The sequence below is a fragment of the Mucor mucedo genome (assembly GCF_025094135.1).
Source record: "Mucor mucedo strain NRRL 3635 chromosome Unknown EV154scaffold_4, whole genome shotgun sequence".
Classification (NCBI taxonomy): Eukaryota; Fungi; Mucoromycota; class Mucoromycetes; order Mucorales; family Mucoraceae; genus Mucor; species Mucor mucedo.
The window spans coordinates 440,901-570,195 of record NW_026252288.1 but is presented as its reverse complement, the minus strand read 5'-3'; the positions used below and the strand labels follow the sequence as shown (position 1 = coordinate 570,195).

The window sequence follows — 129,295 nt, the reverse complement described above, 5'->3', positions numbered from 1 at the left end:
TTCGGGCTCCTTGTCCATCATTTCACTCTGTCTTTGCTGTATTTAATTACTGACTCTATACATGGAAAAAGAATCTTGGACTCATTCCTTCTCAAGAGTCGGGACACTAGACTAGAGCGACTCACCTAGTTAGTCTTTTACACTACATTACTACCTTTTTCTTGTGCATTACCTTGTAAAGAGCTGTGACTCTTGTTCTTGATACGCAAGGGGAAAAAAAGAACCCAGTCTTTTGTAACTGCTATTCTATTGTGTCACCATTATAATCAATCAAACAATGCAACTTTAAAAAAGGTAAAAGAAAGTAATTCACTTTAATCCGCAACAATTTTTTTTATTTTAGTATAATTATAAAGCTTTCTTTGGTTTAAAATCAACACACTTCAAATCACTAGTACGCTCAATCATATCTGGATGTAACTTCATAGATCGTAATTGAATAGTAAGGGGTCTGTCTTTCTGAATGAATGTTATTATATCCGCGAATTCAGCCTGAATTAATACCCGCATGCTGTCTGTTGTACATAACGCCGCGATGGCCAACGCACCATGTTCGAAGTAACGCAACAGAATATTAAATCTATTGCCTACAGTTTTTATTAATGCAATCTTGTGCGTTGTATAGTTGCATTCTATTGTTTGAATAAATACTTTTTTTTTAAAAAAAAAGAAATATTTACCCTTTAATAGATCTACAAATTTGTCGTGGAAGCCAGGGTATTCTTTCTTCAGTTTTTCGCCGAAGCAATAGAAATGGTAGCATCCAGCGTATTGGATTGTTGTTCCCCAATTTCCGAGGGTAATGTTGTTGTCATAATAATCCCTAACGGCACTAGCAAATACCTCAAGTTCAGATTGCTTTGTTTTGTCCGTTAACTGTGGAGCCACAGGAATTACTATCTGCATCAACATATTCTCAGTGGCCATCAACTGTATGTTGTTTTTAACCAACTGCAAATCCGGGAGGGCATTCTTTCCTTTCTTTACAACTGGAGCTTTTTTGGCCTTAAGAGCATCATTTACTTGACGCGCTCCAGAATCATTGTTATCATTCGTTCTGTCGTCGGAACAGCCAGCCTCATCATCAATATAGGGGTTCTTGCTGTATTATTTTTGGTTTTTAGCAGAACCACTGGCACTGGTCTCTTCCACTACCACTCTTTTCTTTGGCGTGGCCATCGGTCTTCCTTCAACCGGTAATACCGCAGATTGACCTGATTAAGTACATGTTAAGGCACATGTTAAGGTGCATGTTAAGGTACATGTATAAATATATTTTTTTTAAAAGAATAAAAAAAACTAACCTTGGATATGTAAAGTAATGTTAAATTTTTCCAAACAATACATAATCATTGTTGGATGATCGTTTGGATCTACAGAATAAAGTAAGCTATATGTTATGTTTATGAACCCTTGTGTCATGTACTTACAATTCTTTTTAATTACGTAGTAAATAATGTGGCTTTTAATTTGGTTTGGCGCATATATCCCTGAGGCCATTACATAAAAACACATATTACCTATAGCGTCTATTTAAAGGGGGAAGATAAAAGTCTTGTTACTTCAGGCTAGAAATAGATAAGAAAAAAAGGGGGCGTGGGATACTGATCTTAATCAGTTTTTGAAAATAATAAAAATAAAACCTCAACCTGCTTTTTAAAAATACACTTAATTTAATGACTTTTATCTTATGGGCTATAAAAGCACACAACTAGTACAATTAAATAAATAAAAAAGTGGAAGGGTAACAGTTTTTATTATTTTCTTATGAGTATGTCGATGATGCGCTGTATAATGCCTTACCTGTAATCCTCTTTTTTTTCTTTATCACGCTACAAGAAGCAACCATTGAGTTTATTTTTGAGGGCTACTGAAATAAGAGTATGCGAGTAGTATTGGCGTGATAAAGAGTATTTCTTTAAATAAAATAGAGTTTAGTTAAGAAGGTCTTTATAATTGCGAGTTGAGTGAGCACCACAGCTAGTTTAAACAGAAGCTGAACTGTTAGAAAAGAAATGGATTTAAGTATAGCTTATATGCTTATAAATAAAAGATACAATGATAAAATGTAATAAACGGATCAATCAGAATGATAATAGAGCTGAATAATATATAAAACTAATAAGTCAAAGTGTTGAAATATGAGTAAAACAATAGATGAGGATTTTTATTTAGGAGAGGTCTTATGGATGCCTATTTATAAAGATGGTCGTATAATCCAGTCACTGAAATTAAAGAAATTGAGAAAATTTATAGAAGAGATTGAGGTAATTGCGCCTACTAAGAGGTCACAGATCTGAGGATAAGAAAAAGATGAAAAGAAGTAGTTTTGGCAGGTGCAAACCCGAAAAGGTGTATTGCACTTTAGTAGGTGTTTAAAAAGAAAAAAAGATTGGAAATGCGCTCGATTTGTCGCATAACACTACCATAAATAAAAAACCAATCCCCCTCCTCCTTATGCTTGGGGAATTGCTTATAAATATTAAATACAGAATAATGATATTTTATAAAGACATGCCAACTGACACTCATTAAAAATAGAACGTCTCCATGTACCCTCTTATTTCACGCACACTATAATCTATAAGAGACTCTACATAATACGGCTATATTTTATTCTTTATTTTTTTTTATAGGCAGCAGAAATCTATGTGCACTCAATAGGTGTTACCTGTAATACTAATAGGGACACAAACAGGTCGCTTGCATGTATTTTTCAAGTACGCCATCATGTCTGAACATAACTACCACAGTGTACAACACTACTTTGTTTTTTAAAAATGCTTTTCTGGTTCCGCTATTGTATTCCTTTGCTTAAAAAAAGTATAATTTATACCATCATACGATGGATAATATTTTATAAGTATCAGCATACCCTTGTTCATAACTGACTATTTTAACGGTTAATTATAACAATAAAATATACATGTATGCAATTTATACGTGTAGGCTACATCTTTTAAATATACAGGTACTAAAGGATACAGACTATGCATTAAAAACACAGCCAGATTATCCTTCGTATGTTGAATTAACTGGTATAAAAAAGAGCCTTCCCTCTTGAATGTAAAGTTAATATACGTTTTTCAATAGACTCCTACTCCTTTTGTTGGGTTTCGTTGCTACGCTGCCCATCACAATGAAAGCCTTGTCTTTAAAATTCAATTTTGCGCTGGCAATTTAATTGCTATATTATTCTTTTTTTTTTTATAATACCTTCCTTAATCAGTGTTAATCCTCGCTAGCCCTTACTAACTGGTAGAATAAAAGTCTTATCTACGAGGAACCTATCTGGAATTGAAGAGAGGATTGTGTACCCAAATGGGAGAATGAAAATAATAACAATTCATAGACCAAGATTGAACTTTCTTTTAAATCAAAATGACATACTCTGATTTAATAAAAAATAAATGAACAGTCGTAAAATAATTAAACGCGTATCTATAAAATGAAGACCAAATACAACATGGTGAAGGAAAGATGGCTCAAAATAGTATCCTTTATAAACGCCCTTCACTTAAAAAGATGACAGAAATTAACATAAAAAAAGGCAAAGGCAAGATTAAATCAAACAGCACATGTAAAAGAAGGAAAACAAGAACAGTAAGATACAAAATCAACTGATACAAGGTAAAGATTCAAACATATAAATACACACTCTAACTGTCGTATTTGGGTACGATTCACTTAGGAATAATTAAGCAAATCGTTTAAATAAATAAACTATGAAATTAAAACAACCTTTTATGTTGCATATGAGCATACGCTTGTATACTGCTATACAACTTCTCCTACTTCGAGTACATACTTCTATATAAAAGATTGCATGATTGGCCTAAATACGATATACGAATGACAGTTGGATACAGAAAGCTATACCGCTGAGTTACGATATCACCGATCGAGAAGAGAATCTTCTCAGATCAAATCAAGAATTATAAGAAACAGAAGCTTAATATTAATGGTTCTCTCAATGGATTAGCTACCCAGAGAGAGAATAGAACAGCTATTAATATAAATGGTTCATTACTTATATATTGATATAGTTATACTGCTGATAAAGAGTATAAAGAAATAGTGTATGAATTAATGGATACCTAGCTTCTACAACCAAATATAAAAATATCGATAAGAAATTTTATATTTGGGATCGTATTTTATTCATTACAAAGATAATGAATAAATGATCAACCATTATGTTCTATTGCCAATTACACTTGACAAACAAGTATGCATCTTTTACAGTAACCGTTGCATGATCTGATAAATAAGTGTCTCGTAATACTAAAAATTTATTAGAATACTCATGCTCCCAATCCACTAATATGGGACAACGTTAACTGGAAACAATTCTAGCGAGCAGTATCCATTTAGCCCAAGGCGGCAAACAAAGTATAGATCTATTCCAAAACCAGAAAGGTTAACTCATCATTAAAACTCAGGAGAGTTGTGCAATATAAAAAGGATCATTCATAGCAGCAGAGTTCTTTTAGTCTATTTTTACCTCTAATAAAAATATACTTTTATCTCATTACTTTTCTATGTAGTATTTTGTCAAATACCACACTAACATATTTTTAAAAAAGTACTAAAACGGTAAGTTTTGTAAATCAAAAGAGAACAGCTTTTTATAAAAGAGGGTAAAAATCAATGCTTGTATTTCTCTATCAAACACATTCATGTTTATTTATACAAGAACAAGCAAAGGATACACTCGGGTGTGGCAATAAACATCTATAAGAAGTACAAAAGTAAAAAGAAAATGACTTTCAAAGGAATGCGTAAAGTTTAAATCCTGTGTTCCATTAAATAAACGCGTGCAGTAAAGCATAGTGAGTACACTTGTCAGAATGTTATGAGTAAATAAAAAATTAATAGGAAGAATACAAGCACAACTTCATCAATTACAAAAACTCAGGTATAAGCTTAACCTTCCTGCACTGGTAAATTTCAAAATAATGAAGAAAAGCGAATGTTCTTGTCAAAGAAAAGGCTACTTGTTAAAAAAGAATTAAATAAAGTGTATGAAGAACAAGATTGGACATCAAACAATGCTGCCCTTTCGTGTGTTATTTAAATGATTGTGTAGCTGTTAAATAACAAAATAGATTCTTGTAGTAAAATAAACATAATAATAGAAACAAACTAGACATAATGTTACAATGCGGATTTTCAATATGTAATAATTGACTTCAACACTAAAAACTTTACTCAAACAATTTATAATTTTCATGCTAACTTTTAGCATTGTACTTCTCTAACTTGAATCTTTACCTTTCAATATTTAAAACCTTTTGACAAATTTATTATTATTATCATTTATCCGAAATCAAGGGTATCGTTACCGATCCTTTGATTTCTCGAAAACTATATAAACCTTAAAACAAAACATATTTCAATAAACATTCAGATTTTACTATATACTTTCTATCATGACTTCCCTAACAAATATTATATCTTCTATATATAATTGGCCTATTATCTCACTGTCTCCCTAGAAAAACCGAAGCCTTAGTCTCTTTTTCTCTAAATCTGTCTATCAAGACCTTTTATTTTATTTTACTTAACTGGATCGTTACCATATATATTTATTATATATTTATATAAAATAACGTGGTGCTCACTTAGAACTGAATAATTGACTACAAACGTGTATTATTCTCCTTCTACCTTACTGTCAAAACTAAATCTAAACCAATCACCACTCACATTGTATCAATGTTAAAAAGAATTAAAAAAAAATGCCTAGCAGCCAAAGGCCCTAAGGACACCCTTTTCACTTCAGAAAAAAATAAAAAGCACTAGCAAGGAATTGAACCTACGTCCCTAAACCAGCAATTAATTAAGTGACAGTGATTAACCAACTAATCCTCCTTTATACTATTAATCTGTTATTTTTGTGTTTTAATTATGTCGCGGGTAACACTACATCTTTTAGTCACGTGATATCCACGTGCAGGTTATCGTATTGGCTGGAGTTTCTAAGGTGTTCTGAATTCGAACCCTGGTGGGGATTGTTTCTGAGGGTAAATATTTTATTCTTACATTCTTGTGTTATGATTACTTTGGTAAATACCGCTATTACCGTTCGAGTACCCTGTTTGCTGTATGTTAAGTCTATTTTTGGTCTACCTGGGAACGCGTATGATTTATCCGTCAAAATTATATCTCAGGATGATATCCGGATAATTGATTCTGTAAATAGTTATGGTTTAATTTTCTTGGGTGATTTTGGGTTAAATTTGACAGCTATAAAAATAGCATTAAAATTGTAAATCAATCAAAAATAATCTTATTCTTAGTCTTATTTTTGGAAGTTCTTCATATTTCCTCGAGATAACTACTTTGGCAGATTTCCTTAGCTTACTAGTGCAAATCTCTCCTACAACTGTCTGTGTATTTAAATCTTTAAGTCTTTACAGTCTCCTTTTCTTATTCATCTACACATTTTTTTACTCCCTCGTAATATATTTTTACAAAGATAAGGCGAAAGTTCACCAGCTGTCTAACATTGCCGTAAGTTGCCGTGAAGAAGGGAGAGGAAAATGATTTAGTTATAACGTAGAGAAATCGTTATATGAAATATAATAAAATTGGCTAAAATCACAGGCAGCAATTTATTGCACTTTTTTAATCGGTATAAATAATCATTAAAAAGGCTGTCAAAATAATGCAATTTAAAGTGTCTTAGGTTATTGCTCTTGAGTGTGTATTGAGGCTTAAGATCATCTTAAGTGTATTTGCAGTTTAGTATGTTTTATAGCTATGGTAAATTTCAACTTGTATTTATGGACGTTTAAGCGTTTAATTACTAATTGAATGGCTTAAATATATATTGACTTTTATTTGTATTGCACTGCTTATGTTCACACAGCTTTTTTGATTGCCCATTGTAACATCCACAAACATCATCACCCTCTAGCCCTGGTAGAATCCCTCTATATAAAGTATAATCATTAAATTTTGTCACTCAAAGCATCACTATATAAACGTTACTATGAGTAGGCATATCATTAATATAGTTGCAATAGAGAATATTTTACTTCGTTTGTGATTTATATTGATGCCGGTACGAAAATTGAAAACGTTTGGAAATTGTGAACGTATACAGTTGATTTATAAGCTGATTGCGAGTAATTTGTACATGAAGTAAATGAAAGTTCTGTTCAGAACACAAACTTTTCTATTCGACATTTCACAAAGTTGACATCCCTAATTAAACCAACATAGTTTTCAAGATGTAAAATCCTTTTTAATATTGTTGCCCCTAATTTACGATTATCAAAGTTATTGGAAATATTCATATTATAACATGGCTTTGAATTGCATACGACATTACGAATCTTCAATACTGTTATTTTGAAATGTATTCCCGTTAGGCAAAGACGAAAAAACCAGTAATTTGGGAAGTCGCTTTGCATATTGTTAGAAAAATAATGAGAGGTTTTACAACATATCTGTCATAATTTTATAAATAGACTTTGTTACGAACGTCATTATCTATCTAATATACTTGTTCCTTGTTAAGTTGGTGCATACAATTCAGATTTGTCACGTTTGTTGTATGAGATTTACTCGCTCCCAGATTCAACTTTCATAAGCATGCACATACAGGTAACACGATAATTGAGGGCATTATCAGAATAAAAGATTATTTCAATACCACCCACTGCAGCGGCATTTTAGGCTGCTATAACCAAAGATTTATTGTCACTTGTCGACAGTGAATTACTGATTCTATAAACCCCATAGACTAACGGTCTAAAGTAATCATAAAGCAAAACGATTTTATGACTTCAACAATTCTGGGTTTCGTTAGCGAGCTTCCCTTTCTAATAGTTTGATGAATAATAAAATCGAAAGAATAAAATTTGTCACAAAAGCATCAGTTTCTTCATTTTAATTTTATGGCAATCTGGTTCTCCCCAAAAATTATTAGTTATGCTGTTCGATAATGACAACCATTACGAGCTATTGGCGCTTTAATTTTAATGATTATCCTACTATGCTTCAATTTTAAATAGTTGATTGCATTCGATTCGAATTAGGTGCTGTACTTGCTCAAGTTTAGGTGTGTTTTTCACATTAAGGCTTGAGTGTTTTGTCGTCATGAGTTTTTTGCGAATTTTGGATTAAGAGCTGAGTTGCCTGTTATCCGTGGCGTACCAGTTAGCTTATTTAGACATATTATTTTATTCTTTTGAAAGGAACTTTATCATATTTGCCTCTAGGCCGCTACTTTTGTTTCCAGTAATGCACTTAACTTCTCTAAGTTTTTGTATTAGTTTGTTTCCCTTATGTATGTAATGTTATCCTGATAACAGTGCCAAAGAGACGTTAATTCGAATTCTTCTACACATTAACAGGCACTTTAATAAGTTACTATGTAAACATAAGCCATATCAACAGTGACTGTCTGTAGAATAAATTGTTAACTTTTTGCTTCGTGTCATTGGATGTTCTAATTAACTATCTCACGTTAGTTTTCACCCGATAAGCAAAAACAACATTTTTACACGCAGTAGCTGTTATAAAAGCCGTACGTAATACTGTTATTTCCTGTATGTAAAACATTGCAACGTGTATACAGTTAGTATTGTAGAATCCGTTCTATGTGCTGGTTTATCTGGCAGAGATATTATTTTGAAATGCTAAAACTCAGTCTGACTATTATTGCTTCTATCTTGATGTATCAATTTAGTATGTTGGTTTATATAACTTTATATGTTAGAAACCAAACTGAAACAAGAATATGCGTTTATAAAAATTCAAAAGCTCAATTAAATAGAAGATATTTACTTACCAAATTTTGCTATAACTAGAGCTTTGTAGTTGGCAATTTCTGTTATTTGTTCCTCGTGGACAGGGTAGAAATGATTTAACTCGCTGAAAACGTGTTTAAGTTTGTACAAAATTTTTTTATTACAAAACTTGAGTCCACTGTAAAAGCATCAATGGTATCAAAGAAAGCCAGGCATGGACCAGGTTAAAGATTAACATAATAAAATAATACTGTATTTAATCCTCATTGTTGCAAGACGTGTATAATAAATTGTCTTCCTTTTTTATTTCTGATTTTCTGAATTTCATAATGCAGAACATTTTTTTTTGTTGCATTACGATTGAAGATATTAACTTTCCAGAAATGTTGAAAACATTTCCTATATTTGTTCTTCTTTGCTGTGTGATATAAATGGGTACACAAAACATTTCCATATATGTCGAGTTAACGAACTCATTTTTGATCTTTGTATTGAGCTGAAACTTTGCCTATGTCTTTAAAAAAGCATCAATAAGACCTGGTGAAAATTCCAAAGTATGTAAGTCAAAACCTGTTGATATATACCAAAACATTGAAATTTGATCGCCGTATATAGAAGGTATACAGATGACCATATACGGCGAGTAAATTTCGACGCCCTGGGATTAGGATAATATTAAGTGTCATTGCGTATCATGTTCTGAACAGGCCGTAGTTTTAGTTAGTATTTTACGTGAAAGCAATATTTTGCAGTGTATGACAACTGATCAAGACCTTATATGCTGCGCTATAAGAAATTTACAAACAACGCTTATACGGAAGGTGCTACAACTTAGTCGCAAAAGCTAAGAACTTTAAAAGAAAGATCCAATCGTAGAACTTATTGTGAAAGAAATGACTGAAAACAACAAAACAATTAACTAAGATCAAACGACCAAAGATGTAATAATCAAGTTTAAAACAACAACCAATTATATAACAACAAATGATATAACAACAACTTCAAAACAAAAACCAATATTGAAAAGATGGAAATCTTCAAAATACCCATCCATGTTTGCTAAACTACAAATTTTTAATATGGCCCAAGTCTGAGCGATACAACTTTACGCAAACACAGCTGAAATTGGGAGATTTAACAAAATTACGGGCCAATGGATATTAGCGGTGCAACAGCAAGTAATAATATCAAGCATGTAAAAATATACTGTCAACATACGCAACGACTCAATAGACTTGCATGTTATTCACGGCTGCTTGCTACAAACACCCACCTAGCAAACATGGTATAATCCAAATCAAGGTATCTCAATGGACACTTGAAATCTCGTTGAAGTTGAAGCAAAAAAGATCAACGATGAAGAGACACGCTTCAGTTTATACTGAAACAAATGTAAGTATAATTATGGCATCTTTATAAAACGTTTGAAAGTTAAAATTTTTGTAATTTAGACATTTGAGCACTACATATTGAAAACTGTAGGAAATCAAACTAATGGGATTTCAAAACAGTCATCGTACAATATTAAACAAGTATGATGCCGTTTATCAAGCGCATGTCTTTTGCTTCTACTAGCTTCTACTAGCTTCTCCTAGCGGAAATTTATAAGCCTACACTGTGCGAATTTTACAAGTACATTTTGGTTTGGTAAAAGCGTCAAAATTAGCTTTTACTAGGGATCGTCAAGAAATTAACGAAGTGTATGCAGACCAGACGAGAAAGTAGCCTTATTAATTACAAGGTACGTATCAATGTAATTCAGGGATCATTCTTATGCTGACTAATTCTATAGGCCATCTTTAATTTGTCAGCCGATGTCTAAAAAATAACTGATGGGTTGAGGATGTTCTTGTTATATTTAAAAACATCGAACTCAATTGTAGCGAGGATCTCAGTAAAAGTGTCCAATGAGTCTTGCACTAATAACACCAACGAAGAAGAATTATCTGTAGCTATTAACAGACTTGAACTGGATCAAGCAGTATTAGTTCTAGAGAAATATAAAAACAATCTCTACTTTATTAAAGACAGTGCAAATATAAGCTACAAATGAAGGGTAAAGCGAAGCATAATGTCTTGTAACATTTTTATACTTATCTTCTTAAACCTCTTTAGCTCTATCGTTGATCCGGAGACAAAACACGTTTAAAAAAAATTCCTTACTTTTTGTTAGCGGCCAATATTATGGACGAAAGCAGTTTTGACATGCTGCATAATTCCAATCATGATACGCTTTCATGCAATACATTCTGTACACCACCCAGGTGTAAAGTAAAGGTAAAATAAGTAAAAACAAATACATAATTGTGGTTAACAACTTTTACAGTTTAAATAGAAACTGGGTTCTTTATTTGACCCATGTACAAACATGGTCCAAAAATAGCAAAAAAACTTAATTTGCAGCGGCGATATTGAAGATGACGAATATAATTTATCATCCAGTTTGAATCATGGTCTGTTTTCATATCTGCATTTTGATGGCACAAGTTACAAACCAAAGATAAACTATCAATTAAATACAAAAACGGCAAGATTTACTCAATTGAGCAGTAACTGACAATCCCGCTAAACCAAACATCCAATACCGTTCAACAAAATTTGTTAGCAGTGTTACGGAAAAAAGCAAATTCGTCAAGCCTCTAATTATCATGAGGAGACTGTGATAGTTGAGGATAGAGTTTAAATAGAGAAAAACAATAAAATACTTTGAGGTTGCTTATAAGTTTTGTTAAGAGTAAAAAGTAGATTGAAAGATTGAGAGGGTTCTATTCTAACTATCAGTTTGCATATTTATATATGCTTAGAGAAATCGGATTATGAATTTAGTTTGATGGATAAGTTACACAGCACTAAAATAGTGCTTGTAGTTGGATATGATTTAATGCATAAGAAATTAGTTCGTGTTGTGATGTAGTAATGTGTGGTATGATGAAATGAGATTTAATTTAGTATTGTTTTATGGTGTGATTAGTAACAACAGTAGGTGGATCACCACAGATATGTTTTCCAGTAACGGTGTTTTCATACAATTAGCTACCAACCACAAATGAAAAATAACCTGTGTGATTTGAAACTGATTTTTTTTTTTAAAAAAACAGGCGAAGCTTGGAAATATGGTCCTAATTCACATTGTCATGTAGACTCAGGAATTAGAAAAAAAAAGGTTGAGGCATCTTTTCCTAATTCCTAAGCAAGGTATATTCTTGTAAATAGGAGTAGTCTTACTATAAATAAAAGTTTACTCACCTTAAATTGTACATGAAGGACCCTTTTTAATAGCATATGGTTGATTTTCAACCACTGCCACTTTCAAGGGTAAATGTCATCAATGGAATTTTATAGCTGCCATTGTTTCAGGCAAAAAAAAAAAAAAAAGAAGAAGGCTTGAGCACTTCGGATGCATTAGACTGTCAAGCTGACTACTTTTTTGACATAGTGTATTATGAAAAAAATCAACTAACCAATGATTACGATTAGTAATTGCTGAAATGTTAAGAAGTTGACTTTAGTACGAGAAACGATATTAAGTAAAGTTATTTTTCAAAGGATATAGGATAGAGCCAATGGGAAGCAAAAACAGAACGAAAGAAAACACCCTATTTGAATGAAAATCTTTTTTTTTTCTGTAATCTCCAAAGAATATAGTCAAAATAAACGACTAGACATCTATAAGCAGACAGTCACTCTTTTGAATTAGAACCAATGGGTAAGTGGGTTATCATTTAGTGTTATCAGAATTATTCGCTCAAACTGATAGGATCAAGCTTTCACAGACGACCATTTACTCAGACATCAACGTATAGGTATTTATAGTGTTCGGAATGAAGATCGAAACTCTCGAGCGAGCTTCGATCGTGTTTCAGTCGAAGCTCGCACGAATGCGTTTTTTTGCAGCTCGAGCTCGCTTGAAGTTTCTTAAGCTCGGCTCTGTTGCAAATACGATAGCTCGAACTCGCTCGCACTTTTTATTACACAAAGTGCACGTCAAAGTGATGTTAATTACAGAAAGTTATGATAATAAAATTGTTATTTATTGAAATAGGAGTTGGAAAAAGATAACAAAAACTTTTTTTTCACCAGCCTTAACACCAAATTCGGATACTTAAATTAAACTATTACTGCATCTATAAATATAATACAGTTGGATTTGTGAACATGAAAGTTTAAATTAATTCTGCTACGTCATGTTACTATGGTTGCTGTAAAAATTTGGCTTAGTTGGGCTAAGTGTGCAACACTGTATCATTTTCCATGCTAAATGTGTTTGTTGGTTGCAAGCGACAAGTTAAAAGCGACAAGTTAAAAGCGACAACCCTGTCACTTGAAAAAAGCGACAAGTTAAAAGCGACAAGTCTAAAGCATTTTAGTTGGAATTATGAGAGCATAAATAAATAAATAAAAAAATGGTAAAGGGAAGAAAAGATTAAAACCAAGGTGAAATGCCATCACTAGTCTTTCAAGGAACTTAACTTTAAAGTGACTACTATCGACATTTTAGCCGAGTGAGCTCGCTCAAACCCAAAAAAAGTGACGCAAGCTCGAGTACAAAAACTCGGTTCGAGCTTCGTTCGAACTGGCACAAGATCGGTGCAAGCTCGAAAAGTTCGAAGACTATTCCAAACAGTCAAAATTTGCTCATTAACATGTACACTGCTTGTGACCTTGCGCGAGTCTACTAAATTGACATAACGAATACCAGTAGTTTTGTTGGAATATATAATTTGGAATATAGTCAATATTTTAAAGACAGTAGTGATTGTTAAAAATCATAGCTCTAATCACGATCTGTTTTATGTATCTTAATGTGGCTATGACTTTGCTTCTTAAGGTAAATTCATACGTATCACTAATGATTGTATTATAAGAAATTTTGCGATTATAGGCTTGATAGCTGGCACCTGAAATATCTTGAAATACCTCCTTTTTAGAAGGATTGTAATTGGGGCAATCTCTGGACCTTTGTTTATGGTTTGTTTGCAACTTCCACATACTTCGACTGTCGGGCCAGAGTCAATCTTTCTTCTCTTCGCCTGGATTTTTTCAGATTTAACAGTAAAACTTTGCTTCCTTTTTTTTTTTTTTTTTTTTTTTTTTTTTGGTAGAGGAGGGGCCCACTTTAATCATGTTAAAATATAGCACTATAAACAGTGAATTTTATCACAAAATTACCATCATTTGCAAAAGCTTCTCTGTAAAACAAGCAGTTAAAAAGTTTTTGATCCCATGCCCTTCTTCATGGCAATGTATACAGATCATTTTTGTAAAATATATACGTTGAGTATATGGTAGTCGTTTACTTGTAAAACTCTGACTTTGAAACGATGGACATCTTACCTTGTATTTATTTTTGATAGAACTTCTCTTTTCTTCTTAATAACAACTTTTTTAATCATAGTGCAATTGAGCAAAGTAAAGTGACATTTGACCACAAGTTCGGTTTATGTCTAAAAGAAAAGAGAGGCATCCAAAATCATATTTTACGGATAAATTAAACTGTTTTTTTAGCCAATAATTTTAACTTGTTTTATCATTGCTATTTTTCTGGGGACGATTATGCTTTTTAATTAAATCGTCGCAATACGCTCATCAAATTTCGCTAGCACAAGCTTTTTATCATTTTAATGAACTATTTCTTTTTTTTACCATTTTTGAGCTCTTAACAATATTTTATTTTTACATTTTTAAAGAATTTGGAGCAGTGTTTATTTGTTTAGAACCAAGTCTTTTTTTATATAGAGAGAGAAAGACCCATCTGCACTCGTAATAAAGACAAGAAAAATAATTCATTGCGCTCTCTCTCCTTAAACGATCAACATATGCACTCATGAAATGCATTCTACATGTTACGTATGTAAATAGCTTCTTGTTGATTATATACCCTATAAAGGTTTATTTTTCATAAACGTTTTCCTTTTTCCTCTCAACATCCCCATTGGTTCCTCATTACTTTGATAGGCCATTTGCATTTTTTAAGGGGTGATCGTGCTATTTTTTTTTCTTGTTACATCACGTACAAAGACATGTAAATTGATCATATTCAATGAAATAAACATAAACATGTATCATGTGTCTTTTATTATGTCGATTCATTTTTTTAACGGAATGATAGTATTAAAAAAAAGGTCTATTTTAAGCTGCATAAAGATGGTCAAGGCTTAGTTTTTTTTTGTCTAGTTAATCCAAAAAGAAACGTTATACATGGTGCGCATACTCTGGTGTACAATGACAATAGTCATCTGATTTTCGATGGGGATAAACAGTCGGTATGGGTAAGTAAATTACTACTACTACACTCCCAACCCTTACGCACATGGAAAACCGGAATAATTGTAACGAAAAACTCGTTTACGAAAACTTGCACTGGAACCAAAACATTCTCTCTGATATCTAATGAATTAGTGTTCATCGAGACAAGTGCATTTAAATACTGGGATTGTATTGTGGAATGGATAAACTTCCTTCCTTTTTTTAAGCATACAACTGTCCATCCCATGTAAAAAGTCATTGGTCAGTACACGATCCTTTTAATACTCGCCCTTTAATGAAAAGATATGGCAGATGGATCCAATTATGTTTATTTTTAAAAATAAGACAGACATATGACTCTCACAAAAAAAAAAAAAGGAAATATCCCTACAAGACTGGTCCTGATAGAATGAAACTAAAATCACTGGTGCTCGCTTAACCAGAAGAAATTACCTAGCAACAGGCCAATGGTAGAGCTACCAGTGAAATGAACACGTTTCTTGTATGTATATTCCTCATCAGCACTTGCTGATATAATAAAAGACGTGCACAACCCTTCACTAACCTACAATTCCTCTCACTCTATCATCCCTCAAGGTATACCGGAATATCCTTTACAAACTTCCCCGCCTTTCTTTCTCAGTAAACGTAACTTGGCCGGCGCTTCAAAAAAAAGTTTAAACTTCACTCCTCATGAATCACATAATAGAAATGATTTTTCATTTTTAAACAAGATGTGGTCCCCGATTAAAATCATGCCATATACCCGTTCCTAGTGTTACAAAACTCTTTAAATAAAACAAGTCAGTTTGTAATCCACATACATGTAAAAAAAAAAAAGGTACAAACACACACACCTTTTTTTATTATTGTTGTGTTTATGATTGATTGAGTTTACTCCATTCTTCAGGCGTATATGGTTTCTACATTTTAAAAGTTGTCAATGGGACGACCCATATTCACAATTATAAAAAAAACTTACTTGAGTAAAAGCATGAACTTTACTAATTTCTTCCTTGAGTGTTTCATTCACTAACTTGTGACGGACTAAACGTCCTTTTCCTTCAAATAAAGGAGACACAATAATCACTTCAAACATTTGTCCACAGCCTGCTGATAAATCAACCACGCTCTATTTTTTTATTTATTTATTGACCTGGATTAGTTCTTGTTATTATTTATTATTCTTTCCATTTACGTACAACATGTTGTGCTTGAAGACGTTCGATAATGATTTCTTTGAGTGAATCGGCAGTAATTCCAGAATTAGCCATTTTAATGAGATGAAGGGTCAAAGAAAAGAAAAAATGAAAAAAGATGATTTCTGTTTTTGGGGGTGAGGCGAGAAGTCGTCACATCTTTTTTTTTTTTTTAAAGTACAGAGAAATAAGTAAGAGTGTATTGGATAAAGATATAAAGTAAAAAAGATTCTAAAGTGATGGTTAAAAGATATAAAGTAAAAAGATTCTAAAGTGGTGGTTGTGGGGGGTATAAAAAAAAAGGTATTCCCGTTTTAAAGGGTGTTCCATGTTAAAGACCCAAAAAGACTGACCGCTTTCTTCCCATCGGATAAACCACCAAGTTTGCCAAAAAGAGACCCAAAGTTAAGGAAAGTGCAATACCCAGTACTTGAAATACAAAACTTCCTCCACTAGAAGAATTCGATCCATCAAATAAGCTCACCGCTCCCTTTACACCAATACTTCCAGGCACCAAAATAATGGTACCACCCATCAACGGTACAAATGCCAACCTTTTCGTCACACGTGAATAGATATTGCCAAACAAACCAAGTGCAAATGCTCCAGCACTGGGGGTAATCACAGAGGAAGAGCCTGCGTATTTCGCTACAAAGAAATACACGGCATATCCAACAGCACTATCGCCTATCATGGGTAGCCACTGGTTCAGACTGGCCCCATACACCACACCAAATGCCACGGTTGCTATCGGTAACATCAGAAATGTCCACCAAGGACTGATACTCGCTTGACATGCTGTCAATACATCAATTTCTACTCCAGGATGAGCTAAGCGCCATATAGAACATCCATACCCTATTCCAAACGCTAAAAACAAGACATACATCATGGCATACACCAAATGCACGGTGCCACTAATCAAATTCTTGGCTGCTAATTCCATCACCGAACAAGTCAAAGAAAACCCAGGCAACGCAATCACAATCTATTTATTGTCTGAGTTTGTTAGTTGTGCCACTAAAAAAAAAAAAAAAAAAAAAAAAAAAAAAAAACCTAAAAATATCTTTGAAAATCACTTACAGATGCCATGGCAACGGCGGCGAAACAAACATGAGGCTGAAGTGCAAGTGTGATAATTGCTAAAGGGATCGTCACCACCATTTCAAAAATGTTTCCAAACATTGGAATTTTTTCTGAAATATACGTCAACACACCCACTAATAAATTAAGATTAAAAAAAGACACCCTAAAAAAAAAAGATGATGATGATGATTTTTTACCTGCTAGACCTAATAGAGCACTCACCCAACAATCAGTCCAAGAGCCATTATAAAAAAGAGGAGCAACGAAAGCAGAAGAAGCAACATAACCAAGAATCGTCATGAGAGGTGAGGAGGTAGGTGGTTCCATTATAATGGCTTCTAATATTTCTGTAGCTTCGTCCAAGTCATATTCTCCCTTGGCAATACCATAGGCAATCATATTGGCTCTCTCCAACTTACCAATATCCAAAGATCTCGAACAGCGAATCAAGTGTGTATCAGAGGTATGCGTTTCTACATCACCAAATGTCACAATAATCAGACCTGGTAACACTGCATAACTTCCATCAATTTCCAAACGTTTACTAACCTGGTCCATCGCCGCTTCCTATACATCTTGATGAGTTATTTTTATATGTCTTTAATGTAGGAGCTTACAATACGGTGAGAGGGCGCGCCTGTTCGGACAAGACATTTACCCATTTTGATAATCAAGTCTTGACGTTGTAAAATATCTGCAATTTCGGAAGCAATGGCTAACCTGTGTGTAGCCATATCGACATCATCATTCACGATGCCTAATTCAGCTTTATGAAGATCTTCAAAATACATGCTATTTCGAGCAGCGGTGGAAGGGGATGCATTGATGGTCTGCAAAAGAGCTCTACTGGAAGCGATGGATTTCAATGGTGGTCTTTGGGGTTTTGTGGGAGGTGTCTTTGTACCTTGAGCCCCTTTTGTTTGAGCTGTCTTTTGTCGACGTTGTTTCTCTTCAAACAAGTCTAATTTTAATAGATTGGATAAGATACCTCCTCGACTGGGTCTTCGACGTTCTCTTGTTCGAGTAACAGTGTCAACCAGATGTAGTGCTTGGTCTGTATGGCTGCTTCTTCTTAATGGTGGTGGTGTCGTACCAGATAAGGTTTTTTCTGACATTTCACTGACGGATGCTTCAGACGTGTGATGTACAAACTGTCCTAAATCAATAGCAGGCGGTGTCTCTGGGTCATGAAATTTGTTTCCTTCCATTTTTTGATTTTATTAAGGGGACTAAGTAAAAAGGGAAAAAACGTCATGAAATATTTGACAGGTTTCTTCTTTATTTTACAAAAAAAAAAAATGTTTCAGCAGCGGAGATTGCGAAGAGAAAAAAATTCTTTTTTTGGTCAAAGATCGGAACAAATCAAAAGCCAGGAAAGGAGGACAGAAAGGTTTAGACAACACAGACCCCCTTTTATGAGCGTGCGAAATAAAGTGTGTAACAACTTTTATCCTCGTGTTTTTTTTATGTGTATATACAGTATTATCACTTTAAATTCAGACAACTGCAAATTATTTTAAAAAAAAATTCAGACTAAAAAAAATTATTTTGACAAACGTTAAAAATTATTCAGACAAAGGGAAACTATTTTCAGAAATATGATAATAAAAATTCAGACAAGTAAAAGTTTAAACTAGTTTTGATTCTGTATTAAGGCATTTTTCCCAGTACGTTTCAGAGTGTCTTATCCAACCAATACAATTTTCCGTAGTGATAGTCTCACAGGCTGCCTTAATTCTTGGGGTTAAAGTGTCCAAAGTGGAAAGCGGATTTCTTTTGATGTGCTTCTTGATCTTGGTCCAGCACTCCTCAATAGGATTCAAAAATGGGGAATAGGGGGGCATAAATAAAGGTTTTAAAGACTCCACTTTCGATGGTATCAACAATATAATTGGAATGATGGATTCCGCGATCATTCATGACGATATAAAAACCATGCCTGTTGTGGCTGTATAGAATATATATGACGTTTCGAACGGAAGTTACGACGTGATGGGCAGTTGTAGGTATCTATGGATTTAGACTCTTCTTATCACCAACTTTAGCTCTTTTTTTAAAAAAAACTAGCTAGCAAAGGGAACTCTTTCTCAATTTTAGGTATATCAGCCGGTTTTAAAGGCTCACCTTCGAAAAATTAATCGTACTGAGGGTGATAGTTATACAGCTCATAATGCTGAGGTTTTCACCCTTTTGAGTTGGCACAGGAATAACTGTAGGTATTCCCTTAACTGAGTATGCTTACTTATAACTTTATGAGCATTTAGCCGGCCTCATTCATAAATACACAATTTGTTCGGAAGTCTACGCCAACTGCTTTCCAAGCGGTGATTAAGTTAAGTTGAAGATCCATTGTTTTCTTGGCATACCTTTCCATGCGAGTCTTTTAATGAGAGTCGGATTTTTGTCAACTAAATTCACGAGAAACTATGATTGTTGCGCTGTGATCTTACAGTTATTTGCTCACTTAGCCCTACAAATTTGGGGTGGGGTTACACGCGTAATAGGAACCACAGTCCCATTACTTTTATTCCATTGTTTAAGTATCTCATAAGCAGTAGAACGAGGAATAAATCATTAATTATACAAGCATTACCACTACTGGTTGGGCTTTCAGATAAAAAAAAGAATAAATGCCTTGACTTGAATTGAGAAATAAAATAAAGAAAAGTTCTTCGAAGGAAGATATTACCATCATCATTTTATAAGAAAAATAAGCAGGATATTGGAAAAGTATCCCAATGACTAACAAAAGAAAATAATCAATGTGGCTGATGTAACCTTTATATGTTTTCACATTGATGTTATTATTCAAATGTTTGTCCTTAACTTCTATGAAGAATGATATAAGATCAAGACTGTTCATAAAGTAAATGATCAGTGTTTGATATAAGAATTAATAAGAATTATATTTAGGATTATCAAATGGAATATTTAAAAAGTTTGAATAGAGTTAGATAAGTGAATAACCCCCAATTGAAGGTACAGGACATCAGCAAGAGACCCATACAAGAAAAACGGGGATGTATTTTTCCCCTCTTGAAGAAAACATGGAAGCTATTCCATTAAGATCGGTCCAAGAATACTAATCTGAGAGCAACGTAGGTATTTGTAGCAATGATGTTGTTTTTGCTACTAAACTTGTCATTATTTATGTAGCGTAACGGTCTAAAAAGACCATCACCGTTTACCTTGCTCAAGTCATTTTACGGGGCTGCTTTTATAGCATTGACGAGCTTCTTGCTGGCACACTTAGAGCTTTCGGGCCAATAAAATAATACAGCGTGGAACCCATACAAGCTTCAAAATTGGAATAAGATCAAACGTCTGCCCAACAAAATATGCTGAGTGTTATTTACTCTAGCCAGTTTTACTGTTTATTTCGTATATGTATGCTTAATATGTAGGATTGTTCCATAGATCATAATGTTTTGGAGAGGTTTAAGTAACACCCTTTTCCAGCCTTCACAGAATTGCCCTTTTTAAAAAGCGATAGTTAGCAAAAACTATTCAAATTTCAAAGCAAATGAAGTATCTTTTGTTCGTACAAATACTATTGTTCTTTGTTAACGTCAATCGGTCTAAAAAAGAAAGGCTAAAAAGCCTTTACATAATAACAGTAACTTCATGTATGTAAATAAATAAAAAGATTCAAAGTTGTTTATCAAATTACGAAGAAAGGATTTATATAGATAATATTCCTATTTGACATCTTACTTTCTTGCGCTTGGAAGCTACAGCACGAATAGGGTCGCCAGTCTTTAATATAACCCGGTGATGGCAAAAAGGTCGAGACTCTGTATTTGATCAGCCATAATACTTTTGTATATATACTTGAACAAACATTCAGCCTATATAAAGAATGATATCAGGTATCTTTGGGCCCTTTTGATTATCAAAATACTCTTTTTTACCTGGTTTCCGTAAGGCTGATCAAGGATAAAAAGTCAGCAGTCTTTGCTTTTTGAAGCTTGGCAAACTTTTTGACTATGTTCCACACTGACGGATCAAAAATTTCAAATGATGACGCATCATCATTCTAAAAATGATGTAGCCAAGAAATTTGGCGTTTTGCTATCTTTGCTTTCTTTATCACTGTACCATGAGCATTAATTATTTTTATCATACACCTGGAAGAAAATGGAATCTAATAGAAGCCATTTCCCTTTATGATTCATGCATATCTTTTGGCTCTTTTTTTGAGCTTTTATCATCATGTATAAAAAAAGATATAGTCACAGTTGGCCAAACACAAACATCAATGAAGAAGTATCAGACAGCACCTCTTAATGATATCAATGTAAATTTATTTTCGGCTTGATAAAGTTCTTCTCTGACTATAGTTTATTTTTCAATTAGAAACTCCTGAATCTAAGTTTTTATAAACATTATGGCCAACAACAGTCTGATAGTGATGCTGCGGAACAAGTCGAAAGTGAAAATCATGAAAATACCACAAAGACACATAATAATACCATAGCAAATCAAGAAGATAATGGTTCAAATGTTGTATCTGCTTCCGCGTCTACGCCTGATACGCCTGATACGCCTGATTCTGCTTAAATTCGGGCTGGTTTTAAAATGAAGGTCACAATAGTTCTTTACACGAGTTTGTGCTTCTTCTAAAGTCTCATCAATTCGGGTACTCTCTTCGTCCAAACCTTTGTTGTTGTCACGTCATTACTATCAGGGAAAAGCTCCAAATTGTCAGCAATATCATTATTTACTTCCATGGCACTTTCAGTAACGCTAGATGCTGATCCAGCACTTTTTTTGGTATAAGTGAACGTACAGCTCTTCAGTCTCGTCGTCACCTTCTACATCAAGATTAAGATCGCTCATAAAAATGACAATGGACATGGTAAAAGTTTTTGGAAAAATTAAGGCTATGTTTTTGAAAAATTAAAAGAAGCTTTTTGAAAAAGACGGTGAAAGGCTTTTTAAAAATTTACTGCCGACTTTTTGAAAATACGGTGGGAAATCCAGTAAGTAATTTAGGACGATAGTTTTTGACCGCTATTTATGATAGATTATTTATTGAAATAAATGAAACAACTAAACAGAAATGCAATGATGCGAATAAGAGTTAAAAGGGAACATGAGGGGGAAAGTCTTACCACCAAGTTGATATGAGTCAATTGAATAAAATGACAACAAAAGAAACAAAATAACACACAACTACACTTCGTAGCATACAATTAACAACCGCTTGATGTCAATGCTAATGTCAAGACTGACCAGTGTGTTTAAAATTAAAGAAAAAAGATAAAGTAAAGAAGGAAAAAAATGAAGAGGGGAGACGATAATGCTCTCGCATACAACATTTTATAGTTAAATGTGAGAGCATGGGACAAAAAAAAAAAAAAAAGGGAGTTTTAAAAAAAGGACAAAAACACTTTACTTCAAATCATAAGCTATTTCAAAACATACTACTATTTGAACCTGTATTACTCTAGAAGAACATTTGCTTCTTTGCTAATTGATTCGACAGATGACTCACTAAATTCAACGAGCCCAAGGTTTTCTTTTACTAGTTATTTTTGCACCTGTTGTGTTGTAAGAATGCCATCCTATATAAAATAGTCTGAGTAACTATAAATCTTCATATTTGCGATTGCAGTATACATACATACAAAGTTGCTAAAAGTTCAAGATACTGAACAAAACAAAGTCGATCATTCCAGTTCGTTGGTAATTTAGCAGACCTTTTTTCAATAAACTTCCAATGATTTTTGTCATACAGAGACATCTCACTCAGAGTGACCTGTGTCCTGTTTATTTGTAATATAATATGGTTATGCTATAAATGTCCTCAACAATGGCCATGCTTCGGCTTTCTTTTCCTTTATTATAATAAACAGTAAGGGGCTTTTTTTTTTTTTTTTTTTTTTTTTTTTTACTTTATATCAGCATAACTAGCAATACCATTATTTATATATACACACTATATATCCAGCCTATAATCTACTTGACATTCAATAGCAACCCAGCACTGAAACATAAACCATTAACTGATCAAAATATTTATGTCTACTTCCAATCCTCGCTCCCATCTGATCTTCCCGGATAAAAATCTATTCCAATCCTTCCTTATGAAGTTTAGATGATATGGCATGTCAATAGACGTGTAGACCATCACATGATTCTAAAAAATACGTTTGAAAAAAAAAAAAAATACGGAGTTCTAGACATTTCCGCCTTTAAACTACCAGTAATAATTTTGGATGATTATACGGACAACACCACACTTTTTTCAACCACGCCACACTTTTTTTTTTATGACACCACACTTATTTTTTTGGCAGAGTTTTCAATACTGAAGTACACCAAATATGCCACTTCGATTTTTTTATATTTAGTTTTCTTCTTGCCTGCAAAATGAATCCAAAAATCTCTCAAACCGAAATGGACGACAACGAATTACCAATCAAAGCTCTTTTATCAAAAATGAACACTGATGTAATTAACGATGGTTTTGAAGAGTCACTGGCAATTGAAGCTATCAGCAAGGAAGAAAAACAGGGATATGTAAAGGATGATGATAAAAAAAAATGCTTAATTGGGATAGCTTGAGCGATGCAGAAGAAGCTGAAATTGAAGACTGCACCGCTACTATTACTGTACCTTCTTTTGCTGAAACAGTCAGCCAAAACGAGGAATTCATCAAGTCACAGGAAGCTTTTCAAGAAGCGTTTCCAGTCGGCAAGCGTTTTGTCGACAAAGATACTGCAAAGACTAACATCCAAGAATTGAGCAGATCTAAAAACATTCCATTTGAAGCGCAAAGAAGCAGTTCTATTTATATTAAGCTTATATGTAAGCACTTTGTCTCTTATCGTTCGACTAGACAAAAAGGTATTTTTAAATGTTTTTGACATTTTCTGAAGTCTGTAATAACGTTTTCTTTAAAGATAATATGGATAAGGACGGCCAAACTGTCGAACGAGGAGATACTCTTGGCGACATTGCCGATGGAAATGAAGGTGTAGAAGGTGATTGTAATAAGCGTCCCTCGTGAAAGACCGAAAAAAAAAACGGGCTGTTCTGTGTTTGTTTACGTTAGATTGGATGCTAGGTGTGCCAAAGGGGAGTGGGTGATTCAATCTGCTTGTTTCGAGCACAACCATCCTTTAAGCCTTGACGAGTGAATGTACAGCTGTATTAGAAAGTTGAGTGTTGAAAACCAAAAGTTTGCAATTAGTGTTTTGAAGAGCGGAACTACACCAAGTGAAACTTTGAAGGTAAGTATTTCAATTTTGTCAATTTTACCACGAGCGAGTTAAGTATGATTAGCGTAGTCTTCATTTGATTATTTATAACAAATAAAATGAACATAACTACTTGACAATAAATCTTACTTTCTAATGTGAACGACTTTTGCTTTTGTATGTTGACTCTCCTATTCCCCCTTTTTTCCCTGTATGACACACTAGATACTTGAAATTAGAAGCATCAACAACGTTACTGTCACAGACTTGACAAATATACAGCAACGTTTTTGCCGCGATTTGGATGGGGTTCAATTGTGTGAATTCATTAAGGACCTTGAGCTTACTGGACATGAAGTTCGCTACAAGGTTGACGAAAAAGAAAGAGTTTGAGGAGGGTGTTTTTTATTCATGAAAATGGAAAAATGGAAAATAGAAGACGGTCTGAATGCGTCGTCATAGATGCAACGTATAAAACCAACTCACACAAAATGGTTTTGCTCAATTTTGTGATAGCAGGGACTCTACGCTCAAAAGAAAAACCAAAAAAATTGACGACTGTCTCAACTGCAGGCTGTTAGATGGATTGTGAGACATTTGAGATATATCAGTGGGGTATGGCTTCATTTCGTGATAAAGTTTGGCCAAATAACAAGCCAGTTGATGTTCATCCAAAGTACTTTGTTACCGATAATGATGAGGCCTTAATTAAAGGAATTGGAGCTACTTTTTCCGTCTAGCAAACAAATTCTGTGCTGGATTCATGTCCATAAAAGTTTTCTTCTTCGTCTGTGAAAAGGGTGATGACAAAAAAAGCGAAGCTTGATCGTAAGTAAAAGGGCGATATTAGCGTTTACTCTAAATGTCTGATAACAAATTTTTTCATTCAAAAGATGGCTTTGCTATGCAGTACGTGTGATGAAATTTTGGTCATAAAGTCGTCTGGATTATAAATGTATCCACTTATTGACGTCCTTATGCCGGTTACCTTTTTATTGGTGTAACTATCGCTTCATAGATATTTTATGATCCATTGTGGAGGATCAAAATCCAAATTAACATTCAACTTTAAAATCTTAAAGTTAAAGTTTTTTACACTCATCATATTTTTATCCCGAATAGCACTGTTAATGTAAACTGAAATCCATACGTACGTTAAACCTGGCAATATTTGCATATAGTGGTTTTCCTACTTATAGGTAAATATCGGGGTTGATTAATCTATTAAATTATATTCTCTTCGCTTAATAGTGGTTCCGTATCTTATTGAGTTAGCTAAGCCCAATAAGCTCTATCAAAAGGTGAACATAGTTTAATGTATGAATCAACTAGGTGATACGATGGATTGAGGTCATTTCTTGATCTTATTCGATCGTATCATTTAATTATACTCTTGTGTCACAAGTTCTTTATGAGTAGAGGAAGGCGCATAATTTAGATAAAAAGACTGATTTCTGCAACGATTATGAGTGATTTAATAGAGATTTTTATTATAAAAATCTTTTAATTGATGATAATATTATATTTTCTTTTGTATCCATAGTTACCCTGCAAATATAACAGTTTATACAAAAATCACTAGGTGATTTATATAACTTGACCAAAGCATTTTTTTTTAGCTACAGATTTTCCGATGCAGCAATTTGTAGCTCAAGATTCAGATGCAAGTTTATATGCACGTCTAGAGAATATGGATGCTGCGAGTATTCTAGCAATGGATTAACCCTCGTGGAGACGGTAACTATGGCTTCAGAGCTGTCAGCTTGGCTGTATAGGGTCATGAAGAAGCATGGAAAAACGTGAAACAAATGATGCTTAAAAAAAAAAAAAACTGTCCTTTAGGGTTGGAACGACTTTATTTATGTATTGTATGAATTAATGGGAATGGGTTGTACAGTAAGATATATAGAGTTTAAAAAGAAGGGTAAATAATATACAAAGAAGAAAAAAAAAAGAAATATATACAAAAGAAGCTATTGTTTGTTTGTTTTTTTTTAACAGACAATACTGGATGGAGAGATAAAAGTTGAATGGGCACAGTTGGAATCTTCATAGGTCTCTTCAAAGGCAGGGAAAGAGAAATACATGTCTTGAAATGGACTACTTTCGGATGTCGTGGTTCTTTCCAAACTAAGTTCATCTTCATCATTGGCTTGATGTTGGGAGGGCGAAACAAGTAATATCAAGTTCTTGACAAACGAAGAGAATGAATTACGGCGAGTGTTTTGAGAGTTCATCTTTTTTTAAAAATTGTTGCTTTTCCAGTTAAGATACGCTTTTTTGTGATTAATTTTTACTAGTGGTGGTGATGCTTTTTTTTTTTTTTTGATGAAAAAAATTAAAAGGGAAAAGAAATAATTTTTTTTTAATTCAAAAAAATCGACTTACTTTTATACTTTAGTGGTATGTACGCCGGCATGATTCCTTAAGGCCAAAGCGAGAAAAAAAAAAAAAAAAAAAAAAAGGTCCCGATCCACCCAAAGTAAAAGGGGGGCCTGGACTCTTCTCTTTTTTTTTTTTTCTTAAAACGTGTTACACTCCTTTTTGATTGTTACCCGTAATCTCCGCCACTGTTTCTTTTTTTTTTTTTTTTTTTTCTCTTTTGTCCCAAAACCCTTTCTTTTTTTATTATTATTTTAAAATAAGCCTGTGACCGTTTCATGACAACAACACCTGTCAAGTAAATGGGACCCACAAAAAAAAAAAAAAAAAAAAATATGGCTTAATCTAATGTTCTTTTCTAGAGTGGCGTTGAGGGTGAGACCCTTAAAAAAGAACGAATCAGACATTTTCTTGATTCGAGATGAGAACAATGTGGTTGTAGAAAACGAGACTTTTCATGTCGACCGTGTTTATCAACCTCAGTCAACACAAGAAGATATATTCAAGTTCACTTTACTTCCTCTCATGGACGCTTTTGAAAGAGGGTACTTTCCTTTTTATTTATTTTTTTGGTACCTGAACTTTTGCTAACTCCGGTGTCTTTTCTAGTGAAAATGTGACATTAATTGCATATGGGTAAAAAAATAAAGTACTGAAAGAAATAGTATCGAATCGTTTTTTTAAAATAAAAAGGTCATGTATAGACAAACAGGTTCTGGGAAAACGTACAGTCTAGGAACAGGTTTTGAGTCAAATTTGGATGGAGGTAGATACAAGAAAAACAGCTTTTTTTTTTTTTTTGTTAGTAGTACTAAAAATGCACTTAGGTTTAATTTATCGATGTGCTCATTGGTTATTTTCAAGCATGATTGAGAAAAGCAGCAAATCTTTAGGAAGGCAATCATTTGAGATTCATATTGCATTTCAAAAAGACATTCAAAATATGACGCACATAAAAGATGAACATAGAATTGATTCGGTTGGGCAACTCCAAAAGTTGGTAATTTCAAGAAAGCTAAAAGACATCATACTTACATCATATCTGTATTTTTAGTTTCTTGCAAGAAAATAGCTCTGAATCAAAATCCAGTGTATTCTCAATCACTCTTCACCAACACATATCGGATGGAGATATCATTCAATCAGTCGAAAATGATATACCGGATAAACACATTATTTCCACCCTCCAATTCATTCATCTCGCCTCTGAATTCAATGTAACCTAACATTTACTTGGTCCCATTTAAAATTATTCATTTATTTATTTATTTCTTTTCTGTTCTAGTGCCCCAATTCTCTTTCTATAGCTAAACGACGTCATGTGTCTTCCTTTTCGGTGGAAAAAAGTCACATTCTGTTACTAGCATGTGTAAGTCCTTCCATCTCGGATACCACTGAAACTCTAAAAGTACTGCACTCTATACGTTCCTTACGCAATTCGGATGACTTACAACTCCAACTCGACCATTCTCATGCTGAAATAGAAATCCTAAAACAACAATTAGCTGATGCTCGTCACTATCACGGTCCTCCCTCATCTTCCTCTTCTTCACGAAGACTCAATAACAAGAAACGACCCGTCATGCATCGCATGAAATCTTCTTCGGCTAATCTACCTAGCAAAAAGAAAAATATTGATGGTTTATTAGAGTTATTACGAAAAGAATACTTGTATACCACCGATGAAAAGGTAAAAAACAATAAAACAGTACTATATATATATATATATATATATATATATATAAAAGAGAGAGAGAGATTCTAAATTTTACTTAGCGAATATTGCATAAAAACCCTTTTTATATATTAGTCACTCGATGAATCACTAAAAGAGAACCATAATGATATACTGGATGAAAATGAATTAGAAGCCTTGGTGAGTCTTCATCTCTTTATAAATACATATATATATATAAAACTCATAAGGAATAATTCCATTTAGTCTGTACCGTCTTGGTCTGATGCTCCACCTCCTCCCAAATCAGCCACCTCCTCCAAACGAAAATCCATCTCATTGGACTCCATGTGGGACGACACCGATAGTTCCATGACAACCACCACACACAAAACAACCTCTCTCCTTGTCACTTCCTCCAAATCCAAAGACATGTCTACAAAACGTCAAAGCAAAAACATTGTCAAGATGTTACACCAAATTCAAGCAGATTTACTGGTAAAACGGGAATTAGTGGGTCAACTCGATAAAGCCCAGGCCCAATTCATTCAAATGAAGTCCAATTACGAAACTCGATTGAACGAACTAAAAGACCATCTTTTGGACATGCAAGCTCAACGCGACGCTGCACTCCGGAAATCATCTTCCTCCATTGTACCCATCGCAGGTAAAACTACCGCTGTACACCACCTGCGGGAAAACAGACAGGCCTCCGAAGTACGATCCCAATACGAAGTCAAGCTCAAATTATTAGTAGCAGAGAATTTGGAATTACGGAAAAAGCAACGTCAATCCACCACGCAGGGTCAAACATCACAGGCAAAAGCAGAGGGTATCATTGGTCGTCTGCGCGCAGATATAGAAGCCCTCAAACTCGATAAAAAACAACTCCACAGAAACCTCAAATCAGAACTCGAGAAATCTCGTGAATTACAATCCACTCAACAAAAACAAGTCCAAACTTTCAAAAGAAGAGAACTCATGGCTTCCGATGCCAAACTTAAACTGGAACAGGCTCATGAAGCTCAGTCCCAGGTGCTAAAGAAACGGACAGAAGAACTGGCTGCACTGAACCTGCAGATAAGACACCTGACAAATCTATTAAGAAGGGCTGCAAATGAAGGCACCTTCTTAAATGAACCCACTTTAGAAAAAATCTTGCATGATTCTTCTTCCGCTTCGGCTACTACTGCAAATTCTCCAAAGAACATGAAGAGGCCAACCAGTAGACTCTTTACTCCCAATGGAAACTCATCTACCACTTCAAGTCCAATAGACTAAATCACCCTATCTCACCTTACCCTTTTGTTATATCTCTCGTCAATAACCTATTTTTTTTTTTTTTTTTTACTTTACATAAAAATTCTAATTTAAACAGACATAAGCCTCTTGAAACAATCAATTCTAGTTTTTTTAGTATGCAAAAAAAACCCCGCGCCTATTGTAAACAATAAACAAAAGCCTGCTGTATTCATAAAAAAATCATTGTTGTATGGATTCTCAATAATAATAATAATAAAAAAAAAGGTTACCATGTGGATATTTTATCTGTATACTGCTTTTCAAACAGCAACATATGCACCTCCGTGAATTAAAAGGGGGTTAGGTTAGAAAGAAAGAAAAAGTTCGGATATAGAGTAAACATTATACCTAAACCCAATTTGTTATTCTTTACTCTAAGCCTGTTATCATTTACAAAGTCTAGAACAGTTTTTATTATTTTATGTTTGGCACGTCCACCACATGATATCCTTCATATATATACTCAGCTTCTCTTGTTGATAGCTCTGGCAAAGTTTTTTTTTTTTTTTTTTTTCATCACCATCTTTACACGTCTTATGAGAGCAACATGATGGTTTGCAATAAATAGATTCGTTCTATTTTTATATAAATAACAAACACCGAAAAGCTATTTATTATAATCTATGCGCAACAAATAACAGAGAATTCCTCAGCTGTGCATCATGATTGGTCTAAAAATCCATTTTTTGTCAGATCTCTCTTTATTTTTTTGACAAGCATAATTTTACTTGTCATCCGCCCTGTTCATAGCAAGTATATATGTATTTCATAAAATATGATAATTAAAAATAGATTTCTCATTGCGAACCTGTTATTCAATACAAGCAAAAAGATATATATATATTTATAAATTGCCTTGAGCCCTTCTATTTCGTTTCTCTTCTTTTTCCAAAAACAAAAAAGATCATGCGTAATAAAGAAGAGGAAGAGACTCCAATGGAAAGTATTCTCATCTTATCCCCGGAAGACGATGATTCTAGGTTAGACCCTATTGATCGAGGAGGTACAAGCTCTACTAATTACACTGTCACAGAACAAAACGTAAGACGGTCACTCCTCATCAACGACGATCATGTCAAACGAAGCCCTTCCTCCTCCTCTCGTCAACATCAAAAGAACAAACGCTCCTTTGCATATCATCGTCTTTTCCATAAGTTCAAAACATCTGTACAACAAAGAATGGCTTTCCAGCCTTCCGTACCCAACGATCCTCGCTTATTTTCTAAAAACAAGAAACGTCTGATCTTGGCTTGTTTGGCAGCTGGCTCTTCGTTGAATGGATTTTGCTCCACTGTCTACGTAAATAATAAAAAAAAAAGCTTTTGTCCCAATCTACAAATGACATCATATATTAAAATAATACAACAGTTTCCAGGTATTCCCGATATTCGTGTAGACTTGAATGCTACAGAAATAGGTATCACACTCGTATCTTCCTTGTTCATCTTATTCGGTGGTATCGGCGTAAGTGAAATCATGAAGAATATGACTTCATTTTTTTTTTTTTAACTGACAAATTCATTTATTTAACAAAGCCATTGTTTTGGGCTTCCATGTCAGATTATTATCATATTCGAAGGTACTTTTCTGGTTCCTCTCTCTCTTTTCTTTCTAAAATTCATTTTTCTATCAAAAAAAGGTTTCTTTATTTAGTGTCATTATTAATCTTTATTGGTGCATCTGTGGGCTGTGCTCTATCAAGTAGTATTTGGATGTTGGTCGTCTTTCGATGTATTCAATCCGTCGGAACATCAGGTACCAAAAAAAAAACAATGCTTTTTACCTGTCTTCTTAAACTTCTGTCTTAACCCTTTTTTTTCACCTAAAAAGTCACCATGTCGGTGGGTGCAGGTACTGTGGCGGATTGCTGGCAAATTACTGAACGTGGTTCCGCATTCAGTTTTCTTTTCGTAGGTCAATTTCTCGGTCCCTTAGTTGGTAAAAAAAAAAATCTAGCTCTTCTCAAAAACTTTTTTATATAGCACTCAGACATCATCTGTTTTTTTTTGCAGGTCCCATTGTGGGTGGAGGCGTAACAACAGCCATCGGTTGGCGTAGCGTGTTTTGGATCTGCGCAGGTTATGGTGTCCTTTTATTCTTGTTTTTATTCTTTTTCTTCCCAGAGACATATCGCTTGGATCATCAATGGGATCAAACATTTACTGAACTACAAAGTCAAACCACCTTGGTCGATCTTTCTTCCGTAGTCGTTCTTGATCAAGAAGAGCCTAAACCCTCCACTCCTCCGCCACCACCACCACCAGTGGAAAATACTACTAGGTTTAATCCCTTTAAAAGTTTCATGATGTTGAAATATGCATTCGTTTGTTGCGTTGCCATTGAAATTGGCTTTTGCTTTGGTACCATGTTTACCCTTGAAACATTAATACCTGATCTTTATTATGAACATTATGGATTTGATTCATGGCAAACAGGTAATTTTTTTTTTGTTATGGTTTCGGTCTTCTTTTAACTTGGATAAAATAGGCCTTAGCTTTATCGGTGCGGGAATTGGAAATGTGCTTGGATCTATTGTATCCGGTAGACTATCGGATTACTTGTTGATTCGTTCAAGTAATCAAAGAGGAGGTTTATCTAAAGCTGAAGATAGACTCACTTTAAACGCATGGTAAAGTTCCCTTTCTTTTATGACACTTTATCTTTCTTTTTTTCTAAAAAAAAAAAAAAAAAAAAACTGTATCTCATATGCATATGACAGGCCTGGAGGATTTATTTTAATCCCATTAGGTGTATTATTATTCGGTTGGAGTATTATGGCAGGCTTCACTGTCTGGCCCGCTATTATTGGATTTAGTATCTTATGCTTTGGCATGAGTCAAGGTAAAATAGATCCACCTATCAAAAAATTGATTTTCATCCATGATAAAACTCACAAAGAACGAAATAGTATATACAGCAGGTTCTGCCTACTTGGTAGATTCAATTCCCGGAAAAGGAGCTTCGGTCACAGCCGCTTGTAATTTCTTTCGAATGACCATGGCGGCCATCTTGAGTATGGTATCTCCCATCATGGGATCCGCGTTATCCATCGGTTACGTCTCTGTGCTTTTGGCTTCCTTAAACATTATCGGTATGGCATTATTGGTCTTGATTAAATTTAAGGGTGTTCATATGAGAAGAAAAGCTGGCTTTACTAAATATTAGTTTCTTAATAAAAATAAATGTCACCCATCACTTTTTTTTTTTTTTTTTTTTTGGTATTACTTCAAATTGAGTTTGTACCTTACACAGAAACACTAATTTAGACTTTCAACAATAAAAAAAAGAGAGAGAGAGAGAGCGTCATGATAGCTTTGTGATACATGCGCTCGGGCCCCCATTCTTTTAACTTATCAGTGCCCATGTTTTTTTTTAAAAAAAAAAAAAAATCCCCAAAACCTTAAAATGATGATGATGATTTCCCACCGGGAGTTGAATAAATTTACGATGTAATGTGTACAACGTATGATTTTATTTCGCCCTTTTCAGTTAAAAAGGGCAATTTAGCCGTATCCCAACGTACCCAATCATAACAAGAGATACAATCGTTTGATATTGATGAGGATAAAAGACTCGAATATTTTTTTTTGAAAAGCAGACCAATTTTGGTTAGTAAACTAAAAACCAATCATCAGATGATAAGCACAAGCTTCACCTTCTAGACTTCTACGACAAATGACCGCAAGCACGAATAATTAATGTAATAGACCTTTTTCATACAAACATTCTCGGATCTTGGTTGTGAAAAAAGAGCACTGTCCACAACCTTTTGAAAATTGAATGCACTCTTTCCTTCAAAAATCTGACAACTCAACCAACCGCTAAAAAAATAGTCCAAGATCGTAAGAATTGGGCTATTATGTAGAGTACAACGGATATAGACTACCTGAAAAATTGTTTAGTATTAACATGAGGTCATCTAGTGGATAGACATTGATAGGAAAGCCAGCTGTTACAGACACTCTTACCGGCAGAGCTGTTTCCCGCATTATATTACAGGTGCTAACACGACAAAGTTTGTTTTGTCCATGGAACTTTAAAATCCCCAAAAAGAATTCCTCAAAACGAATTAAAATTAACTTTAGTAACCGTAAAAGGAAATCACCTACTGAAAAGAAAAAGTCAACATCAAAAGGCACCCGCACTGGTCATTATATGAAATTTTTTAAAAAATATGAAGTTTTTTAAAAATAACCATGGACGAGTTGGATTGTTTTCCCGAGCAAAAGGCTACTATATTGTAATGAATAATGCACCCATTCATACAGCAGACCAAATTGATGAGCGGATGGTTGCAAGAGAGTACATGAGTATCTATTTTTCAAGATAAAAACTGAGCTTTAAGAAACAAGTTGGAGCTCACATATTTTATTTACTAGAAACACACAAACTTTGTTTTTTTTTAAAAAAAAAAAATAATAATCACTTCAGGTGAGCTTTTGAAATGCTCATTTGCAAAGTGTTGCCCATGAGTATTATAACAACTTGAAAATTCTTGGGCATATTATGTCTGATAAAAGAACCTCTTGACTATTGTTTTCGCTGTCATAACACCTCCGCTGGCTTTCAAAAGAGCAATAGCCTTCATTATCTCTTCGAGACAGCTCACCAAGTAATTAAATAAGACTTGCTATTATTTTTCTTCTCAATCATTTAGAATCAGGAATGTACCTTCAAGGTCAAGAAAAAATTGAACAATGAAGTGTTGTACTCTTAAATCTTTTTATAAAATCTTCTCCTACCAAGATTTTCTTTTCCCTGAACAAAGTTATATATCCCATGCTTTGTGTATTGCATGGACCGCAATCGAATATATATGTCTAGTTGTGAAAAATTAACATGATTAACACAAATAAATAAAAGGCTTTTTATAGTATTGTTTACCACTTGGCTGTACCAAATAAAGTTTGAGTTTTCTAAACTCTTCCACAAACGCATATTTATAGTGGTCAGCTACAAATCTCGACAAGACATTCTATATTTGGAATCGTATTTTATCCATTACAAAGATAATGAATAAATGACCAACTATCCTATTACGTTCCATTGATAAATCGGCATGTTTTTTTATTATCTTCTACGAGTGCCTTGGTCTCATTAATCTCTTCGAACTCATCGATATTACTCTAAGAATAATAAAAAATAACATATCAGTTGATTGAACCTGAAAATTGGATATAAAATATACTTGCTGCAGCGACTATATCACCGATATAATCCTTAGCCTCAATCGAAAAGTCACTTGGTTTCTTTAGTTGTTTCTTCAAATGACGGTATATTTCTTTGTCTGCGTTCGGGTGTGGAGACAGATTTGCACCCAAACGGGTCATACCATTCTTCTCCGGGATACAGTGTCAAGATTATTAAATAACTAATTCCTTTTTTACTCTGTCTGTATAAAATCAAAATGTCTATAAGACAGCCCGAGTTAAATGAAAGCGTATACAGTTGCTTATATGTAGGATCTCAAGTGTTCATTTGAAACCAAATAAGGTACTAACGATCTTTATAAATTGGTCTTACATCCGTGGCAACTCCCTCATTGACTGCAAGTTTATATAGGACCAAAACAGTGTTTTAAGAGGAGGGATTTTTTTATTTCCTGTTTAATGAACAAAAGTCATCATCTCCACCTATCATAAATTTACACACACGATAATCCATTTCCTTCTTAAATTGTATATGATTTATTTTGGAATAGATATTTATGTCACCCTATATGTTCCTTATGACGTCGTTTCCATCATGTGCGGGAGCAAGCCATTGTGTACAATTAGAGAGGCAAACACAAACGGTGTTAGATAATGATATTAAAATCAATTAGGTCAAAAATCTACGGGGCTTTGACTGTACTAAAACCGTAAATAAATAAAAAAGTAGTGTAGGAATTATATCATAATAACAATTAGGTAATCAGGTTAAAATTAGTTTTATTAAAAAAAAAAAAGAAGCGGGGGTCTAGCTATTCGGTCATGACACTCGACTACAGTTTCCGTATTACACTCATATACGTTTCATCAGAAATACTCCTACATGTATAAACGCAGTGTATCCAGATATAAAAAAAAATATAGACTGATACATAAAAGCGATTCGATGAATCATTTTTTTGTCATATTTAATACTTGACTAAACAATATGTACATGTATACGCTCGCTATTTACCATTTGTTAGATGATATGTATGCAATAAGGCTCAATACATTGCAGACATACATACTTTTATTACCTTCCATGACAGAATATTCATTCATGAAAATTGTCCAAACAAACTGATATGACTGTGTATCGCATGATTCTGGTTCCCAAAAGGAATAAACGCCTATAATAATCCCTATTGTCTAGAATATGTACACACACACATATATACATACAAACACTCACACACAGATATGTTTCATTTATCTAGTTGCGTCAAGTAAAACGCATACACTTGATTTCTATGTCATAAACCGTCATTTTAATTCTGTCTGTCTGTTTATAGATTTCTAATTTTATGTAAGTGAACAATTTGAAATACAATCATGAAACAAAATAGGCGTTACTACATTACACCATGTTTTTCTTAACACATTGCTCGGTAAACATAATAAATCTAGGCCCTAAACACTCACAAAAAAACATTTTTGTTTGTTTGTTTAAGCCGGCTCAATGCACGGTGATTCCTGTGTTACTGTCGCGCAAATTTACTTCACACGTAATCGATCAAGTTTTTTTCATTTTACGATCAAGGAGTGATTTTTTTTTTATCAAAAGCATCGGATAAACTACAGATGAAAAAGATGAAACCATACTTGCATAAGTTTTCCAGATTCATAGATGCATTAGCTCAAAACAAAAAAAAAAGCTTTGATTTGTACATCTTGATATGTCGGATGTGATAATTTTCTTTAAACCAACAACCTATCTCCTCCGGCTCCCCCTCGTCTGTTCCCCCCTCTCTTCTTTTTTTTTTACGACGGAAAAGTTTTCAATAGTTTTTTTTGACTCCTTACTAACAGGCATTATATGATTCTTATATATTCAATAAAGCTTAATCTTTGTAAAAATTGATCTGAAGTTACAAGGATGCTCATATTTACCATTAGCAATCACTTTTTTCTTAATATATAATCGGGTACTCTCCTGTGACACGCCCTTTTTCATCAATTACTTTCTAATGATGTCAATGTTTATAAATTTCCAACCTTTTATACATATTCCTGATTCACTTGATATTCATAAATCTATCATTTACAGTTACGATGAAAAATTGATAAATGACATATGCGTAGGTGTTCTACCAAATCAAACAACGAGAGAACAACAGGTACAGGTAGAATAAAATATCTTTACATAATTACGGAATAATAGACGGTTTTAGGTGCATCGCTTGAGAGCATGATAGAACTGTATCATTAAGAAGATCTGTAGCATTCAAAACCGTTTGCTTCAAATATCCTGCGTCTCTTCAATACTTAACATCGCAGTAATTTTTTTTTTTTTAAAAAAATCATGTCTATATGCAATTGCTTACTGTGTATCACCTCATATACTCATACGGAGACAACATACGCAGGCATAAAAAAAAAGAAGAGCTGATCGACTGGTTAAAAGTGCCCTGTCCCGAAATCCACCAACAATATCGATCATTCTGGCAAGAATAGGCCCAGAAGAACGGTGCTGTGGTACAAGAGAGATGCAAGCGGAGGCTGTCAGTGCCAAATTGGATATCATGATTATAAATGTGTCCACAGCGACAGCAGCAGCAGAAGTGTATTTATCATTTCTTCTTTTTTTTTCCAGCCTTAGTTAATTATCAATCATATAATTGCGGACAACTCTACGATGATGAGCTGTGATTGCATGATTTCCATTAAAAGTTATCACCTGCAGACACAGAAATTTTTTGAAGCGTGATAGCCGATGTCATGCTACATGTGAAAGTAAACATGTATGTTACTGAAATCGTACACCTTCAAAATCTGATAGCTTCATTAAAATCTTGTTACTTTCTCGGATATCATAAAACAAGCTCCTAACCGAAACTGAACAAATTTATCACACTCGTTTCATGCCACTTTTTTCCACAACTATTGACAGATTCCAACGCAAAGCAATTTACTCAAACTGAAGCTGCGCTAAAAGTAATGGCTATCTTGTGTCATTGCTTATTACCTCTTGTATAAATTATTCCTCATTCTAGTTTTACCACCCACAAAATGACTGCGATAGTTTTAGAAAGTCCTCATGAAGAATACGTCATTCAGTTTCATATGCATGAAATCGATACGTCACGCCTTGTTTATCAAATTCTTACGCATCCCTAAAAAATTTTAAGAACAACTCTTTCTCTTCTTGATCTGAATTTAAGTCATGTTTGAAAAGGAATTCGAAGAACCTTTGAAGTTTTCGAACTACAAAGGGCTTTTTACAGTGTGGTCCCTGCTATTTAAAAACAACGCACTTGTTGCAAAAGTTTAAAAGCGACAAGAACATATTGATTGGTTTAAGTGCGTAGTAAGTAGTGGTTTTCAAAATATTGTTTTTAATATGAAAATTAAGTCATTGGTTTCCAGATGAGTCACTCAAATCAGTACTTGTTCTGACAGCAGTACGGATTCGTATCGGAATCACTTATCCGGCGAATGTAAGTTTGATAGTGGCAGTCTTTCTATGATTTAAAATATAGAGTGAATACTTACAATATTATAGCCGATTGAGCTGCGCTTAATGCACTTTTTAAAAAAAAAGGCGCGTGCTGGAGTACAAAAAGTAGGCGCGTGCTTTTTTGAACTGGCGCAAGCTCGGGCCTAAAATCGAAGATTATAAAAATTTATTTATTGTCTTCTTTCTTCGAAGAGATATTTGGGTACAACAAAGCTTGTCCTCAGTGGTATGTCTGAATTAAAATTACGCAAAAAACAAATGTCATTTTTCGATGAAGTGATGATAAAGCAGTATTCCAACAACGCGTGCTAATTATATACTTTAGGGGGGATACAATCCCCAACTCGTTATCAGGATCCAAGGTTCAAGCAAAAATGGATCTTCGAATAACAACAACATCAGCAACAATTGACTATGCCATGACCGAATTCGCTAAAGAGTGCACGGCTAGGAAGTATTATTTGGATAAATTGAAGCTTGTTCTTCTTTCCAAATTGCATCTTAACTCTTTAGTGAAAAATTTAAAGTCCGACCCAAAATCCATCAGTATCCCACTAATTTAGATCATGGGATTCGACTGCCATGTGCTTAATCTTGTCCTGATCAAACCAAGACAATATATGGTTGTTAAGGTTGCAACTATTTCATACCCGATAACGAAAGCCCTCGTTCAAGCAGGAGGGATTGATCTTGCTTTCAAGAAGTTGAAGAGCTCTTGGGGGTGCTCGAGCCGAAAAAGGGCTATTTACAGTGTGATCTCAGCCATTTATATATCTGTTTACAGATATATAAAAGCAAGAAAAAAGGAAAAAAAAAACCTTTTAAAAAAATTTGGTTGCAATGAGTGGTAATACATAGTAGTTTGTAAAATGTTGTCAGAAATATAAAAACTGAATTTATGCTATAGGGTTGCTGTCGCTTTAATGCATGGTCCTTTAGACTACGGCAAATTTTTACAGTGTGAAAATTTGCCACCTAACATAACCACAGAATTTGGCGCACTTTCCCCAATCCGAGACAACAAGACAATTTATGTAAGGCGGGAGTTTTCCCATATCCTCGAGAAATCCGATTCAATCAAGTCAAAACTGTCTCAAATTGAAAAAATAAACTCGATTTGTAACACTCAGCGAGGCCAAAAAGAAATTGTTCGGTTCATGTAAGCGCATTCTATTACAAAGTAAAATTGGTCATTTTATTTATTGCCGTTTGTGTTTCAGCCTCAACCAACATCAAAACAAGCCCTCCCTATTTTACACCAGCAACATGCGCCAGTACTCCGAGGAAGATTTTAAGATCAAATTCTGGTCGCATATCTTCGAGGAGGTCTTTGGCTATAGCAAAATTGATCTTAAATGGTAAGTCTTCTCCAACAATTGATTAAAATTACGCGAAAAAAAAAAAAAAAAAAAAAAGACTTCATTTTTCGATGAAGTGATGATAAAGCAGTATTCCAACAACGCGTGCTAATTATATACTTTAGGGGGGACACAATCCCCCATTCATTATCAAGCTCCAAGGTCCAGGCAAAAATGGGTCTTCGCACAACCACTTCCTCGGAACCCATGGATTATACAAGGACCGGAATCTTAACGACCATATATTGCCTTGGTTTGATTAGAACAAGATGAAGTACATGGCAGTCGAATCCCATGATCTGTATTAGTGGGATACTGATGGTTTTTGGGTCGGACTTCAAATTGTTTACGAAAGAGTTAAGATGCAATTTGGACAGAAGAACAAGCTTGAATTTATCCAAATAATACTTGCTAGCCGTGCACTCTTTAGCGAATTCTACCATTTTCTACCCGGTCACCAAAGTACTCGTCAAAGCAGGTGACATTAAAAAGCTTGTCGATCTTGCCTTCAAGGAATTGAAGAGCCCTTGGAGTGCTTGGCCCGAAAAGGGCTATTTACAGTCTATTCGCAGCTATTTACGTATCTGTTGACAGATATATAAAAGCAAATCAGCTTTTTTTTTAAAAAAATGGCATGTATTGCGTATTGCTTCACCTTGTTTTGGCAATACATGTCAGAGGTTGTGACAATTCTTTACTCGGTGACAAAAGCCCTTGTCCAAGCAGGAGGAATAGAAAAGCTGGTAAATCTTCTTTTTTCTATGAAGGTAATATACGACAGATGTAATTCAGGATACCGTCAGGCTCAATTACTTGAACATTTATGTAGGAATCAATTACCAAATTAAAGGAAGATATTGAAACTGTGAACATGGAGAAGCATATCAACAAGATCGATAGCATCTTGAACGATCATGCAAACAGCAAGGATGATATATGGTGTACAAGGGTACAATGGCCGGGCAAGTCTAATTTAGATGATACTCCCAGTTGGAGTAATGACGATGAGGAAGAGCATAAGGACGAGGAGGAAGATAATAGCCCAGAATCAGTTAAAGAAACATCGTTTTAAATGATGATTTCAATCATCAAAATAAATAAATCTTAATTAATCAATCAATTATTCCATGCCGATCAAAATAATCTCTTCTTTGTATCTTCTTTTTATTCCTTTTCGCACATTTATTTTAGTGCTTTTTATTGAGGTGTAGTTCTTTATGTTTAAAAGTTTGAGCTGCTCTTTAGAAATAGATTTTTAACTTATTCTTAAAAAAAACGCATAATCGTAGCACCGCATCGTAACAATTCCATTATTTTTTAAACACGAATAAACAAATTTACTTCTTATAAATTATATGCATGCCCTTTAATACCAGAATACGTTTTACCAACCCACCAACTATATCTTATTCTAAAATCAAAAGTTGTATGTATAGCTTCTTGGACATATCCAGTTACGTTGGCTATAGTCTATTGAGTTTTGCCACACCCCACTACAACTTTGTCCTTTTATGTCCTCTCAGCACATGAGGCATGGAATTTAAAAATCAGAAATCAATTTTTGAGCAGTACGAATTTATTATACGTTTTGATATAATCGTATAAGGCTGTGAAAAATGTGACTCCACTCATCGTCCTTTTATGATATGGTTCATTAAAAAAAAGGGGGGAGGGTGGATCATTACAGAGCTAACATGTCTTATTGCAGTAGTTATATAAAATTTGTTTTTTCTGCGTCTAGATGAAAATAATTAATCATTGATATTAATGATACGTTTCTTTGCCTTGAGATTCTCAATTACGGTTTTCATCTCCAAAACCGGTTCCATAAACATGTACAGACTGTATTATGAGCAATAGCCATTGTATTATAGCTTGATGTGAAAAAAAAGCAAACTGATCAGTTGTTCGATACTTACTTCATTGACAACAACACAGGGTATACAACGGGGTCGATGTTTACCAACGTATACTGCTTAGGCTTCACCGAAACATGACGGAGTAAATAAAGATATTGTCTCGCCCTTTCAGATTCCTTACTAAAGAGCTTAGATGAAGTTTGGACTTTAATTGGGTGAATTCTTTGGTAAATATAACTAAATCGAATAGTGATTCATCATGCAATGTTATATTAAAAAAGATATTGTAGGCTTTAGTAACATGACAAAAAAAATGTTTGAACAAACAAAGAAGATTATCTTTATTTTAAAAATAGATTTGTTATGGTTGTAGAATAGAATTGAAGAACGGCTGATACACTCAAGTTTTGTGTGTATCACAATCATCATTTAGCAGTAAACAAGAGGTGAGATCAAAAATCCATTATTTGCAATCGCAAGAGGTACATTTGCAGTCATCACCGCAATCACTTTTTTAAAAAAAAAGATGATGTTGTATCAGATACAAAAGGTTCATACAATTCATTTTATATACATATATACAGCACACTTACTCGCAACGTGGTCCATCAGATTTCATTTTTGTATAAGAGTTATTTAGTAAAGTAAATAATAAGAATAAAAAAGCCAAAAAAAAACTAGCTGTTGACCTTCTTTATATAACAGTGAAAATAATTAGAGTTACATCAGATGAGAGTGTTGTATTTCATTACGATGAAGGGTTCCGACATGAAATGGATCGGGCGGGAAGGTCATAGTAGGACAATCTGGATCTGATGATTTAGAACGTAGCTTTGTAGCGTTAATCTCGCATTGATCATCTTTCTATCCGGTGGAGGTTACACTTTACCCACATATTTCTAAAGAACAGACCCCCCACTTTGTAGCGTTAATCTCTCAATGCACATCTTCTATCACAAGGTTACACTATTCCCCATCTATATATACCATTTCTAAAATAAAAACTTTTTTTTATTACACTATGTATATATTTGATATCGCGTAGACATTCTAAGAAAAAAGGTGTTCGTGTTGGCGTATGTGTTTGTGTGTGTTTGTGAATTGTGGAGTTTTATGGTAGTAATAAATTTATCGTTGGGTGTTATAAGAGACTTGGGCATTGGCACGGTTTGCTAATGCTTGTTTGTGAACCTGTTGCTTCTTTTGCAAGACAGGACTGATACCTTGAGAAACATCAAACACCTCTGCTGCAAATCTCTCTTCGAATGATTTCTCTCCGCGCTTCTTTGAGGCATCCAACATCCAAACAATAGCACGACGGCGACGTTGACGGTCTCTTAATGCTGTAGGCACATGGACAACTTTGGATCCCTTTTTGGTGGAGGATAATTTCAATAAGGGAGAGGCGCTTTCAATAGCTTCCAACAAAACGCTGTAAGGAGTGGTCTCTTCTCCGATTTTCTTTGCAAGGTGCTTCATACTGTCGGATACTAAACGTTGTGCTCTGGCTTTCTTTCCGTCTCTCATGAGTGTGTTGACTAACTGACTCACAACTTCATCGTTAGGCACAATGGGGACTTCACTGCTAGTCATGGTGGGAATAACAGGTGTAACAGGAGCAACAGGTGTAGATCCAACTGCTGTGCTCATGGGGCGAATCCAAGTAGGTGTGAAAGCGCTGAACTTGCGCATAGTAGCTCCATTTTGACGGAGTGCCTGTAAGATGGTGCTGGACATTTTTTAAAAAAAAGCTTCAAAAAATTGTAACTGGGGGTTAGTGACAGGCCGACCTGGGTGAAAAAAAAAAAAAGGCAAGAGCTCGAAAAAAAAAACACACACACACAATCCAGATTCCGACGTCATGGGTGACTGTGTTTTCCAGTTTGCTGATACCTATCTCTTCAGCCATGATTCCTGTTTAAAGCTTGACTGGTAGCCGCTAAAGGCAACGGCTTATTTCTTTTTTTTAAAAAAAGGTCATCTGGAATGGAAACATGCTTATTTTAAAACTTTTCTTAAATTTCAGCCGATGGAGCAATTGCATTATTCACATGCAGGTAGACTTGATCAGTTAGTCCTTGTAACGAAGTACAGACGTATAGCAAATACATGCCTATAACAAAACACATGGATAGGAAGAAGAAAAAAAGGACAATAGCTACACTGAATCATGTCTTTTATTGCATCACTTGCTTTTTAGGTGTAACCCCATCCGGTATTACATAATGTGCCTTAAAAAACAATCTGATAACATCAAAGGGAGGGAAAAAAAAAAAAAGGTATATTTTGTCTTTGTATGACAGGATCACATCTAATCTAATTTCTTCTTCTTTATGTTCTACCAGTTTAAAATGGATCGCTTTGTTTGTTTTTCAAAACTGTTGTCCATAGCACCACGGTAGATATCTTTGATGATTTTGCCCTTAATGACGGTTTCCTCTACAATTGGACGACAATGGCAAGTTTTGACTCTTCCGTACCAGACACCTCTTGTACCTTCGTTGGTATAACAAATAACATTGCCTGCAATTTTATGGCCTTTTTATAAAAGAAAAACAATCGGGTTTAGTGAAAAAATGTGATGGTGTGTACATGTATATCTGTTTACCTCCAATATGGCTAACCATAATTACAGCAGCTTCATGCTCGCTAATGTCCTTTTCTCGAAGCACATGATCAAACTCTTGGGCTAAAATTGGGGCAGTGACACCGCAGCGCTTGTCTCTCTTTCGATGTGAACATAAAAGCAGCAAGGTCTTGTAGGGGTTTTTGATAATATGCATTTCACCCAAACGATCATCCTTATTCATGAATTCAATATCCATGGGTTGTGTGGGTAAAGCAGTACCGATAAATAAGTCGTAAAAATCCTGTGCCTTATCAGATGTAACATTGGATACAATAATATTATCGGGAAAGATCATTACGTCACATGAATCAGGAACGGTTGAATGGATTGAAACAAGTGATGAATTCGTCATTAAATTTTTCCAAGGTTGACTTGTGCGTTGTGCGTTCGAAAGACTTTGAGCAAATGTGCCATTGTCATCTTCAATGTGCTTTGGCCAGTCGGAGCATCCTGTGGCAATAATGATGTGACGTCCGTAAGGCTTCACAGACCCCAAAATAGGGAAATCAAGCTCGATTTTGAGGTTGGAGGGGTATGCTTTATGGTCTGCACAGGGATTGGCACAACCGGTACAATCGTCCACATCTTCGTCTTCATGGTGTGGTATTTCAGCAAGTAATTCTGCAGGAGGAAGAAGGTCGGGGTTGCCAAAGCCTGCAAGAGAGCCTAAGGATTTCTTCATATAAGATACCATTTTTAAAATGTAATTGAATACAAAAAAGAAAGAAAAAAAAATTAATTGAGAAGTCTACCGCTTTTAATTACATTTGTGGAGATTAAAATAAAAAAAGTGTCACCCGAACAAGCGCGACCGTGCTTAACAATTATTACCTCATATAGTGAATTTATAAGGTCATATTTAAATCCAAAACTCTTCTCTTCTCACACACATTTTTACACGCAATTCTTATCAAGAGCTTTTCGTGCTTCTTGATCTATTATTGACTTTAACTTTTTCAGTCACATCTGTGCGGATATTTTCTCCCCTTTTCAAAAGCGGGGAGCAAAATGCCGACCCGTCCGCCGGCCGCTTCATCTCTCTCACAGATAATAAAATAAATAAATCTTAGTTGTCACTGGGAGGGAAATCATTTCTCTGATTGAAATATATTGTCAATTGTGACATGGATAGATAGTTACAGATGTAACGTCAAACATCACCAATGACAAGATTCACTTTTATAAACTGTTGGATTGTCTGTTTTATAGAGCACACACACATACACTCTCTCTCTCTCTTTCATTTCTGTAAATCGTGGGAAGAACCTTTTGGACCACAATATTATTATTCTAAGTTACCAAAAAAACAAAACAACAAATAATGGTATCACTAAAACAGGTTTATCTAAATAAAAAAAAAATTACTTGTATGGAAAATGTGTTTAAAAAGAAATAAAGCACATGTGGGGTTACATTCATGTAAAATAGGATCATTTGTGAAAAAAAAAAAAAAAAAAAAAAAAAAGACAGGATTACCAGTATATTTAAAAGAGAAACACATCATACCTGTATTTTACTCGTATGTCTCTTTATATTGATATCATTCGAGTAAAAACAATTGATTGATAAAAATCTGTACACTCCCCAATAAGTATCCGTAACACCGCACTCGCTTCAATCCGAGGCGAGGTGGTAGGCAAGAAAACCTGCATAATAGCAATTTGATTGGCTTGCAGCAGATCTACCTTACATTTACAATTTGATTGGTCATTTCCTTTTGGTGACCAAATGACCCAGCTTTTTTGACATGAAACTTTCAAGTTTGTTTTATGTCTTTCCTTTTTTTTAAAAAACAAAAAGAAACATAATGGCTAATTACAGTTCAGAATCAGAAGGCATATTTGAAGCTGACAGTGTATACCATATAAAATATAAAAAAAAGGCCACCACAGTCATATCTGACTCTTTTCTTTACCTAGTCTGAAAACTTTCATGTTGTACCTTCAACAGACGAACAAGACAGCCACGAAGAAGAGGAGATGAAGCTAGAAGGCACTGAAATAGAAGAGCAACCACCTCAACCCCCTAATCCCGTTATTGTATTTATTGGCAATGCCATCAAACTCATGCTGCTACCCTTTTGTAAAATATTTTTCGCGCCTACAGCTCAACGCACTTTTGTAAAAACTACCATCATGGCTATCACCATATCTTATATTGTAGCAACCAGTATGTTTGCCTACATTATCTTTTACAACAGATACATCCCACCTATTACACATGTACAACCTATCTGGTTCCATTATGCCGCTCCACAAGGTCCTCGAGCCACGGTCGATATTGCAGTCCGTAACTCGGTTGTAAGTGTTTTTTATATAACATCGTAAACTCAGCTGACATTTCTGCTATAAAAAAAAAGCCTTTGCGACACGAGCAAGAGTATGATGTTTCAGTCGAATTGAAAGTGCCTACCTCTGATATCAATTTTGGAATTGGTAATTTCATGATTGATGTGCAATTGCAATCCAAGAATGGCTCTACTATCCTAAGATCAAGTCGTCCTGCTATTCTACGCTATCAATCTCGATCGCAAAGAATCTTGAGAGTATTCTCAAAAGCCATTCCACTTTTGATTGGATTGTCTGAGGAGAGCCAGGTGATTCATACTAAGCTAATAGATAAGTTCACGGCAATCAAGGTATGTCATTTGTCTCTCTTTTTTTCTTTCTTTGAATAAGAGGTTCATACTGTGGTTAGAATCAACCCGTGAGTCAAGTGGAAGTCGCCATTTCAGATCCAAGAATTCAAATATACGATGCCAAGCTACTGATACTTGCCAAATTCCATGGACTTCGGTAATTTCAACACTGCATACTCATTCTCTCTCTTTTTTTTTTGTAAGGGTTTTAATCTTTTTATATGAAATAGTTATTATATGTATTTCCATCGCATCATGACTGGATTCACGTTCGTATTGATATTTTCCATCATCGAGTTTATATTTGCAGCAATAGCTTGGAAAGGTTTTGGAGAACGCTTGTGGGGTAAAATCTATCAATCATTTAAAGATCAAGCAGGTATGGATGGTGTGGTCAATCCACCTTCTGATATTGGAGATGGGCTACTTGTATCAGAAACATCAAGTGATAAATCAGATACAACCTAAATAAAAGCTATGACATAGATTCTTTTTATATATATATATATATATATAAAGGATGTGGGAGGGTGGCATATATTATATGTACACATATCATTATAACTGGACGAGACATACATATACAATTTATCAAGGCTGTTAACCAAAAGTAAATATGGTTGCTTTAAGCTTATGATCATTTAATTACAAACTGCTTGGAGGGGGGAATGTTGTTTAGTGTCTGAATTCGCCAGTGTATTCAATACCCATAGCATACTTCATGATCTCAGCCTTTTATAATTCACAAAAAGTTAAAAAAAACAACACCCTAACCATTTAAAAATGCATAAAAACAAATAGTTACCTTTAAAAACCCAACATTATCCACCGCATTTAAACCAAGCGAACGAGCCCAAGTAACAGGAGCAGCATCAGTCGAGAACAAACGATGTAATTTATCACATGAACTAATCATCATGATATTACGCACGTATCTCTCAGACGCATACTGTCTTAACAAATGAATACTTCCAATATCTTGTCCTTCCACTGTTCCTCTTTCCAAAAGTTGAGCGAGACACTCGACATCCAAAATACCTTGGTTCATACCCTGACCAGCCAAGGGATGTGTTGCATGAGCTGCATCACCCACAAGTGCCACACGATCCGCCACATAGCTCTCCGAGTTTCTCAATTTGAAGGGGAAAGAAGCTCTTGATTTTTCTTGTACTTGCACGACTTGAGGAGGAAGTGAATATTCTCGGTCTAAAATCTCCTGATCGTTTAATGATTTTTTGGCCACACTCTCTCTCCAATTGTATTCCTCAGCAATATCGCATGCAGATTTAAAACTGTTCATATCGATTTGTTTGTAAAGGTATTTGAGATCCACATGAGACATGCGGTAGGCTGCATTGACCAAATGACAGAAATCAGTAGATGAAACATTCTTTAAGGCCTTGGCTGTGCTGGGACTGGTGGACCAAACCATTGATGCATATCCTTCACTCAACTAAAAGAATATCCCATGATTAAAAAAAAAACACATATTTTCTTGCACTATACTCTAAACTTACGGGAAGCATAGCGATAGGTCCCGTGGGTAAGAATCTTTGCCATGCTGTGTTGTTAGGACGTGTAGGATCAAGCTTTAATGTGGCTACAACACCTTGAGCATCATAATCCCAACCAAGAGAATCAATCTTTGCGAAACTACGAACAGGACTATTGATACCATCTGCACCAATCTAAAACAAAAGCTTAACGAAACTATCTTTGTTTCCCATCACGTAACAAAAAAATCAAATAAACTTACCAGTAAACGAGCCTTTAATTTTCTACCATTGTCCAAGTGAACAGTAGGCCAATCATGAAGATCAAGGCCTTCCTTGGGTGGTGTATCTTCAACCTTTTTCTCAATCTCGGCCACTTTGACCTTTTGAATCAAATCGATATGAGAACCTTGAGCACGACATTCATCTAAACGTTTTAATGCGGCTGATTGAAGGTTCAAATTCTCTACCATGTATGCAATTGTATTTTCCTTGACCTTGTGTCCACTTCCATTTAAAAGTGCTGCATCCAAATGAATCTTTGCTCCTGTCACACCATCCCATACTCTCATATCGCGATATCCATTTGCTCTATCCAATGCCATATGCTTTGTAACACCAATCTCTATAAAAAGGTAAATTTTAGACATGTATATATATTTTAGTAGATGCATTAACTCTATTTACTTTCAAAGAATCCCATTGAACCAGGTGTCAAAGAAACAACACGGTTTGAATAGTTATCGGCTTGTGGTTCCCAGTTTCGGACGCCTGTTAAATCCATCGCTTCCACAAGTGCAATACGGTTGTGGCGCATGGATGGGCTAGACGCTGCATACAGATTATTTTTTGTCAGTGTGAGAGGAGGAGGGGTACGGTGTACACATATATATAGTTTTACCAAGAGAACAAGCAAGAGTGACACCTGCTACACCACCACCAATAATAACTACATCGTAAGCGTTTTCTAAATCGTTGGAGATAGAAGCTAATGTACGTCTTTGTAACGCGTGTCTATTCGAAACGAAGGGTTGGTAAAGTTTTTGGCTTTGAAGAATGCGCAACATTAGGTTAAGAAAGAAAGGGGGGGAAAACAAAACAAAAAAATAAACAAAAATTATTGTTGGAAGGGGGACTCCGCTAGCCAGCTAAAACAAAAAAAAAACTGGGTGTCAATTTCTCTCCTTTCTCTCTTTTACACTTTTTAAAACTATGAGTGATCAAGACCATGAAGAGTTTTCTTCACAAATTATACAAGAAGAACAAGACTTTTTCTTTGACGACGAATCAGTTGATCATGAAGCAGAATTCAAGTTATCCCAAGAAGGTGGTCATGCCGCAGTCGTTGTTGACACCGAACATTCCTTTCGTCATATGCTTGCAGGACCTTCTACACACAAGGTACACCAGAGCACCCGTTTAAATATATAAAACTGACACAGCTTGAAATAGGCTGGGTTAGAGAGTGTTGACAAAGAGCAAGTGAACAAGATCATTTACGAGGCTTCCAAAGTAAGACAAAAGAGGCACCTCTTTTACTTGTAACACCAATTTTTTTTATATACTGATTATGTAATATAATAGGGATCGGCCTTTTTTGAACGCGAAAAAGTTCGGGATGAAGCAATCACAAAACGCATTGATGCGATTCTTGGGAAATACGAACTCATTAAACATCAGGACCTCTCTTTTGAAACTCGCATTGTAGATAATATGATTCGGGATTTAGAAGAAAGCCGTGATCTAAGTCAATGTATCTGTCATGTAGATATGGACGCATTTTACGCCTCTGTAGAAGAATTAGCTGACCCAGAGTTAAAAAAGGTTCCTATGGCCGTAGGAAATATGACCATGTTATGTACCAGTAATTATCTGGCTCGAAAGTTTGGTGTTCGAAGCGCCATGCCTGGATTTATCGCCATGAAATTATGTCCGCAGTTAAAGTTAATACCCTTACATCCTCAAAAGTACGTCGAAGCTTCAAACAAAGTCCGTGCTGTCTTTGAGAAATATGATCCTAATTTTCTACCCATGAGCTTGGATGAGGTACTCCCCCCCCCATTAATGTTTCTATCTTTTATTCTTTTTGTTTGCTAATGCATGTAACAGGCCTATTTAAATTTGACAGAGGTATAAACTAACACAAACACATACACATACAAACACAAAGGAATTAACCGTCTTGGTGTGCAGTATCTAAAAACCACAGATATGACACCATCCCAATTGGTGGAACAAATACGGCAAGAGATTTTTGAAAGCACACAACTTACAGCAAGTGCAGGTATTGCTTGTAACCGAACTCTATCAAAAGTATGCAGCGATATCAACAAACCTAACGGGCAATACTATCTTCCTATTCAAAGCAAATCAGGCATTTTGGCTTTTGTACGCGAAATGCGAGTACGACAAATCCCAGGTGTCGGTCGAGTAACAGAGAGAGTATTGGAGTCACTTGGTGTGAATACATGTGGGGATATCTTTGCTCGTCGAGCCGTCTTGTATAAACTGTTGAGTCCCATTAGTTTTCAATTCATGCTTCGAAATTATCTAGGATTAGGATCTACCTCCTTTAGTGCTGAGGTAGAAAGAAAAAGCATGAGCGTAGAGAGGTAATTAATCATTCTACCCTCACCCCATGCATTTTTTTTTGTTTTTTTTAATAACCCCACACACACACATATAAAGGACCTTTGCAGCCATGTCCAATCCAGATGAACTATTTCAAAAATTGCACGAATTATGTCAGCATTTAGAACAAGATTTAGAAAAGAAAGGGTTGATGGGTAAGAATATCAGCATCAAGATTAAATTTGTCACGTATGAAGTAAGAATTCGTTCCAAATCACTTCCATCATCCATTTGGACGGCCAAGGATATCGAACGTATCGCAAAACCGTTACTTATCAAGGAACTTCCCATGAATATTCGTCTCATGGGGATTCGCATTTCTTCCATGAAACAACGAGGTACAGAAGATGAAAGTGTTCGCAAGGTAAGCTATTTCCCAATCTATCCCTTGTCATTTTTTTTTAACCAATAAACAAAAAAGTATTTTACAAAACTTCCGTTGCCTGAATATGATTCTACTATTGCTGTACATACACCTCCCACCAATCCTCCAGTTATTGAAGCACCTCCCATGCTTGTGTGTCCTATTTGTAACCGCCAGTTAATTCTAGATAATGCAAATTTCAACAAGCATGTGGATGAGTGTCTGAGTAAAGTTGAAGTCAAGGCTATTTTGAAGGACCAGTTGGACAATGAAAGATCAAGTATGAGTCATTCTCGTCCTACACCTAAACGAGTGAAAAGGTATTATTCCTCTTTCTTTTTGTAAAAACACAATGTAATTCTTTATCTATTTAGGTCAAATAATGGTAAATCCTTATTGGATTATTATTCCCATTCATAATATGATTCAGTACTGTACATCTCTAGCATGAATATCCAAATACATATCATATGTTAAATCATTAGTAATATACATTGTAACGGTTTAATAATAAAAATTTTCAAAAGATAAAGATCAATTTCAAGACTTAAAAAAACTATTTGAAGTAAAATATAAGAGCTTATTGTTCCATATTTTTTGTTGATGGCCTTTACTTTTAAAAATATAATTCCATTGCAAAGGACCATTAATTGTTCATTATCAATATTTAACTCTCTTGTCAAAACAAGTTCGACAAGGAGCTTTTTCAATTTTGAAAACCATCTTCCTTCATTAAACCTATCAACTACTTTTCCATATCTATTTATATGGCTGGGCTTACTCAATTGTGTACAGCCGTGTAAATATGCTTCGAGCAAATTGAGACGTAGCCGTCAGCCCCTTCTTCATGAAGCTTCAGTTGGTCGGATGTCGTGAACCGTTTGCTCAAAAAAAAAAAAAAAAAAAAAAAAAAAAAAAAGAGGACTTACTGTATGCTCAAAGGGGGAATGATAGCAAAGTTCTCTTTTCCCAGGCACTAAAGACTTTTCTACCGAAGAGTAGTCTAGCAAAAACTAATATTGCGCTTCAATGTAAGTGGGTGTTAGATAGAAAGTTTGAATGCATGCTTTAGCCCATCATTACCTTTCTGGTCACACAAGGTTGTTGTGCCACAACAAAATAGTAACACAAAACATTGTATTCTCGTAAGCCTCTTCGTATTTGTGCTTTCGTCGCTTTCAACATCGTGTTGAAGAAGAAAAAAGATGGAACAAGTCTATGACTATTCTCGACATAGATATTGTTTGGCTATAGGTAAGCGACTTATTTTTTAAAATTACGGCGTTGCTTACTTCGTATAGATTTGGGCTATGACATCATCACCTCTAGAACGATAGCCATTAAAAAATCTAAAATAAATGATGAAAGGTTAATCAACAATATACAATTTTTTTTTTATAATTACTTAACGATTCCTTTTTTTTTAAAAAATAAATAAATTAAAAAAGCTTTGAAAACGAATACCGCGCCTCAATTTTATATGACACTACCACGAGAAATATCATTGCCATAGGGTACAAGGCTGATGAAGCGAATAAGGATTCGAAAGGGCTTCAAGAAGGCGTTATTTATATACGCAACATTTTAAGCGAGCTCGCTGACATTTATTCAAAATACGAGCAACAATCTTACGATAATACCGCACTGTATGCGGCCTTTTACGAGGCGGCTATAGACCTGTTACAAAAAATACTGTATCATTATAAACAAGAATTGAATGATGTAAATATGGAATTTTGTTACTCTTTGAATCTTCCAACCAGTTGGGATTATAAAATAAGAGAAGAATTGTTCCTGCCTCTATTTGTAAAAGCTGGTCTTCTCCATGAAAATGATGGTCCGGGTAGGCTGGTGTTTTGTTCAATGTTAGAGTTATGTTTTCAGTACATGCAGATAGATACATACAATCATTCTGGTAGAAACTTAAAGTATGGTGATCAGCGCGTTATATGTACAATAGATTGTCAAGGTACATACTCCATGGATTTGAAATTGGTATCAGCTCAATATCCTGCTTTCAGATTAGCAAACAGAGAATTGGTCCCACAATTGTTGAAACAAGCTCATATTGTAGTCCCGTTTGGACTGAACGAACTACGATTGTCATTAATAGCATGTGTGGAAAAGCATTGTGATACTACGTTATCGTCAGAATCTATCGACGACATGCTTGAAAAACTCAGTCAAAAGTATATTGGATTTACGGATTTTGTAAGAGTTAATGGATAGGGAATTGGAAAAACAACTAAAAACATTTTTTTTTTTTTTTTTTGCTAGGTTACGTTACGTAGGGCTGTATTCGGACAGTCATTCCCAGACTTGAAATCTCGCCGGAAGAACAGATCAATCACTATGCGTGACATACTTGAACATTTTTCTGGTTTTGCCGAAAAAATCTTAAGAAATGAAGTAGATAAATTTCTTGTAGGCACGAGCAATATAATGCCCAAGCCATTGGGCATTTTTTACACAAGTCGAGTCCCAAACAATATTTTTGCTGTGTGGCTACTCTTTTCAGTTGATTGTTTCTCGAAAAAGTATTTCGGAGAACTAAAAGAATCTTACATATCCGCGGAACTTGGTGATGATTACCTCGGAATCCGACCCTTTGCCTATCGTGACAGAAGAATGGCAGTTATACAGCTTTTAGAAAGACGAATAGAAGAATATAACGTGCGCAGAAACCCAATTATATTACCCAACGAAGAACCCAAAAGTTGCTTAAAGCCTATTATCTTCATCAATATCGGTAAATTGACTCATTAGTAGTATCGGCTTCGTATTAACCTATCCTATTTTGAAACCAAACAGACATAACGCTTACACAAATTCAGACTGTTTTTACATACATAGATAGAGATAGACAAGTTGAACAGAAGCAAAATTTTGAATGGTAATGGTTATAGGCGGCAGAATATCTTCTATAACAAACTGAGTCTTATTTCATCGTATAATAGTAATATGCAACCATTGAATAGTTTCATCAAGCAATCGGAAATATATCAAAGGCCAGTACTACACATATCAAATAGGTAAAACTACTCAAAGAAACGCTTATGAATGTCAATTCTGATTGTGCGTTTAGACTGAAGTTAGGTTTAGAGAAGATTTTTGGTAACTATCTTCAATTGTACTCAAGTTACAAAAGAAATGCGAAAAAAAGAATACCAGTGAGCCCAGCACCCAAATTACTTGGCAGGGCTTTCCAAAAAATGCGGAAGAGGAATACTTTAAGCAGTAATGGAGGGATAAAATCAAGTAAAAATCGACTAAAGAGAATTAGAAAATTATTTGTATCCTTAGACCCAAACATATTTAAAGAGCTTATGACAAACCTTGAAATGGATGATCTTTTTGTGTCGAAGGACAAGTTGTGTGCTTCGGATAGCGAGTCATTTACTACATGCCATCCAGGATACTTGTATTTTTTTATGATCACATATCTGCATTGTCTCGACAAGCAAATAGTGGAAAAATTAGAAAGTACTATAGGATCGAATTGGAGGGCCAACAACATTTGGTATGCCGTCTCGATTGACAAAAAGCTATTGGACGCTGTATTCGGCCCAATAAAAAATTTGGAAAAATCTTTCTTTGCAAGCGGAATACTCGGGAAGGACGACGAACTTCGAAAAGCAAAATTCTGCATCCGTGGTGAAGAAGTTTTACCAGCTATCCAACACAAGTATCAACATTTGGAATTTAGGTTGAAATCATACTTTATCGTTGCACAGATATCTTCAAAGCATATTCAACTCAGTTTGCATCAAGTGGTTAAACTGGCATCAACCGGAGAAGATCCAGCGTCCATCATTATTCAGGATGAAATGATACAAATCGATGATGTATATGACACACTTTGTACGAGTATTATGAAGAGTCTACAAGTCAATTGTCAAGTTAATGACTGTACCACGCACAAGAATGGGGAAGATATACAGTATGATTTCCAGTCGTTTGAGATATATAGTAATATTTATCGAAATCTTAAACCATACGTTGTTGAACTTGTAAGCTGGTATACCTATAACTAGCGTTTCAGTGTATTAATAGCCTCTTGGTAGTTCGAAAAAAACAAATCAAATTTAGACATGGATTCCAAATTACAGCTGAATATCAACACAAAATGTGGTTGCAGTATAAGCATATCTCTTCGTGATATTATTGAAGTATGCCTTATGTCAGTGATAGAAAGTATAACAACAGATATAGTGGCTTCTTTGACCAACAAAAGACTATTCGGAAACTATGCACCTAATTATATTTTTGTCTTTGGAGATCCGTTCAATCTGGGGCAGGGTTCAAAGATTTACATCGCATACACCATGATTATGCAAAAGTCAATCGACGACGGCGTATATATTAAAGAAAAAGACACTACGATATTAGTACTAAGAGAATTAATTTTTCAATCACTGAATCCGCTTGTAACTAAAAGAAAGCCGTATATGTTTGATAGGTTTGTCACTGGAACTTTGTGCCAAGTATCAAGCGAAACATTTGGGATGGGGATAATTGCAAATTTCCCATACGAGTCAACTCCTTTCACTAGAATAAACAGTGATGATGATATCAAAAATAGCATTGCAGGAGATGGTAGTTATTTGGTATTTATTCAGAAAGGGAAACCAGTTTCAACAAAGGGGTTTATAATTCAAACCAATGAATCACAGGGTTAGTTTGTTACTATTTTTTTTTTCCTTCATTTGTACTGATGGGACCCATTTCTACTTACACACAGGTAAAAAATTCGAAATTCTTCAACTAGAAAGTTCAACCAGTACTGTTCCGGAAAAGTATGCTCTATTGCACGGCGACACTCCTGGTGTAATTAATGAAATCTATTGCGAATTTTTGTCAGATACTCTTATCAGAACATTTGTGGTAGAAAGTGAGCATATTAACAATAATTTATCTATCAAAGTATCAAGAGGATATATAAACCATATTGATGACTATATTTATAATCCTTATTACGAAACTCTAAATATCATCGAACCATTAACACTTGCTTATATTTAACATATCACTGCTTCGATAAAATGATACTATTTTTAAAGCATTGATTTATGTTACGTCACTTCATCCCTTTTTTTTTTATGTTGTTAACTCAGCTATCAACAGCTTGTGCTTCAGGACATGATTTCTATAAAGCGCAATCCTTTTTTTTTTTTTTTTTATCCCTCATTCTTTTTTTTTTTCCTTTTTTTTTTTATTTCTATCATTGTAAAGCGTTCTGTTTGGTGTTTTATACCTTTTTTTTAATCAACCAACAAGTGGTAACATTCCTCACATAAATGTTCAATTAGGTCCATACAGCGGCTCCACCCCCAAAGTTCGTTTTCCAATTTCATAAATTCGCTTTTGTCGCAGCCCAAAGTTCGCTTCTTGATTGGTCAAAGTTCGTTTTTTGTAAATCACCCAAATTCGCTTTGGTGGCACCCAAAGTTCGTTTTCACGTCAGAAGAGTTCGCTTTTAAAAATTACAGGATTATGAGATAATGTTATGAGAGATAATGTTATGAGAGATAATGTTATGAGAGATAATGTTATGAGAAAAAAAAATGTTATGAGGAAAAAAAAATGTTATGAGGAAAAAAAAATGTTATGAGAAAATGTAATGAGAAAATGTTATGAGAAAAAAAAATGTTATGAGAAAATGTTATGAGAAAAAAAAATGTTATGAGAAAATGTTATGAGAAAAAAAAATGTTATGAAAAAATGTTATGAGAAAAAAAAAATGTTATGAGGAAAAAAAAATGTTATGAGAAAATGTTATGAGAAAATGTTATGAGAAAAAAAAAATGTTATGAAAAAAAAAGTCACAACATATTATCTCATAACATTATCTCATAACATTTTTTTTTCTCATAACATTTTCTCATAACATTTTTTCTCTATGAATTTAGATGTTAATGCTTTGCGTTGCAAAGATTGCAATGTTGACTTTAAGACTCATTCAGAGTTAAACAATCATAATTACGGCACTCATGTGGATAAAACAAAAGTCTTTATTGGTAATGGTAAGAACTGGACATTTAAATAAAACATGACATTTTTTTTTAAAGAACAAATAGACACCATTATGGAAGTTAGCAAGGTTGATGGCAAATTTAATTGTCCTGAATGCTCAAGCAAGCTCAGTACTCCTACCACATTTAGCGCCCATCTTAAAAAAAAGCATAACGGCCACTGCGAAGCCATTTCAAACAAAACAAAGCGACGAAGCCTCGAAGATAATAACAACGATAATTCTACAACCATATCATTGAAACATCGAAAGTTACGAAGCCTGAATCTAAATTTAGATGAAATTGATTCAAATTCTGGTTCATCTGGTCCTTTATTTTCAACATCAGCTCGATGTGATAATGACATGGGAGTATTACTTGCGTCAAATGCCTTAGATCTTCCACAAACTGATCAAGAAAAAATAATAATGTTAAGCAAGATTGGAAATTGGAAATCAATAGCAGTATCGTTAGAAAATGGGAAAAAGTATTACATGCTCGCCTCTCCAGACCTCATTGAAGATATACTTGCAGAACAACCAACTGGTGTGTGGACATTACCAGGTCAAAATACCACAAAGCCATCAGATTTGGCTTAATCAAGCTCAAGCTTCATTCCATTATTCACTGGACAACAAATGCATTTCAAGAATAGTTTATTAAGGTCATGAAGCTACCACATTTGGTGAAGTATATTTAGTATTCATTAACAGGGTTTTTATTTCCTTGAACTGATAATATAATATTTACAACTTGTTTTTACAATTCAATTTTTGTTCGTATCAATGCAAATCAAAGATATAAGATGAAATACATTAAAGAAACAACCCAATAAAATAATAGCGGTATACCGTAGTGATGATTTCTTATATAGGGTATTATTTACGCTGAAGTGTTGTAAAATTACTGTTCACCACTGCGTTGGCATTTTTAATAGATGTAGTCATCGAATCAGCTAAAATTGTGAGTAATTGGTTCAGTTTCATATTGTTGATGACTGCAAATGATTTCTCTTGTTGATCAATAAATTCACGGATGGTATATTTTATTGCTCCATTTTTCAATTTGCTACATAGATCATTTAGAACATCTAGTTTGATTTGGGCCAATATGCCATTGTTGATAACTGAAGTGGCGATTGTTTGAAACAGTTGAGATAGCAATTGAGATTGTGAGTCTGTTTGTTGGGAAGAATCATAGTCGCATAGGGTCCAAATCGTGTAAGGTCTGTAGGAAATATCATATGCAAATGTACTGGATGAACGACATAAAGTATATGTGGATAAACAATGAAATTTTGATCTGAGTTGTCTAAGTTGATAGAAGTAATTTCCTACATCAATACTGGTTGTTGAGTCATCCTTCGCTAACACTTTTCCTAATCTTAATGATTCCATATTGAGATAAATTTTTGTATCGTGTGTTGCAGTGAAATTACTGGTGGTTGGTCCTAGTTCCACAATATTCTTTGTTATTGAGTTTTTGTCTATGCGTATACTTGAGGTCACCAACAGATTACTGACCGTTGTGCCAATTTTTAGTTTGGTTGCTCCGTCTTCGTGAGTGGTAATAATATTAATCCATCCGTAATTTGGTTGTTTTTTGGGAAAAGAGGATGTATTCATTGCAGTTCCAATTCTGCGCTCATGGTGTGCATCAACGGTCTTCGATCTTCCATATGATTCTATGCAATTCAAGAGTAATGCTGATGTCTTATTCACTAGGATTGCCCCAGCAAAAATTTGCGAGGTGACATACCTAAGCTGAGGAAAGAAAGTCCAATCCTGGTTTATTAACTCTGTAACTTCCATTGTAAGCTCCACGTATTTTTGATCAAATAAGTGGTTATAGAGTGGACTTGTATTTATAATATGATCCAGAAGGCTGTCAACGCTTGAGGATGAAGAGTTTTGTATGACTGTTGTATCGGCTGCTGGAAGGGTCCAAGAACCAGAAGGTTGATCGGTTAGCACATCACTTATGCTGTCTGACGATTTTAGAAAATGATAAGTTTTACCACTTCCACCCACTATGGATATTGGTTCCAAATTTCCAATTCTTGCCAACATTATAGAATTCTCTTTTTCACGAGTTGACCCTAAAGATGTACCAGATGCCAACAATATAGCAGTGTTTTTATCAAGAGCTTTTGGAGATCGAGATGAATCAATTTCATCTAAATTTAGATTCAGGCTTCGTAACTTTCGATGTTTCAATGATATGGTTGTAGAATTATCGTTGTTATTATCTTCGAGGCTTCGTCGCTTTGTTTTGTTTGAAATGGCTTCGCAGTGGCCGTTATGCTTTTTTTTAAGATGGGCGCTAAATGTGGTAGGAGTACTGAGCTTGCTTGAGCATTCAGGACAATTAAATTTGCCATCAACCTTGCTAACTTCCATAATGGTGTCTATTTGTTCTTTAAAAAAAAATGTCATGTTTTATTTAAATGTCCAGTTCTTACCATTACCAATAAAGACTTTTGTTTTATCCACATGAGTGCCGTAATTATGATTGTTTAACTCTGAATGAGTCTTAAAGTCAACATTGCAATCTTTGCAACGCAAAGCATTAACATCTAAATTCATAGAGAAAAAATGTTATGAGAAAATGTTATGAGAAAAAAAAATGTTATGAGATAATGTTATGAGATAATATGTTGTGACTTTTTTTTTCATAACATTTTTTTTTTCTCATAACATTTTCTCATAACATTTTCTCATAACATTTTTTTTTCCTCATAACATTTTTTTTTTCTCATAACATTTTTTCATAACATTTTTTTTTCTCATAACATTTTCTCATAACATTTTTTTTTCTCATAACATTTTCTCATAACATTTTTTTTTCTCATAACATTTTCTCATTACATTTTCTCATAACATTTTTTTTTCCTCATAACATTTTTTTTTCCTCATAACATTTTTTTTTTCTCATAACATTATCTCTCATAACATTATCTCTCATAACATTATCTCATAATCCTGTAATTTTTAAAAGCGAACTCTTCTGACGTGAAAACGAACTTTGGGTGCCACCAAAGCGAATTTGGGTGATTTACAAAAAACGAACTTTGACCAATCAAGAAGCGAACTTTGGGCTGCGACAAAAGCGAATTTATGAAATTGGAAAACGAACTTTGGGGGTGGAGCCGCTGTATAATAATTCTTTCATGTTCCTAGTTGATTCTTTAAATTTTATAAAATAAACGCTGTTTGAAAAACCCAAATAACAAGTCCTGATAAATCACCATCGTTTTACCTGCGTGACCTTCAATTTCAAAATCCCGCCGTTTTTAATTTAGAAACACTTCCTTCCACAAGACATGCCTTTTGGATTAAAAGTATCTTCCAAGAATACACTGATTTTTAGTGGTGTCACAGGCGGCTTTGCAGGTCTCGTCTACTTCAAAAATAAATAAGTCCAAGATGCCCCAACAAGACTTGCCCAACGAATTTCGTTCCTCGCTGACAGACCTTGTGGTGTCCATGCAAGTCCTTTCCTTTCCTTGAACTCTCTTCATTGTCTTACCACATAAGAAACTAAAAAATGCCTCGTAAAGTCACGGTGTATATTACTGAGCCACCTGGCGATGGACTTGAAAAGAGTCGAATTCGGTTCCGTGAATATGCCAACCCACAGACGAAACATGTATAAAAATAAACTGACACTTTTTTGCATGATGCAGGCTATTCCTGTTTCAGGTGCTGTCGATTACGATATCAAAGAAGCTAAATCACCTGGCCAAATCGAAACGTCTGTCATGGAAGAAATCGTTTAACGTCGTCGCAAAGTCACCGAAGCAGCAGCAGGCAATGCAGAATCAGCAGACCATGAATTATTAGAAAATAAGTCCAACACAAGCTTTACATCACCTGTGGATAAGAAGAAAAGCAAAGTGGTTTATAATGCTATTTTAACGGTTGGAAGAAATGCGTGTCGTGAAGTTTAGCGGATTAGCCAAGGGATGGGATACTATTCTTGCTGTGTTTGTAGAGGTGCGTCTTCTTGAAGTGTAAGTACACAGAGAAGCCAAATGATGAGACATCTGTTATTGCAGAGGAAACCTTCGAAATGTTATGAGCCACATCATTCAAGAATTTGACGATTTCTCGCTTTTGCTTGAGTTTTTACATATCTTTCATATACCCCAAATGAGCATCATTAGATGGCTCAGTACGTCTTTGATTATAAATGTATTTGGAAGCAGGAAAATACGCTGTAGATGCTGTATTGAACCAAACCGACATTTTTAAGAAAGTGATGCGGATTTATAGCATGAAGGAAAGAAAGTATTGTATTAGACATGAGGAAATAGAAATGCTAATTCAAGTAGATACAAGTATTTTTGGTAAGTTAATGTATGTGCCAATGATAATTTGCGTTAAATAAAGTGGGTAATATACATACATAAAATATGGTCTTTTTTTATTTGTTTCCATATGCTTAAAGGGGGAAGGATCGTAAAGGTCTCTTTTCCCAGGAACTAAAGGCTTTTCTACCGAAGAGTAGTCTAGCAAAAACTAATATCGCGCTTCAATGTTAGTAGGTGTTAGATAGAAAGTTTGAATGCATGCTTTAGCCCATGATTATCTTCATGGTCATACAAGGTTGTTGTGCCACAAAAAAGTTGGTCAAGTGAAACTCTTTGCTCTTTTAAGCCTCTTCGTATTTGTACTTTCGCCGATTTCAACATCTTGTTGTAAAAGAAAGATGGAAGAACTCTATGACTATTCCAAGCATAAATATTGTGTTGTTATCGGTAAGCGACTTTTTTTTTAAAAAAAATACAGCGTTGCTTACTTCGTATAGATTTGGGCTATAACTTCATCAGCTCTAGAGCGATAGCCATTCATAGACCTACAAAGAAAGATGAAAGGTTAGTAGACATCAAAACAGCAGAATTTGGACGTGCATTTTTTTGACAGAGATTCCTTTTTAAAAAAAGTTCTACACACGAATACCGCACCTCAATTTTATATGACACTACCACGAGAAATATCATTGCCAGAGGTAACAAGGCTGATGAAGCGAATGAGAATCCGGAAGGGCTTCAAGAAGGCGTTATTTATGTACGGAACACCTTAAGCGAGCTTGCTGACATTTATTTAAAATCAAAGCAACAATCCTTCGACACTACGGCACTGTACGCGCTCTTGTACGAGGAAGCTATAGACCTGTTACAAAGAATACTGGATCATTATAAACAAGAATTAAATAGTGCAAATATGGATTTTTGTTATTCTTTGAATCTTCCAACCAGTTGGGATTATAAAATAAGAGAAGGATTGTTCCTGCCTCTATTCGCAAAAGCTGGTCTTCACCACACAAATGATGGTCCGGGCAGGCTGGTGTTTTTCTCAATGTTAGAATTACACTTTTATGATATAGATATACGTAGACTATTTCGTGAGGGTGATAGCTTGAAGTATGGTGAACAGTGCGTTATTTGTACAATAGATGATCAAGGTACATACTCCGTGGATTTAAAATTGGTATCAGCTCAATACCCTGCTTTCGGATTAGCATACAGAGGATTGGTGCCACAATTGTTGAAGCAAGCTCATTTTGTAATCCCGTATGGACTAAAGGAACTACGATTGTCATTAATAGCATGTGTGGAAAAGCATTGTGATACTACGTTATCATCAGAATCTATCGACGACATGCTTGAAAAACTCAGTCGAAAGTATGACAGATTTGATATAGTAAGAGTTAATGGAAAGGAAATTGGGAAGACAATTAAAACTTTTTTTTTTTTTGCCAGATTACAATAGTTTTTGGTTTAGATGAGCAGCCATTGCCATACTTGAAATCTCGCTGGACGAATAAATCAATCACTTTAAAGGACATACTTGAACATTTTTTTGGTTCTGCCGAAAAATTCTTTAGAAATGAAGTAGATAAACTTCTTGTAGGCACGAACAATACAGTACCCAGGCACTTGGACATTTTTTACACAAGTCGAATCCTGGAAACATTTTTAGCCCTGGGGATAGTCCTTTCAATTAATTGTTTATGCAGAAAGTATTTCAGGGAACTAAAAGAGTATTACATATCCGCGGAACTCGCTGATGATATCCCCAGATTAGAACTTTTTGACTGTAATTCCCGACAATATGCAACTCAAGCGCTTTTCGATTACCGTATAAAAGACTTTAACGTGCGCAGAAACCCAATTATATTACCCAACGAAGAACCCAAAAGTTGCTTGAAACCTATTATCTTCATCAATATCGGTAAATTGACTCCTTAGTACTATCGGCTTTGTGTTGACCTAACTTATTTGGAAACTTAACAGACATATCGCCTACACAAATCCAGACTGTTTTTACATACCTAGATAAAGATAGACAAATTGGACAGAAGCATGATATTGAATGGTAATGGTGATAGGCCGCAGAATACCCTTTATTAGAAAATCTAGACTAAGTTTTATTTTATGGTTTAATAGTAATATGCAACCATTAAAAAATTTCATCAAGCAATCAGAATTACATCAAAGACCAATACTTCGCATATCAAATAGGTAAGACCGTTTGAAAAAAAAAAAATTGTCAATTCTAATTGCACGTTTAGACTAAAGTTAGGGCTAGAAAAGATTTTTGGTGACTATCTCAAAATTCATTCAAACTACAAAAGACGAAGTATGATAAGAAGAATACTAGTGAATTCGACACCCAAATTACTTAACCAGGCTTTCCAAAACATGCGGAAGAGAAGAACTTTAAGCAGTGATGGAAGGATAAAATCAAGTAAAAAAAATCGGCAAAAGGAAATCAGAAAATTATTTGTCTCCTCAAGCCCAAATCTATTTAAACAGCTTACGGCAAACTTTGACATGGACGATCTTTTTATGTCGAAGGACGGATTTCCTGTTTCGGATAGCGAGTCATTTACTACATGCCATCCAGGGTACTTTTATTTTTTTATGATCACATATCTGCACTGTCTCAACACGCAAATAGAGGAAAAATTAAAAAGTAATGTAGGATCAAATTGGAGAGCCAACAACATTTGGTATGCCGTCTCTTTGAATAAAAAGCTATTGGATACTGTATTCGGCTCAATAAAAAATCTGGAAAAATCATTCTTTGCAAGCGGAATACTCGGGGAGGACGACGAACTTCGAAAAGCAAAATTCTGCACCCGTGGTGAAGAAATTCTACCAGCTATCCAGCACAAGTATCAACATTTGGACTTTAGGTTGAAATCATACTTTGTTGTTGCACAGATATCTTCAAAGCATATTCAACTCAGTTTGCATCAAGTGGTCAAACTGGCATCAACCGGAGAAGATCCAGCGTCCATCATTATACAGGATGAAATAATACATATCGATGATGTATATGATACACTCTGCAAGTGTATTATGAAAAGCATACAAATCGATTGCCAAGTTGATTATTGTACCAAGCACAAGGACGAGGAAGATACACAGTATGATTTCCAGTCATTTGAGATATATAGCAATATTTATCGAAATTTAAAACCATGCGTTGTTAAACTTGTAAGTTGGTATACTTATAACTAGGGTCTCAGTGTACTAATTGCTTCTTGGTAGTTCGAAAGAAGCAAATCAAATTTGGACATAGATTCCAAGATACAACTAAATATCAGCACGAAATGTGGTTGCAGTATAAGCATATTTCTTCGTAATATTATTGAAGCAGGCTTTATGTCAGTGATAGAAAGTATAACAACATATATGGTGGCTTCTTTGACCAACAAAAAACTATTTGGAAACTTTGTACCGAATTATATTTTTGTCTTTGGAGATCCGTTCAATCTGGGGCAGGGTTCAAAGATCCACACAGTATACACCTTGATTATGCAAAAAGCGATTGATGACGGCGTATATATTAAAGAAAAAGATACAAAGACATTTGTACTAAGAGAATCTATTTTCCAGTTACTGGAGAAGTTTTTATCTGGAAAAAAGCCTTACATGTTTGATAGGTTTGTCACCGGAACTTTGTGCCAAGTATCAAGCAATACATACGGGATGCGGATTTCATCATCTTTTACAAAAGATTCGATCGCTTTCACCCGAATAAACAGTGATGGTGATATCAAAAATAAGATTACAAGAGATGGCAGATGTTTGGTATTTATTCAGAAAGGGAAGCCAGTTTCAACAAAAGGGCTTATAATTCAAATCAATAAACGAGAAGGCAAGTTCGTAGCCATTATTGTACTTCTTCATTTGTGCTAACGAGACCTACTTCTACTGACACATAGATACCATATTAGAAGTTTTTGGATTAGAAAGTTCAACCAGTACTGTTCCGGAAAAGTATACTCTATTGCATGGCGACACTCGTGATGCTTATCATAAAATATACTCCCCTCTTTTGTCGGATGGTTTTCTGAATACATTTGTAGTAGAATATGAGCAGATTAGCAATAATTTATCTATCAAACTATCAAGAGGATGTATGGGCCATATTGATAACTATATTGATAAACCTTATTACGTAAACCTAAATATCATGGAGCCATTGACACTTGCTTATATTTAACATAGCACTGCTTCAATAAAATCATACTATTTTTAAACCATCATTTTACCTGTGTGACTTTCAGTTTTAAAAATCCCCCTTCACTCTCCCCCAACCCTTCAGGGACACAATGAGCCCTTTTTTTAAAAGAAGAAACACTTCCCATAAACAAGACAAGCCTTTTGGATTAAAAGTACCTTCCAAGAATACACTGATTTTTGGTGGTGTTACAGGTGGCATTTCAGGTATTGTCTATTCAAGTAACAAATATGCCCAAGATGCCAGAACAAGACTTGCTCAACGAGTTTCTTTCCTCGCTGACAGACCTTGTGGTGGCCGTGCAAGTCTATTCCCTCTGTGATCTCTCTTCATCGTCTCACCACATAAGAAACTAGGAAATGCCTCGTAAAGTCACGGTGTATATTACTGCACCACCTGGCGATGGACTTGAAAAGAGTCGAACTTGGTTCTGTGAATATGTCAAGGCAGTAATACTCCAACACACAGACGAAACATGTATAAAAATAAACTGACACTTTTTTGCATGCTGCAGCCTATTCCTGTTTCAGGTGCTGTCGATTATGAAATTAAAGAAGATAAATCACCTGGCTAAATCGAAACGTTTGTCATGGAAGAAATCGTTTAACGTCGTCGTGAAGTCGCTGAAGTAGCAGTCAATGCAGAATCAACCGACCATGAACTATTAAAAAACAAGTCCGACACAGGCTTTACATCACCTGTGGATAAGAAGAAAAGCAAAGTGGTTTATAATGCTATTTCAACGGTTGGAAGAAATGCGTATCGTGAAGTTTAGCGGATTAGCCAAGGGATGGGATACTATTCTTGCTTTGTTTGCAGAGGTGCGTCTTCTTGAAGTGTAAAGACACAGGGAAGACCAAGAATGAGACATCTTTTATTGCTGAGGAAACCTTGGAAATGTTAAAGCCACATCATTCAAGACTTTGACAATTTCTCGCTTCCGCTTGAGTTTTCACATATCATGGATATCCCCCAAATGAACATCTTTAGATGTCTCAGTACGTCTTTGATTATAAATGTATTTGGAAGCAGGAAAATACGCTGTAGATGCTGTATTGAACCAAACCGAAATTTAAGAACGAGATGCGGATTTGTAGCAAGAGGGAAAAAAATATTGTATTAGACATGATATGGCCGAAGTACTGAGGAAGGTAGATATGCTTCATTAATAATAATAATAATAAAATCATTTTATACAATAAACTTTAGTTTATTCACTTGAAAGAAATACGGGAATATTAGAACGGCATTTCATTACAGAATACATCTTTTCTGTTATAAAAATTGTTTATCAGTGATTTAACTATCAGTAGCACTACTAGTCAGAACATCACTGGAACTTCAATAATCACTTAGATGTGGAAATGTATCATACAATAGAATACATTTCATGCAACGAGACAACACGTATGTATAGAACACGACACTTCTGTGTGAGTAGTGAGTGGTAGGCTCAAGAAATATATTTTGCTTGCGAATGATTCTCGACGGTCCTTAAATTTTCAGCAAGAAGTGGGGGAAAATTTGAGACGAATGAAGTTGCCTCTCTTGACATTATTCTCTACATATTCACCTGTTTCCTTTTCTCCAAAACATAGTACATATCTACACTTAAGAATCCACTTTGAGCTTCATTGTGGTTACAGTGATTTGTTTGAAGCAACATTAGTAGCTGGCGGGGATTTTTTGACGTGATGGATTAAACCTTACGGGAATCGGGGTTTTCTTTCCCTTCAGGGCAAAAAGGGGGGGGGCGGGAAAAGCTGCAAAAAGTCACACTGCAAAAGCGGGAATAAATCACATCTTTTTTTTTTTTTTTTTGAATCTCTTGTTCTTCTTTTTATATATAAACAATGGTACCTGTTCCTATTTTTGTTTTGATGGGCACAGCTGGTTGTGGTAAAAGCAGTGTAGCTGAAGCCATGCAACATGTTCTCGGTTGCGAGTTTTTGGAAGGTGATTCTGTTCATCCTCAAGCCAACGTGGATAAGATGGCCGCAGGTAAATAAAAAAAGAGATACGATAGGGCCCACTTGGACTGATTTCATATGAATAGGATATCCATTGGATGATGATGACCGTTGGCCATGGCTTCGGTTAATTCGTACTCACTTGACAGAAAAGGCCAAGGCTGTACAAGATTTAGACATTGCATGCAAAAATCGTGCTGTTCTGGTGACATGCTCTTCGCTCAAGAAAGTCTATCGAGACATCTTGCGTGAAATTCCTGCTGATATAGCTCAAGTTATCTTTGTTTATTTAAAGGGAAGTGAGGCACTTTTATTACAGAGAATTCAAGGTCGTAAAAATCATTTCATGCCTCCCAGTATGCTTCAATCTCAGCTCAGCATTCTGGAAGAACCTAATCCCGAAGAAGAGGCAGTGATTATCGCTGATATCATTCCTACACCTGATGTGGAAGCCAAGCACATCATTGCAGCTGCAGTGGAGAAGGGTTATTTACCAGACTCAATCCCTCTCTAATGTTCTTTTTTATATATGTACAATTATTTTTATTAAACCAGGCTATTATTTTTAAGAACAGGACCGGATCCTCGGTAAAGATGATTTTTAAGGGGGTTATTTACTGAAAAAAAAAGGGCTTGGTGGATTGTGTATGTATGTATGCAAGATATAAATAAATAGCAGTGAGATGCGCGCCACTCTATCACAATTGACGACTGAGTTTGAAAAGTAAAGTCAAAAAGAAGCATGAAAAATTGCTGATTTGTTGTCAGGCTTTGGAGGATGTGCTTATAGAGATCTGCAGAATGTGGAAAGTTTTCCTTCTGATGAGACACAAAGAACCTAATTAGAAATGTATACTTTCTTGATATAAAGCGTCAATGAACACAAACTTTTGCTCTGTCAGACGTATATTCTACCCTCTTTCTCCTCCTCCTCCCCCCCCCCTTTTTTTTTGGTAATGTCATACAGAAGAAGCCGTGTGTAGTTTTCATGACAAAGAAAAAGACGGACCAATGGGGGTTGCGTAGCAGCGGGAACTCGAAATGCAGCACAAAAGTGTAGTATTTGGGAACAAAGCAGCCCTCATTTTAATTCTATTTATAGAAGCACTCCTTGCCTTTTTTGCGTTTAAATAGATTATATGACAAAATTGGGGGGAGAGGGGGAGAGAGAGGGGGGGGGGGGGGAAATACATTAAATTTAATTCAATAAAAACGTACCTTCTTTTTGAAAGGACCTTTTCTCTTTTTTCAAACAAATACACGTGGATTTTGAAATAAACAACAAACTCAGCCTTATTTTATCAAATAAAAACTGTCATTCAAATCTTTTTTTTTACTTCTTTTTCTTCCTCCCCCCCCCCTTTTTTTTTTTCTTTTTTTTTTTTTTATATATTACTATTGTACTTGGTTAACGACTTGCTCATCTTTTATTGTTCATCATCATTAACTTTAAACTCTTTCATTTCGTACGGAATTAACAACATTACAAAAAGAAACTTACAACAACAATGAGCGGAAATAATATTAAGGTTGTCGTCCGTTGTCGACCTTTAAACTCGAGAGGTAAAAAAAAAAAGAGAGAGAGAAAGAAAGAAAAAAAGACATAACAGATAACAATAGAAAAGGCTCGAGGAGCACCTGTGCTTATTCGCATGGAAGGCAATAAAACAATCATTAGCAAACCAGTCACTCCAGGTCAAAAACCAATGGATGAATCCAAAGCATTTACGTTTGATCAATCTTACTGGTCAGCTGATAAAGACGATGATGAATATGCAGATCAAGAAAGAGTGTATAATGATCTGGGAAGAGAGTTATTGGATCATGCATTCAATGGTTATAATTGCTGTATTTTCGCCTGTAAATATTTAATCTCGTGACCTCAATGTTTACTTTTTTTTTTTTTTACTAATAATTATAATCAGACGGTCAAACTGGTTCTGGTAAATCCTACTCCATGATGGGTTATGGTGAGGATAAAGGTATCATTCCCAGAACTTGTTATGAACTATTTGACAGAGTCAGAGATAAAAAGACTTCAACACTGGATTTTCAAGTCGAAGTCTCTTATATCGAAATCTATAACGAAAAAGTCCGTGATCTTTTAAATCCTCAAAACAAGAGCAATTTAAAAGTAAGAGAACATCCCGTCTTGGGTCCTTATGTTCAAGATCTTTCTCGTTTAGCTGTCAACTCATTCGATGATATCGATCGTCTCATGGATGAAGGAAATAAAGCAAGAACAGTCGCTGCCACCAACATGAACGAAACATCCTCTCGTTCTCATGCTGTATTTACTATCTTTGTTACTCAGAAAATTATGGACCCCGCCACAAAATTAGTCGCTGAGAAAGTCGCTCGTATCAGGTACCTTAATTTTTATTTTTTTAAAAAAAAAAAAATGTTATCATCACTAAATATCCACATCAACAACAACAACAAAAAAAAAGTCTTGTCGATTTAGCCGGTAGTGAACGTGCCAATAGTACTGGCGCTACAGGTCAAAGACTTAAAGAAGGTGCCAACATCAATAAATCTTTAACTACACTCGGTAAAGTCATTGCTGGTTTGGCTGAGGCTGCTTCTGCTCCCGAACCTAAAAAAGGCTCCAAAAAACCTAAAGAAGTTCATGTCCCCTTCCGTGATTCCGTAAGTTTCCCCCCCCCCTTTTTTTTTTTGTCTTCTTCATCCCAGCCCCATTTACTCACTAACCTTAAAAAAATTTTAAGGTCCTGACCTGGTTATTAAAAGATTCCTTGGGTGGTAATTCAAAAACATGTATGATTGCCGCTATTTCACCAGCCGATTATGACGAAACTATCAGTACACTTCGATATGCAGATCAAGCCAAAAAGATCAAGACAAAGGCTGTCGTGAACGAAGATCCCAACGCCAAGGTCATGCGAGAATTAAAAGACGAAGTCGATGCATTACGTCAAGCTTTAATGGTTTATGCACCCGAAGAAGTAGAGAAAATCACAGCCATTGCTCGACCTGTCAAAGGTAACGCAGCAGCCGCAGCAGCTGCAGCCGCTGCAAATAAACGACCTCCTCTGGCAAGCCAAAAATCAAAAACTTTAGCATTACCTGCTCCCAACAACCCAGCTACTTCCAAATCCACCGTTGTATTCACCGACGCTTTAGGTAACACAACACAATTAACCAAAGATGAAATGGTAGACCAGTTACAAATGACCGAGAAATTACTGGGAGATCTAAACCAGACTTGGGAAGAGAAACTAAATAACACTGAAAAAATTCATATCGAACGAGAAACCACCTTGAAGAATTTAGGTATCACCATTGAAAAGAATGCGGTGGGTCTTTATACTCCTAAAGGCATACCTTACTTGATTAACCTCAACGAAGATCCTCTCATGTCCGAATGCTTAATGTACAATATCAAACCAGGTATCACTCACGTCGATCGTGGCGTCGTCGAGAACGAACTTGCCACCGTCGAAATCGAAAGAAATGACGGCAGTGGTTCCATTCGTCTCAGTGGCACCAATATCAATGAAAACCATTGTTATTTCGAAAATACAGATGATATCGTCACCTTGTTCCCTCGCTTGGATTGTACCACCATGGTCAATGGTATGCGTATCTCTGAACCCAAACGTTTAAAGAGCGGTTATCGTATCATCTTGGGTGACCACCACGTCTTTCGTTTCAATAACCCCGGTGAAGCTCTTAAAGAACGAGACAACACCCAACAAGACCTCGTCGATTCAAGCCCTCCTTCCCCTATCTCGTCCGAAAAAGACGGCTTTCTTTCCCCAGCGGTGGGTGGTTCTGAAGTGATGGATTGGAATTTTGCTCGTCGTGAAGCCATGTTAAATACCTACATCAATGACTCCAACTTTGGAAATTTCACCAATGAAGATCTCGATAAATTATTTGATGATGTAGCAAAAGTTCGTGTGATCCGTAAACGTCAATCCACCTCATCCGATACACTTTCTCGTCGAACCTCTTCTTCTTCCTCCGTACGTCGTAGCACCTATTCAACTACCGCTTCCTCTGTATTCATGGATGATTTGGATGGTGATTATACTACTGATTCCAGTACTATCTCTTCCAGTTCATCCACCTCAAGTACACGTGGTGATAACATCATCTTATTAGCCAAAGACGAACAAGAAATTCAAATGGAACACCATCGTCGAAAATACGAAGCAAGATTACGTCGATTATCTTACCGTATTTCCTACATGAACAACCAAAGTCCACTTAGTTTCACACCCCACGAAAGAAAACTCGCTTTGAACGTCGTTAGCTTTTGGAAACGTCAACGTAACGTTGCCATGGCAAAAGCTATCCTGAACAACGATCTTCAATTACGTCAAGCCAATGCCATGGCTGCCAAATTGAAAAAGGAAGTCTTTTATCAGTTTGCTGTCATTCATGATAATACCTCAGCTGTCTCCGTCTCCCATTGGGATCAACACCCTCAACAAGGTCAAAAAAATATCGATATCGATCTCTTGAAGGCTGCTAAACCTTGCATTGGCATTCAAGTCGTCGACCAAAAACATCAATCCATCTATATCTGGTCCGTTGAAAAATTCTTGGCTCGCTTCAGATACCTTCAAGGTGCTTATTATGCCTCTGACCTGAAGAAACACATGAAGGGCGAGGATCTTTACTATGAAACCACGACCCCTCCCTCTTACGTCTTGGCAGGTCTTGCTACCGTCCCCTTGCGTAATTTAGCTACGCAAGTACCCGTCGAAAGCACTTTGGCAATCCATTGTCATAACACGGGTCAATTAAGAGGTACTTTACGTGTCTTGATTGCTCCTATTGCTCGTTCTGTACGTCACCCTTATCGATCCGACCCCAGTGAGGATGGTCAATCTTCTGTCTCTAGCGAGGACGAAAATCCACGAAGTTTATTACACGTAGGACAACAACTTGTATTTGAGATCTCCATTATTGAACTCATAGGTGTCATGGACCCCAAAGAATTCTCTCATGTCCATGCTCAATTCCGTCTATCTACCTTTGGTAATAATCTCGATGGCGTATTTGCTTCGGACCCTGTCCCTTATACAAAGGAAAAACCCATCGTTTTCAATTACCATCAGACTTTATCCATGGCCATCACTCAGGATATCCTTCAAATCATCGAGACGAAATCTATCGCCTTTGAGGTCTTTGCTAAACCCCAGAAAGAATTCATCGAGAACTTGTCTCCCATCTCTACCCCTGTGGATACCGAAGTGACTCCTGTGACCAAGACCCAAGATGTCATTGCTCATATTCAAATCTGTGAAATCACACCCGATGGTGATTATAAACCTGTCCCTGTTGAATCCCTATCGAACAGCAACAACAGCAGCAATAATAACAATACGAATGCCGAACCTTCTAGTAACGATGTATTTTCTTTACAACAAGGTCAACAACGTCGTGTTATCATCTCGTTAAAACATCAAGGTGAAGAGACCAGAGTGATGCCTTTACTCGAGAAAATATCCGATATGCGTATTGGTCAAATCCGTTTAATCGATGGTAAAAACAGACCGGTGGAACAACCTCAGACGGGTGAACTCTCGCTCAATTTGATCTCTTCCACATCTACACCCAGTCATATCACAGTGAATGGCGCCTGGGATAGTTCTCTTCACGATACACTGCTCTTGAATGCCATTACGCCCAATAACCACAAGGTTATCTTGACCTTGAGCTGGACCGTACGTACCACTTCGGGTGAAGCCATTCGTTTTGAAAAGGAGTTGTATGTTCATATCAAGGACCAGAGCAAAGCTGCCAACATTAAAAAGAAATCAGCTTCTGCCAATCCCAATAAACGAGGTTCGGTCATTTTAAATTTCTTTTCCCTCAAGTCGATCCAAATCAAGAGCCAAGTGACTTGCTTGTTCGCTATCCATTGTAAACCCGACCTCTATAGCAATATGAAGGCCCTCGTCTTACAACCATTACCTGCTCATATCTTGGATATCTATCACCGTCATCGACCCTTGATGACGCGACGACAACAAGTAGATGACATGCGATACACGGTGTTCTTGGCAGAACAACTGGATCGTATGTGTAATGTGGAACCCGTTCCTTGTGAATCTCCAACATTGGATGCTCAGTCTATTGTGAATATTTGGTCTCAAACCAAAAAGACAACAACAACAGCAACATCACTTGTTGAAATTGCACCACCGGTTCAACCCAGTATCCAAAAATGGGTTTCTAAAGTCTCCCAAATTATTATTTCAGAAGATTGTAAATCTAAAAAGGCCTTCTTGTCACGCAGAAATGATGCAGATGGAAAAGCATGGGACAAGTACTGGTGTTCTTTGATGGGGTAACTTTTTTTTTTTGTGTGGGGATTTTTTTTTTTTTTTTATTTGCATGATAGATTAACTCTTTTTTTTTTATTACAGAAATTACTTGTTCTTGTACGCAGATCAATATGAATTGAACGAAGTGGATGTTCTTCATATTAAAAATGTACATAAAGTGGACAAGAATATTGAAGCAATGGTAAAGAAAAAAAAAACTAGTTTGTTATTTCTGTTATAAACTAACTCTATTATTCTAGAAATCCAAAACTCTCTTCACAATTGATACCCTCTACAATTCACATACTTTCCAAGCACCAGACAATGCCACTATGATTGAATGGGTCACCATGATTGATTCTATATGCTAAAACTCTATGTCTTATGCTCTGTATTTTATTTAACATCTAACTTTTTTTTTTTTTTCTTTTTTAAATTAATCAGATATTATGCCCACCTTTTTTTTATTTTATCTTTTTTCCTTTTGTAACCCCTCCCCTTTCTTTATACCACTTATAATTATTATGCCAATTTTTTTTTTTATATCTTCATTTTAATTATATTTGTATTTCCTCATGCTACTATTCCCATTTTTATTTCTCCCTTCTCTCACAAAACGAAAATTTAAACTAAAATAAATAATGTATAAATATTCATTATTTGTTTTATATATATTCATATGCCTCCCTCCCCATCACTCTCTTTTTTTTTAAAAAAAAACCAAAAAAAAAATCAAATATAATTTATTTATGCCCCCCTCATTTCATGTTTGCTCTTTTATTTTTACTTCTTCTTGGTTGAAATATGCACATTTTTTGCATTCTCGGGAATCACAGCATCCATCACCTTAGTAATCTTCTTTCTTTTCAGTACCCACTTTTTATTTAAAAAAAAAAGTCTCGGTAACGTACCTTTTTTGGAATATCAGCATCGTCTGAATCCTCTAAATCATTTGTATGCGCATTCAATTTCTAAATAAATAAATAAATAAAAAAATCACATCAGTTTTTTTTTTTTTTTTTTGTATGCAGGGAAGTGTAAACATACTCTGATCTTTCGTCGTTTCTTGGGTTGCTCTTTCTCTTCTTCTGAAATTTCTTCCGTCATGTGTATCGTAGCATCTTGATTTACTAACGATCGTGCTTTTCTATAAAAGAAATTTTTTTTTACCCAGTGTAAGTTTTATAAAACAATTCTTGTCGTATTTAGGCAAACCTTCGAGTAAAGTATTTACTACCCGAGCTACTCGTATCCTTTGGAATTTCCCATTGCTATTCATAAAAGAGAGATGTTTTTTTTAGAGCAACTATCAAAAACAAATAAACTAGTTTTTTTGAATATACTTGATCGGTCTCTCTGATCGAGGTCTCCATTGGCTTTTTATGAGTCCTTGATAATGAGAGTAATTTTTTCGCTGGTCGAACACCTACAGGTGTCGTATATTGAACAAGACTATCACTAAAGCTTTTCGTCGGTAAAATATCTCTCCCATGTTCCCTTTTTTGAAAAGAGCAATCAGTGATCAGCTTCCTCTCTCTTTAAGGTAAAACTTACACTTGTTGCAATAATACACTTTTCTGCTCAAGTAATGTTCGTCGTTCAATATCCCATGTCAGCTTTTCATTTTCATATTGTAATCTTTTATTCTCCAACTTCAAAAGTGACCCCTTGAGCTGCATTTGTTTCATCTTTTCTCTACTCTCCAAAAAAAAGTTAAATGCTTCTATCTCTATTCAACTGTCATTTTTTTTTTTTTTCAATTATTTTTTACTTACTCTTGATCTTCATGATAAAATTCCTCGTGCTCCTCATAAAAGAAAAAAAAAATACGTGTTAAAACCATCACTCTTGTAAAAAAAAAATCCCCTCTTATGACTCTTTTTTTTACTTTAATAATAATGACATCTTCTCCAGCACTTTCTCTGGAGGAATTCCCGTGCTGTTCTTCAGTAATTTCACTTTCTTTCTTTCTTTCCTTGATAAGAAGTGCATTTTTATTCATAAGCGATTGATTTTGTTCACTCAGCAAGTTGAATTGTTCCTCCAATTCTTGTACATCCGTATCAATCTGTTGAAACCTAGTAAAAAAAAAAAAAAATGAAAAGCAATTGACAATCAGACCCTGTCCAAAAAAAAAAATAGGCTTACTGTTGATACACAGAGAATAAACTTAATCGTGTAGCGCTGGATAAACAAACGACTGTATCCACATCCATCTTGTTTTCTTTCAATTTGGCCACACACCTAGAGAAATGCTGGCTCACCTTGTTTATCTCTCCATTGACTTCTTGCACTACGTCTGTACACATCCCCAACGTACTTTTCGCTTGATCTATCACCATTAATATAAAAATATCAGCATACATACAAAAAAAAAACATTTTTTTTTTTTTTTTTTTTTTTTTTTACCAAGTCGAGGATGATATTCTAAAGTCCACCAAGATTTCAATTCGGATAAAGCTACTTGTACTTTTTGTTGGCGTCCGTGTAAATCCTCCAGTTGCACTGTATGTAAATCATACAATCGTTGCATGACACTTTGACACATCCTGAACAACTGTCGTAGCTTTACCTTGTCCTTGCATACGGTCTGACTCAACCCCTCATAATCCACCACAGATTCATGTCGCCCATGTTGCGCTCTTTCCAATAAACTTTTTAAACTATGTAAAATACATTGAAACGTCTCTGAATCCTGTGTCAACACATCCAATCTACTCCGTGACAACACAACCTTAAAAAGTAAGCGCAATGAAAAAGTATATAGACACACAAAACAAATGCTTTTTTTACCGCTTTTGGTCATGGAGATAACCCGTCAAGGTATGCTCTACAATACGTGCATTCAACCTCTCCTCCCCTCTCAATTCACGTATTGTCTCCCCTTGTCTCATCATCTCTGTTTCTAACTTTTCAATACGTGCATTGGCCTCTGCATTCGCTTGATTCTTTAAATCGAGCCGCTTCTTATAACTATGCGCCATCACCTGAATCGTATCATCGTCTTCGTTATCCCCTAAGCTCAAATCTGTCACAGGCTCCTTCTTGATATAGGGTGTCGTTTCTCTTGACACCGTTCTTGATTTTGTCGTGGCGGCAAGGGGTTTGGGTAAAGCTGCCGTCTCTCGCAATGGCATAGACCATCTCGGTAAAGGAGGAGGGGGAGGAGGAGGTGCTTGAGTCGTCTCTGGAAAAAGTGTAGGCATAGGTGAGACCTGCCCCGCATGAATATAAAATGTTGAGCATGAATAAATATTTATAAAAAAGGGTCCTTTCTTATGTTTGTGTTACCCGGCTTGTCATTACTTTTAATTCTCGAATGGATGCTGCATCAGGTACTTTCTCTTGGGAAGAAGACTCTAGGTATGATATTTTAAATTTAGTATGTGTAGTCTATGCATGGGGGAAAAAAAAAAGGACATACTACTTGAAGATGGTTTGGGTGTTGATGAGGATTGTCTTGCCTGCTGTCGTCCTTGGGAAACAATATCCTTGAAAGAACGTAATTGTCGATCCTTCCCAAACTTAGTTGACGACATGGCCTGTGCAGATTTCTAATAGTCCGTCAATTCACAGTCTTTTTTTTTTATGGTGATCCCACACACTTACGTTTTCACGACTTGGCATTTTAAACGGTAAAGGCCGTTTAAACTGGCCTGTGATTTTATTTGGCTTAAAAGAAAACGTTTCTTCTTCTGTAGGCATATTATTATTATGGCGGGAAGAAAAAAGAAAGAGAATCTATATTTTTTTTTATATATATCTTTTTATTGAATATGTATTTACAAGTGTGACCTTTCTTATGGAGGGGGGATAGATTAATAATTTTGTTTGTTATTTTTTTTTTTTTACTCCAGCATTTTAGACATGTAAGGACCTATGATAAGAAAGCGTTTAGTAATCAACAGACAAACAAAAAAAAAACAAAAGGCTTACCGTCCAAAGTATAACCAAGTTTAGCATAATAATCTCTTACACCCACACCGGAAATCACACTCAATTTGACACTACCATGTTCCTCTTTAGCAATACGTTCAGCCTCTTCCATCAACAAGGTACCGAAACCCTGATGTTGAAACTTGGTAGGGTCACGATCATGCATGGGTACAACAGAACCATACACATGCAATTCTCTCACAATGGAGGTAGGTCCTGCACTCGTCAATTCAGGTCGGAAGGTCTGTGCCGAACATTTTCTTAATCGCAATAATCCAACCAAGATATCCTGCTGAGGATCCTCATACGACAAGAAGGTCTCCCATCCACCATTCGCCACATAATCACGACGAATCAACTCGACTTGATCGGGCTTAATCTTTTGATGAATCTCGGTAATACCTACTTCACGTGTACGCACATCTCGACACTCGGTTCCCAAATCTTTCATACGCGTCAAGGCCAATTCACGTAAATTACCATGCTCCACACCTGATGAGACTAAAGGCATCGGGATATCACGTTGAACACGATACACACGCGTCCAAGGAGGTACCAATGCTAAAATACGTGCCACCAAATCCACAAGAGCATTCGGCGTGTAATTTTGGTATCGCTTCGTTCTCCAAAGTTCATACAATCCCGTACCACGAATCACTAGCGTAGGATAGATCTTTAACCCATCCGATCGATAGGCAGGGTTTTCAAAGTATTCCTTGAATTGTTCCATATCTCTCTCCATGCCCACATTGGGTAAATCAGGCATCATATGTGCCACCACTTTAAATCCTGCATCCTTGGCCAACTGGAAACTCTCTGTCACAGCCTTCACCGTATGACCTCGATTCGTATCGCGTGCTACATCTTCATACACACTCTGTACGCCCACCTCCAATCGCGTACATCCATATCGCAACATTTGACTCAAATGAGGCTTTAAACAGTAATCAGGTCGCGTCTCAATCGTGATACCAATACATTTGGTCTGACTCTGTTGAGAGTATCGCACCGCCTCATCCAAATCATTACTCGAATGTCCCGAGAGTGCATCATGCAAATTCTGAATAAACCAGTTACGGTATTCTTCCGACAAGGACATGAAGGTACCGCCCATCAAAATGTATTCCACTTTATCCACATTATGTCCCAAACTACGCAATTGATCTACTCGGCCTCGCGATTGCTCATAAGGATCATAGCGCGCACGAATTGCTCGCATCGACGTGGGCTCATACCCAGTATACGATTGCGTTGAATACTCAAAATCAGAATCAGGTCCACCAGGGCAATATCTATTCATTCATTGTCAGTCGATTGTATACAATAAAGAAGAAAGAAAAAAAAAACTTACACACAGATATTACCCGTCATGGCAATATGAGGACAACGATGAGGTTTACACATGACAGCAACAACCGCAATCTACAATAAAAATAAAATAAAATGATTAAAAAGCTCTACCAAAAAAAAAAAGGTCTAACGCATGCGTAAACTTACACCTGAGGCTGTACGGACAGGCTTGGCCTTCAACTTGGGAAGTAAAGCAGCTTTATGTTGTTCAGGGATAGCCGCAATAATCTCTACAAGCTTGGGTTGATGTTGCAACTTGTTTCGACGAGAGGCTCTGTTTTTTAACCCATTCAAATTGATATCTTTTCCCGCTTCAATTGCAACCACTAACTCGGCTACAATTTCTGAACACGTACGCACCATCAGTTCAGCCTAATTGTTTTTATTTAAAATGTTAGTTTTTTTTTTCTGACAGGGATAGTTTTTTTTTTTTTTTTTTTTTTTTTTTTTTTTTACCTGTGTAGGCCCAGCTAGAAATAAAGAAGAGGTGAGTTAGTTTATGTTTTCCCGGTTGCTTCAATATACAACACATGTGAATATATTACCCTTCTTGTTCTTGGTAGACATGAGATCTAGATTAGTGCAAGTATGAGAGGAAGAAGAAAAAAAAATGTATCCCACCAAAAGTTTTTTTTTTTAATAGAGTGTGACTGCTATATGAAGGATTCCTCCAAAAAAGGCTTTTTGTCAATGTAAAAGAGGGGTTTTCTCTTATCTTTTTCGTATTGTTATTTCTTATGCATCTATACATAAGAGAAAGGGGGTGAATTGAGGCACCAACGGAATAGGGAATAGGAATTATTAGAATGGGAGGGGGTCTCGAATTGAACAAGAGATTTTTTTTTTTAAGGCGGCACTATGAAATGTAAAGAGTTTATGGATGAATAGGAACAGCTCCCGGGAAGCTCCATTTGTTTTTTTTTTAGCACTAAAAACTCGATTTCCAAATAATTTGGCCAATGAGAAAAAAGCTCAAAAGGAGAAAGAGCATTGACCTCTTTTTTTTTTTTTTTTCTCTGTTTAAAGTTTGATAAAGCGACCCTTCCCCCAATCCATGTTTTATTTTATTTTATTTTTAGTAAGTATGGGGACGCATGAAGCTAATGTGTTCATTATTACGCTTTTAAAGAATAAAATGATGTCAAATTGCTCACAGCTCTTTTTTTTTTTTATATACCTCCAAAATAAAATAAAATTGATGACGTAGATCGAAACCCAATTTTTTTTTTTTGTTATGTTTCCCCCTCTTTTTTTTTTTTCACTAAATAATTTATTTCTAGTTAGTTACTTTATCTTCTTTCTTCTTTTTTTTTATTAACCTCTTCATATAACATATATACCCTTTCGGCTATGGCACAATCACCTAGTTTACGTTACTACGGGTATAGCGATAAAGCACCTTTGACACCCACACTGCAAGACACGGAATCAGTCACCAACCAACCAGATAATGTTCAAGGCTGGTTAATGAATCTGCACCCATACAGAGACCCTTCTGACAAAAACTCCATAATAGTGGATGCAGACAACAACAGGTAAATATCAAAAAAAAATTAACAATAAAAAAAAAAGAGCTTTATCTGTGTGTCAAGATATTAATTCGGTCTACGTGTTTTTTTTCTCTCTCTCTCTCTTGTACCAGTATACCAATAGAAACAGGCAGAAGGAAAGGTCGTCCCGGGTCCATTGCTTCAGAAGACAGTGTGAATTTGGACGAACTCATTAATGCGAATTTCACAGGCGACATGGACGATGAGACAGATTTACCGGATCTAGCAGCTTTGGATTTAGATGATTCGGCTGAAGACTTTTGGAAAATGGATAGTCTGAGTGGAGGCAACCTTGACTATGATCTGGACTGGAACCCAGCAGAGACAATGATACCACCAACAGCAGCAGCAGTAGCTCATACAGCAGCAGCACCGGTAGCAACGACAGTAAGACGACCGTTGCTACAAGACAAGAAACGGTCTGATAGTTTTAGTAGTGAGAATAGCTTAAATTCTCAATCGACCATCACGCAATATGCAAAGTATGGTTTAACACCCATGATGATTCATCCTTCGGAATCGTCTTCTTCCTCTTCGCGTTCACTGAGTAGACTCTCTAATTACTCGGCGACATCTTCTACTACTCCCACCACAACAGGTGGAATTCCAACCCCCAGTCGATCCTACACAACCAGAAATACCAAATCTCCTCCCCGATCTACCAAACGCATTACCAAACGTGCATCGCATATCCCAGCACCAGCTTCAACATCCCATACGACATCTCCACCCACACCACAGAGAACCCTTTCCTCCTCATCCTCGTCTTCGGGTACACCTATGCGTATCCCCACACTCTCTAAACCTACCAATTCCACATCAAAACGAATCCCTCAACAAAGGGCAAGTCACATACCTACCGTCAGAGAGTCAATACATCGTCCTGGTTCTCCTTTAAATTCAGGGAGAAATTCTGCAACACCTTCAAGAATAGGCATGCGGAGTCCGACGCCAGGTCCAAGAAATAGTTTATTTCACCATGAACCCACCACAGAACAAAAGAGAGTCATGAGCCCTACCGCCAATCGTCCCAGTGGTTTACGTCCTCCCACCGCTACTTCTTCTCCTTCATCCATTCGTCCTCCTTCCAATACCACATCCGCTCGCTCCGTCAGTCGCATCGGCACTGTCAAGAAATCATGATCCTCTCATCTCCCCCCATTAATAAACACTGTTTTCTCTCTGTTCATTCTTCCTTTTTTTTTTTTTTTTTTTTTTTTTGGGAGGCCCAAGTTTCCCATTCATTCATCCATCATACTTTTCCAATAGGAACAATGAAAAAGTTTTTTTTTTTTTGCGTATGGGATATTACAATTCCAGTGAGCCTATTAGTGCCACGTTTTTTTTTTTTTTTTTTTTGGCAAATATACGTAACGAATAGTAATGTATGTGTGTCACCATGATCAGTCTCTATAACCCCTATCTTTTAAGCTTACGTTGCAGATTCTTTTTAGGAAAAAAGACATACGCATGCTTTTTTTTTTTTTTTTTTTGGTTGTTGGTGCCATTTGACTGGTCAGACTGAACCCCTTTAGTTTAAACCTTTGTACACTGACATATTAAACTTGAATCCTATAGCTCTTTTTTTTTTTTTTTTTTTTTTCGTTCAGGTACCTCCAACCATAAAGGAAAAAATAAAAATAAATTCTTTTTTTCTTTTTCTTTATTAGAATTCTGCATAAAAAAATCAAACCTCCGCTTTTGACTCATATGGAAGCTTGAAATCAGTCATCCAAAAAGGATTATTAATTATTCTGAAAAAAAAAAGGGTTCAAAAACTCCGAAGATCTGAAATAAGTCCAATAAGTGGTTTTATCCGTGTATTTGGGTAGACAGGATATCGGGTAAAACGGGACCGTTATGCCGCGCGCGTCTAACCGGCTAACTCCCCTGAATCAACAGTGAGAGAGAAAAAAAAAGGGGGGGAAGGGGGGGGGGGGGAAATTATGACAGATTTTTTTTTAGCAGTTGAACTTATGATTCATAAAATTGGGAGAAATTAGGCTTCGCCATGTTACACAGTGACATTTTCTTATTAAAAAAAAATTGCTCCTGCCCCACCCCCCCCCCCTTTCCCTCAGTGCTTATTAATGACAGCCATCTTCAAATCATGATCAAATCATATGCTCTGTAATCATCAATTTCTCGTTATTTTCACATCATCATCATCACCATTCGATAGGTTTCTATAGCATGTAATTGGATACAGAGAAATCAACTCCCCTCCTTCTTTTACGAAAACTGAACGGAAGGGCCACGTATCAATTTCCAACTCCAGCTTCTTTTAAACACAGCGTTGCCATGGTGACCAGAAAAAGAGCGTCACAGCAAAAGTCCTTTGCCACATCTTCCCCCACAGAGTACAAACTATGCTGAAAAAAAAAGATATAAATACCTCGACTTTTTTTTCCCTTTTTTTTTTTTTTTTTTTTTCCTTTTTTTTTCTTTACCCTTTTTTTTTTATAAAGAGTAGATCAAACATGAGCGGATTATACGCATCACCTTTTACTTACAACGAGGATATGCAGCTGTTCCTCAGCAACAGCAATAACAGTAATGATCTGGGATCTCCATTGATGAGTACCCCCTTCTTGGAGTCCTCTCAAGCAGCATCCCCTTTTGCGGATCCCATTGGTGATAGATCACCTTATGCGATGTTTGCGTCTTTCTCGGAGAGTCCAACCTTCTCCACCTATACCACCTCCTCCGCTATCACCACCTCCTCCGCCATCACCTCCTCCTCCACCACCACCACCAACGCCGCCGCCAGATCCACTCTCGCCGCCTTCCATCGAGGTGGTTATTACCAACAGCCAGCCACCAATGACATCTTCATTGCTGGTTACCTTGACAAGCCTGATTTCTATCAGCAACCATCACAAAAGCAAGAACAAATGGCTGTCAAAAACTTCAATGGGGATCAAACACTTTTGATCATTGACAAATCCAAACTCCCCGCTCCTGTTGCCACCACCATCATTCCTGCCCCACCATTGACCGTTTTCGGCGGTGTGGCTGCTACTGCTACTGCGGTTAAATCGGAGTCTAAACTCGTGTCGCCTACAATGCGATTAAATACAATTACAGAAGAAGACTTGGATACTTTCTTGTTCCCTCCTTTAACAAGTTCCCAAGAGTCTTTCTTTGACTCAAGTTACGAAATGAATACCCGGGAAGAAGATGATCGTTCTTTGGATGAGTTGCTTGGTTATACCGATTCTCCTCTCAGCCAACCCATGGAGGATGAAGAAGATGAAGAAGCCCGAAAGGAAGAATCCAAGCAAGAATCCAAGCAAGAAACAACAACAACCAGCAGCAGTAGCAGCAACAACAACAAGAACAGCAAGCGAAAGCGCTCTTCCTCTTCTGAAGAAGAAGTGGCTCCCCAGAAGAAAAAGCGCCAGAACAAAGATAAAAAGAAGTTCCAGTGTGAGATTTGTGGTCTTGTGTCGAAACGCAAATATAATTTAACAACCCATATCAAGACGCATGACAAGAACCGAGTTAAGGATTTCAGCTGTAACCAATGTGCCAAGAGTTTCGATCGCCGTCATGACAGAGACCGTCATTTGGCTACCGTTCATCGCCATGAACGCTCCTTTGCTTGTCGTCACTGCAAGTCTCACTTTAGTCGTGGTGATGCTCTGAACCGTCACTTGGTCGCCAAGCATGATTATGATGAACATGACTTTGAAGACTAATTCTTCTCACTAATACATATGACAACATCCACTTCTATTTTATCTCTCTCTATGTTTCTCTCTCTTTCTTCTTGAACACACACATATATACACACACACACACAGAAAACAGTTGGTTTGAAAAAAAAAAAAAAAAGAAAAGAAAAAAAAGAACACACTCATCTTTTTTTTGCTTTTGCTTTTTTATATACATACATATGAATAACACTGTATATCACTACAAGAGACGTTATCGTCCTTTTCTATTAATATTTAACTTATTCCCCCCCATCCCACCCCACTCTCCCCATTTTTTTTTTTATGTCATCATAATATACAAATAAAAAAATGGCCTTTAATTATTTTTTATTTCATCAAACATAAACAAAGTGACTTTTTTTTTTTATTGGTAACGTTGAACAATAACACTATTTAATAATCCTGCATCCTTGACACTTTGATCATTATCCTTGAGTTCCTTGTTGGGAAATGTCGTTTGTAAAATATAAGGTCTGTCATTGCCTTGAGATCTATATACCAATTCCCATTAGCATTTTATCTCTTTCATATATCAATCACACTTACGAATCAATAAAGTGTCGAATATCTCCCACCGTATGTGTATGGTTTAATTTGGCTGTCAATCTATCCACACATATTTAGTTTACACACACATTTTTTTTTTTTTTTTTTTTTTTTTTTTTTTTTTACCTTGTGCCGTTGCCAAGACGGATTTGAATATTGGTGGTAGGTTGAGATTCATCCACAGTAGGAGGAACAGCCGAGGTGGAAGAAGAAGGGAAAGCACCTGGCGCAGCTGCGGTTGTTGTAGGTGGCACATAGGTTGCAGGACTGCCAAGACGATTACCAGTTCCTTCAAAAGGCTTGGGTGGTGCCTTGGGGGGTGCTGTGTAATCTTCCTCTTGGCGTTTCACAACACGTACCTCCACAGGTTGACCGTGACGGACATTCAACAAGGACAAAGGGGCACGGCTATTTTTTTTTTTTTATCTCATTAGTCTCTTTTCATCCTCATCTATTTTCTCTCTTTTTTAAAAATTCTTTACCCGCTATTGATAGCCGTCAACATCTCTTGGTTGGCAGGATCCGTATATAAATACAAGGGACCATCATCCACGCTGAAGCCGTTTCGCCAGAATGTCAAGTGGCGAGTCACCTAACGCAACAAAAAAAAAAAAAAAAAAATTAATTTTAATTTTTTTTTTCTCTCTCGTTATAATTGGATACGTACAGGCTCGGTTTCTTGGACAAGAGCAGGTGCAACAGGTGAAGAAGGTTGAGCTAAAGTAGAAGGTTCATCTTCACTGCCTAATCTGTATCCAGAACCAGTATAATACGTGGGTTTCTTGACTCTCGCAGCGGGTTCTTCCTCAGGAGCAGGTCCTCCTCTATTATTATTATTTTTTGCATTAGTTTTTTTTTTTTAAAAATGCAGATCAAAATGTAGGCTCTTACTCGGCAGCTTTCTTTAAGATTTCATCCACTAAACTATTATTATTTCCTCCCTTCTTGTTGGGTCCTTGAACAACCATACCACTACAAATAATCAGTTCTTGTTCCTTTTTTTTTTTTTTCATCTACAACAACAACAACAACAAAAAAAACCTACGATTTTTCTCCTCCTGCATACAAATTCTCGTGTTCTTCATCTGAATCATTGGCTGCACCAATATCATTTAATGTACGGATTTTAGATCTACTAGCGAGTTTTACATTCCCTTTTCTTTATACGTAAACAAACAAACAAAACAAAAAAAAAAGAACTTACGCTGCTGGTTTTTTGTTGAAAGTGGGGGTTCTAGCATTGGCGCTAGCAGAGGAAGAAGACGCGGTGGTGGGTGTGGGTGCAGGCTCTCTCGGTACTTCCTCACTCATAGGCTCAGCTGCTGCTTCATTATCGAAATATTGGGAAACCGCAAGCTTATAATCTTTGTCAGTTTTTTCTTTTTTTTTTTTTGACATGTTTATACCATGACAAACTCACCTCTAAATTCCATTGACTCAACTCGAGATAGAATTGAGCTTGAGACTCGGGTGCACCGGTTGTTTGTATAAATGACGCAATTAAATCACCGTGTTCCATTTCGTTTTTTGTCGGTTTTAAAAAAAAAAATAAGAGAGAGAAGAGGAACGCGTCATGCTTACTCTTTTTTTTTTGCTTTTCTGGGAAATCATAGCGGAACAGTCACACTTGTACGCTCCATATTGCATTTCTCCAGCATTTAAAGAGTTCTTAAGCACAGTCAGGGTGTCCGTAGTCGCATTGTCGGATTATGATACTTTTAATAGTAGGCATCCAGAGGTAAATATAACGCATCGTCTCAAACTAGATACAACCAACATATGGTAAACTAGTATGTGTGCATTATGTCTTACTTTCAACTTCTTGTTTAACACCTCTGTGTAAGATTAAGATTAAACGAGCTTAAAGGCAGAAAAGAGTGATGTTAGAATTATCAAAATAAGTATCAATCATTCCTGTTTCCAGATCTAAAGGGCAGCCAAATCACAGATCTTACATTGTGACTGCGTGCATTTTGGCTGTCCCATAAGAAAAGCGTTCCTAAAATATAGCTTTACTACTATTAGTACTATTGTGGTTGCAGCTAAAACCAGGCAGAGATTCTAGAATCCACTTCCAATTCACACCTCTCCAGTCTGCAAACTGAAAAAGAAAATGAACAAAAATAAAGGATTCCAAGAAGTATCAATCTACTTTGGAATGATTGAATTATTAGTAATCGGAGGGTAAATGTATATCTCATACTTTAATACCATTCCTTTGGAAGTTTCGAGTTTGATGATAAGACCGAAATCCTTGTACCCACAACGCAACAATCGTACATGAACACAGAGCGGCTGTTAAATCAGTATGGTGATCCAATGCTTCGAGGTGGTAATTCTTGGTGGTGATTCAACGCTTGGTGGCAGTGGTTGCTTGGAGGTGATAATAATCGGTGTATGGAGCTGATGGTGACCAGGTAAGACTGTTTGGTGCAGCAAATTTTGTTCTTTTGAAGAACTGTTCATACAAGCATTGGGGCTACCACAGCCTTCACGCCTATCTGAACAAATTTATACCTATTATACCTATTGATTTTCATAACCACGTATCCCAAAAGCATAAGGCCTATAACATTTATCATTTTGCCTCGGCTTTGCTTAATATTCTATGTTCGAAACGGGCTGTTACGAAAGCAATGATGGAAGAGTTATGGGGTTCCTTCACTCGTATTAACACATACGAACAATTAGTGAACGGAACATATGTACAAAATTTTAATTAGATGAAGGCAATAATTAAAGACCAAGAGAAAAGTCAAGTGTATCTTAAAATGTTAATCAAAATAGCTAGCAAGTTGGAGACAAGATCCCCTAATTACTCAAGTGCTATTTTCGGTCTAAGCAGTGGAAGGGAAAAGGCCTTGAGCATCATGGTAGATGGACTAAAAGACCATATAAAAAGACAAAATGCAGCCCGAAAGAGGGAGTTGAGGTTGTGAATATATTTTTTTATTTTAATTCCCAATAATAATAAAAAGTATGTACAGTGCATCTATTTTATAATAAACAACTTTGGCTCCGATTTCCAAAAAAAAAGAAAAAGAAAAGAAAAACGCTATCTCCTCGATGAATTTAACATGTATCAAAAATCCGGCTCTATTATGTTCTTTATTAGAGAGTGCTTCATAAACTAATAGAGTCCGATTTTTTTCTTTTCACACAAAATTTTTTAACAGATGGCAAAACAAAATTTGCTATTTACAGTGAGGGAGACCTAAAGATGTCTGGGAGGTTTTCCCGCGATAAATTAGATTCCTCTGTCAAAAAAAAAAAAATGAAAATCACCATTGTAAAAATCAGACTTTTAACTTATGAAAATGTCCGTTTCAACGATGCACTGTAACCTGTCTCAAATCATACCAAAAATAAAAATAAAAATGCGTGCCAAAAAGATCCTGTATATGATACATTGTGATTGTTGAGTTGTAAGATGAAGCTCCTCGTCTTTCTTCTCACAGTTATCACGATATTATCTGTATTCAATACTTTATCTTGCCAGTGCAAAAAAAAAAGCATAAATCGTAATGCAAATACAACGATGATACTCAGTGGCAATCAAAAGGTTAGTTCATAATAGAGAATAATATAAATTCTTAAATATGTTGTTCTCACTTTTGTTACTTGCTATATTGCTCTACAAATGATAATTTTGATGAGTTTTATTTAAATGCAGCCCATCCTACTATAGATCCTGAGATTTTTTGGTTGAAACGAGCAGTAATTGACTATACCTTGCTTTTTATGGATCAACATAACAGAGCTTTGAATCTAACCGGTACAGAACAAGATTTGTTAAAATATAGTTGATCAAATCGTTTCGTGAAAAGCGATTCTGTTTTCTCTGATTGTGGACGTTATAGACCAAGAAATCAAAAAGATTAAGCTCAACAACTTGTAAACAGTATGATCAGATGCATTCATAAGGTTTAATTTTAATAAACCAACGATTCTAATATTTTCTGTTTATATATAGTGGTAACGAAAGTCAAAATTCGTTAATGCAAAGAAATAGCTCTCGAACTGTTGGTGGTAAATACCAAGAAGAAAGAAAAACCGTCGATCTTTGCCTTTACTGTTGTGGTAGCACAAAGCCTGCCTGTTTGGAGATTGGACCTGCGGATGGTGGACCGAGGAACCAAGGTATCAAATCGCCAATTATAATGAAGAATTTCGCTATTCAGATTTTACAACAGTATGGGATCAAAATGAACGAAATAATCAGAATTGTTGGCTTCGTTATCAGTGGTAAGAAGGATTAGTAAATAAAAAAGTGTATAACCTATTGGTTTATTGATTTATGTTCTAGGGTTCGATTTAACTGCCTTATTGATGACTTTCAAAGGTTTTACGTCCTTGATCACTAGATCTAAAAAAAAAATCGCGTAACCTTAAAATGTGGCTAAAATTCCCCGTTTTCTGCCTCCTGCTTTAAAATTAGTTTATAACGCCTCACAAATTGTAAAGGATACACTGAACACTATAAATAAATTGTGAATAATACATTGGAAACTATAAAAAGGGCCTCAGCATCTGTCATTTTGGATGAAAACGATGACTTACCTTGCCACACCAATACAAGCAAAAGAAAAAATCCTGAAGAAGAACATTGAATTAATATGCTGTATCGCGTTGCTAAATGCTTCACCTCCATATCACCTTATCCTTCTTTCTTATTACCACTTTTTTTTTTTAATATAAACATTCAATATTTTTAATGCATGAAAATGTCACCCGTTTTGAATGCTTTGGGATACTAGATACGTAGATCTGTTGTGGGGGGTGGATATGACCTCCTTTAGGTTGTACCCTTTTGACAATAAAAATAAAAAGGCGCCTGGTCATTCTCACAGGGAAAGGGGTTCAAGTATGCTGCAGAGACGTGATTTATTTTCCTCATATTTTGATGTAAACCGAGAGGACCAAATGACCTTGTTTTGAGTCTCAGCCATGATTGAATTAAAAAAAAAAACCTCGTTTTTTTATTTTATTATATTTTTTCTCCCTCCCCTCCCACAGTTTTGTGTCGACTGACATCTAAAATAAAATAAAATTATTTTTACAGTGAGCCCACTTCTTCTTTTCCTCTTATTCTATTTCTGGCTTGGCAGTTTCTTCACGATGGACAAGGAAAAGGACATCATGCGAGGTCTGGTCAAGAAAATAAAGACCCTCGAAAAAGAACGAGATGCACTTCAGAAACAATTAACCACCAAATCAAACGCCACCTTAAAAAACCAAGTGGAAGAACTCTTGCTCGAAAAGGAGGAATCCAAAAAGTCTCTCATTCACTTTATGAATGCTGCCCATGAAGCGGAACAATTACTTAAACAACACTTGCTCCAAAACGACTCCTTTCAAGAAAACGCCAAACAAAACGAGATCCTCCTCCAACAAACCTTGGACCTAAACCGGGACTTGGAGTCTAGGCTCGTGTCACACTCCCACCTGAACGAGGAAAACGCCTCCCAACTCTCCACCATCAATCAACTACAACAACAGCTTGACACAGCCAAGCAAGACAAGGAGCTCGAAAACAAGTACAAGGCTCAGCTGGAACAATCAGAGAATTTATCCGCTCAATTAAACAACCTCTCGAATGAAAACTCGGCCCTGTTGCATGAAAAATCCGACCTGCTCTCTCAATTAAAACAGACACAACAGGCATCCGATGAACTCGCCTCTTTAAAGCAACTTACTGAAAAGTTAGAGACTGAACGAGATACTGCACAAAAGGAGTTATCCGACATACAAGTTCAACTAGCTTCATCCAAAGATAAAAATGAACAGGTAGACGAACTAAAGCAACTCGCTACAAAACTGGAGACTGAGCGAGATACAGCACAAAAGGAGTTGTCCGAAGTACAGACTCAGCTCGCGTCATCTAAAGATTCAAATGAACAGGTAGAGAAACTAAATGAGCTTACCAAAAAGTTAGAATCCGAAAGAGATACCGCACAAAAGGAGTTGTCTGAGGTACAAGCTCAGCTCGCTTCATCTAAAGGCTCAAATGGAAAAATCAAGAAACTAGAACAACTCACCAAAAAATTGGAGTCTGAAAGAGATGCAGCACAAAATGAGTTATCTACAGTACAAGCCCAACTTGTTTCATCCAAAGATTCAACCGAACAGGTGGAAAAACTCAATCAGCTCACCAAAAAGTTGGAATCCGAGAGAGATACTGCTCAAAAGGAGCTATCTGAAGTGCAAGCTAAGCTCGTTTCACCCAAAAATTCTAATGGGAAAATCAAGAAACTAGAGCAACTTACCAAAAAGTTGGAGTCTGAGAGAGATAGTGCACAAAAGGAGTTATCTGAATTACAATCTCAGCTCGCCTCATCCACACAGTCGAAAGAACAGGAAGAAGAACTAAAGCAGCTCACCACAAAGTTAGAATCCGAGAGAGACAACGCACAAAAGGAGCTATCTGAAGTGCAAGCTAAGCTCGCTTCATCGGCACAATTGAATGAACAGGTAGAGGAACTAAAGCAGCTCACCACAAAATTGGAATCCGAGAGAGACACAGCACAAAAGGAGTCAAAGGAACAGGTAGAGGAATTAAAAAAGTTCATCACAAAGTTGGAATCAGAGAAAGACGCCGCACAAAAGGAGTTATCTGAAGTGCAAGCTCAACTTACTTCATCCACAAAGTCAAATGAACAGGTAGAGGAGTTGAAGCAGCTCATCACAAAGTTGGAATCCGAGAGAGACATCGCACAAAAGGAGCTATCTGAAGTGCAAGCTCAACTTGCTTCATCCACACAGTCAAAGGAGCAAGTCGAGGAGTTAAAGCAGCTCATCACAAAGTTAGAATTTGAAAGAGACATCGCACAAAAGGATCTGTCTAAAGTACAAGCTCAACTCACTGAAATCAAAAAACAGGCCGATGATTTACAATCTCAATTAGAGCAAACAACGACCTCTAAAGAAGACCTAACAACCCAACTTTCTGACGTCCAAGCAAAACTAAAAGAAGGCGAGAAAAACACATTGGAGATCGAGAATAAGTTACAGGCTGCTGAGAAAAAATTACAAGCGACCGAGAAAACCTTGCAAGAGACAGAGAAAAAGGTCGCTGAAGGGGAGAAGAAGGTTGTTGAGGCTGAGAAAGAGGCCGCTGAAGGGGAGAAGAAGGTTGTTGAGGCTGAGAAAAAGGCCGCTGAAGGGGAGAAGAAGGTTGTTGAGGCTGAGAAAAAGGCCGCTGAAGCGGAAAAGAAGATCACTGAGGCAGAGAAAAAGTTCACCGACGCTGAAAAGGAGTTAAAAGACACTCAGAAAAGACTAAGCGAAGCCGATGCCAAACTCAAAACGGCCACACAAAAAAAGAACGACGCGGAAGAATCTCTCAAGGTGGCCAAGGACATGTTAAATCAACGCGATGTTGAACTCGCTGCCTCTCATGCCTCGCTTGAAGAATCCGAAGAGAAATCCAAAAAATACGCTCTCATGCTCACAAAGACCAAAAAACAAATCCTCAAACTCGAAAAGGAGAAATCAGATACCACCGATGACCTCAAACATCAATTAAGCTTGCGCTCACAAGAGCTCGATCAAGCCAAATCAGAACTTACACGTTCCCAAGCAAAATTACAATCCACTCAGTCCGAAATCAACATCCTCCAACGCGAACGCAAAGAAGCCGTGGACGAAAAAAATCGCATGTTCGATGAGCTCCAAATCAAACAAGCCGAATTCGAAAGCTCTCAAAGTAACGCTGAAAATTTACAACACCGTCTCAACGAGTCGCTTCGCTTGGTCGAAGAGGCCAATGAAAAGATCGCGGCTCTCGAAGAGTCTCACGTTGCGGTGGAAGAGGCTAAACACTCGGCGGATGAAAGACAAAAACAATGGCACGAACAGAAAAAGAGACTGGAGCAAGACTTGAAAGAGAGATCAGATCAATTGCTTCAATTACAACAACAACTCAAACAGTCTCACGACTCCTTTGAAAACCTCACTTCTCAAACAAAATCATTGACTCAAAAAATTCAAACCCTAGAATCCGATAAAGATCAAACAAGTAAACAATTGAAATCTCTAGAAAATGAAAAACTCGATTTGTCACAGAAATTAAAATCCATGCAAGTTGATTTATCTCAAAACCAACAAACGTTGACCGAAAAGAAAGATCTTGAGGTTTGTCATATATAATCCATGATTTTACATGTTTATTTATTCATTTATCAGGATCAATTAAAATCATGCAACGAAAAAATACAAGCACTAGAACAAGGTCAAAGTAAAGAAATAGAAGACCTTCGAGCGAAGGAAGGCTATCTTAAAACCTTGAACAAGGTAATAAAGAAACTATTGTACTATGATTGTATATTAAACTTATTTTTTTTTTTTATGCTAGACACTCAAGGAAGAAATCCGTAAGCTTTCCAGAGTCCCATCGCAGCCCGTGATGGTATCTGAACGTGCCAAATCCCCTACTCCTGAGCCTAAATCCAATTTTGCCACCCAACAACAACAACAACAACAACAACAACAATCTCCACTCTTACGCTCTGGATCTGTCACTTCCATCCGTAGTATGCGTGAAGAGGAAGAAATCAATTTAGAATATCTACGTAATGTCATTGTCAAATTTTTAGAATCCAAATCCACTCGCGCTCAATTAATACCGGTCTTGACCATGATGTTGAAATTTACACCCGATGAAGTAAAGCGACTAAATCACGCTGCTTAAAAAAAAAATCCTCATACACTTTAATAATAAATAACTTTATAGCCGGCCAATTCTTTTTTGTTATTGTTGTTTCATTTCTTTTCTTTCTTTATATATATATACATATATATATTTTAGATGCGTTCTTTGCATGCAATAAGACAATGTGCATTAGCTGCTAGTCTTGTCAAACGAACAACACGTCAGAGTCCTCCCATGACGACTTTTTATACCACCGAAATGTATTGTTGTCGAGTACTCATAGTAGCTATCCTCGTACTCGCTGGCGGTTTCTTTGCCGGTAAAAAAAAAAAGTATAAACATACACACATACACGAATCATGAAACTAAAACACGAAATATATACGTAGGTTTGACATTAGGTCTCATGGGACTCGATGAAACCAATTTACAAGTCATGTTGGAATCTGGATCCGAAAGTGAAAAGAAGAATGCTCAACGAGTATTGGATTTATTAAACAAAGGAAAATATTGGGTACTTGTCACTTTACTCTTGTCCAACGTCATTGTCAATGAAACCTTACCCATTGTCCTCGACTCGTTGATTGGCGGTGGCTATGTCGCCGTCTTGTTATCCACTGCATTAATCGTCATCTTTGGAGAGTAAGTTTTATCTTTGTATGTTCTTGTTTATCTCTCTCTTTAACAATAGCGTTTCCCTTAATTAGAGTTATACCACAATGTAAGCACTTACCACTCCCCCCCCCTTTTTTTTTTCTTGTGTAATGTGTTAAAATTTATGCAGCCATCTGTGTTCGTTATGGACTGGCGATTGGTGCAAAATGTTCAGCGTAAGTTTTTTTTTTTTTTTTTTACTCCCCGTCATCTCACCTTCCACCCATCCTTTCAGCATTGTGTTAGTTATCATGTACATGCTTTATCCAATTACATACCCAACAGCATGTGCACTGGATTTCTTTCTAGGTGAAACGCACGGCACCATTTACAAAAAAGCAGGTATTTGACCCTTTTTCAACTTCCGCCCCTTCTCTCTCTTTTTTAACACCCCCCACCCAAATAGGCTTGAAATCTTTAGTCTCGCTTCATCGATCTGACGATGACACAGAAGGACTCACAGAGGATGAAGTTCACATTATAGCATCTGTGTTGGATTTACGCGAGACATCCGTCACTGATGTCATGACGCCCATAGCACATGTCTTTACACTGACCTTACACACCATTCTCGATCCATCTCTCGTGCACACCATTTTACGCAACGGCTACTCGCGTATCCCTATCACACACAGCACACAGGGTTATATCGGCATGTTACTGGTCAAACACCTCATTGCTTATGACCCTCATGACCAATGGCCCGTTCACAAATTTCCCATGGCTCCTTTACCTCAAACTTTTCCCGACACCAGTTGTCTCGATATCCTAAAGTTTTTTCAAGAAGGCAAAAGTAAACTATTTGCGTTTTTTTTTTTTTTTTTTTTTTTAAGAAAAAATAAGAAGGAAAAAGGCTAAAAAAAACAGTGTAGGTCATATGGCTATCGTATCCAACACGTTGGGAATCCCATTAGGTGTGATTACCTTAGAAGATGTCATTGAAGGTTTAATAGGGGAGGAAATTGTCGATGAAACCGACGTCTTTGTCAACGGTAAGATTTAAAAAGAAAAAGAAAAAAAACCTTTCTTAATTTGACCCATAATTTTCTTTTTTTTAGTACACAAGAGGATCAGAGTCGGTACAAAGGGTCGTAGTGACCCATCTCGTAACGTGGTGATCCATTCCCCGTTACTAACAACACGGTCCTCAGAGAATACACTTTCTGAAGAAACTGGCATCAAAATTCGTATGAAGGGTTACGGAGCCATTGTAGATCATGGTAGTCTATCCACTTCATTTCAACAACAGCAACAACAACAACAACAATGTAGCCATGAACCCAAACTATAACTTCTCTTTTTTTTTTTTTTAATTAATAATAAATAATAGTAGTAGAATCATTTCCCCTCCAATTATCCTTGTTGAGAAAGATTAAGATGATGAAGGGAGGTATCCAAGGTATCAAGCCACCCATTTAAATCTCCCAATGTAGCCCAAATCGCATCATAAAATTGTTGTGGAGATCTTAACCTATCCAGATCCAACGGTGCCACACTCTCTTTGCATCGTCCTTCCTCTCCTTCACATTCCGCTTTATGCACCATCTTTCCATTATCCGCACTAATACTACGTCGATGCAAATCTTTTCCTTCCTTTTCCGTCGCCCTGACAACCCTCCCTACTGCATCTTCTTCTACCGTTGGCCTTAATGTCGTGGCCGATCGTACACGTCGTGCTAACGGCGACGACGACGCAAGTTTTGGTACTGTCAATGACACCATCGGTTCTGCCCGTTGCTCAGAATGTGATCTCGCTCGTGTCTTGCTCACCGCACTTTCCGCTGACGCTGTACGGGTCATCGGTGTCAGTTTCGATACCGGCGTTGTTAAATTACGCGGCACCAATCGTTTCGAATGCGACGATAAAAAATCCGTTGTGTGTATATCTCCACCCCCCATCGAAAAATCAGACCGTTGTGGTATATCCGGTATCGTCGTACTCGCAGTGGCCGGCGGTGCTGCTTTCACTGTGGCTGTGGCTGTGCTAACGGCATTGGGTGGTGTGGAAAGAGGTGTAGGCGGGGACGCCATACTCACTTGTTCTGCTGCTTTTTGTTCTGCCGTCATAAACATACGTACAAGAGGTAGGGATTCAGGTGGTCGTGTATACCCTTTTATCTCTTCCTCGTTCAACGGTGTATGTAACCCCGTACTTGCCTTCACTGTGCTTGTCTTTCCCTTAATCGTATCGAATTCCCAACCTTCATTATCCATCTCATCAAACTCATCCAACGACTCTGCATCACTAATTGTTTTTATATTAAGCACTTTTTTTTTTTATATATATTAATTATTATCCTTCCCATAGTATGTACACATACCTTTCACTGAGCTCGTTGGAAATAATACTACATCGCTTTGCTGCATCCTGCGTCTTTTTCCATTTCTCATAACGTGCAATTAAATCACGTAAAGCAGATCGTGGAACCTTCATCACACTCTTTATAAACTTGCTCTTCAACAACTCATCCGCGTTCAACCTCTATCATTTTTTTTAAAAAAAAAAAGAAAATGTGTCAAAGTTTACCAACCCCATTTTTTAATTATGTATCCCTCTTTTTTTTTTTTTTTTTTTTTTTTTTTACCTCGATGGCGTGCTCAGAAAGACAGGATTCAACAAACTCTCGAATAGCGGGAGAAAAGGTGTCAGGAAGCTTGGGTGGTGCGGATTTAGGAATGACGGAAATAGCACGCATCGGATCAATATTAGCTAAAGGTGGATTTCCCGTCGCCATCTCATAAACAGTGATACCCAAAGACCATATATCCGCCTTGTAATCATAGGAAGCTCCCTCTCGAATGACCTCGGGTGCCATCCAATACCTATTTCCTCTCTGCATCTTAGTTTTTTTTTTTTTTTTTTTTTTTCTGCAGAACTTACGGGGTGCCGACAAAGGTGCTTCGACGGAATGAATTGGCTGCAGCTACACCGAAATCACATAATTGCACATGACCTTCTCCCGTTAACAATATATTCGCCGCTAATCAACTTTAAACTTTAGATATATATATATATATATAAAAATAGGAGAGTATGGGGGGAGTAGTGACCATGTGTTGTGTTTTACCTTTGATATCTCGGTGTATGATTTGATTTTTATGCAAATAAGAAAGTGCTAATAATACTTCCCGTGTAATCACAGCGATATATCTCTCCTCTAGATTCCCCGCCTTCATCTAATATCCACTATAAGTGTACAATCCATGATTTTAATAACATGATGAAACTTACAATAGTTCGCACACTGCCACCAGCGGCATATTCCATAATAATCCAAAGCTTTGCATCGTTTAAAAAACTACCATAGTACGGTGTGATATTTTGTGACTTGGCATGCGTTAATTGCGACAACAGTGAAATCTCTTTTTGAATGTCATCCACATCATCTTCTTCCGTGTCCAGATTCAATACCTTGATGGCAATCACTTTATTCGTTCGAGTATCCAGTCTATTATTTTATATATATAAAAGGTTATGTCCCGCCCCCACCTCTTCTACACAATTTTTAAAAAACTTTACCCTTTATAAACAGAACCATAAGCTCCTTTGCCTACTTTCTTGAGCTTTTTGTATAACTGAGAAGCCGGAAGCGCAGGTTTGTAACTCATGGAAAGAAAGAAAAAAAAAGAAGGAGGGGTGCAGGGGAAAAACAAAAAAGGGTTTTTTCTATTTTATATAAGACGGAGTACGAAATATTATCTCTTGGCAGCATGGCTTCATTCAAACAACAAAAGTGGTTTCGTCTGAACTTTCGAATTATTTATTATGAAGAGAGAGAAAAAAGATGCTGTATGTGTGTGTGTGTGTGTGTGTGTGTGTGTGTGTGACAGAGGAGAGAGAGAGAGACGAACTATGTAATATTAAAAAAGAAAAGGGAGAGCATGTGGTATCATTAAAAGGAAGAGAAAGAGAGAAATGAAAATGTATGTAAATTATGCAGCCGGCGCACTGTGACCAATAATTAATCCACCGTAGATTAAATCTTCTTCAGTGGAGATGCCAGGAGAAAGTAAACACTCACGCACAATTAGCAAACGAAGTCTTTCATGTGAGTTACGACACCCAGCTAATGAAATATAGGGGTTAGTATACAGACTTTAATAAAAAAGTGTGTGTATTGTATTTTACCTAAGGCAGCCCGTTCAAACCAGCGTGTGGCTAAGGTGAGATCCAATGGACAACCCAGACCCTTTTCAAAGCAATTAGCCAAGTGAAATTGAGCAGACAAATGATCGCTTTCGGCCGCTTGTTTGAATAGCTCGAAAGCAGCCACGGGATCCTTTTCCACTCCCAATCCTTCCTGTGTATGTAACGCCAATTTATCTAATGCACGTGCATGGTTCTGTGCTGCAGCTCGTCGATACCATAAAACGGCCTTTACATTATCCTTTTCTACGCCGATCCCGTTGGCATAGCAAAAGCCCAGGTTGCACTTTTTATTTATGCAAAAGAGTTAGTACGGAATACAAGATATATATATTTAAAAAAAGAGAGAGGGGTGTATTACCTGTGCCCAAGGGTTGTTTTGCTTTGCAGACTTGTGGTACCAATAAACAGCACGTGTTGTATCCTTGTCGAGACCGATACCTTCTTCAAAGCAGAAACCGAGACTATTTTGAGCAAGTGCATTACCATGTTCAGCACTACGTTTGAACCATTTGACGGCCTCCTTTTCATTCTTGGGTACACCGATGCCGTTACGATAACAATAACCCAGCGATAATTGACCAGGTGCATGATTTTCCTCTGCACTCAAGAAATACCAAAAGACGGCTTCCTGTTCATTCACTTCTACACCAATCCCGTTTTGATAACAGTATCCCAGGCTGTGATAGGCGAAAATATTCCCTCTTTCGGCAGACCGCTTGTACCATTTGACGGCTTCCTTTTCATCCTTGGTCACACCGATCCCGTTTTGACAACAGAAACCCAAATTATGCTGGGCTCGCGCATGACCTTGTAAAGCAGCTTTACGATAATAAAAGGCACCCAACGTATCGTCCTTGGGCATACCGATGCCATTTTGATAACAGTAACCCAAATTACATTCTGCCCAAGGGTAACCTTGCTCGGCGGATAGCTTGTACCAGTAAGTAGCCTTCATGAAATCTTGGGTGATACCAATACCATCTTCGTAACAATAGCCAAGACTATTTTGGGCAAATGCATTACCTTGTTCTGCAGATAAAGCATACCATTTCACTGCCTCTGTTGGATTCTTTTCGACACCAATGCCATCTTCATAACAATAACCAATATTGTAAATAGCTACAGTCTCACCCTGTTTAGCAGCCAATCGATACCAGCGCATGGCTTCAATCTCATCCTTGGTGACACCAAAGCCTTCACCATAACAATAACCAAGAATGCCTTGACCTCGTGGATTGCCTTGATCTGCACTTGCTTTATACCAACGAAAGGCAGCCATCTCGTCCTTCTCGACAGAGATGCCATCATGATAACATACACCTAAAGCATATTGTGCAGCTGCATGATGATCGAGAGAGGCAGCATCCATAATCCATTGAATAGCAGCAGGTTGGTGTTTGATTCGCTCTGTCCACTCTTCTGCTTCTGCTCGATCAATTTTGACGTTGGGTCGACCGTATTTACGAAGAAAGGCAAGACGGGCCATGGCTAACCCTTCGCCATGCTTGGCTGCCTGTAAATAATATTCTTCAGAACGCACGAAGTCTGTTTCGACACCCATCCCAAATTCATAACAGAAACCCAACACAGCTTCAGCCGCGTGGTAGCCTAAACTAGCGGATTTCTGAAACTGGACAATGGCTAATTTCTCTGCAATGGGGTGTCCTTGTCTGCCAAATAAATACTGATTGCCTCGTTTAAAACAACTCGCTCCCAATCCTCCCATGTCTTCAGTTGCTTTCTTTCCTCCAAATTTACTGAACACTGACTTTGACCTTGAAATTATATTTGAAAACGAGGAAGGCATTTTTAATAAATAATAAAATAAAAAATAAAAAAAAGGTACAGAAGAGAGAGAAAAAGGAAAAAAAGAAAAAAAAAAAAGCTTGCCCTGCTATTTTTATATGTATTTCAAAGTCAGACAAATTAATAATTGTTCAATGGAGATACTCACACACACTCTCACCGTCTTTTTTCCCGCTACTAACAAAAAAAAACAAATGAGTGTGATTCCAAATAAGTCGGATTACTTTTTTTTTTCTTCTTGCACCTCATGTAGCAGTTTAAAAAAAATATATATACAGACTATAAAAAAAAAAAAAAATATCAGGCTATCGGGAGCCCAACGCTAATAATAAAAAAAAAAGTTTCCAAAAATGGATGGAGGGGATCTACATTTCATAGGGCCCATAGTATGGACTGTGCTAAAAAGTTTATAGACTTTCAACCCTTTGAAATCCGACGTTGCACAGAAATAGTGAAACCTCACCCCCCATTTTGCTTGAAATACATTAAAAAAATTATCATCAGGACTGGAACTCTCTCAGCAGGGGAGACCCTCATCCTCATCTTTACCCGCCTAGTCGACTTTCTTTTTTTTTTTCGTTGTCTGCTGAGATTCAAAGTTACATTTATTATAGGCCTAAACGCACACACTCTGCTTTCAATAGCTGCATCAAGAATGGATAAATCAATGCTATCTTCCTGCTAGATATATGGCTGTGACAAGAAGTGTAAAACTAATGCTTAAATTCAAGTTTTTTTTACTTAAATCTTTGAATATACGTGATTTACGTTGAGCTGCTGTAAAGCTGCCTTAACATGAGTTGTTTCATTACCGTATAGGGCTGTTCGCATTTTCATCTGTTTATTTAAATACAAAAAAACACTATTTATATATTTTACTTGTATTTACAGATACTTCTACTGAAAGTAAATACTAGAACATAATGAATCATTTAATCGACAATTATATCATCCTGACATAAACCAGTTTATCAGCTCTTTAAATAAATATAGTCCACATTTTTGTATGAAAGTAAACGACATTACAAAAAGATTAGTTAGTCGTGCTTTTTATTTATTTTTTTAAAAAAAAAAAAGAAAACTCTAAAAATTAGCATCATTGTTTGAAAAAGATATATTGTCTTTTCTGTGGTATTGCAGCTACAGCAAGTCTTTGCTATTTTCTATGTAGCGACCTCCAGCTTGCGCTCTCAGATTTTGGTCGGGATAGCTGTAAGTCATATTTTATATAACAAAAAACGCTTTTCTTAGGGACAGCCAGGATATACAATCAGAAACAGTGTAACAATTACAAATAAATGTATATTAAACGATTTATACTTATTTTGACAGTTCTATCGCCTTTGAGCTCATCTTACGCAGATATATTAAGGTAAAGTCCAAACGAGAAGCTGAAAGTAAGCAATAACACACGTATATTAGTTTAAACTATGTTGGTTGTGATAAATTTGTATCTAGTTCAAGTTATTAAGTTATATTGGCCTCTTGGTATCTATTAAAGTAGCATAATCCCAACATTAAGACTGGCTGTCCCTAAGATCTGACTTTTAAACAGAAAAATTCCTGCGTCATCTTTTTTTTATAATTTTTTTTTATTGCTTTTTTTTTTTTGTGAATTGTTTTTTCCCTTTAACAATTCTCAAAATCTTTGCAAGATAAGTATAATTCTACACCTTAGCCTTATCTTAGGGGTGTGTATGTTGCTTGGTGTTGATAGTTTTTGATATCAAACGACAAAACACGCAAGTCTGAGGCCCTTTAGATCTCATTGCTTTCTTTAAGGGTGTACTGAGTCCTTTCTTGCGGATGTAATGTCCTGGACTTGGATCAGTTTCAGCACTTGATCCCCAAGTGATGGATAGTTGGTAATGAACTATAGTTTGTGTCGAGGCCCTTTAGATCTCATTGCTTTCTATAAGGGTGTACTGAGTCCTTTCTTGCGGATGTAATGTCCTGGACTTGGATCAGTTTCGGTGCTAAATTATAGTTTGTTTGTGTCGAGGCCCTTGAGATCTCATTGCTTTCTTTAAGGGTGTACTGGGTCCTTCCTTGCGGATTTAATCCTGGGCTTGGAGCAGTTTCGGCACTTTGACCACATGGGTGCTAAATTGTAGTTTGTTTGTGTCGAGGCCCTTTAGATCTCATTGCTTTCTATAAGGGTGTACTGGGTCCTTCCTTGCGGATTTAATCCTGGGCTTGGAGCAGTTTCGGTGCTAAATTATAGTTTGCTTATGTCGAGGCCCTTTAGATCTCATTGCTTTCTACAAGGGTGTACTGGGTCCTTCCTTGCGGATTTAATCCTGGGCTTGGAGCAGTTTCGGCATAGCCCATTCCATTGCGTTTTTAATTTTGCATATTGCGTTTTTAATTTCGGATGTTGATCAATAACTAACGCTTATTCAGTAGGATTCTTATAGTTTAATGGGTGGCTAACTATACCACCGATCTTTTTTTCATATGTCTTCCAAACTTAAAGACATGTTATCGTTACTATTTCTCTATTGACTATGCATAGCACTGATTGTCCAATATTGATATTGTTATTGATGGCATACTCAAGTTTTTAAGAGTAGTATCCTCGGCCTCGTCCCTTCCATTTATTATAAATACTGTTTATTTTTCCTCTTCTTAAATCTTCAGTTAACTTTTAACATCAATAAATCTGACACGAATTCTGATTGATCCTATTGTTTTCTTTTGTAACCTTTTTTTGTGCAAAACTATCCTATCTTAAGCCTACTTTTACTACAGCCATCATAACTGGAGTTTAGGAGACTGGGCCATAAAAGACCAGCTGATCAGATGGGTATCTTGACGCTTTTTATTTGGACATTGATGGCCTTTCTGCTGAATCATTCTTCTGAAAAAGTGCGTGCCCATACAGCGTCTACAACTACGCCTTTTTTATCCTCCTGTGGCTACCGTGTGGGCTCTACCGAAGCTACTGTATGGTTTTATGAAATTTAGAGTCAGGTTTCTTTTTAAAACCTGAACAACCGTCCATGCAAAATAGGTTTGCACAACAAGAGCTATTTTTTTTTTTCTGGCAGCGACGTAGTACAAAAAAAATAAGGATAAAAATAGAGTTACTAGCTTATTAAACGTTTATAGACCATTCTATAAAACCATCATTGATTATTTGTAAGTGCGCTTCAACGTCATATAATATGCTTTTTCCGATTGGACCATGTATAGATCCCTTTTACTTGGTCTCCAAATATTCAAGGGAGTTTATATGTTATGCTAAGCAAAGAAAGAGGGAGGGAGAGCAAATTTTATTTATTGTTCGGTTTTAATAGACAATACATCCATAATCTTCTCCAACATACGATTTCCACCTAAAGCACTGATCTCTTGTCTTGCCTCTGTCTCAAGCACCTCCAGAAATTGGCGGCAATAATTAAACGTATCCGTTTTGGCCAATAATTGCAGCGCGAATTGCTTTAGCTCTACACTTTGACTGCGCTGCTTCAAGATATTTAATAATTGTCGGTTGCTAGGATCCATTCGGATAGAATGGATAATGGGAAAACTGAACTTTCCTTCTGTCAAGTCCTCACAGAAGCCCTTGTTATCCGCGTACTAATTATACATAAGTTACATACACGTAAATTCTCATCTGTTTCGTGTTTGTCTTACCTGCTTGGATTGAAGGTTCATGTAGTCGTCTCTCACTTGGAAATGAATACCGATCTTACTGACTAGGCCGGTATAATCACTAAACAATCTTGTTAACTCTAGCCTCACTTTTCACACTCTCCTGGTCAGAACTTACATTTCAGATTGACTCGCTTCTTGCATTAACTTGACAGCCAGTCTTAAAAGACCTCCAGTTTCTAAACCAATCAGAAAAAAAAGAAACATTTAATATTACATACATCACTGTCGATCAATTCCAAACTTTACTATCATTGACCATTTCAAGAAAGTCTTCTTCCGTAGGACAAGTCAGTGTGTCACGCCAATAAAGTTCCATTCCTAGTGTGTAACACACAGTCAGTTCCTCCCTCTTTCATTTCATTGTTCTTTTTTTTTTTTTTTTTTTTACCTTGTCCGCGGTGGAGATTAATTAATTCTTCCGTGTAAATGGTAATCATGGCAGGCTTGTTTAATTTGCTGATCTCAGCTAGAGCTAAGAAATACACATAATTAGCACAGTTAATTGTTTGTGGTGTGCCATAGATATGATGCGCAGCGGGCGACCCACGACGAAGCACAGAATCATCCTCCACATCATCAATCCTAGTGTACATGTGAGTAAGAAAAGTCATTTACTTTATGCGTCTACTTACAATAAACTGGCACTGTGAAGCATCTCAATCACACGTGTAATCACAATTAAATCCTCCTTGGGCACTTGCAACCAGGCATCAAACGCTTCAATCATTTTAGCCCGTACATCTTTACCAGGGTTGGAGCAAAGGTAATGAAAGGGCTCTAATAAGATCTAAATTATAGTGAGGTGCTATTAATTAATAAAAAAAGAAATAGGAGGATATGGGAAAAGGGGGAGAGAGATCAACTTACATCTTCTTTTGTCTTGGTAATATCTAAACCCTTGTTATGTTTGCCATAAGGTAAAACAGTTTCAATATGTTTAGAAGTGGTAGAATTGAAATTGCTTTCTTGAATACTAGAGGATAACATTTTTTTTAATGATTAATTGGGAGGTAAAAGAGTATAGCTGACACGATCAGTATTTATAGACACTCGAAAAGTTGCATAAACAGGCTTTTTTTTTTTTACTCCTTAAAACTTTAACAAGTAACACTTGGTAAAAAAACTCTAATTTATTATTCTTTTACTACTGCCGCTGCAAATGTCACTAAGCTTTTATTCTCAGCAACCAAATCACCCACAGCATAAAGAACTTGATCAATGGTTCCAGCAGCAGGTGCTTTAATTACATGCTCCATCTTCATTGCCTCCAAAATAATCAAGGCTGTTCCCTTCTCAATGATTTGACCAGGCTGGACAAGCACTTGTGAGATCTTACAAGGCATAGGTGTCTTGACCGATCCCGCTCCATGACCATCCCCTACCGCTGTAAGATAAACAGGCGTAGGTAACTTGAACGTCGTGCGACCAAACTATAATTTTATTCATTTTAGTCTTTATTGTATTTTCTTTGTTCTACTTCTCCTTACCTCGTCAAATACGACAATGTCGTCATCGTGCAAAACAACATTGGACTTGATAGTCTTGCTATCGATTGAAGACACCATACTGCCTTCTTCATCAAAATGACTTTCTACACCTGTAAAAGTCTGGATCGTCTCAGATGTAGTACCATCCACTACTTGCATATCAATCAAGTGTGACTTTTGAGCATTTGTAGACACAATCACTTGATAAGGATGCTCATTTGCATTCACGGAAAATGTGCGGTGATTAATATTATTAATACGGAATGAGTCTTGATGAGCACTCCAAGGGCTATAAGGATCTGTATTTCATACATGTAAGTTTTCTTTTTTTTCTTTTTTATTCTTGATGAGCTCTTTTTTAAAGCAAACAAACCTTGGGAACACTTCTTGATGTTATCAATTTCCTTTAATCGAAGTGCACTGGCAGCTAATGCCAACGTTGTGGCATCAGGAGCTCCAGGCTCCTTAAACAAATCCTTGTGGAACTCTTCAATAAACCCAGTTTCCACTTCTCCTTGGATAAAAGCAGGGTGTTCGGCCACGGTCTTGATAAACGCAATATTTGTATTCAATCCTACCACCTGGTATTGCTCCAAGGCTCGACGGAATCGTCGCAACGCATCATTACGGTTCTCTCCATGGACAATCAATTTGGAAATCATTGGATCGTAATGCACACTGATTTGATCACCTTGTACAAAACCGGTTTCTAATCGCACATTGGGGCTAGCCAAAGGTGTACGCACGCTGAAAAGTGGGCCTGTATCAGGAAGGAAATGGCTAAAAATAAAAAAAAAAAAAGACGATGAGTATAAAAAGAAGAGGGATTGCCTTATGACCGTTCTTGGCTTACTTGGATGGGTTCTCAGCATAGATACGAGCTTCAAAGGCATGACCATTTAAGGCTAATTCATGTTGCATCTTGGGAAGTGGATTACCAGCAGCAACTTCTAATTGCCAACGCACCAAATCAGTTCCAGTCACCATCTCCGTAACAGGATGCTCGACTTGTAAACGAGTATTCATTTCCATAAAGTAAAATTGCTTGTCCACATTGTCCATAATAAACTCCACGGTGCCTGCATTTTCATAGCCTACCGCACGAGCAGCAGCTACTGCTTTTGCTCCTAACTCAGCACGTAATGCCTCCGTCAAACCGGGCGCAGGTGCCTCTTCGATCACCTTTTGATGACGTCTTTGCACAGAACAATCACGCTCAAACAAATGCACTACATTGTCATGTTGATCCGCAAACACTTGGACCTCCACATGTCGAGGACGCACCAGGTATTTTTCTACCAGCACCTTATCATCTCCAAATGACTTGATAGACTCGCGCTTGGATGACGCTAACATCTCTTCAAACTCAGAAGGGCTTCGTACAATACGCATGCCTTTACCTCCTCCTCCCTTGATCGCTTTAATCAACACTGGATAACCAATCTTTTCCGCTTGCTCTTTCAGAAATCCAATCTCTTGATTTTCACCATGGTAACCAGGAACAACAGGAACACCTGCATCTTGCATAATAAACTTGGACTCACTGTTATGAAAAAAAAAAAAAAATTAGGAGCGTGAGAAAAATACAAATTCAGTGTGTGTGTGTATGCCGAATAGCGTGGGATTTTTTTATTTTATTATTTTTTTTTCAGTTACCTCTTTGAACCCATGGAACGCATCGCACTGCCGGAAGGACCGATGAAGGCTAAATCTGCCGCCTTGACTATATCTGAAAAATCAGCATTCTCGGATAAAAAGCCATAGCCTGGATGAATCGCTTGAGATCCCGTCATTTTGGCCACATTCATGATTTTGTCGATACAAAGATAACTTTCGGCTGATGCTGCAGGTCCGATTAAATAAGCTTCATCTGCCTAAATCATGCTCTAAGTCAAAAAGCTCCCCCTCTTTATATATATATCAAAACTTACCATTTTGACGTGTTGCGCGTTGGCATCAGGCTCACTATAGACAGCCACGGTCTTGATACCCAATTCTTTTGCTGTACGCATGACTCGAATCGCAATCTCGCCTCTATATTTTGAAAATAAAAAGCGTTAAATCTTGGTTTACTCTTCCCAATCCATATCTTTCTTTCTTTCTTTTTTTTTTTTACCTGTTGGCAATCAAAATCTTGTCAAACAAAGGATTCGTACCTACAGTAAAAGAATAAGTATCCACCATGTTTCATCCTTCTCTTTCAATTTTATTTTTATTTTTTTACCTCGACTGGTCGTAGTATAACCTCGAATAGCGGAGTCGGGAAAACGACGAAGAAGTGTCGTCGTCGACTTGATGGAAAAAATCACTCGAGGTAATCGTGTATGGATCTGAAGCATATTTTTTTTTTTTACAGTTACAAGAAAAAAGAAAGGAAAGGAGAAAAAAAAAAAGAATAAATCGTGTTTTTGCCAAATTATGTCGTGGGAAAAAAAACAATCTTTTGGGTTGAACACAACACACATTTCATACAATAATAGTACACTTTGTGACGTGCTTCTCTTTCCCCGCAAAAAAAAAAGGTACAAATGTATGACAAGCGAGAGATGGAATATTTGATCTTTTTCATATAGAGAAGCGCTTGGATTGTCTTATTCTAGTAGTATGATAAAAGATAATATTTAAAAAAAATGTGTACCACTAGAATGATTAGGTTGAGCAGATAGGCCCTTCGTTGAGAATTAGCGATAAAGATTAGATGGAAGAATCTTCACCATCGTGAGAAAAAAAAAACTCCAATACATGACTGTGAGGGCATATGACAGTGGAAAATCATATTGATCGACACTATGAGCCTAAAACATCTGTAGAAAAATAAAAATAAAGTTAAAATACTCGAAATATCTGTTCTGAAAGAGCACTTATAAATCCACAGTGTTCATTTTATAGTGTATTTACATGAAATAATACGATTAATACCACTGAATGCTAAAAATCATCCTCTTCACCAACTTTTCTAAAACATTTTTTTTATAAAGACAAATAAAGACAAACATTTAGGTATCATTTGTAACATATACAAATCAATGATTGTTTTCCTTTTTTTCTTATTTTTAGCCCAATCTTGCTGGTCTTGGTCACCTTTTCCTATTAGTCCTACCAGAGTACAGCAGTCGTCTACTTTGAAAAGATAATTACATAATAGGTATAGCTAGGACGCTGTATGCTCCTTTGAGGTTTAATGATGAATAAAATGCTCATTTTTAAAAATAAATAGTTCTCTGTCTTAAATCAAATTGAATTAGACTGCCATCCAAACAATTGCTAATATATCTACTACTAGCAGCTAAAAAAAGGCACCGATTCATTTTGCTAAAAAAGAGTCAATAACCCCTAGTTGACTCAAAGAAGCTACATTCAAGCCTAAAAAATGATGTCAGGCAGTGATGACTTTTTTGTTAGTGTTAAACAGGTTAAAGTGGTCTCCTCCTTTCGTGCCGCCGTCTTGTGTGAGCTTTATTAGCATCGATCATCTCTACAAGCTCTGTCAGAGCTATCAATCTATCTTAAAACAGATCACGCTCTCCTAGATGGATTACGTATTTTTTACAGGAGTTGTCATGGTTACCTTACGACCTTTACATAATCAATGGCAAAAGGATACCTCTTAAGAAGATGGATATTTTGAAGCCCAGTCATCGTCACAGACTTCTGTTTGGGCAAAAAAAAAAAGTACGAAAGAACAATTTTTTATTGGGAAAAAGGGTAAAAAAGAAGCATTGTTCTCTTTCTAGTTTGAATGGTAAAGGCAGTCAAAGGCGTTTTATTAGAGTGTGATAGCACCGTAAAACAAATTGTATTAAATTTAAACAAAAGAGGCAATTTTGTTATTGAAGACTTGGACGACACTCATTTATTCATTGAATCTTCTTGGGTCGATCAACTCAAATACGAATTAGATAAAATCTTGGACGAGAATTCATATACTGTCACAACCACTTCTGACGACAAGGACGGCAAGAAATAAACAACTTACACACGCATTTCGAATAACCAAAACACACACACACACACACACACACACACACACACACACACACTCATTTATATTAACCAACAAAAAAAAAACTCAACAAAAAAAAACAACTTACAATGTCAATGAAAACCAAACGTATATGTCCTGTTTGTCAAACAAACAAATTTAGAAAATCCTCAGACTCAGGCCTTGTCTGTAAATACGGTCATAAAGTCCTGGGTGTCCAGGCAGAACAAGCAGAGGATGATCAGGTGGGCCACATCGGTTCCAGAAGAAAAATCATACCCAAAGCTGAAAAATTCAGCCTCGAATCCAGTCCAGCCCAACAAAGGAGTGACTTTGTTCTCGTTGTCCAAGACACCCTGCAAGTGCTCTCAAAGTGTCTCGTACACGACTTTAACTTCCCGCCCGAACTGGAAGCCACCTTGCGTGAATTATGGCTCTTGTATCTCTCAGATACAAAAACTCAACTGGCCGAAGCCTACCTGTTTGAAGCCCTCGAAAAGGATACAGTCAATACGCAAAAGGACGCACAGAAGGATATTTTGGAGAAATTTGAAGAAGTCTTGGTCGAAGAGTTTCGCGATGACGATGACTCGGAGGAGGATGACATCGAATTCGAAAGAATCGGCTCTTCCAGAATTCAGTGGCCCAAACTCAACTTTGCAAGCACATTGGTATTTATTTACTTGGCCTGTATCTACCTCAACTACCCCATTCTTCCCAATGATCTGATACGTTGGTGTCAATCGGGTGATCTTCCTTTTCTCGCAATGCAAGATCACATCCCGCCAGAGACACTGGCTTCTTTTAACTTATATTATACAAACCAAATGAGACACGTTCCTTCACCAACCAGCATCAGAAACCGTGCTTTCATCTTTTCCAGATGTTATCAAAGCAACTGTAAATTGGTTTTTCCTGACTTTAATATACCGCTTTATCTCGATCGCTTTTGTGGACAATACTTTTTCTCGCCAGACGAATTTTTCATGGCTCAGTACATCTTTGATTCCTACCGATCTCGATATATTATGGGCCATTCGGTTCAGAATCGAAGACACAACCAGATACCCGTCACTACCTTTTTAATGGCGAGTGTCGTCGCAACCGTAAAAATCGTCTATGCTATTGGTGACAATCGTCCGTAAGTGTCTTATCGGAGAATAGTAAGTGAGAGGGCGTATAAAGTTGAGACGCTAACCCTTTTTTTTCTTGGATCGTAAGTGAGACGTTATTAAGTCATAGTGCATTCGACAAGACATTGAGCAAGGAAGCTTATTTAAAACTTATCAAGGAAAATGTAAAGCGCTGGAAGAAGTTGTATAAAGAGCAAGATGAGTTGGATAACGTTATAGACTATATTCAAAAAACATCTGTGGCTTCAAGAATTGGTGCCCCTGTCCGTGATAAGAATGGTAACTATAGAAACGTGTGGTTTCTTTTATACAATATACTAATACAGTAGGGATGTAGTGGTTGTATTGAATTTGATGGATAAAACAATGAACAGTCGTGCCACGAGTCATCAGACCTTGGACACACCCTTTATGGATCCAACGATTTTAAAAACAGAAGAAAAGAAGGAAGAACAGACAGATGAGACGAACGAGATCGGATTAGGACAAGTGTTTTATCGACAAACGTCTGGAGCAGGGACGCCTGATTATCTCGATGTATTAGAACTAGCCACCTTGGTGACAGGAGAAATCATTGGCGACAATATGAAAAATGCCATTCACAAAATCGATGTGGATATCATTAACAATAACCCCCATCGTATGATCAATCGTGATGTATATGTTAAATTATTGGGATGAAATAAATAAAAAAAAAAAACCCCTCCCTTCTTTTTTGATAAGGAGTCTTTTTTTTTTTAAAAAAAAAAAAAAATGCTGAGGTTATTCAAATCGTAGAATCTTGCTTGTTTTTGAGATTTTTTAAATTCTTTTACCCCCTTCATATTGTCAAGATCGAACTTGATCTATGACAATATGCGATGATGATGGAAAATTAAAAAAAGAAACATAAAGATGAGAACGAGTTTTTTTTTTTAGTCATATAGTACATGATGCATAAAATTTATTTTTAAGTTTGTTCGTTTTATAGCAATAATTAAGTAAGGAAGGGAGATAATAGTAGTATGTTCAATAGGTTGAGGAAAAAAAATGTTTTGTATGTATAGAAGGGGGGATGTGGGGTATTTTAGAAAAAAGGGATGTGGTAATACAAATGAGGGTATACAAGGAATGATTTTACAATTGTTGAGGAACTTGAGAGAAGGCATGAATAGCACTGCTACGACATCTTTCCCATTGGGATTGAAGGTTTTGCATCCATGAAATAACAAGTTCAAGACGGTCAATAATGGGAATCGTACGCAAGAGAAGGTATAAGTCGGTATGAGCAACTGGCAAGACAACTGCTGCCCACCAGCAAACAGCAGTAGGGTTGAGCTTGGATGGCATGGGGCCATGGAGTGCCTTCATGCTTTCGAACCAAAGAGGACCCAAAAGTCCGGCAGTTTGGGTATGAAGAACGCCAGCAGGCATGGTGGATTGTTGGCTTAAATGTTGGATGAAGCGTAAAACGGTATCGGCTAAATCAACAGCGTATTGTGAGACTTGTTCGTGTTGCTTTTGAAGACCCAAGTGATCATCGGCTGAAGGTGAGTTGGGGATTTCGATACTAAGTTGGCGAATAGAAGCTTCATGTAAAATCTCAAAGTTGGCTACAAGTGTGGTTTCATCCTCTTCTTGATGAGTATCGAGCTTGAAACGATCTACACCAACAACATCGATAATGATAGCATCGTTGTGATGCTCAACACCAATGATTTGAAGAATAGTACCGAATTGTGCAACTTGAGGTCTGCTACGATGAACAGCAGCTAAACAGAGACCGTTGTATCTGCTAGAGGGAATAAGAGAGTCGCGGAACATGCGCAAGTGGTTGGGAGCATAAATAGGTAATCTGAAGCTTTGACCTGGTAAGATGACTTTACCAGAGATAAATAAAGGCACGTTGTTTTGTTGAAGGTGAACTGAATCTAATAAAGCAGTTTCGCGTGTGTTGCAAGGTAAGAGACCAGATAATTGAAAGTCTTTGACAAGACGAGATATTAAATGGTTGGGGGCTTGTGATAATAAGTTGCTGAATTTAGGAAGAGGGCGGTAACAAGTGTTACATTGGTCAGTATCGATTTTAGATTGTAAGATACAGAGTCTGCAATAAGTGTGACCACAAGGTGTTGTAATGGGATCCACAACGGGTGATGTGCAAGAATGACATTGTAAGAGAGGGATGACTGATGTGGCAATCAAGTCTGTGGAGTTAGAAGTGGTATCGATTTCACTGCAAGGTGATGGTGGAAGAGAACAGTTGGGTAAATATTTGCGAAGGATATTGGTGAGTTCGGTAACTGTAACATCAGCTAATAATTCTGGGCCGAAAAGGTGAGTTGCTGATTCACAGTGAGGAACTGGACAACGGAAAACTGATTTTTTGACGGAAGTAGGGCTGGATACTGGGAAACAATGAGAGCAAACGGTATATCCACATGAAAGTGTAATAGGGTCGGCTAAAATGTCACCACAGGCAACACATGTAAGTGATTGTGTAAAATTGAATCTGTCAGTCATTGTGAGTGTGAAGTAAAGAATATAAGTGAAGGTAATGAAGTAATTGGAAAAAAAAAGGGAAATTATAAAAAAGTGGTTGCCTTTTATACAAAATCGAAAAGGGTGAGTTTATTAGCTGCACTACTGATCAAAACTCACTGGCAAAAATCCGATCTTCACCAATTTTCGATTTTAGTTTTCCAAATCTATATTTTCCTGATTTAGTAAAAACTATTTGGAAAAATGGGGGGTGCTTCTTTTTGGGGGTCAACATTTAATAAAAGATTTCTATCCGATGATCCTCTCTTAAATGGCTATTCCCTTTCCAGCCAAGTACAAGATGAAATATAGCGCGCATACCCCGTCATGAACAACTGGAGAGAGAATAACCCTCTCTTCTTTCAGTGAAAAAGACAACCATGTTTCGGAACCAAATGGGTGGTACTTCCGGGCCTTGTGATGCGCTTATGTATCGGGAATTTAAATAGTATCACCTTTTTTGTCCTTCTTTGTTCAAGGTTAATATAAACATTTGCATATGTAATGGAATTGACATCGGAAGATCTGTTTGAAGTATATATCGGGGGATCACGATTTTGATAAAACAAATGCTCTCCCCCCACATACACACACATTAGCCCAATCGCATATTCTCTCCCCCCAATTCTATCAGCACCCCCCATATTCCACAAGTGCCTTCCCCCCCCCCCCGATTATCGAAAACATTCTATTTTCTCTCTCCTATAAAAGAAAACTTTTTATTGATATGTATGTAAAAGCCTTTTTTGGAAAGGAACATTTGAAGGAGTCTATTTTCTTCTACTCATCATCAAAATTGCACCCAAAACTCAACACATTAAAAGCATTTGTACTCCTATTCTCACTTGGCTTCTTACTTGATTTCTTCTTCTTTTCTGGTCGATTAGAGCTTGACTTTCCTGTCGCATTCAACCTCTTGGGTTTACTATCCGAAATCGTCCATTCTTCCAGCGCTGTAGTGACAATGTCGTAATCATAAATGTCTTGCACGTCGTTGTTTAAATCTAGCATAACTGATTTGTAGACGGAACAAAATAGCCCGGAAAACTTTGGTGAAACACCAGAAAGCATTTTTCCGATACTAGCTCCGCACCGCGCTGCCTCCATATAATGATGAAAGTACAATCCATGATACATGTTGGCAATCACATTAGGCGAATGAAGATAATCAGCAATATCCAACACTTGCGATAAAAGATACGAAGAGTAAATAATACTCTGGAATTGCGCTGACAAGTGAATCGTTCGTTTCTTCAGGGCTGGTGTACCTGCTGCTGAAATCGGAACTTCTTCTTGCGTAAATCCAAGCGTAGGCGCCAGCGATCGAAGTGTAGCAATAATAATCGCAATTACCTCGTGGTTGCAAAGTCTTCCATCCGCAATCGATTGTGAGCAGTGATGGATCATATATCGTAAGCATAGAATAAGTGGGTGTAAAATAGGATCAAATGATGCCAGATGTTTGTTGCCATGACTGATGTGAAATCTGTAAAACTTTTCAGAGGCGGCTGCATTCGTATCAGTGATAACTCCTCCAGTCACAGACAACACCTCTAAATGGTGCTTCTCGCGCACATATTCTTGAACAATAATTGGTGTAACCTCTTTTGTCTCACGAGAAAGCAGCGCCATAATAGAACCATAAAGCCCTTGTCTTAAGGATCGACTGACATCCCAACTGAACTCACGCTCAATATCTTCTATAAACACACTTGTCCAAAAAGTCTTGTTCTGGATCACATCCATGACTTGTCTGCTTAAACCCATCGAATGATGTTGAAGCTGTTTTAGTATATCCATGGTTTCTGTGGCCTGATCGATCGTTTTTTTACCGGGTTCCGGAAGCAGTGGACTGCAGGGATCGTATCGACTAATAGACTCGATAATTTGATGCTCAAGACCAGCAGCTTTTTCCTCTCTTAATTTCATGCTGCTTTTAGAAATAATTGGTTTCAGTTGACCAACCACGTTCTTGATCGCATTCTTATCGTCTGTACAATTTCTTTTAATAAACTCTGCAACCACTTTAGGCCAACCATTTTGTTTGTTCATCATGGGCACACCCCTTTCACTGCACCATTGGCCGATAGGATACCTCACCAAGTCGGAATCCAGATAGTCGTTTCCAAGCAACGTTCCAAACAACGGTAATAAAGTGGGCGACAAGTTTAATAAAGATGCTAATCTTTCTGGGTGAAACACACCTGCAGTAATCACCTGTTGTTGTTCTTCTCCTCCCGTGTTGGTGGGGAGATCTAAAAGTTCAAATGAGATATATCCTTTTCCTACCTGAGGATAGATATGCATATCCGAATCTTGAGAGATGACATAAGCATTCTTTTCAATGGCCAGTGCCACCACTTTTCCATCCGCTTCGTCTTCACATATTTCTACCTCCACTTTCAGTTCACGCAGTGTCTGGATCACCACTTCTAATGTCAAGGGTGGTATAAGGTAAAGATCGCCATAGTACTGAATACCGTTATGTCGTTGTTCAACGTTTTTGTTGCTACTATTGATCTGCTTTAGATTCCAAAACGTTGAAACCGATCGTTCGATATAAGACTTGTGTCGCTTGATGCGAGTGTCTGTCTTGTCCTCTGGAAGCGATCCATCGAATAAAAAGGTAACACTAATGCCGGCCTTCTTGAATGTTTCAACTGTTTCTCGAACCACTTCAGCAATCGTTGCATATTGACCGCCATGGGTCCAATTGGTTCTATTTTCAAACGCAATATGATACACAAACGCATTGCCGTCAATAATAAAGTGGTCAGCCATCGTGGAAGCATCAAGCTTCCACTCAATTTTTTCTACCAAACTGGGAAATGACTTGATAAAGTAGGATAGTCCATGAATACCCATCGCTTGTTTTGTTGTGTTCTCATTATAAAAAAAAACTTTTTGAGATGAGCGTTATATTCGAAAGCCCATCTCTTGAAATTATCCAATCAGAAAGCATCAGAAAGATTTGACAGGACATTTAAGGTTTTATTTCCCCCAGTTGACGTGCAACAAACTTTTTTTTTTATTATTATTGTAAAGGTGTTTAATGTGTCCTAAAGCTAGAAGTGCTTTTTCTTTCTTTTTTTCTTTTTTTTACCATAAATCAGGTGTATTTTCAGGCCAATGACCCGTGCCACGTACGTTCCAATATTGACCAGCAAACTGCCATACTTGACTAACGCCTTCATTGTCTTTCAAATCTTGATCTGAATCTTGCATATTCGCCGTATCCTGCAATATAAACCATTGGGGACTCCATGAAACACCTTGTTCTGCAAGTAGAGCTCTTGTTTCTCTCTGCTTCTTTTCGATTCTCGATTTTTCGTTATCTGCCTCCTCTACCTTACCTTCTTCATAAAGCCTCTGATCGGGTCTCAGCCTTGAATCGGTCTTTGGTAATTTTCCCTTTTCAATAGGTGTAATTTCATTCAATTCTATAGCAAATTGAGAAAATCCGTAATATTTTTTGGTGAAATCGGGATTAGTAGGCATGGTGGCTTTCCAAATAACAGACAGTGTGCGCCCTTCCATATCGATATCCTCAGCAAGCGCCTCACTCCATTTACCCACCATTCGTTTTTGCCTTTCACCGTCTGCAGTATAGAGGAGCGCTGTCACATTATTACGTTCTTTGGGGGCACTAAAGATGCCACCACCTGTTCCTTCTTTAAAAGTAACAATAGCATGCTCTCCAGACGTCTGATTTACCACCTTCATTTCTCCAACATGCTCTAGATACTTGTCACCCGCAATCATGTTACGCATCCAGCTGGAAGGTTTGGTAAATGTATAATGCTCCTTGTCATTCAGATGTACATGAAAAGTACCCTCCGCAATAAACTCCATCGATTTACCCCAAAATTTACTCTTCAATTTTGTGCATTGCCAGTATTTGTAGGCATGCGATTCAGCATGAGAGGCAATAATTAATGGATGGTGGGATACTTTTTCGGATATAAATCGAAATCCTTTGTCGGGTCGAATGCATTCATAAGTTTCTGTCAAAATTGGATTAAATGGCTAATAAAAAAAAGAAATTGAGGAAGGTGTTCAATATAAATCATTACACAATGAGGAAGAACATTGTTTCACCTTTCTGTCAGTTCTCCATTGTGACGATGCATAAGCAGAAATAGCAAATGCTGTAACATACATCAATCGATCCAAACTGTCGGTTTTTTCGGAGGCTCTGTCCAGTAGTTCGGAATACTCCAACTCTTCACATGCCTTTTCAAGCATACTAAGTGGTTCATTCATACTGACCGGCAAAGCAATCTGAGATAAATCTTTACCGATGTTTTTGCGGAAAATCGACAAGGCTGAAACACCGCTGCTAGCTGCAGGTGCAGGTAATATTTGACGACGATGAAAGTTGTATGGTTTGGACATCAGAGTTACAATATTTGATTCTTTCATCGGCTTCTGTTGCGAAGTTTTGTTGTCATTAGCATCATCTTCATTTTCTGTATCTAAAAATAAATAAAAATAAGCCAGTGCCCTTTATAGCTCTGCCCCTTCTTTTACCTTCATCCTCTTCATCCGTTGTGGATATAAAACTATCATCGGAATCCTCTACATTCTCATTATCTCCGTAATCTTCATCGTCGCTTGACAAGATAATAGACTCGGCGTCATAAAATTTTTCTGACGCGATAGATTTACGATAAGGAAGCTGTTCGTAATTCGGATCTGGTGAAAGATTATCAGCAACTGATAAAAAATTATTTTCATCAATTTTGATTTTTGAATTGTGTCTATCTATCATGGGGACGCGGTTAGATATATCTACTGCTAAATATTGTTTCACGGAGTTTTGAATGTCGTTCCATAATGATTTCTGATCTCTCGCGATGGATAATACCGCATCTGCTTCATTGGAAAACGCTTGATCGTCAGTCTCCTGTATATACGCATCTGCCTTGCTCTTTAATAATTCTAGTCGCTGGGTAATTAAATCAGCGTTGTGTATCCCCTTGTCAATTTGAGTCCATATCACATTTACATCTTCTTTCTCTATGACATTCTTATTATTCGTTGTCTCGATTTTTATCTGCTCCAAAAGCTGTGGATATTCTCTGTCTCTGAAGCCCTTCAGTGCCGTAGTCCAATCTTCAAATTCTTTATCCGTCGCACATCTTAAATGGAATAAACTCGACCCCGAGTCAATGTGAATCAACCTTTGCGAAGGGTTTAAGGAGATGGTAGCCAGAAGGACTTGGATCGATCCACACCTCACACTCTCTGGATTCTCAGAATAAGATAGGATGCCTGTCTTCGAAAGTTGAAACCATCGTTTAGCCCACCCTTGTAACTTCTTACGCCGTTTCTTCAAAAGCCAACCCGACATGATCTCTTTTGGTTGCTCTAACGCTTCTTCCGTTTGAGAATCGACTAAAGCTACGGAAAAGGCTACAATCTTGGGCGTGTTTTTCGAGAATGTATTGTCTTTTTGTTTACAGTTAGTACTGTGTAACCGGCGTGTCAAAAAAAATGACATTTTTTTTTTTTACCAAATACTAAAACATAATTTCCCGGTTCTTTCACCGTGTATTGACCCTCAATTTTCTTCTTTGCAGAATTGGTATGCTCAATCGGTAAGAGTTCTACCCATTCATTCTTGTCACTTAGTTTCTCTGAAGCAGCTGATTTAGATCTCGGTCGTAACGCGGTATTCAGTATGATGCTGTGCTCAGTTTCTAATGAATTTCGTCAATGAATGGGAGATATAACGTATGCATTTCTCTCTTTAATTTATTTTACCCTTATGTTTTAAGGGGTTCGAAACAAAACTGCCCGACGAACGTTGTTGTGAGTTTAAGGTGGATGACGACAACTGTGTATGGTTTAGTCGACGATAAAGTCCAAATGCAATATGGTTTTTTCTTGTCGCAAAAGTCCATCGAATGGTAGACCCTTGGGTTGGTACGTAAACATAGTGGAGATAGAAATCTCTTGGTTGTACTTGAATCACTTCCATCACAACGTACTTTTTCTCAAGAAATTCAGAGAAGAGTTATTTGTAAATGTATATGTGAAGGGAAGGTTTCTCTTTCTTTCTTTTTTTTTTTTTTTACTTGAAATCATATCCTTGTGTTTCACCGTCAATGTTTTACAACTCACATCATATAAAACGAATAGTTCTAAGGGTAGATTGGTTTTATAAAATGTGTAATACAAGCTTAAAGTGGAGAAAATCGGGTTGACTCAGCGGAGAAACGATGCATATGGAAGCGGGTGATACATGCTCGTATTTAGCAGGGTTAAAATGTCACCCTTGCTCATGAGAGAGGCTTAGCATTCAAAATGATAATATTTTTTTTTTCGTTTTTCTTTCAATAATAAAAAATTAAAAAATTTAGTCTCCAGTCGGCACGAAACCCCATAAATCAAACTAATGACAAAGGCACCGTTTCAACCCCAAAGGGTCAGGAAGACAGTTCTATCTTGTATGCGATGAAATCGAAAGATTCCTGGCAATGAAACGCTGAGGCCAAATAAATGACAAAACGTTCCATCATGGCTGCATTCTTCTATTTTTGATTAAAGAAAAAACATCTTTTTTACCGATTTTGTTGCCTCCTTTTATACTTTTTAATTTTTTGAGGAGCCGCGAAAATTTTTTCTGAAGATTGAGACCCCATCGAAACAGGTCACACCATAGGTTTTCGCGGGTCACGAGAACGTGGGTTCAATTATAATGGAACTCGAGAGAAAAACTCACTTTTTAAAAATATTTACTCGGACAAAAAAAAATAAGCTTTATTCATAGGTTGTATTTGAGAGAGAAGTAGAGAAGAAAAAAAAAAAAGGGGGGGGGGGATATGTAATATAAAAAGTAAAAAGTTAAAAAAAAAGAGTAAAGGTTTTTGTCTGAGTGGACTAATAAAGTATAATTGTTTATATACACAATAATGGGACGAAGTTTAAACGATTTTAACGTTGACGAATAACCAATTCCAAGAACTAAAGTTACGTTTTATTAGCATAGATTATCACAAAGTAGTATATTTAAACTTACCTGTTCGTAGTTGATTTGAATCCAACCATCATTATCCGTGTCGAATTGTCTGAAAGAATCTGTAAGCGTTTTAACAGTAACACATGCTTGAACAAAATTATCAAAGGTAATGTTTCCTTTGCCTGTTGAATGACCTAATGAGTAAGTTATTCATTGTCTGTTCTTTTTATATACAAAATATTTGCTGCCTTACCATATTTATCGAATTTTTGTACTAAAACACGAATAAATTGATCTGATAAATTGTAACCAAAGGTTTTTAATGCGTTGCTCATCTCGATATGATCGATATTTCCAGAGTTATCGGCGTCAAACGTTTGGAAACATCTCTTCCAGTCTTCAATATACTTCCATAATCCAGCAAATTCATTAAAATCGATAGTACCACTATTATCTAACTCGGGTTGTTATTATATATATATATCCCATTTAACCGGCTGAGCTGATGCTTTTTTTTTTTTTTACCTTTATCAAACATGTTCACCATTGTGCGGACAGTCTCGATATTGAAGGGACTCCAATCACCATTGACTAAAGCGCGTTGAAGTTCATCAACAGAGAGCTGACCTGAACGATCGGTATCGACCGCAGTAAACCAGTTCCAAAGTTGAGGATCGCTTCCTGGGGGAGGACCTTGTGGACGAGGGGGAACTGGTCTTCCTATTTTTTGATCATGAGTCTTTTTTTTTTTTATTATTACTTTTTTTTTCTTTCGGCATGCTTACCATAGTTTTGAGAAGGAGGATAGCCTTGTTGCTGTTGCTGTTGTGGGGGAGGTTGAGGTCTATATCCTCCGGGAGGAGGCTGATAACCTTGTTGAGGAGTTCCAGGTGGGGGAGCGTGATATCCACCTTGTTGGTAACCGGTTTGTTGATATCCAGTTTGAGGAGTTTGTTGATTATAACCGTATTGCTGATTGTATGCCATATTTTATTTTATTTTTTAGTTTAAAAAAGAAGAAAAAAGAGAGAAAAAATTGTTTGCCAAGGAAAATAAAAATAAAAATATAAAAAAAAAAAAATCTGGTCTGTTTAGTTGCCCAATCAATATGATGTAACCTAGGGCTTTAGTCCTGCTGCTGCGTATCAGCGGACTTTTGATAGCTCATGTGTGTATTTATAGGATAAACGCACTTAATGACTGAACATTCTTCCCTTTTTATTTACTTTTTCCTATGAAAAACGAGCTCAGCTTTTTTTGTAAAACATCTCGCGAAAACTTAATCCCATGAAGCACTGAAATAGCGTCTAAGTAATGGATTGTTTTCTTTATTTTTGTTTTTTTAAAAGCGAAGGCTTAGCCCTAAGAAATACACGGTGTACAAGTAAAACTTTATTTGCTCGATCTTTATATGGAGTGAAAAAAACAGCCAGAAAAAAAAAGAAAAAAAGAAGAAAAACGTTAAATGGAAAGTGAAAGGAACTAAGTAAAAAAAAAAAAAAGATGTTTAGTTATTCCGGTCAATGTCATCATTCAGTTCATTTTTTTTTACCTGTTCCAGTTTCTGTGGAAGACGACCAGGGGTGCCAAATTGCCTCTCCAAAAACTTATACGCCTCATTGAATCGACAAAGAGTAACACATGCAAGAATAAAGTTGTCGAAACGAATCTCATGACTACCAGCACAGACATATTTTTCTAGCAAGCTGGCTGTGAAATCATAACTGAGTCCAGCAAGTCCAAGACAAGTAATGGCCGTATGCATCTCCAGAAAATTAATCGTGCCGGAGTTATCTGAATCCAAAAAAATGAAGCAGCTGTACCAGTTACTGATGTATGCAAGCATGTCAGGAAACTCATCTGCATCAATCATGTAATCCTTGTCTTGTAAATAATGCATGTCAATAAAAGCTTTTTTTTTTCACACATAAATAAAAAAGACATGTAACACTTACTTTTATCAAACATATTCATGATCGTCATTGCCGTTGCATCGTTGAAACTGCTACCGTCTTTATTTTGTAAAAAAACTTTAAGCTCATCCAATGTAATGAATTTCGAATTGTCGGCATCGGCTTTTCCGAAACAGGCTGAAAAATCTTCACTGGCTTGGAAATATTGAGGACCATCAATAAAAGAAGGGGGATTTGGTCTGGATGGCATATCGTACGAACGTGTTGATGGTGGTACGACGTTTTGCTGTGTCATATCCACCTGTAAGGGAGGAGGAGGGCTTGGTGCCACCAGATTGTTTGTTGTGTTAGGAACAGGATTGAAAAAGGACTCATCAAAAAAACTACTCAAATCGAAAACGTTTTGCTGGCGTTGTAGATTCTCTGTCTGGAGAGGCGCCGTAAAGTTCGTTGTTAAATTATTAAGAGAAAAATTATTTGCTTGATCAGTATTACCGGATGAAATTTGACCCTGCATCGGTGTCAATGGACTTATGCTGTATGGCGTTTGCACTGGCAGTCGCATCGTAGGACTTGCTTGCAATGGAATAAAGAGTGAAGGGGGTGTCATCGCTACTAAACTCTCGAAACATAACATATCCTGTGAGCTATGTGAATGCTGAGACCGATACTGTAGATTCTGTTTTGGTGGACTATCAAAAATAGGAGTTGTTTCTTTAGGCTCTGCACTTTGGCCAGCATTACTATATCGTGGTTTTCTAAGACTGTCGATACGAAGCACACTCATATGCTGACTAAATTTGTCATGGATCTTCTTTCTACGTTCTCCTGGTGTTTTGGCGCCCTTCATTTTTATAATAATGATGAAAAGAAGAAAAGGTAAAAGGGTTTTTATAAAAAATAAAAAAAATTAAACGGTCTTAGAATCTTTCTTATTTCTAATAGGCTCAGATGACACACAAAAGTTAAGCCAGGTGTAACTTTGCTTTTGGTTAATCCCATAAATAATTGATCTCTTCGTTACACTTAGCTTTTCCTTCTTTTTAAAAATGACATATTGACCTTTTAACAACTATAGAATATTTTTCGTTATAAATAAAACAATGTGATCAAGAAAAAAAAAGACGAATCGCCTCTGTATCACGGATCTATCCCATAATAAAGTTTAATTGCAATTCAGGGGGGGTAAGGCAATTTATTTCATGGCTCAGTCACTTTTTATGTTTAAACTGATCCCAATGTATCTAACAACTCCCAACAATATTCAAGCAAGTGATTACAGATTTAAAATAGTTTTTAGATGGTAACACAGTATACGTAATGGTATGTTTTTCCCACAAGCCTTTCAATGATAAAGAATTACCATCATCATCAATTTAACTAGCCGTATGGCTAAATCTAGTTTATTTTATCTATACTCTCATCTGTAAGCAGCTAAAAAGTACACACGCCCTTCTCTCCAATTATATTACATCGAGTTATCCATAGATTTAAATTCAAAACAGTCGCTCACTTTGCTTAGTGATCTTGAAAGAAAGATATAAAAATTGTAAATAAATCAGCTAATTAAGTCTCATCAAATGGCGTTGATATAGAGAATAAAATAGCAAATCTTGTCTGAAGAGAGAATCGCTTATGTACATGCTCTTTTATAGTGATCCAATAAACTCCTTTAAAACCGAGAACAAAAGGACAAAATCCGAAATTAATTGTAAATAAAATTGACCTCACTAAAGGTACACCATAAAAATCTGGATTGCAACAACAGCTAGTTGGGTGACCGGTGGGCTAGAACTGTCACCCAAAATATATTGTTCCTATAACTTTCGGCATAACATTTAACAATTTGTGCAATATGACATGATCAGCTTTGAAAACAAATAAATGCATTCATCAAAATAAAAAGGGATAACCCTCAAAAAGAAACAATTAAAAACCACAACATAGTATTTGCGTTATTAAACACATCAAAAAGAAGAGAAAACGAATATAATGTGGGTCTTTGCTTATTGCTTTTATAGCTTTTGTATTATATATCATGTGTATCCAGTATGCATAACATCAGTGGACATCTTTTTTTTTTTAACAGATTTGCACGATCCCGAAATCAGTATTACTAAATGTTATCATCATTGTCATACCAGGTCACTATTTCCTATTATCCACCAATTTGATTACGTAATACTGTATATACATTTGTTTGTTTATTATTGTTTCCACATTTAACTCCCCTTCATGTCAGGTCTGCTACTTATGACCAGTGTCAAGAACTAATGATCACAATAACAAAAATATCAGCGTCAATTAACATTATATTACATTTATGTACAATTTTATTTTATCATCCCATTATTTTTCTTTCCTTATTCTTTCCACTTACATCTTCATAATTTACAATAATTGATCCTCTAGTCTCGTAATCTCTTGATCTGAATGCCTTTGTTAACGTTGATAATGTAACACAAGCTTGTACAAAATTATCAAAAGTAATATCACCATTTCCTAATATGTAAAAATATGAGAAAGTTTTCTTCCCCCCATCCTTCATTGTACAAACCATATTTATCAAACGTTTGAATTAAGATGCCTATAAATCTATCACTCACATTATAACCAAATGTTCGCAACGCATGACTCATTTCATAGCAATCTATACTACCCGAGTTATCTTGGTCAAACTTTTTGAAGCAACGGCTCCAATCTTCAACATATTTCCATAAACCTCGAAACTCCCCAAAATCAATTGTTCCATTATTATCTATCATTGCTCTGTTAAATTACGCATTTTTTAATTCCCCCATCATGCAATTACCAGTGTCAAATATGCCAACCATCATGCGAACCGTCTCAATGTTAAAGGGACTCCAATCTCCATTCACAAGTGCCGTTTGGAGTTCATAAACTGAAATTGATCCAGACCGGTCAGTATCGACCCTTAAAAATAAATCCCACAGATAATTCTCTCTTCTATCTGCTATAGCTGTATGCAATGATTAGTTCAGTAGCATGATAATAACACCTGATGAGCCAAGAAAAAAAAAAAGAGCTCAGCAGCAGATGCCCTTTTATTTAACAAAATATCCTTACAAAATGTATTACTCCTTTGTATAGGTGAAAACGGATTGCTGTTAACTGGTGGTTGTGCGTTAAAATTGTACTGTGAAGATTGGCGATATTGGTTATTAGGATAATAACCCTGTTGTTGCTGCTGCTGCGGTGTCGAAGGAAATCCTTCCTGCATTCTGTAAATCAGTTAACCCCTTCTTTATTTTATTTTTCAAAGTGCCAAACTTGCTTCTTACTCTGTGTCCATATGGGTTCATAGTCTGTATATATAAGTTAGTCCTCTGAGCAGAAAATAATAAAAAAACGAAGAAAAAAGATCATGAGAATTTGTTATGAGGCGAAGCCAAGAGGCACCAAAAAAAAATGTCAACTCCGCTTAACTAGGTCAACTATAATCGCTTTCAGGGAAAATCTGACGTGATTGATTGTGTTCAACTTTATTTTTTAAATAAAGTAAATGCATACATTTAAGTTTTTGGAGGGAAATGTCAATTTTTTAAAAGGGGATATGTAGGATACTAAGAGATCATATGGAACGAAGAACTTTTGGACTCACTTTTCAGGAAGTTGAGATATTAGCGTTTTAAGATAGCCCCCATAAAGACTTCTATATTAGTCGTATATGAATATCAAACCTATTTGCAAGTTCATCAAAGCCATGCTTATTACAGAATCAGCTGCTAAAGAAAAGAAAAAGATACTTATGTTTATTGGAAATTGAGGCACCGGTGTTGGATCTCCAATCAAATATTTTAAATGGTATGGTGAGAAATGGAATGAAAATATTCTCGCAAAAGCTATCAATTTAAGCCATCCCCGTATCAAAAAGAAAAGAAAAATGGCAAAGTATAATTTTTTAAAGGTCTTTTAAGGCACACTCTATTGTACAGACCCGGCCCGTACTTCTGTAATAAAAAAGAAAGCCATTAATTAAATCAAAGGACTCGCCGCCTACTTTGGTAATCGCTTTGGGTTGGTTTAAGTACGGTCCTAAAAACCGAGCGATAGATAAATATGCAGCTGGATAAATTATATTAATAAGCTACCATATTCAGTCTTACAGGAAAATTGGTGTACTATTCCGATCGCTCAATAATTAGACATAAAATACAATAATTCATCTTTTGATCTCATAACTAAGAATTTATCAGTTATTTATACATAACGTGCACATTATTGGAACTGCATACTTAATCAAAAATTGTATTCAATAATACACCAATAATCGCTAACCAGACTGTATCACTATCTTGGGTTATTTACTATTAGTCTCCTGACAAAAAAAAAAAAAAATCATTCCAACGCACAACAAGCTACATGCACCCCATTCAAAGCAAAAATAAATCTCTCCGACTGGGAATTGAACCCAGGTCTCCCGCGTGACAGGCGGGGATACTCACCACTATACTATCGAAGACTTTTTAGTAATTTTTATTTGTACTAATTAACAATGTGCAATGCTTACGTAATCAAATCACGTGACTATGGCCTTTTACGATTTTTCTTGGTACCTGTCCCTTTCTGACAAGTATTCTCTTACATAGAATAGCTTCTGGACATAGAAACATCAGTTGTTTTTGCTTTCGAACCTGAAGTTGTTCCTTCGAATCGGTAAATAAAGTCTATAGGGAGGAAACCTTGAAAATAAGACGATAAATTATACGCGAGTGTCATATTTGCTCCAATGACCTTCAAGATTGTGGTAAAACACATAATATATAACTACGTAAACTACATAAATAATTACGGCTACAGCCAATAATAAATATACACAATTGCATAACAAAGCATACAACCAATAAAATACATAATACCATTTCAGATAAGCATATAACAGTAAAATATCCTTATCACCATTCTACCATTAGTCATAGACAGGGACAGAATTTCTATAATAAGAAAATAGAAAAATAAAACTCTATGTTACCTCACAAAGTATCTTCAAACCCAAATATACCTGCTGTAATAATAAAAGATAGACAGCCGTTTTTCTGTGTAACATACACAGAATATAGTTTCTCAAGCATAATATAGTGATAAGCATAGTAACAGCTTATCACAATTATAAATCATTACCATCTAACAATTCATATAAATAGGAAAATTTCTAGATAGATAGTTTTCCTTTAGTTTATTTTTAACCTTTAACCTGGAATAAAACCACACTGGATATTTAACTTATTCCCTGTTTTTATTTTTATTCTTTTTATTTTTCTGTGTAAACCAATCCCGTTTACCACAAAGATGGTTAAACTAAAATATTCGTATAGTACTCTCATACTGACTATATAATCTTGTTACTGATTATACATTGGGAATCATATTATTAATAGTTGTTGTGACTCTCTTCAATCTGTTACTGAAGTATCAGCTTCTACTGAGAGATTTTCACTTAGTAATTCGGGTCAATCAGTAAGACAAAATTTTGGTTGGTTTAATACCATGTAGTTCTAATTGCCTTGTTTCAGAAAACAAAAATTAGCCACTGCCTATTCTTAATCAGATCCAGTCTCTCAGATGGTTCGATATAAAAAGCGTCCACCCTTTTGCGATGACTTTCTCTCCATAACATTAATAAAGGTGGTGTATCACAAGACTATCTCACCATAATAGCAACTACTCTAATGTAAATACGGAACATATAAGAATCACCGATACAACAAATACGAATCACCGACTTAACAAACATGAACATATAATATATATACAAGAGCAAATTAAGCATTTAATAAAGGATTATCTTATATTTGATTGAAATTATTGTCTCTTAGACATCGGATATTACAATTATATTTGAATTTCTTTAGTTAAGGCTGCGATCCTGGTATAAATATCAAGTTTTATTCTATTTACTAATGAAGTTCGTTTTTTCTGTTTCGTATTTTATACTTGTGATAATCACTATTTCAACTACGTTGCAATTCTTGCAATATCACGAGCTACGGCTAGTGTTTGATAAATAGAATGGTGACCTCATAGGTTGGGTTCACGGAGTTTAGACACCCAGTTAATGGGATGACTGTAAATAGCAGAGGCTACACTGTAAATGGTTGTGGTCAGACTGTCCTGCCTTAAGCAACGAAAGTTCTGCCCACATGGATTTCATTGTTGCAATACAGTACTTCTCCAGAATTCGACAAAGAAGCATCATGGCTTTGAATCTTTACGATGATGTGACGATTATTGACTTATACAAAATCGCTAAAACTGAAACAGAAAATCATGTTAGTACCAGCAAGTGCCAGTTGAATGCTTTGGCGACAATATGTTCTGCTTCTGAAAACCAGTTTTAAAAAATCAAAGACTTCCTTAAAGATGAACTGCCAGAAAACAGCAAATCTTTCAAATATGCTAATTAATGTATTGATTAACTTTCAAAGAAAATACGACGACAGCATACTTGAGGATAAGGATGAAACAATAACACCAATGGAGGAATCAGTAGAAATTAAAGTCATTAGGCCAGTGCCACAAAGTTCGCTAACTGCTAAAGAAATAAAGTTTATGAAAACTTTATCTCAAAGAAAAATATCAAAATGTCTTGAAAGACTTGCTGGGAGACCGGTAGTCGAGTTGGTCAATTTATGAGATGTAAAAACGGAGAGAGTAACGCGTGACATACTCACGTGTATTGAAGAATTGAAATTAAAAGAATAGTAGCATATGTTGTTGTGAATTTATGAAAGGATACCTAATTGTAGTTTGAGCGCTTAAGCGAAATGGGTCTCTTTTTTTTTATAGGGAAAGGCAGCGAACTTGTCTTTCAAGACTTTTTTTTTTTTTTTTTTTTTTTTTTTTTTTTTTTTTTTTTTTTACTTCCCAAAACTCCTGTATGTATAGTGATAATATAAATGTGATCTCGAGTGCCCTTGTGCATATTTTCAACACCTTGAAATACGTAAGGAGGTCGG

The 129,295-nt window shown here is 36.3% G+C and overlaps 49 protein-coding genes and 1 non-coding gene across 50 annotated transcripts; 25 read left to right on the top strand and 25 right to left on the bottom strand.

Moving 5' to 3' along the window:
* Positions 1–348: 348 nt before the first annotated feature.
* On the bottom strand, positions 349–1,500 carry EV154DRAFT_476364 (uncharacterized protein; the record flags this gene model as incomplete). The annotated part of the gene is made up of 5 exons (XM_051598032.1): positions 349–632; positions 681–1,098; positions 1,156–1,214; positions 1,305–1,373; positions 1,431–1,500. 5 exons carry the CDS (start codon positions 1,498–1,500, stop codon positions 349–351), a joined length of 900 nt encoding a protein of 299 aa, XP_051463140.1.
* Positions 1,501–2,141: 641 nt separating this feature from the next.
* Positions 2,142–3,255, top strand: EV154DRAFT_476363 (uncharacterized protein; the record flags this gene model as incomplete). Its single annotated transcript, XM_051598031.1, has 4 exons — positions 2,142–2,267; positions 2,637–2,720; positions 2,972–3,038; positions 3,230–3,255. The coding sequence occupies 4 exons, from the start codon at positions 2,142–2,144 to the stop codon at positions 3,253–3,255; spliced, it is 303 nt and encodes a 100-aa protein (XP_051463139.1).
* A 2,801-nt stretch (positions 3,256–6,056) lies between these two features.
* Positions 6,057–6,751, top strand: EV154DRAFT_476362 (uncharacterized protein; the record flags this gene model as incomplete). Its single annotated transcript, XM_051598030.1, has 3 exons — positions 6,057–6,271; positions 6,303–6,516; positions 6,692–6,751. The coding sequence occupies 3 exons, from the start codon at positions 6,057–6,059 to the stop codon at positions 6,749–6,751; spliced, it is 489 nt and encodes a 162-aa protein (XP_051463138.1).
* A 1,761-nt stretch (positions 6,752–8,512) lies between these two features.
* On the bottom strand, positions 8,513–9,448 carry EV154DRAFT_476361 (uncharacterized protein; the record flags this gene model as incomplete). Its single annotated transcript, XM_051598029.1, has 4 exons — positions 8,513–8,559; positions 8,804–8,886; positions 9,137–9,270; positions 9,347–9,448. The coding sequence occupies 4 exons, from the start codon at positions 9,446–9,448 to the stop codon at positions 8,513–8,515; spliced, it is 366 nt and encodes a 121-aa protein (XP_051463137.1).
* A 467-nt stretch (positions 9,449–9,915) lies between these two features.
* Positions 9,916–10,584, top strand: EV154DRAFT_476360 (uncharacterized protein; the record flags this gene model as incomplete). The annotated part of the gene is made up of 5 exons (XM_051598028.1): positions 9,916–9,957; positions 9,996–10,154; positions 10,214–10,294; positions 10,429–10,503; positions 10,555–10,584. 5 exons carry the CDS (start codon positions 9,916–9,918, stop codon positions 10,582–10,584), a joined length of 387 nt encoding a protein of 128 aa, XP_051463136.1.
* Positions 10,585–10,946: 362 nt separating this feature from the next.
* EV154DRAFT_476359 (uncharacterized protein) lies at positions 10,947–11,952 on the top strand (the record flags this gene model as incomplete). The annotated part of the gene is made up of 5 exons (XM_051598027.1): positions 10,947–11,039; positions 11,146–11,311; positions 11,567–11,675; positions 11,734–11,741; positions 11,861–11,952. The coding sequence occupies 5 exons, from the start codon at positions 10,947–10,949 to the stop codon at positions 11,950–11,952; spliced, it is 468 nt and encodes a 155-aa protein (XP_051463135.1).
* Positions 11,953–15,666: 3,714 nt separating this feature from the next.
* EV154DRAFT_214570 (bola protein) lies at positions 15,667–16,410 on the bottom strand. Its single transcript, XM_051594395.1, has 3 exons — positions 16,211–16,410; positions 15,991–16,140; positions 15,667–15,931 (listed from the first exon to the last, which is right to left on the bottom strand). Exons 1-3 carry the CDS (start codon positions 16,280–16,282, stop codon positions 15,887–15,889), a joined length of 267 nt encoding a protein of 88 aa, XP_051463134.1. The 5' UTR covers positions 16,283–16,410; the 3' UTR covers positions 15,667–15,886.
* EV154DRAFT_456006 (uncharacterized protein) lies at positions 16,395–18,255 on the bottom strand. The gene is made up of 4 exons (XM_051597362.1): positions 17,911–18,255; positions 17,491–17,860; positions 17,291–17,427; positions 16,395–17,195 (listed from the first exon to the last, which is right to left on the bottom strand). Exons 1-4 carry the CDS (start codon positions 18,082–18,084, stop codon positions 16,539–16,541), a joined length of 1,338 nt encoding a protein of 445 aa, XP_051463133.1. The 5' UTR covers positions 18,085–18,255; the 3' UTR covers positions 16,395–16,538.
* An 11-nt stretch (positions 18,256–18,266) lies between these two features.
* On the top strand, positions 18,267–18,727 carry EV154DRAFT_491972 (uncharacterized protein; the record flags this gene model as incomplete). Its single annotated transcript, XM_051599619.1, has 1 exon — positions 18,267–18,727. A coding segment is annotated over exon 1 (232 nt), but the record flags the coding sequence as incomplete, so codon positions are not given.
* An 8,407-nt stretch (positions 18,728–27,134) lies between these two features.
* Positions 27,135–29,881, top strand: EV154DRAFT_214459 (P-loop containing nucleoside triphosphate hydrolase protein). Its single transcript, XM_051594394.1, has 8 exons — positions 27,135–27,425; positions 27,490–27,516; positions 27,585–27,646; positions 27,708–27,876; positions 27,935–28,097; positions 28,166–28,570; positions 28,691–28,756; positions 28,823–29,881. Exons 1-8 carry the CDS (start codon positions 27,229–27,231, stop codon positions 29,834–29,836), a joined length of 2,103 nt encoding a protein of 700 aa, XP_051463131.1. The 5' UTR covers positions 27,135–27,228; the 3' UTR covers positions 29,837–29,881.
* A 508-nt stretch (positions 29,882–30,389) lies between these two features.
* On the top strand, positions 30,390–33,056 carry EV154DRAFT_491952 (major facilitator superfamily domain-containing protein). The gene is made up of 9 exons (XM_051599618.1): positions 30,390–31,156; positions 31,226–31,321; positions 31,393–31,436; positions 31,497–31,612; positions 31,688–31,795; positions 31,870–32,292; positions 32,345–32,486; positions 32,577–32,698; positions 32,766–33,056. Exons 1-9 carry the CDS (start codon positions 30,764–30,766, stop codon positions 33,020–33,022), a joined length of 1,701 nt encoding a protein of 566 aa, XP_051463130.1. The 5' UTR covers positions 30,390–30,763; the 3' UTR covers positions 33,023–33,056.
* Positions 33,057–33,515: 459 nt separating this feature from the next.
* On the bottom strand, positions 33,516–35,187 carry EV154DRAFT_476354 (uncharacterized protein; the record flags this gene model as incomplete). The annotated part of the gene is made up of 4 exons (XM_051598026.1): positions 33,516–33,743; positions 33,826–34,001; positions 34,600–34,677; positions 35,046–35,187. 4 exons carry the CDS (start codon positions 35,185–35,187, stop codon positions 33,516–33,518), a joined length of 624 nt encoding a protein of 207 aa, XP_051463129.1.
* A 4,021-nt stretch (positions 35,188–39,208) lies between these two features.
* Positions 39,209–40,315, top strand: EV154DRAFT_214307 (uncharacterized protein). The gene is made up of 4 exons (XM_051594393.1): positions 39,209–39,353; positions 39,446–39,665; positions 39,727–39,864; positions 39,990–40,315. Exons 1-4 carry the CDS (start codon positions 39,347–39,349, stop codon positions 40,135–40,137), a joined length of 513 nt encoding a protein of 170 aa, XP_051463128.1. The 5' UTR covers positions 39,209–39,346; the 3' UTR covers positions 40,138–40,315.
* EV154DRAFT_547348 (uncharacterized protein) lies at positions 40,280–40,987 on the top strand. The gene is made up of 2 exons (XM_051604752.1): positions 40,280–40,631; positions 40,694–40,987. The coding sequence occupies exons 1-2, from the start codon at positions 40,494–40,496 to the stop codon at positions 40,934–40,936; spliced, it is 381 nt and encodes a 126-aa protein (XP_051463127.1). The 5' UTR covers positions 40,280–40,493; the 3' UTR covers positions 40,937–40,987.
* Positions 40,988–42,543: 1,556 nt separating this feature from the next.
* Positions 42,544–43,857, bottom strand: EV154DRAFT_214248 (30S ribosomal protein S7p/S5e). The gene has a single exon (XM_051594392.1). The coding sequence runs from the start codon at positions 43,458–43,460 to the stop codon at positions 42,852–42,854; it is 609 nt and encodes a 202-aa protein (XP_051463126.1). The 5' UTR covers positions 43,461–43,857; the 3' UTR covers positions 42,544–42,851.
* Positions 43,858–44,061: 204 nt separating this feature from the next.
* Positions 44,062–46,486, bottom strand: EV154DRAFT_535644 (Sucrase/ferredoxin-like-domain-containing protein; the record flags this gene model as incomplete). Its single annotated transcript, XM_051604083.1, has 3 exons — positions 44,062–44,261; positions 44,332–45,028; positions 46,469–46,486. The coding sequence occupies 3 exons, from the start codon at positions 46,484–46,486 to the stop codon at positions 44,062–44,064; spliced, it is 915 nt and encodes a 304-aa protein (XP_051463125.1).
* A 998-nt stretch (positions 46,487–47,484) lies between these two features.
* On the bottom strand, positions 47,485–49,570 carry EV154DRAFT_491931 (uncharacterized protein). Its single transcript, XM_051599617.1, has 6 exons — positions 49,385–49,570; positions 49,171–49,314; positions 48,747–49,108; positions 48,508–48,678; positions 47,796–48,443; positions 47,485–47,722 (listed from the first exon to the last, which is right to left on the bottom strand). The coding sequence occupies exons 1-6, from the start codon at positions 49,548–49,550 to the stop codon at positions 47,666–47,668; spliced, it is 1,548 nt and encodes a 515-aa protein (XP_051463124.1). The 5' UTR covers positions 49,551–49,570; the 3' UTR covers positions 47,485–47,665.
* Positions 49,571–49,573: 3 nt separating this feature from the next.
* Positions 49,574–52,010, top strand: EV154DRAFT_434804 (uncharacterized protein). Its single transcript, XM_051596770.1, has 8 exons — positions 49,574–49,884; positions 49,936–49,995; positions 50,068–50,529; positions 50,593–50,613; positions 50,677–51,095; positions 51,172–51,478; positions 51,536–51,798; positions 51,853–52,010. The coding sequence occupies exons 1-8, from the start codon at positions 49,696–49,698 to the stop codon at positions 51,896–51,898; spliced, it is 1,767 nt and encodes a 588-aa protein (XP_051463123.1). The 5' UTR covers positions 49,574–49,695; the 3' UTR covers positions 51,899–52,010.
* A 2,477-nt stretch (positions 52,011–54,487) lies between these two features.
* EV154DRAFT_491918 (uncharacterized protein) lies at positions 54,488–55,211 on the bottom strand (the record flags this gene model as incomplete). The annotated part of the gene is made up of 1 exon (XM_051599616.1): positions 54,488–55,211. A coding segment is annotated over one exon (198 nt), but the record flags the coding sequence as incomplete, so codon positions are not given.
* Positions 55,212–55,712: 501 nt separating this feature from the next.
* Positions 55,713–56,538, top strand: EV154DRAFT_214140 (uncharacterized protein). Its single transcript, XM_051594391.1, has 3 exons — positions 55,713–55,866; positions 55,938–56,152; positions 56,220–56,538. Exons 2-3 carry the CDS (start codon positions 55,984–55,986, stop codon positions 56,498–56,500), a joined length of 450 nt encoding a protein of 149 aa, XP_051463121.1. The 5' UTR covers positions 55,713–55,866; positions 55,938–55,983; the 3' UTR covers positions 56,501–56,538.
* A 1,016-nt stretch (positions 56,539–57,554) lies between these two features.
* On the top strand, positions 57,555–57,757 carry EV154DRAFT_491914 (uncharacterized protein). The gene has a single exon (XM_051599615.1). It carries the CDS (start codon positions 57,583–57,585, stop codon positions 57,748–57,750), a length of 168 nt encoding a protein of 55 aa, XP_051463120.1. The 5' UTR covers positions 57,555–57,582; the 3' UTR covers positions 57,751–57,757.
* Positions 57,758–58,367: 610 nt separating this feature from the next.
* Positions 58,368–58,886, bottom strand: EV154DRAFT_411096 (uncharacterized protein; the record flags this gene model as incomplete). Its single annotated transcript, XM_051595441.1, has 1 exon — positions 58,368–58,886. One exon carries the CDS (start codon positions 58,884–58,886, stop codon positions 58,368–58,370), a length of 519 nt encoding a protein of 172 aa, XP_051463119.1.
* A 6-nt stretch (positions 58,887–58,892) lies between these two features.
* On the bottom strand, positions 58,893–59,888 carry EV154DRAFT_411129 (uncharacterized protein; the record flags this gene model as incomplete). Its single annotated transcript, XM_051595445.1, has 2 exons — positions 58,893–59,508; positions 59,692–59,888. Coding segments are annotated over 2 exons (813 nt in total), but the record flags the coding sequence as incomplete, so codon positions are not given.
* A 1,052-nt stretch (positions 59,889–60,940) lies between these two features.
* Positions 60,941–61,267, top strand: EV154DRAFT_587711 (uncharacterized protein; the record flags this gene model as incomplete). The annotated part of the gene is made up of 2 exons (XM_051606815.1): positions 60,941–61,137; positions 61,175–61,267. The coding sequence occupies exons 1-2, from the start codon at positions 61,036–61,038 to the stop codon at positions 61,265–61,267; spliced, it is 195 nt and encodes a 64-aa protein (XP_051463117.1). The 5' UTR covers positions 60,941–61,035.
* Positions 61,268–62,199: 932 nt separating this feature from the next.
* EV154DRAFT_558309 (uncharacterized protein) lies at positions 62,200–65,754 on the top strand (the record flags this gene model as incomplete). Its single annotated transcript, XM_051605484.1, has 10 exons — positions 62,200–62,248; positions 62,299–62,365; positions 62,435–63,194; positions 63,254–63,725; positions 63,788–63,869; positions 63,941–64,015; positions 64,066–64,241; positions 64,455–64,996; positions 65,051–65,680; positions 65,740–65,754. 10 exons carry the CDS (start codon positions 62,200–62,202, stop codon positions 65,752–65,754), a joined length of 2,868 nt encoding a protein of 955 aa, XP_051463116.1.
* A 492-nt stretch (positions 65,755–66,246) lies between these two features.
* Positions 66,247–66,529, top strand: EV154DRAFT_491893 (uncharacterized protein; the record flags this gene model as incomplete). Its single annotated transcript, XM_051599614.1, is given in 4 exon segments — positions 66,247–66,322; positions 66,338–66,349; positions 66,383–66,473; positions 66,508–66,529. Coding segments are annotated over 3 exon segments (160 nt in total), but the record flags the coding sequence as incomplete, so codon positions are not given.
* Positions 66,530–67,815: 1,286 nt separating this feature from the next.
* Positions 67,816–68,957, top strand: EV154DRAFT_455985 (shikimate kinase). The gene is made up of 2 exons (XM_051597361.1): positions 67,816–68,027; positions 68,083–68,957. The coding sequence occupies exons 1-2, from the start codon at positions 67,880–67,882 to the stop codon at positions 68,508–68,510; spliced, it is 576 nt and encodes a 191-aa protein (XP_051463114.1). The 5' UTR covers positions 67,816–67,879; the 3' UTR covers positions 68,511–68,957.
* A 547-nt stretch (positions 68,958–69,504) lies between these two features.
* Positions 69,505–74,325, top strand: EV154DRAFT_411348 (uncharacterized protein; the record flags this gene model as incomplete). Its single annotated transcript, XM_051595455.1, has 5 exons — positions 69,505–69,559; positions 69,617–69,856; positions 69,922–70,363; positions 70,447–70,645; positions 70,726–74,325. The coding sequence occupies 5 exons, from the start codon at positions 69,505–69,507 to the stop codon at positions 74,323–74,325; spliced, it is 4,536 nt and encodes a 1,511-aa protein (XP_051463113.1).
* Positions 74,326–75,081: 756 nt separating this feature from the next.
* EV154DRAFT_547339 (uncharacterized protein) lies at positions 75,082–78,012 on the bottom strand (the record flags this gene model as incomplete). Its single annotated transcript, XM_051604751.1, has 14 exons — positions 77,908–78,012; positions 77,723–77,852; positions 77,590–77,657; positions 77,092–77,513; positions 76,708–77,012; positions 76,447–76,630; positions 76,187–76,376; positions 76,074–76,105; positions 75,853–75,993; positions 75,642–75,795; positions 75,514–75,569; positions 75,346–75,445; positions 75,210–75,269; positions 75,082–75,174 (listed from the first exon to the last, which is right to left on the bottom strand). Exons 1-14 carry the CDS (start codon positions 78,001–78,003, stop codon positions 75,082–75,084), a joined length of 2,031 nt encoding a protein of 676 aa, XP_051463112.1. The 5' UTR covers positions 78,004–78,012.
* Positions 78,013–78,044: 32 nt separating this feature from the next.
* Positions 78,045–80,171, bottom strand: EV154DRAFT_455980 (elongator complex protein 3). Its single transcript, XM_051597360.1, has 6 exons — positions 80,130–80,171; positions 80,041–80,054; positions 79,732–79,956; positions 79,586–79,656; positions 78,235–79,526; positions 78,045–78,175 (listed from the first exon to the last, which is right to left on the bottom strand). The coding sequence occupies exons 1-6, from the start codon at positions 80,149–80,151 to the stop codon at positions 78,147–78,149; spliced, it is 1,653 nt and encodes a 550-aa protein (XP_051463111.1). The 5' UTR covers positions 80,152–80,171; the 3' UTR covers positions 78,045–78,146.
* A 686-nt stretch (positions 80,172–80,857) lies between these two features.
* On the top strand, positions 80,858–82,323 carry EV154DRAFT_491884 (uncharacterized protein). The gene is made up of 2 exons (XM_051599613.1): positions 80,858–81,119; positions 81,227–82,323. Exons 1-2 carry the CDS (start codon positions 80,935–80,937, stop codon positions 82,275–82,277), a joined length of 1,236 nt encoding a protein of 411 aa, XP_051463110.1. The 5' UTR covers positions 80,858–80,934; the 3' UTR covers positions 82,278–82,323.
* Positions 82,324–83,209: 886 nt separating this feature from the next.
* On the top strand, positions 83,210–85,172 carry EV154DRAFT_491883 (uncharacterized protein). The gene is made up of 2 exons (XM_051599612.1): positions 83,210–83,506; positions 83,585–85,172. The coding sequence occupies exons 1-2, from the start codon at positions 83,504–83,506 to the stop codon at positions 84,833–84,835; spliced, it is 1,254 nt and encodes a 417-aa protein (XP_051463109.1). The 5' UTR covers positions 83,210–83,503; the 3' UTR covers positions 84,836–85,172.
* A 223-nt stretch (positions 85,173–85,395) lies between these two features.
* EV154DRAFT_535637 (uncharacterized protein) lies at positions 85,396–86,918 on the bottom strand (the record flags this gene model as incomplete). Its single annotated transcript, XM_051604082.1, has 7 exons — positions 85,396–85,459; positions 85,526–85,807; positions 85,882–85,991; positions 86,067–86,223; positions 86,445–86,558; positions 86,604–86,755; positions 86,820–86,918. The coding sequence occupies 7 exons, from the start codon at positions 86,916–86,918 to the stop codon at positions 85,396–85,398; spliced, it is 978 nt and encodes a 325-aa protein (XP_051463108.1).
* A 594-nt stretch (positions 86,919–87,512) lies between these two features.
* EV154DRAFT_476337 (uncharacterized protein) lies at positions 87,513–88,338 on the top strand (the record flags this gene model as incomplete). The annotated part of the gene is made up of 4 exons (XM_051598025.1): positions 87,513–87,583; positions 87,625–87,731; positions 87,803–88,089; positions 88,123–88,338. 4 exons carry the CDS (start codon positions 87,513–87,515, stop codon positions 88,336–88,338), a joined length of 681 nt encoding a protein of 226 aa, XP_051463107.1.
* An 802-nt stretch (positions 88,339–89,140) lies between these two features.
* On the top strand, positions 89,141–90,245 carry EV154DRAFT_541518 (uncharacterized protein; the record flags this gene model as incomplete). The annotated part of the gene is made up of 5 exons (XM_051604485.1): positions 89,141–89,190; positions 89,277–89,300; positions 89,373–89,644; positions 89,706–89,781; positions 89,919–90,245. The coding sequence occupies 5 exons, from the start codon at positions 89,141–89,143 to the stop codon at positions 90,007–90,009; spliced, it is 513 nt and encodes a 170-aa protein (XP_051463106.1). The 3' UTR covers positions 90,010–90,245.
* Positions 90,246–92,419: 2,174 nt separating this feature from the next.
* On the top strand, positions 92,420–94,138 carry EV154DRAFT_491878 (GRIP domain-containing protein). The gene is made up of 4 exons (XM_051599611.1): positions 92,420–92,467; positions 92,510–93,532; positions 93,584–93,691; positions 93,753–94,138. Exons 2-4 carry the CDS (start codon positions 92,759–92,761, stop codon positions 94,086–94,088), a joined length of 1,218 nt encoding a protein of 405 aa, XP_051463105.1. The 5' UTR covers positions 92,420–92,467; positions 92,510–92,758; the 3' UTR covers positions 94,089–94,138.
* Positions 94,139–94,140: 2 nt separating this feature from the next.
* Positions 94,141–96,002, top strand: EV154DRAFT_491874 (uncharacterized protein). Its single transcript, XM_051599610.1, has 8 exons — positions 94,141–94,368; positions 94,439–94,691; positions 94,757–94,770; positions 94,834–94,879; positions 94,939–95,045; positions 95,110–95,496; positions 95,576–95,695; positions 95,762–96,002. Exons 1-8 carry the CDS (start codon positions 94,206–94,208, stop codon positions 95,992–95,994), a joined length of 1,323 nt encoding a protein of 440 aa, XP_051463104.1. The 5' UTR covers positions 94,141–94,205; the 3' UTR covers positions 95,995–96,002.
* Positions 95,890–98,597, bottom strand: EV154DRAFT_491870 (kinase-like domain-containing protein). The gene is made up of 7 exons (XM_051599609.1): positions 98,224–98,597; positions 97,936–98,152; positions 97,772–97,880; positions 97,585–97,684; positions 97,289–97,526; positions 97,025–97,185; positions 95,890–96,948 (listed from the first exon to the last, which is right to left on the bottom strand). Exons 1-7 carry the CDS (start codon positions 98,310–98,312, stop codon positions 96,057–96,059), a joined length of 1,806 nt encoding a protein of 601 aa, XP_051463103.1. The 5' UTR covers positions 98,313–98,597; the 3' UTR covers positions 95,890–96,056.
* Positions 98,493–100,770, bottom strand: EV154DRAFT_491865 (uncharacterized protein). Its single transcript, XM_051599608.1, has 3 exons — positions 99,212–100,770; positions 98,833–99,136; positions 98,493–98,770 (listed from the first exon to the last, which is right to left on the bottom strand). The coding sequence occupies exons 1-3, from the start codon at positions 100,658–100,660 to the stop codon at positions 98,637–98,639; spliced, it is 1,887 nt and encodes a 628-aa protein (XP_051463102.1). The 5' UTR covers positions 100,661–100,770; the 3' UTR covers positions 98,493–98,636.
* A 3,030-nt stretch (positions 100,771–103,800) lies between these two features.
* EV154DRAFT_598286 (geranylgeranyl pyrophosphate synthase) lies at positions 103,801–105,311 on the bottom strand. The gene is made up of 7 exons (XM_051607040.1): positions 105,187–105,311; positions 104,952–105,106; positions 104,708–104,901; positions 104,566–104,637; positions 104,435–104,495; positions 104,299–104,377; positions 103,801–104,241 (listed from the first exon to the last, which is right to left on the bottom strand). Exons 1-7 carry the CDS (start codon positions 105,304–105,306, stop codon positions 103,939–103,941), a joined length of 984 nt encoding a protein of 327 aa, XP_051463101.1. The 5' UTR covers positions 105,307–105,311; the 3' UTR covers positions 103,801–103,938.
* A 141-nt stretch (positions 105,312–105,452) lies between these two features.
* EV154DRAFT_476331 (carbamoyl-phosphate synthase L chain, ATP binding domain-containing protein) lies at positions 105,453–108,145 on the bottom strand (the record flags this gene model as incomplete). The annotated part of the gene is made up of 8 exons (XM_051598024.1): positions 105,453–105,749; positions 105,807–106,105; positions 106,180–106,586; positions 106,660–107,349; positions 107,463–107,680; positions 107,738–107,840; positions 107,923–107,962; positions 108,031–108,145. The coding sequence occupies 8 exons, from the start codon at positions 108,143–108,145 to the stop codon at positions 105,453–105,455; spliced, it is 2,169 nt and encodes a 722-aa protein (XP_051463100.1).
* A 1,320-nt stretch (positions 108,146–109,465) lies between these two features.
* On the top strand, positions 109,466–109,846 carry EV154DRAFT_491859 (TFIIH subunit TTDA/Tfb5). Its single transcript, XM_051599607.1, has one exon. It carries the CDS (start codon positions 109,546–109,548, stop codon positions 109,771–109,773), a length of 228 nt encoding a protein of 75 aa, XP_051463099.1. The 5' UTR covers positions 109,466–109,545; the 3' UTR covers positions 109,774–109,846.
* EV154DRAFT_455957 (uncharacterized protein) lies at positions 109,466–111,705 on the top strand. The gene is made up of 3 exons (XM_051597359.1): positions 109,466–110,929; positions 111,010–111,200; positions 111,259–111,705. The coding sequence occupies exons 1-3, from the start codon at positions 109,899–109,901 to the stop codon at positions 111,600–111,602; spliced, it is 1,566 nt and encodes a 521-aa protein (XP_051463098.1). The 5' UTR covers positions 109,466–109,898; the 3' UTR covers positions 111,603–111,705.
* A 121-nt stretch (positions 111,706–111,826) lies between these two features.
* On the bottom strand, positions 111,827–113,479 carry EV154DRAFT_491851 (ATP-dependent protease La domain-containing protein). The gene has a single exon (XM_051599606.1). The coding sequence runs from the start codon at positions 113,421–113,423 to the stop codon at positions 112,038–112,040; it is 1,386 nt and encodes a 461-aa protein (XP_051463097.1). The 5' UTR covers positions 113,424–113,479; the 3' UTR covers positions 111,827–112,037.
* A 693-nt stretch (positions 113,480–114,172) lies between these two features.
* On the bottom strand, positions 114,173–116,480 carry EV154DRAFT_491849 (uncharacterized protein). The gene has a single exon (XM_051599605.1). It carries the CDS (start codon positions 116,304–116,306, stop codon positions 114,222–114,224), a length of 2,085 nt encoding a protein of 694 aa, XP_051463096.1. The 5' UTR covers positions 116,307–116,480; the 3' UTR covers positions 114,173–114,221.
* A 60-nt stretch (positions 116,481–116,540) lies between these two features.
* EV154DRAFT_411290 (Oxysterol-binding protein-domain-containing protein) lies at positions 116,541–118,794 on the bottom strand (the record flags this gene model as incomplete). Its single annotated transcript, XM_051595453.1, has 3 exons — positions 116,541–117,467; positions 117,540–117,916; positions 118,005–118,794. The coding sequence occupies 3 exons, from the start codon at positions 118,792–118,794 to the stop codon at positions 116,541–116,543; spliced, it is 2,094 nt and encodes a 697-aa protein (XP_051463095.1).
* A 1,586-nt stretch (positions 118,795–120,380) lies between these two features.
* On the bottom strand, positions 120,381–121,392 carry EV154DRAFT_476326 (uncharacterized protein; the record flags this gene model as incomplete). The annotated part of the gene is made up of 5 exons (XM_051598023.1): positions 120,381–120,410; positions 120,466–120,599; positions 120,659–120,859; positions 120,931–121,125; positions 121,191–121,392. 5 exons carry the CDS (start codon positions 121,390–121,392, stop codon positions 120,381–120,383), a joined length of 762 nt encoding a protein of 253 aa, XP_051463094.1.
* A 185-nt stretch (positions 121,393–121,577) lies between these two features.
* On the bottom strand, positions 121,578–123,292 carry EV154DRAFT_491838 (uncharacterized protein). The gene is made up of 3 exons (XM_051599604.1): positions 122,361–123,292; positions 121,958–122,289; positions 121,578–121,887 (listed from the first exon to the last, which is right to left on the bottom strand). Exons 1-3 carry the CDS (start codon positions 123,166–123,168, stop codon positions 121,867–121,869), a joined length of 1,161 nt encoding a protein of 386 aa, XP_051463093.1. The 5' UTR covers positions 123,169–123,292; the 3' UTR covers positions 121,578–121,866.
* A 1,406-nt stretch (positions 123,293–124,698) lies between these two features.
* EV154DRAFT_491832 (uncharacterized protein) lies at positions 124,699–125,765 on the bottom strand. Its single transcript, XM_051599603.1, has 4 exons — positions 125,621–125,765; positions 125,406–125,553; positions 125,131–125,298; positions 124,699–125,076 (listed from the first exon to the last, which is right to left on the bottom strand). The coding sequence occupies exons 1-4, from the start codon at positions 125,639–125,641 to the stop codon at positions 124,811–124,813; spliced, it is 603 nt and encodes a 200-aa protein (XP_051463092.1). The 5' UTR covers positions 125,642–125,765; the 3' UTR covers positions 124,699–124,810.
* A 964-nt stretch (positions 125,766–126,729) lies between these two features.
* Positions 126,730–126,801, bottom strand: EV154DRAFT_t6. Its single transcript has one exon. It is a non-coding gene; the product is annotated as a tRNA-Asp (tRNA).
* Positions 126,802–129,295: the final 2,494 nt, after the last annotated feature.

What these genes read in the sequence shown, in the direction of transcription:
- EV154DRAFT_214570 (XM_051594395.1), bottom strand. Translation starts at nt 16,282, where the DNA reads ATGGCTAATTCTGGAATTACTGCCGATTCACTCAAAGAAATCATTATC. An exon ending in GTCTTCAAGCACAACATGTT is followed by an intron (nt 16,141 to 16,210) that starts GTACGTAAATGG and finishes ATAAAAAAATAG; the next exon opens with AGCGTGGTTGATTTATCAGC. An exon ending in AAGTTCATGCTTTTACTCAA is followed by an intron (nt 15,932 to 15,990) that starts GTAAGTTTTTTT and finishes TTTAAAATGTAG; the next exon opens with AAACCATATACGCCTGAAGA.
- EV154DRAFT_456006 (XM_051597362.1), bottom strand. Translation starts at nt 18,084, where the DNA reads ATGTATTTTGAAGATCTTCATAAAGCTGAATTAGGCATCGTGAATGAT. An exon ending in TGCTCTATTAGGTCTAGCAG is followed by an intron (nt 17,428 to 17,490) that starts GTAAAAAATCAT and finishes TTAATTTATTAG; the next exon opens with TGGGTGTGTTGACGTATATT. An exon ending in CCGCCGTTGCCATGGCATCT is followed by an intron (nt 17,196 to 17,290) that starts GTAAGTGATTTT and finishes GACAATAAATAG; the next exon opens with ATTGTGATTGCGTTGCCTGG.
- EV154DRAFT_214459 (XM_051594394.1), top strand. Translation starts at nt 27,229, where the DNA reads ATGTTCTTTTCTAGAGTGGCGTTGAGGGTGAGACCCTTAAAAAAGAAC. An exon ending in TGAGTCAAATTTGGATGGAG is followed by an intron (nt 27,647 to 27,707) that starts GTAGATACAAGA and finishes AAATGCACTTAG; the next exon opens with GTTTAATTTATCGATGTGCT. An exon ending in TGTATACCACCGATGAAAAG is followed by an intron (nt 28,571 to 28,690) that starts GTAAAAAACAAT and finishes TTTATATATTAG; the next exon opens with TCACTCGATGAATCACTAAA.
- EV154DRAFT_491952 (XM_051599618.1), top strand. Translation starts at nt 30,764, where the DNA reads ATGCGTAATAAAGAAGAGGAAGAGACTCCAATGGAAAGTATTCTCATC. An exon ending in TCAATCCGTCGGAACATCAG is followed by an intron (nt 31,613 to 31,687) that starts GTACCAAAAAAA and finishes TCACCTAAAAAG; the next exon opens with TCACCATGTCGGTGGGTGCA. An exon ending in ATTTCTCGGTCCCTTAGTTG is followed by an intron (nt 31,796 to 31,869) that starts GTAAAAAAAAAA and finishes TTTTTTTTGCAG; the next exon opens with GTCCCATTGTGGGTGGAGGC.
- EV154DRAFT_214307 (XM_051594393.1), top strand. An exon ending in AAAGAAATTGTTCGGTTCAT is followed by an intron (nt 39,666 to 39,726) that starts GTAAGCGCATTC and finishes TTTGTGTTTCAG; the next exon opens with CCTCAACCAACATCAAAACA. An exon ending in AGCAAAATTGATCTTAAATG is followed by an intron (nt 39,865 to 39,989) that starts GTAAGTCTTCTC and finishes TATATACTTTAG; the next exon opens with GGGGGACACAATCCCCCATT.
- EV154DRAFT_547348 (XM_051604752.1), top strand. Translation starts at nt 40,494, where the DNA reads ATGGCATGTATTGCGTATTGCTTCACCTTGTTTTGGCAATACATGTCA. An exon ending in ATCTTCTTTTTTCTATGAAG is followed by an intron (nt 40,632 to 40,693) that starts GTAATATACGAC and finishes ACATTTATGTAG; the next exon opens with GAATCAATTACCAAATTAAA.
- EV154DRAFT_214248 (XM_051594392.1), bottom strand. Translation starts at nt 43,460, where the DNA reads ATGTCCAGCACCATCTTACAGGCACTCCGTCAAAATGGAGCTACTATG.
- EV154DRAFT_491931 (XM_051599617.1), bottom strand. Translation starts at nt 49,550, where the DNA reads ATGTTGCGCATTCTTCAAAGCCAAAAACTTTACCAACCCTTCGTTTCG. An exon ending in TTCAATGGGATTCTTTGAAA is followed by an intron (nt 49,109 to 49,170) that starts GTAAATAGAGTT and finishes ACCTTTTTATAG; the next exon opens with AGATTGGTGTTACAAAGCAT. An exon ending in GACCTATCGCTATGCTTCCC is followed by an intron (nt 48,444 to 48,507) that starts GTAAGTTTAGAG and finishes ATATTCTTTTAG; the next exon opens with TTGAGTGAAGGATATGCATC.
- EV154DRAFT_434804 (XM_051596770.1), top strand. Translation starts at nt 49,696, where the DNA reads ATGAGTGATCAAGACCATGAAGAGTTTTCTTCACAAATTATACAAGAA. An exon ending in TCATTTACGAGGCTTCCAAA is followed by an intron (nt 49,996 to 50,067) that starts GTAAGACAAAAG and finishes GTAATATAATAG; the next exon opens with GGATCGGCCTTTTTTGAACG. An exon ending in ACACCTAAACGAGTGAAAAG is followed by an intron (nt 51,799 to 51,852) that starts GTATTATTCCTC and finishes TTATCTATTTAG; the next exon opens with GTCAAATAATGGTAAATCCT.
- EV154DRAFT_214140 (XM_051594391.1), top strand. Translation starts at nt 55,984, where the DNA reads ATGGGGATAATTGCAAATTTCCCATACGAGTCAACTCCTTTCACTAGA. An exon ending in TCAAACCAATGAATCACAGG is followed by an intron (nt 56,153 to 56,219) that starts GTTAGTTTGTTA and finishes ACTTACACACAG; the next exon opens with GTAAAAAATTCGAAATTCTT.
- EV154DRAFT_491914 (XM_051599615.1), top strand. Translation starts at nt 57,583, where the DNA reads ATGGCAAATTTAATTGTCCTGAATGCTCAAGCAAGCTCAGTACTCCTA.
- EV154DRAFT_455985 (XM_051597361.1), top strand. Translation starts at nt 67,880, where the DNA reads ATGGTACCTGTTCCTATTTTTGTTTTGATGGGCACAGCTGGTTGTGGT. An exon ending in CGTGGATAAGATGGCCGCAG is followed by an intron (nt 68,028 to 68,082) that starts GTAAATAAAAAA and finishes TCATATGAATAG; the next exon opens with GATATCCATTGGATGATGAT.
- EV154DRAFT_455980 (XM_051597360.1), bottom strand. Translation starts at nt 80,151, where the DNA reads ATGTCTACCAAGAACAAGAAGG. An exon ending in CTGTCCGTACAGCCTCAGGT is followed by an intron (nt 79,657 to 79,731) that starts GTAAGTTTACGC and finishes TTTTTATTGTAG; the next exon opens with ATTGCGGTTGTTGCTGTCAT. An exon ending in ACTTGGTTATACTTTGGACG is followed by an intron (nt 78,176 to 78,234) that starts GTAAGCCTTTTG and finishes TTCTTATCATAG; the next exon opens with GTCCTTACATGTCTAAAATG.
- EV154DRAFT_491884 (XM_051599613.1), top strand. Translation starts at nt 80,935, where the DNA reads ATGGCACAATCACCTAGTTTACGTTACTACGGGTATAGCGATAAAGCA. An exon ending in GTGGATGCAGACAACAACAG is followed by an intron (nt 81,120 to 81,226) that starts GTAAATATCAAA and finishes CTCTTGTACCAG; the next exon opens with TATACCAATAGAAACAGGCA.
- EV154DRAFT_491878 (XM_051599611.1), top strand. Translation starts at nt 92,759, where the DNA reads ATGTTAAATCAACGCGATGTTGAACTCGCTGCCTCTCATGCCTCGCTT. An exon ending in CCGAAAAGAAAGATCTTGAG is followed by an intron (nt 93,533 to 93,583) that starts GTTTGTCATATA and finishes TTCATTTATCAG; the next exon opens with GATCAATTAAAATCATGCAA. An exon ending in ATCTTAAAACCTTGAACAAG is followed by an intron (nt 93,692 to 93,752) that starts GTAATAAAGAAA and finishes TTTTTATGCTAG; the next exon opens with ACACTCAAGGAAGAAATCCG.
- EV154DRAFT_491874 (XM_051599610.1), top strand. Translation starts at nt 94,206, where the DNA reads ATGCGTTCTTTGCATGCAATAAGACAATGTGCATTAGCTGCTAGTCTT. An exon ending in GTTTTTTCAAGAAGGCAAAA is followed by an intron (nt 95,497 to 95,575) that starts GTAAACTATTTG and finishes AAAACAGTGTAG; the next exon opens with GTCATATGGCTATCGTATCC. An exon ending in AACCGACGTCTTTGTCAACG is followed by an intron (nt 95,696 to 95,761) that starts GTAAGATTTAAA and finishes TCTTTTTTTTAG; the next exon opens with TACACAAGAGGATCAGAGTC.
- EV154DRAFT_491870 (XM_051599609.1), bottom strand. Translation starts at nt 98,312, where the DNA reads ATGAGTTACAAACCTGCGCTTCCGGCTTCTCAGTTATACAAAAAGCTC. An exon ending in TATGGTTCTGTTTATAAAGG is followed by an intron (nt 98,153 to 98,223) that starts GTAAAGTTTTTT and finishes ATAAAATAATAG; the next exon opens with ACTGGATACTCGAACGAATA. An exon ending in AGCACCTTTGTCGGCACCCC is followed by an intron (nt 97,527 to 97,584) that starts GTAAGTTCTGCA and finishes GAGAGGAAATAG; the next exon opens with GTATTGGATGGCACCCGAGG.
- EV154DRAFT_491865 (XM_051599608.1), bottom strand. Translation starts at nt 100,660, where the DNA reads ATGCCTTCCTCGTTTTCAAATATAATTTCAAGGTCAAAGTCAGTGTTC. An exon ending in AAAACAACCCTTGGGCACAG is followed by an intron (nt 99,137 to 99,211) that starts GTAATACACCCC and finishes ATAAATAAAAAG; the next exon opens with TGCAACCTGGGCTTTTGCTA. An exon ending in GTTTGAACGGGCTGCCTTAG is followed by an intron (nt 98,771 to 98,832) that starts GTAAAATACAAT and finishes ATATTTCATTAG; the next exon opens with CTGGGTGTCGTAACTCACAT.
- EV154DRAFT_598286 (XM_051607040.1), bottom strand. Translation starts at nt 105,306, where the DNA reads ATGTTATCCTCTAGTATTCAAGAAAGCAATTTCAATTCTACCACTTCT. An exon ending in CTTCACAGTGCCAGTTTATT is followed by an intron (nt 104,902 to 104,951) that starts GTAAGTAGACGC and finishes CATGTACACTAG; the next exon opens with GATTGATGATGTGGAGGATG. An exon ending in TAATCTCCACCGCGGACAAG is followed by an intron (nt 104,638 to 104,707) that starts GTAAAAAAAAAA and finishes GTTACACACTAG; the next exon opens with GAATGGAACTTTATTGGCGT.
- EV154DRAFT_491859 (XM_051599607.1), top strand. Translation starts at nt 109,546, where the DNA reads ATGGTAAAGGCAGTCAAAGGCGTTTTATTAGAGTGTGATAGCACCGTA.
- EV154DRAFT_455957 (XM_051597359.1), top strand. Translation starts at nt 109,899, where the DNA reads ATGTCAATGAAAACCAAACGTATATGTCCTGTTTGTCAAACAAACAAA. An exon ending in GCTATTGGTGACAATCGTCC is followed by an intron (nt 110,930 to 111,009) that starts GTAAGTGTCTTA and finishes TTGGATCGTAAG; the next exon opens with TGAGACGTTATTAAGTCATA. An exon ending in CCCTGTCCGTGATAAGAATG is followed by an intron (nt 111,201 to 111,258) that starts GTAACTATAGAA and finishes GTAGGGATGTAG; the next exon opens with TGGTTGTATTGAATTTGATG.
- EV154DRAFT_491851 (XM_051599606.1), bottom strand. Translation starts at nt 113,423, where the DNA reads ATGACTGACAGATTCAATTTTACACAATCACTTACATGTGTTGCCTGT.
- EV154DRAFT_491849 (XM_051599605.1), bottom strand. Translation starts at nt 116,306, where the DNA reads ATGGGTATTCATGGACTATCCTACTTTATCAAGTCATTTCCCAGTTTG.
- EV154DRAFT_491838 (XM_051599604.1), bottom strand. Translation starts at nt 123,168, where the DNA reads ATGAAGGGCGCCAAAACACCAGGAGAACGTAGAAAGAAGATCCATGAC. An exon ending in CATGAATATGTTTGATAAAA is followed by an intron (nt 122,290 to 122,360) that starts GTAAGTGTTACA and finishes ATTATTTACAAG; the next exon opens with ACAAGGATTACATGATTGAT. An exon ending in TTCCACAGAAACTGGAACAG is followed by an intron (nt 121,888 to 121,957) that starts GTAAAAAAAAAT and finishes TTTTTTACTTAG; the next exon opens with TTCCTTTCACTTTCCATTTA.
- EV154DRAFT_491832 (XM_051599603.1), bottom strand. Translation starts at nt 125,641, where the DNA reads ATGAACCCATATGGACACAGA. An exon ending in TGAACCCATATGGACACAGA is followed by an intron (nt 125,554 to 125,620) that starts GTAAGAAGCAAG and finishes TACAGAATGCAG; the next exon opens with GAAGGATTTCCTTCGACACC. An exon ending in GGTTGGCATATTTGACACTG is followed by an intron (nt 125,077 to 125,130) that starts GTAATTGCATGA and finishes GAGCAATGATAG; the next exon opens with ATAATAATGGAACAATTGAT.